Source organism: Ammodytes marinus (genome assembly GCF_949987685.1).
Source record: "Ammodytes marinus genome assembly, chromosome: 18".
NCBI classification, from domain to species: Eukaryota; Metazoa; Chordata; class Actinopteri; order Uranoscopiformes; family Ammodytidae; genus Ammodytes; species Ammodytes marinus.
In genome coordinates this window covers 10,810,566-10,954,744 of record NC_137222.1, presented here as the reverse complement: position 1 = coordinate 10,954,744, position 144,179 = coordinate 10,810,566, and the positions used below count along the sequence as shown (strand labels likewise).

General features: G+C 41.2%; 8 protein-coding genes and 1 pseudogene across 12 annotated transcripts; 3 read left to right on the top strand and 6 right to left on the bottom strand.

Annotated features, from left to right (window-relative positions):
• Nucleotides 1–15,277: 15,277 nt before the first annotated feature.
• pax8 (paired box 8) lies at nt 15,278–23,805 on the top strand (the record flags this gene model as incomplete). Its single annotated transcript, XM_080047286.1, has 11 exons — nt 15,278–15,299; nt 18,282–18,447; nt 18,922–19,119; nt 19,304–19,380; nt 19,603–19,728; nt 20,067–20,233; nt 20,508–20,628; nt 20,803–21,051; nt 21,524–21,625; nt 22,964–23,053; nt 23,735–23,805. 11 exons carry the CDS (start codon nt 15,278–15,280, stop codon nt 23,803–23,805), a joined length of 1,389 nt encoding a protein of 462 aa, XP_079903412.1.
• Nucleotides 23,806–34,312: 10,507 nt separating this feature from the next.
• LOC307265266 (uncharacterized protein) lies at nt 34,313–46,395 on the bottom strand. 3 transcript variants are annotated; one of them, XM_080046922.1, is made up of 17 exons: nt 46,232–46,395; nt 45,992–46,054; nt 43,184–43,852; nt 42,744–42,816; nt 42,224–42,569; nt 40,454–41,437; nt 38,390–38,470; nt 38,168–38,280; nt 37,996–38,054; nt 37,804–37,893; nt 37,668–37,711; nt 37,401–37,573; nt 36,779–36,849; nt 36,483–36,631; nt 36,239–36,383; nt 35,444–35,590; nt 34,313–35,138 (listed from the first exon to the last, which is right to left on the bottom strand). In XM_080046922.1, the coding sequence occupies exons 3-17, from the start codon at nt 43,658–43,660 to the stop codon at nt 34,854–34,856; spliced, it is 3,237 nt and encodes a 1,078-aa protein (XP_079903048.1). In that variant the 5' UTR covers nt 43,661–43,852; nt 45,992–46,054; nt 46,232–46,395; the 3' UTR covers nt 34,313–34,853. The 3 variants fall into 3 exon arrangements, with proteins under 3 accessions (XP_079903048.1, XP_079903047.1, XP_079903049.1); XM_080046921.1 differs by having other exon boundaries at nt 45,992–46,395; XM_080046923.1 differs by lacking the exons at nt 45,992–46,054; nt 46,232–46,395 and adding an exon at nt 44,296–44,417.
• Nucleotides 46,396–47,809: 1,414 nt separating this feature from the next.
• On the top strand, nt 47,810–52,770 carry LOC307264716 (uncharacterized protein). Its single transcript, XM_080046187.1, has 2 exons — nt 47,810–48,117; nt 49,938–52,770. The coding sequence occupies exons 1-2, from the start codon at nt 47,919–47,921 to the stop codon at nt 51,536–51,538; spliced, it is 1,800 nt and encodes a 599-aa protein (XP_079902313.1). The 5' UTR covers nt 47,810–47,918; the 3' UTR covers nt 51,539–52,770.
• A 1,180-nt stretch (nt 52,771–53,950) lies between these two features.
• hcar2 (hydroxycarboxylic acid receptor 2) lies at nt 53,951–54,841 on the bottom strand (the record flags this gene model as incomplete). The annotated part of the gene is made up of 1 exon (XM_080046606.1): nt 53,951–54,841. The coding sequence occupies one exon, from the start codon at nt 54,839–54,841 to the stop codon at nt 53,951–53,953; it is 891 nt and encodes a 296-aa protein (XP_079902732.1).
• Nucleotides 54,842–61,571: 6,730 nt separating this feature from the next.
• On the bottom strand, nt 61,572–72,527 carry sapcd2 (suppressor APC domain containing 2). 2 transcript variants are annotated; one of them, XM_080046914.1, is made up of 6 exons: nt 71,486–72,527; nt 68,440–68,573; nt 64,639–64,785; nt 63,853–63,954; nt 63,276–63,395; nt 61,572–63,183 (listed from the first exon to the last, which is right to left on the bottom strand). In XM_080046914.1, exons 1-6 carry the CDS (start codon nt 72,300–72,302, stop codon nt 63,055–63,057), a joined length of 1,449 nt encoding a protein of 482 aa, XP_079903040.1. In that variant the 5' UTR covers nt 72,303–72,527; the 3' UTR covers nt 61,572–63,054. The 2 variants fall into 2 exon arrangements, with proteins under 2 accessions (XP_079903040.1, XP_079903041.1); XM_080046915.1 differs by having other exon boundaries at nt 63,276–63,392.
• A 4,967-nt stretch (nt 72,528–77,494) lies between these two features.
• Nucleotides 77,495–79,754, bottom strand: tmem141 (transmembrane protein 141). The gene is made up of 5 exons (XM_080046457.1): nt 79,600–79,754; nt 79,341–79,407; nt 78,246–78,329; nt 77,907–78,017; nt 77,495–77,665 (listed from the first exon to the last, which is right to left on the bottom strand). Exons 1-5 carry the CDS (start codon nt 79,651–79,653, stop codon nt 77,604–77,606), a joined length of 378 nt encoding a protein of 125 aa, XP_079902583.1. The 5' UTR covers nt 79,654–79,754; the 3' UTR covers nt 77,495–77,603.
• Nucleotides 79,755–79,821: 67 nt separating this feature from the next.
• LOC307265035 (GTPase IMAP family member 4-like) lies at nt 79,822–91,270 on the bottom strand (the record flags this gene model as incomplete). The annotated part of the gene is made up of 3 exons (XM_080046604.1): nt 91,213–91,270; nt 89,687–90,408; nt 79,822–79,860 (listed from the first exon to the last, which is right to left on the bottom strand). Exons 1-3 carry the CDS (start codon nt 91,235–91,237, stop codon nt 79,822–79,824), a joined length of 786 nt encoding a protein of 261 aa, XP_079902730.1. The 5' UTR covers nt 91,238–91,270.
• A 21,732-nt stretch (nt 91,271–113,002) lies between these two features.
• On the top strand, nt 113,003–114,055 carry LOC307265034 (GTPase IMAP family member 7-like; the record flags this gene model as incomplete). Its single annotated transcript, XM_080046603.1, has 1 exon — nt 113,003–114,055. The coding sequence occupies one exon, from the start codon at nt 113,003–113,005 to the stop codon at nt 114,053–114,055; it is 1,053 nt and encodes a 350-aa protein (XP_079902729.1).
• Nucleotides 114,056–118,751: 4,696 nt separating this feature from the next.
• LOC307265033 (tapasin-like) lies at nt 118,752–127,943 on the bottom strand (annotated as a pseudogene). The gene is made up of 7 exons: nt 127,880–127,943; nt 124,193–124,383; nt 123,765–124,013; nt 122,342–122,701; nt 121,724–122,047; nt 120,771–121,521; nt 118,752–118,947 (listed from the first exon to the last, which is right to left on the bottom strand). The product of its transcript is annotated as a tapasin-like (transcript).
• Between the last annotated feature and the right edge of the window lie 16,236 nt (nt 127,944–144,179).

Sequence of the window (144,179 nt, the reverse complement as noted above, 5' to 3'; positions counted from 1 at the left end):
AAACCTGAGGAGTCATAAAGTGCTTAAAACCTACCATTTTAATCTGCATTCTAATATAAGCTAGGCTATATTTATTAACTTTTTATCGTTCTTGATAGTTAGGCCTATATTTAGTGTTAATTCCCATTCAGACTAATGAGTTTTATATTTTTCTTCTGTCACCTCCTTTATTAGCGTGGTGCCAAATTGTAAATAATAATACAACCAGTAGCAAAACCAACCTCTTAGCTTGTGCGTGGAACTAACTTAATACTTCTATCACCTGAGCCCCCTAGCTTTAAGGTAAGCAAATGAGAAAATGTGAAAGACACAGGTAAAGTCACCTGAATACGACCAACTAGAGAACAATATGCACGCAGTTAGTTCATGGTGAGATTTAACCAACCTTATTTGTTCATTTAGGCTAACATCATGGGGAGTGGTCCTTTGTTCCCAACTTTGTATGAACGTGTTCCCCAGTCTGTAATTTTTTCCAACCCAACCCTAACCGGCAAATAGGCCTATGTGGGCCTACAGGCTTTAACCCTAACCATAACCCTGTAATCTACTGTATCAGCGAAGGCTTATGTCATGCAATTCGGAAATTTGGAAAATATGGTGGAAAAATAAGCCCCTTCTAAATATTATTAGGACCCGTTAATGAATTGGGTGGAAAATAGGACCCTTTTTCAGAAGGAGGGTCCTATGTTCCCCGGTATGTATTGCGACCGGGGAACATAGGACCCTTTTTGGGAAAAACGGGTAACATAGGACCCGGGGAACATAGCACCCGGGGAACATAGGGATGATCCCACGTCATGTAAGCTAATGTTGACATAATATTGTTCTACTTTGAGGTAGTTTTACATTATTATTAAAACAGCATTTTGATGGGTGAGCATAGATATGTTGACAATATGACCCCTTAACTCGTCAGGCTAAAGTGAGTTTTGTCTGTTGGTTGCGTAAGCTAGCTCTCAGTTACACCTGGCAGTGAGTTGCTGTTTCTCTCCATGTGAGAACTAGTTTCCTTTTTTAATTCAGTGATGTGTAAATATCCACTTAACACAACACTAACATTATAACCAGGCTAACTGAACAGCTGGTGCAGCCATCTCCAGGACTATTTGACGTTTAACAGCTCAAGCGTTGCCAAGTACCAAAGGTGCCTTATCTCTGAATAAAATAAAAACTAGGCCTATATTTCCTGCAGCAATAAGAATGAAACACTCATGTTTATGATGCTTTCGTATTATAAATAAATTACAGCATGAATGCAGACCCGTGGTGTCTACTTCCACACAAATCTCTGCACAGTTCTTGCTGACAAACAGCGAGAGTGTGTGCCAGGGAGGCAAAGGGAAATATTGTTTGTATTTTTATTTAGTTTATATCTCCCCCTGCTTTTTATGGCCTTGCGCTCAGGTTCTTGCGAGCGCCAGCGAGAGTAAAAGGGGAGAGGGAGAGAGAAAAAGAGAGTATTCTCAATTTCCTTCTAAAAAGAAAATTCATTTGCAGTTGCTAATGTAATGTCACCGTTGTGTTTACTGAGCGTGGATGATGTATAGGGGATGTTGCATTGAGTGAGACTGCTTAATGATGCATAGAATTAAGTCTGTGGCTTTCAGCTGAGCTCCCCTCACTCTCTCTCCCTCTCTCTCTCTCTCTCTCATGCTCTCCTCTTCCTCCCTCCCCATTCCTTTCCTCCCTCCCTTCCATGCCTTTTACCTCTCTCTTTCGTTTAATCCCCTCCCTCCACCACCACCACACCAACCCCTCTCTTTCCCACTCAGAGGCAGGCTGTCTTGGACTGTTGGCCACACGTTGCTCTGTGCTCTGTTGCCTAACTCCATCAATCACTACGAAGGGAAAGAAGAGAGTGTGGAGGGAGGAGGGGAGAGGAGGGATGGGTGGATGAGGAGGAGGAGGAGAAGGTGGGGAGGGTTGGGGCAATAAAAAGAATAGTAATAAGATATGGTTGGGAAAAAATGAGCAGGATAAAAAAAACACACATTGGGTCGGTTTTAGAAAAACCTGGAGGGGAAGAAACACCGGCTCTTACATTTAATGATCCACCGTGCACTTATGACAGTCCAAATCATTCCCCGATATACTGTGTGAATATATGGCGGGTGCAGTTGGGTTGTGAATTTATTTTTGCAGCAGCTATGATTGCAAATGTGTTGGGTGCAGGGACAATGATGTTAATGATGATGATTATTATGATGATGTGATTTTGGTGCTATTGCTAACGGTTATTACACCTGTGCGAGGAGATGAGAGCTGTGTGGGAGAATTGTACTTGCGGATGAGTTGCAGGAGAGAAAATAAATGATAAAGATTATGTTTGGGTAACTAGGGGAAATATTTTGACGCTACATCAGGCAGTGATGTAACTGGAATACACCTGTTGTTTGGGTCCTTCCGATTACTGATGTGTTTTTTTGTTTACAGAAAAACTGAAAATGTTAATATTTGGTTTCTTGGAAATAGCATTGATTTTTGTTCTTATGCTTCTGTTCAACAAGCATTCAAACCCCACAGCAAGTTATAAGGATAATGCATAGCTGTGCATCGGACACAGTGACAGTAAAAAATAGGGCCGGAGTATTTCTGTTTAGTTTTAATGAATCATATTTTCCTTTTGAATTGATCACACTGTCCACGTCCAATTCACAGAACGCATCTTGGTTGTGTCTTTTTTCCCTTTAACAGCCTATAGTCCAAATATAGATGTTAAATCTCAATCGGTCAGCTCCTTTAGATGCAGAGGTGGACACAGTACCTGATCAAAAGGGTGAGAGAAGTCTCTTCAACCTTTCAATGGACAATTTTGCTCAGGTTTTTTTTAAACAAACTTTTTGTAAACTCAATGTATCAGTGATTCTTGAGAAGTGGGACAAAACAGGGTAGCCTACAATGTTGAAAAAATACAAACCCTATGTTTAGGCAAATTAAATAACATCTATGTATCAAACATATATTAAGATACTGAGCTAAGCTTTGACACAACCTCCCAGCTTTTGTCCTTTTTATCAAAATGGGCTTTTTACTTTGCCATTCCTTATTTTGTGTCAACACCGTCAGACACCAAAAAATACGAATTTTTTCCTCAATTTATGCTTGACCCATGAGATGTATAGTGATCGCAAATATTCACCAAGACTGACAGAGGCCACAAAAAATATTTTCAAAATGTATATGAATATACATTTTTTATATCGATTTTCCTCTATGTTCTTCAGTTGAACTGTGTAATATCATTTTTACTTTCAAATTAACAGCAATCAAGATGTGTTTCAAATTTCAAAACACATTCTCATGTTATGTGACTAGTTAGATTTTCGCATATGACCAACCATTCCTCAACAACTATGAAATATCATTATGCAATATTATCAAAATAATATAAATCTGACGGAGTTGACACATCTGATGGAGTTGACAAGTATATCTGACGGAGTTGACAAGCATATCTTATGGATTTGACCTATCTGACGGTGGTGACAAAAACCCAGATGTAGGGTTCATCAATAATCAATAACAGTGATTTTATAACAGCATATTATTGGTAACTTGAGCGTTAATTCAAGATTCACATTACAGTCTTTCGATCAGACTTGCACCAAATCGCCTCATTTTGTATATCATCCTGTACTTTTTAAAGAATTATCCATGACAAAAGAAGATTGTGAGAGTTTCCATAAATACAGTATTAAAAAAACTAAACCCTATTTCTATATTTAATATAATTATAATAACTCGTCATTGGCCTGTCACCACCGTCAGACAGGAAATCTGACGTAGTTGACATCTGACGGTGTTGACATATTTAACGTTTCTTAAACAAAACAAATGGAGTTTATCTAGTAGCCATTTGGTTTTTCTGTTGATGATAGGTGCTAGTATGAGCTGCTTCAGGAAATGATCGAAACATTTCAAATAACTTCTTCAGAAATTGTAAGTCGGTGTTGACGTATCATGGTTGATGAAGCAGGACTTTCAAGATTTGGAATGTAAAATATTCTAAAACTACAACACTTATCAGAGGCTGTCTGACTCTACTTTACTATGCAGAGGTAGACTGTGACAAGAGGTCCTTCATAGTGACAGCTGCTCCTTATTTTTCCTGATTTTATTACATTTCGATGGATCAAAATCAAATAAAAAATCAGTCAGTTTTATTTGTATAGTCCAATATCACAAATAGACATTTGCCTCAGTGGGCTTTACATTCCATACAGTATGACACCCTCTGCCCTTGGACCCTTAGCTCGGCTGAGAAAAAACTCCCAGTAAAAAACCCTTTACCGGTATTACATTTTTTTTAGAAATCTCAGGGAGAGTCGACAAAGTAAGGGATCCCTCTCCCAGAGGACCTAAGTTAAGCCTGCTACAAAACACAAAACAATTTGGAGCTGTCGGACAGTGTTTTGTTTGCGTGTTGATTTTACAGTTTCTCTCTCGCATCCTACTCCTTCATCTCTCTTTCTCTCTCTCTCTCTCTCTCTCTCTCTCTCTCTCTCTCTCTCTCTCACTCCATTGCTCCGTTGTGATCCAGCTGTCCACCCCATTCATCATCCCGCCACTCTCACCCGCACAGAATTATTATTTCTTTGATGTGTTACTAGTTGAAAACAAATCCATTTTTCTGGCCATCAATTTATCATTTGGAATGGGGAGTCACACTTCAGTTGTAGGGGCAACCACAATTTCCCAATTCTGTTTGTGTGTGTGTGTGTGTGTGTGTGTGTGTGTGTGTGTGTGTGTGTGTGTGTGTGTGTGTGTGTGTGTGTGTGTGTGTGTGTGTGTGTGTGTGTGTGTGTGTGTGTGTGTGTGTGTGTGTGTGTGTGTGTGTGTGTGTGTGTGTGTGTGTGTGTGTGTGTGTGTGTGTACACATAGCGTATGTTTATCCGTGCACGTGAAATGCATGTATGTTGCCTTGATCAGAATTTTCTGTAAACGTGAGAAGTAGAGTGAGGAGTAGTTTGGGAGTGTGTGTGTGTGTGTGTGAGAGAGAGAGAGAGAGAGAAAGAGAGAGTAAGAGAGAGAGTAAGCAAGAGAGAAAGAGAGAGAGGGCTTCCCTCTTCCTTCAGTCACCCTCCTTCACCTAACGTCTGTGATAATTTATCACTCCTCCTAGCTTGGCTGACAAACTATTTGCAGGAAAATGAGTTTTTCCGCCACGGATTTGTCCTCTGGGAATAGAAAGGGGAGCTGCTGTGTTTTTATTCCATCACAGGCCCACACGCACATACACACGTATGGTTCTCCGCGTGCGCACACACACACACACACACACATACACACACACACACTCACACACACACACACACACACACACATGAACGCATAGGCATGGATTGAGGTCTCCAGTATTTATTGGGGGGAGGAGGGGTGGTTAAGATAAATGAGGTAAATTAATAGAGTCACTGAGGGAAAAGATCTGCTTCCGCACCAGCAGATCTGCAACTGACACACAAGAGATGAGCACACACACACACACACACACACACACACACACACACACACACACACACACACACACACACACACACACACACACTGCCCCACCCCACCCCTCATTCACTCCCTCTATTCCTCCCTCCCTTCCTCACCTGCCAGGCCATGGCTCCAGTCCCTCTCTCACTTTGCTCTCCAGTCCTCCTGATCCCTCCTTTGCCCTCCCACGGATGACAAATGTAACACTCAGACAAACAGCGATCAGGGCCATACAGCATAATGTCAGCTTAGATCAACACCGGGACAAAAGCAAATATCACAGCATCAACACTGCATTTCAAGCACTCAGTCTGTGTGTGTGTGTGTGCGTGCGTGCGTGCGTGTGTGCGTGTGTGCGCGTGTGTGCGTGTGTGCGTGTGTGTGTGTGTGTGTGTGTGTGTGTGTGTGTGTGTGTGTGTGTGTGTGTGTGTGTGTGTGTGTGTGTGTGTGTGTGTGTGTGTGTGTGTGTGTGTGTGTGTGTGTGTGTGTGTGTGTGTGTGTGTGTGTGTGTGTGTGTGTGTGTGTGTTTGTGTGTGTACTGTCATTCCAGCGGCTGGCCCGGGTCACTGGATCCCAATCTCACTTTCAACCTCATCAGCCGAGCTATTGACAATGTGCTTGACGGAGAATTACACGACAGTAAAGGCCTAATTACATTGCTATTACCCTGGGCTGTCCATAATCGTCAAACACGACGCATCAGTGGGACACCACAGCAGTAAATCTGCAGGCGCTCCCTTTTTGTCTCTCTTAATGCCTGTTACCATTACAGAGTTAACATTTCTTTGCACTTTATCGTCTGTTGACAGCAGATGCAACACAAATATACACTGAAGTCAGTCACACTAACATTATATCAGTCTAATACATTTTAAATTTAATTTATGAAAATATATGCATAGCAGGGGGAGCTGCATACCATATCTACCTTATTTTATTTGTAGCTTGACCATAAAAAGTGTCCATCAAAACAAGACAGAGAATAAACTCAGTATATTCTGCTCCTATACACTACTAGTAAATATATTATTCAGGCTGGCCACGGTTCTGTAGGATTTAGGTTTAGCTTCTTTCTTTCCATGCTAACATTCGCTAATTAACCCTATAGCACCATTCAGTGCAGCTCAGGCTGGTGGGGATGAGATTACTGATGCAGGTCATTTGGTCATAAGCAAACATTTCTGGGCAAATCAACATTTTGACTGATGAATGCACTAGATGAGAAATCAGGTGATCACCCAAAGTTAATAAGATGTATCATAAAGGGGAGCATGAATGTCTAAAGCTAAATGACATAGCAATCGGTTAAATAGCTTTGAGGACTTTTTGCTTCGAATCCCAGATGTCAACCCAATGGTGGCACTAGAGGTAGAGTCAGGTGGTCTGCCAAGTCACTGGGTTTCATCATCTTGGGAGCATGAATGTTTAAATTACATGCTGTGGCAATTTATTGAATAGATGTCATTTCAGTCTCTACAAAAATGGCGGATCAACCTTCTTCGGCATCACTGGAACTTCTTTCTACTTAAGAAATAGTCCCTCTATATACTTGTGTTTATGTGATTTGATTGGATTGATCCTTTAAGTTCAGTCATTACAAGCCAAGAGTGTTTCTCAAAGGCACTTATGCATTACAAAACTTGCTCTTGTGTAAAGTGGCCCTGACGTTTCTTCTTCTGGGTCTCTTTAGCGAGTTAATTAGAAGCTGAAGGGAACAAGACACTAATCTGAAGAGTGTTTTGGTTTCCTTGCTGACATTCGCTCAGACTGCTAACAGAGTTGTGCTTTGATATTTTTCTGCATTACGGCCCACATTTGCTGCGTTGATAATGAGGCTCTGTTACTATCCGTTTGATTAACTCCGTGGCTGATGGTACCTCCTTGCACAAGGAGCACCTGAGTTCCCATGAGGACACTCCGCTCCACACCCCCTCCAAAAACATCACAGCCAATTGCCAACTTTGTGATGCCCGTCTCCGAGGAGACCGACTCTGACTGACAGGCATGACGACAAGGTCCACTCTGATGGACCTCTCTCTGATCTTCAAAGTCTGCTGCAAATTACTAGTGTGTGTCGACGGGGGTGCATGTCTTCATGTGCGTGTGGGTGGGTGGGTGTGTGTTTGTGGCCTGTATCACCCACATTGAATTCATACCAATCATAAAGGTTACCTGACTGCACAGACTTCTTCAATTTTACATTCGCTGTTTACCAAGAGGGTCAGCGCCATGACCAACGAGAACAGAGACTTGTGTCTGAAGATTTAGACGAGTTCACACCAGACCACCAGTCAAACTTGCATGTGGTAGTAGTGGCTAAACACCACTAAACACTGCACACAGGCCGAGCCCTTGTGTTGCTAATGGCCATTACTGCCTGTATGCCATTGTGTGCCTCACAATAGCAATCACGCTGGGATTTTGTGTGAAGCTTGCTGGCAACAGTTATTAGCCTCCCCCCCACCAAAAAAAACTTTAAGGGGGAGCAGTCAAGAAGAGAACAAGAAGATTTGGGGTCCCGGGTTAAAAGAAGGGGGCATCAGCAGGAGGGAGGTGCAGTGTGTGTGTGTGTGTAGGGTCAGAGGGCAACACCAAAGCGGAAATGGGAGGCACAAGGGGGAACAATGGACGGGGCTGGACTGGGACAGACAAAGCTGGGCTGCAGGGAGGGTGGACAGTGCACAAAACACAGGAAGATGAGGAGAGAAAGATGAGGGGAGCGAATGGAGGGGAGCCAAAACAGATGGTAAAGGCTGGTAGGAGAGAAGGGGGCGGCACTGAAAGGGGTGGGTGGGTAGGGGGGCTGAAAGGCTATTGCAACACATACATCATGACAGTAACAGCGAGGAAGAGAGGCCCGACACCTCAACCTGACTGATTCGCATATGGCGACAAATAGGCAACACTGGAGATCACTATCATATGGAGATGTTTGCAGCCAAACAAAACTCCCCCGATTGACTATGAGGGAGTGTGTGCCTGTTCACTCTAAAGGTTGTGTCCTCCAGTTTTCATGGTGACAAATTGGGACATTTAAGGATCCCCAGAAAGCCCTTGAAGCAATGTACAGAATCTTATTTAACTCACAAATACAGAAAAAAATAAAGACAATTTTGGGTGAATAAACACATATATAATTTTTGACTTCGTACTAATAATAAAATAACTGGTATAGTCTACTTTCCTTATATGTGGGAGGAAATTATAATTATTTTTGCGTGTGTGTGTGTGTGTGTGTGTGTGTGTGTGTGTGTGTGTGTGTGTGTGTGTGTGTGTGTGTGTGTGTGTGTGTGTGTGTGTGTGTGTGTGTGTGTGTGTGTGTGTGTGTGTGTGTGTGGGGGGGGACGCTCTTAACCGAGTGCGTGACAGAAAATACACGTTTCAGCACTTATGGGCTGGGGAAATCATCGCCCTAATGGGATCATCAATATGTGAGGTGTTTCTGCAGCTATTATGACCTAATTATCTGGCTCATCTCGACTCGCTGACCACAAAGAGGCACGCCGCTCGCTCGCTCGCTCGGCTAGATTTATAAAAGTTGTCATTAAGTAGGTGCTGTTCTTTCTCTCTCTCTCTCTCTCTCTCTCTCTCTCTCTCTCTCTCTCTCTCTCTCTCTCTCTCTCTCTTTCTCTCTCCATGCAGGATGCGATGCGTCTCTTTCCGCGGGAGCGCGCGAGTCACACCTGAGGGATGGAGAAGGAGAGAGAGGAACATAATCTGGTTGTTCAAATAATATCCCCCAGGAGTTTATATGAGTGGGCCATTCACTGTGGTGCTTCTTATTCATCTCCAACAGGTCTCACTTTAATATCCATCCCATACAGGCGTAAAGTTGCAATAGGTATCTCTGGCGTAGGCTATACCTATAGTCAACTTTTGTATTATGACTTTATTATTTTTACCATAATATCCCTGATAAAAATAAATTTGTTATAGGGTCGAGTTAAAAAAGAATCCCTATTTCTAACAGCAGTGTTGCAAGTTTATTTGCCTGTGTTTGTTTTCGAAGTGTGCGCTCTGACCCTTTATCTCCTGTTGGCACCTGTCGCCGCAGGTTACTCTTCTTTACTAGCGGACACACAAACTTTGCGTCCGTCAACAAACAATACACATCCGGAGACGAGGAGGAAATTAAATTCACTCAATATATTTCATTCCGAACGTGATCCAAACATCAAGCCTATAAAGTAACCAATTAGGCTACATCTATAACATGTAAGGAGGAAGCGTAAAATGGTCATTTGAATTATAAGGCCCCTTTAATAATGCTGCACCACTTTTTTTTACCCCATGTAAAAACAAAAAGTTTTATATAGGCCTAGTGTAATTTAGATTCATACAAAATCAACAGCAGGATCATCATGAAAAAAATATGGGACTGCAGATTTGAGTCAAGGAGTTTAGGCTCAGTGAAGTGTCTTAATTTATAACTGAGCAATATTGGGATATTATTCATTTTGAGTGACAGGAGGTGCGATGCCGGCAATCTCAGAAAACTGCATCTCAGGCATTTTCGGGATGTGCCTCATTCTGCATGAAAATAAACCTTTTCAATATGCAATGCACCAGCCATGCAAGATTCGGGCATTTTAATACTTTGCACCTTTTTTAAGGAAGTTTCTTGCGAATTGTTAGCATCAGAACAGTTGTTCCATAACCTTATCACTCAACGTTTGTTAAGACAAATATACAGTAAAAGTGCATGTTTGTTGTTTTTTATTCAACTGTCCTTTAGCCTATTTAGTTTTTTTACTCAGGACATTAAGGCCCATAATATTTAGTACACATTTCTTTCGTCTGAGAAGAGAGATTATAATTACTCAAAAGCCAAGAATATGCACATAACTGTAACGAAAGTGTTTTCTTTGTGTAGGCTACTTGTTTCTCTGAGTGTGCATCAGTCCAAACTACAGACAACGTGCATTATATGATCAACTCTTTATTCCTATTGCCTATATTTCATAATTGGGAGAAAATAAAGAATTGTGTATCTCAATTGACTCCAATATAGGCTTAAACAATAGTTTTAAAAAGCGTGATTTATATCTGACAGCTTCAGGTCAGTATTGAACAAATGAAAAGTGATTCACATTAAGTTTGAGGAAAACGCGAATTAGTGTCAGTGAGACATTTCATATCTGACTTCTTGCTTTATGAAGAGTCCGGATTTAGGGCGTACGCGCCTCCTAGCCCCTCGGCAAGTAGACCCTTATAATTACGCACTATTTTAATTCACGGTATCATCGCGGAAAGATACCAATCTGTACGTTTTTAAGCCCTTGTTAAACTCTCGGTAACCTCTCTCCTGCCCTGCCACTTCTCCCCCTCCAGGCACTTGTCATTTTCTCTGCGCTCTGGGTCACTCTGCATGAGGACTGTCTCTGTTTCCAGCTAATGTTGTGATTCCCTTTAGTCTCCTGGCCCTATTTATTTATTTAAAAACAGTCGCCCCATTGTCCCGCAGCCTTTTAAAGGGCGAGGTATGAAGGACTTCAATCGAGAACTGACGAGATAAGGACTGAAGATGCCAATATACGGGCCCTTTGGTAGCCCCCTTTTGTATTCGAAACCTCACGTAAAACTGGATAGGCCTACGTGTAAGACAACTATTCAATCTCCAAGCGGAAGAAAAAAAATCCAAAAATGGTCTCAGTTTCCCCCCTATAAGAAGAAAAAAAGAAGGTCTATATGGCTGAATTAATGCGCTCTTCCATCAGACAGGCGACACGGTACCATGGACGTCTGTCATTAGAGGTGTTGTATTTGTTTTACAGGCGCGTGAGAACAACATTAGCAGCGTTTTAACTCAGGGGGATCCCGACACCCTGGTGTGACATCACGCGTAGCCTATATGGTAGCCCTCATCCATCCACGCAGGGCGCACGGGGAGTCGAGCTTCAGGTCATTTTCCCGCATATAGCGCAGAGGTTTTCTGTGTGACAAACATCTCCAAAGAGATACATTCTGTTTAAGTGTCAAACTCAGCTGGAGGTTATGCACACAATATTTATTTTTATTTTTTATCCTTCTACTGGTCCCAAACGAGTGTTATTTTATTGCTTTTTATCTGGCCCATAAAGAAACGTTAAACTTATTTTGCTACCAGGGTGTATTTTTGGGAAATACAGTAGGCTATCATAGCTATTGATATTATTATATTTCAGGCGAGAGAATAAAGAAAGAGAAAGAAAAAGACGCATCTATGAAGTATTAAGAGGTGCAACTGGGTCATAAAGAAACACCATTTGGTGAGACAGGTGAGAAAATATATTATCCTGCATTTATGTAGCCTAAGAATCATGATGATGTAGAATTATATATGTATTTTTTTTTTATAATTTACCTTTTTATATTTCCTAAAGAGTTTTTACGGAAAGCAGAAGTTTTCATAACTATGGGGTCACAGATTGACCTTTTCGTGCTAAATTTCCGGTCCGTTCATCCTCGGTCAGGTGCGCAGTCTACCTGTCAGCGGGCTGAACTGTAACGGATTGCGGCAAATCTAGCACTAAATTGTATTCGAATCGGGCGTCACGTGCCTGTACACTCACGGTCTAATTAAAGCGCGGCTGTCGCTGGAGGTGTATGGAAACAAGCCGTCTCCCTGACAAGTGTTTCCATATACAGTCGCTCGGTGGGTGTGAAGCCATCAAAACACAGGCTCAGTTATCCTGTCTTTTTTTTTTTTTAGTGTGTGTTTTTGTATGTGTGTGTGTGTGTGGGGGGGGGGGGGGGGGGGGGTGCTCCTCTCTTTTCCATAAAACCACACCTCCTCTTCCTCTCCCCTCCTCCTCCTCCAATGGCTGCAGGGCTTGTCCTCAGCGCGGCCCCGGTTGGATAAAACGTGGCTTGAGTGTAGGCAGCGCACACACACAACACAACACATCGGCAGCAGTAGAAGTGGACCTGTCTCCTCCAACACTGCCCGGACACACACGCACACACACACACACACACACACCGTGTCAAATACTGCCAGTAGAGCCTACCCATCATTTGGATAATATCGCAAGAAAAACCTGCAGAGGATACGTTTTATTCCTTTGAGCTGTGTCGTTGAAAGGTAAGCTTTCCCTATGATGTTCTCATCAAATCTATTGTTGTGTGACGTCTGAGTGGCTGTTGTGGTGGAAAGAAATTATGATCCGCAGTCCCCGGTTGTGATTCAAAACAGAGGAGACATTTAATTATTACTCCAAAAAAAAGTGACTGCAAGACGCACGCGACAGCACTGTAGAGGCAAAAACGTGAGGCAGAAATACGTTAGTTTGTTTTATAGTAGGTCTAATAACGGTGTAAATATGTGACTCCGGTCAAGAGCAGCGTAGGCAACACGTTTTTTTTATATTCATTACACAGGCTTACAAAAGAGCGTTTTTAAGAGTAAATATCGCATTTTTTTTTATTTTTTTTTAGTATTTGTGTTTTTTGTGTGTGTTTTTCCCCCTTTTATGGTCCTTAATTTGTTTTCCTTAGTACTTGGGACCGACTTGGAAGCCATTTGCCTATATTAAAGTGAAAAAAATAAGTAATGTAATGTAGGCCTAATAAGAAGAACATTATGAATCCAGACCATTAGTAGGCTATCTGTGCTTAACTGTCACTGTACGAAGGTCGTAATAGCATAATTAACCAAAACAACATTAAATAGTTTACCTTTTGGGAAAAATAGAAAGTGTCAAGTGGAAAAATACAAAGATCGAGCAAAAGAAAAACAACAATGACAGACGTTGAACATAAAATGTTTGAAAATAAACTAAAATGTTCTGTAAGACACCGAGCCCACTGATGCAAGAAATCCCTCAGGAGGCCGTTTTTCAAAAATAATATGAATTATCATTAATGACAGGAACAATTAATAACTGATTAAGAAACAATTGCAAACGTTTTTGTGAATATAGTATTTACATTATAAAAGTTTCTATGCTCATGGATAGTCACACAGTTAATTAAAAAAAAATCAAGTTAAAAGTTACCTTGCTGCAAATTCTGCCTTATTATTATTTATTTAGCCAACATCTATTAACATATTCCATTGATTAGGGATTTATTTAAAACTGAGATTAATATTGTTTTTTTAAATTATAATAAATAGGTTTTATAATTTGGTTACCTTGGAGGTTTTTTCCGCTAATTAAGAACTTAAAATAATTTATGTCAGGGTTTAAAATGTGTAACCTGAATATAGTATTGTTGTATACTTATTACAGAGATGAAGGTTGAAATTGTAATCTTTTTGCAGACAAATTTCAAACGCTAATGCTAAATAAAAATGTATATTAAAGAAATATATATAATATATATTAAAGAAACTATGCACATACAGTATTTAACCAAAAGATTTCTCTACATTTTAAAATAAACTCACATCAATTCATTAGTGCCAATTAAGATAACAGTTGGCTTTATTTTCTGAAAGCAACAGTGTGAATGTTAAAACCGAACAGCCAATCACTTCACTGTGACTGAAGTTGTCCATCATCATGGAGCACATATCTTTTGACAGTCTGCTAATTCTTTGGGTCATTTTAAAGTGTCCGCAACACCTGACCACATAGCAGTTTACATTTTTTGCCCCACAATTCTACAAAACAAAATTTATAACTTTTGTGCGATTCTTTCCCTGTATTACCTTTTTATAAACCAAACTAACAAACATATTATTGCAGCAATAGTAGTTCAAGTTAAAATGAACCGCTGTCCTATCTCTGAGTCTTATTATAGGTCACATATTACAAAATGTGTTTTGTACATAGTGGAGCTGGACGTTTCTTGCAGCACAGTGGAAAAGGTGTCCATGCAGCATCTGAGCAGATGGAGCCTGTAAACAAGGCTTATACATATGGGCTGTAACCGCTGGCAGCGACCGCGTTCACAACAGATTTCAAATCTCTTAGTTAACAGTTGAGATCCTAATAATTTGCCCCATCTCTGATCTCCATCTGTGTTGGTTTATTTTTGCCTTTTCAATTTCATTTCTGTTCAACAAATAGTGGTATGCGCTTGTGTTCTTTGATTCAGTTTAATTCTGTACATTTTTTAAAAATCTTAGCACATCTTTGTAAAATAATCAGCCATTTTAAACACAGTCCTGAAGAGTGATCCTCACTCCTTAAACTTCTGCCACCTATGGCTACACCAAGTCTGCTTCACACCACATCACATATATCAGTAATCCCTTTCCCTCTTTCAATATCCAAAACAAAATCTGGTTCTAATAATTATAAAATGATTAATGAGAACAGTCAATCCTGATTACCAAGCGGGTAATGAAGGCAAATTTATTTATAACAGGAGCAGCCAATCTGGGGTTGGCCAAAGGGAAAAAGAACATCTCTACTGATGATTAAATTAGAGGGTTTTTGAACAAATGCAGGCACACAGGTTTGTTCAATATAATCTTAAAATACAATTTTGTGTGGCCCACTTTTGTCTCACTGATAGAGCAGAATGGAAGACAGACAGTGTACAGGGGGATTTGAAGACCATGTTCAGTTCTTTGGTTGTAGTAGAGAGAAACACAAGGAGCCGGTGTGAACGCCAGCTTAGTCATTTCTTCGCAGAGCTCAGAGGCCTAAGACTAGACACACACACACACACACACACACACGTCGTATATACAACAAACAGCCAGCTTCATAAACCCCTGTTCTCCTGCAGCGCGTGGTCGACGGTGCGCTCAGGAGCATACTCATGCCAGACGAGGCAGGACGGGGAGTAAAAACACTTTAACTGGGACAGCGTGGAGGAGAGCAGCACGTTGAGCTGGTGGAGCAAGGACCACAACCTCAGGGAAATGTCCAGCCACACTGGGAGAGGTAAATACACAACGCAAGCTGGCCAGCGCTCCCCTCCAAAAAAAAACCCTTTGCTTCTACACTGATGCTGACAGCAGTTGAGCATCCGGCATAAAAGTATTTATATATAGACTGTTTAAAAATCAAAACTCTTAATGTCCACTACCCTCCTCTTTATTACCCCTCATGTAGTAGTACTTTTGTACTTAGTGTAGGAAAAAAATCATCCCCCAATCATTTTGTATCCATAAACAGCACAACAAAATGGTTTACAACACACACACACACACACACACACACACACACACACACACACACAAACACACACACACACACACACACACACACACACACACACACACACAAACACACACACAGACATTTACATGGAATTCTGATCAAAGCAACATACAGTACATGCACAGATTAACATACAATATGTACACACACATGCACAAATGTAGGCATGCACACACACACACACACACACACACATACACATACACAGTGTAGTTGTAAGCAGATGTGCATTTGTTGTTAATGTTATCCACTAGCTCATGGCACCCACAAGCAGAGGCTGTACATTGACTAATATTCCATAACATGTCCTTATATCAGGCTGAAACTGAAATTATAGTGTGTAATAAACCATTGATTGCATGTTTGCACTCTGCTGATACATGGTAGATAGGGGGCCTTTAAGTTAAGTTTTATCCTGTGGTGTACTAGCTTGTTCCCATGACTCCATGTGTGCTGCACCATTCTGCACCATACTTTATTTTAGCCTGGCATATTTGGACACTTTTAGGACCCCCCACCCCCACCCACTAGGATTTCAAAATAAAGTTCAGTGGGGTTTGAGCCACCCTTTGGCAGTGTAGCACTTTTCCAGACATGAAACACACGGCACACGACATCCAGCCAAATATTTAGCCACGACAAACACTGTTGGAGAGTGAAGGCCTGCGGAGAGCTGCCTCATCTGCTCATTGTGATTATTTGAAGGAGCAGGTTAGTTATTGTTATTTCCCAGGATATAGAGGACGTTAATTGGATGGCACTTAAAGCTGTCACATTCAAATTTAGAGCCATCCTCCACTGGTCAGAGCCACTTCAGCTGGGTCAATCATAGAGCAGCAGGAGGCTAATAATGGCTGAGATAGAAACTATCTATCTATCTATCTATCTATCTATCTATCTATCTATCTATCTATCTATCTATCTATCTATCTATCTATCTATCTATCTATCTATCTATCTATCTATCTATCTATCTATCTATCTATCTATCTATCTATCTATCTATCTATCTATCTATCTATCTATCTATCTATCTATCTATCTATCTATCTATCTATCTTCATGAGTTCACTCTTTGTTTTTTATTTGTGTGCGCGCGACGTTTGTGCAACCTGCGCGTGCACGTGCGCGCGCTCGCCGCCCCCCGGGCCTGCTCCGCTTTAATATCCTGCAGGTTGATGAAGCTTGGCGGGGAGATTTTTTTCCACACTCCGCTGGCAGCGTTAATAGCGGCTCCCCTCTCCTCTCCTCCCCTCCCTACCCTCCTCCCCTCCCTCCCTCGGCCTCGTCCGGCTGTTTGATGTGGAAATGAAAGCTGGGAAAAGGCTGAGAAAGAGAAGCAGCGTCTCAATGGGTTAAATTAAAAGCAATGGTGTTCTTGCAGAGTCACCACCGTGCAGTCTACAGATGAGAGAGAGAGAGAGAGAGAGAGAGAGAGAGAGAGAGAGAGAGACATATTTTGTACTAATGAATGAATATAATGACGTTGACAGTTTTTATTATTCACTTTTTTTCAGCATGTCATGACATGCATACATTAATATGAAAACCACATATAGCCGGCAATCAAATCATGTCTAAAATGTATAAGCAGTAAATAGCAGGACCCCAAAGAAACTTTTATCATGCAATTCCTATTTGTCACACTGTATATATAACTAAAGATCAACAATGTGCCAAAATGTTCTTGTTTGTTAATGAAGAAGTTTGATGTAATAATAATAAAATAATAATATAGATCATTATTTATTTAATACAAAAAGAATCAATACAAAAGTGATGCAGCAAGGGGTAATACAATTCACATATAAAGACAGATAATACAAAGTAACATATTTATGGAGTGATTCTATTGGTTTTTTGATAATTAAAATAAACCTTTCTTAGCTTAATGACGTGTTTCCCATAAAGCCCGCCATGACTTGTTCTTAAACCCTCAAAGCAAATTAGTGGCACATAAATGAGAGTTGTGAAAAAAGGCCTGCAGGTATTATTTCTAATAAATGAATAATCCAATCACAATCAATTTAAAAGTATGATAGTTGTATCTGAGTTTAAACCAAAAAAAGTGTATAGAATCAACAGTGAGAGAATAAAACAGACTTGTCAAACCTTCAACCAGATCCAATTTTTTTCTCAAGTCACTTCACTGTTTGTGATCCCTGCGGCTACGACATGTGACACTGAAGCGTTTCCTTTTCCCCCTTTCTTTTACGCTTTTTGCTTTTTTGCGACAGGCAATTTTTCATTTTCGCTTGCAACATTAACTGAGTTGATGACTTAAACGGGCATCTCCTACAGACAGAAACTCATGTGGATGTCCACATGTCGGGGAGTGTGTGTGTGTGTGTGTTTGAGCAGTGCAGGAGAATGTTTAATGTGTATGTGTATAAAAAGTGTATTTGGAGATCATTTTAATGATGGGGAAAGATTGCAGGCCCCAAAATTAGTTAAGTTTTTCTTCTTTATTTAGAAATTTGTCGAAATAAAAAGTCTGAGTGAAATGTGTGTGTGTGTGTGTGTGTGTGTGTGTGTGTGTGTGTGTGTGTGTGTGTGTGTGTGTGTGTGTGTGTGTGTGTGTGTGTGTGTGTGTGTGTGTGTGTGTGTGTATGTGTTCATGACTTTTATAACTGTGCTGCGGTGACGTTGGCAGCTCTCAGGTTCCATGACATTTATGAATGTTCATCCCCACTGCTCCCCCAGGCCATGGGGGTCTTAACCAACTAGGTGGAATGTTTGTTAACGGACGGCCGCTTCCGGAGGTGATCCGGCAACGCATCGTGGACATGGCCCACCAGGGGGTCCGGCCCTGTGACATCTCCCGCCAGCTGAGAGTCAGCCACGGCTGTGTCAGCAAGATACTAGGACGGTGAGCATCAGCATACCCACAAACACCTTACGCTCAACTTCCTGCTAAAGTTAATCAGCCTGTCCTTGTTCTTTGACCTCTGGAGGGAATGTATACTTAAAGGTGCTACAAGGAACTTTTAAATATTTCTGAAACAGTCAAATTTTTCGTCTGATGATCATAAATTACACGTCATAGCAAACAAGACCATTAGTGCAAAGAATGCTATGTTCATATAGTTTTTCTTGATGCCTCTGTCATTGGTTTGCTCAGCCAGGAACAACAGCTAGCGTAGTGAAAACACTACAGCCTTTGTCCAAAGGGGGTGCAAGAAATTAACACAAACTGAAAGTTCCTCGGAGCACCTTTAACCCCATGACACTTTGGCAATATGCCGTGGTGTGTATAATGTCTGAAAAAACATTACTTTCTTTTAACTTCAAAGTATAAGTCATTGGTACACCTTATTAACACTCTCACCTTTTTTCCTTCCAGTTACTACGAGACGGGCAGCATCAAGCCCGGCGTGATCGGTGGCTCCAAGCCCAAGGTGGCCACCCCGAAGGTGGTGGACAAGATCGCGGACTACAAGAGGCAGAATCCCACCATGTTCGCCTGGGAGATCAGGGACAGGCTGCTGGCGGAGGGAGTGTGCGACGGCGACACGGTGCCCAGCGTGAGCTCCATTAACAGGTGACAAAGTGAATTATGGGTGAAATCCAGTTAGTGGGTCTCAGCGGCATGCGCATACATCTGGCATCTCAGGGGTTCAGAGAGAGAGAGGATGCGGAATGGAGAAGTGAACTTTCCCTCATCTGAGTCTTTTTATCAATAGCTGTAAGAAAAATAGTTTTTTGAATATTTTTTTATTTTGCAGAATAATTCGAACAAAAGTGCAGCAGCCTTTCAATCTGCCCCTGGATGGAAAAGGCCTGAGTCCCGGACAAACCTTGAGTAAGTCTCACACTGACACAATGGACAATGGAGGCCGTATATAGGATCACCATCCATGTCATCATCATCATCATCAGGCGTTTTTCATGTGATGGTTGGTGACGGATTAAGGTTAAAGATTTAAGAACGTGCTCTGTCGGATTAAAGCCGTGACCTTGACATTGTATCATTTCCGCTCTGGGTCTCAAATCTGTCTGTCTTTGTTTTGTTTCTCTCTCTCAGTCCCCAGCTCGGCAGTCACACCTCCTGAGTCCCCGCACTCTGACTCTCTGGGCTCCACCTACTCCATCAGCGGCTTGTTGGGAATCCCCCAACCCAGCGTCGAGGGCAAGCGGAGCCACGATGACAGTAAGAATTAGATCACCTTTTTTGTAGTTTAGTTTTCTTAAAAGCATGTTGGCATCCTGCCTGAAATAACAGGCTCTAGAATAAAACAATTCTCAATATCTTAATTGCTATGTTTTTAATTAATTAAGGACCGGTTCTTTTCTGTCACACGGGAGAAGAGGCCAAGAGGCATCAAACAAATAGACGATGAAGTGTTTTAGTGAAATTCGCACACCTTCATTTTATACTACCCCTTTGCATTAAAATGAACCCTGCATTCTCTTTAGATGGAGTATTATTATAGGATTGAGAGCAATTTAACATTTCAGTCATTATAAAAATGGTCATTTGTCTCTCAGGTGACCAGGAGAGCTGTCGGCACAGTGTGGACTCTCAGGGCAGCGCAGGCGTCCCAAGGAAGCAGATGAGGCTGGATCACTTCTCTCAGCATCTGGACTGCGGCTTTGATCGCCACCACTATCCTCCGGACTCATTCGGCCCGGCTTCCAGCAGCAAGACGGAGCAGGTTAGAACCAAGCCTTATGTTCCATACGTACCAATATCTCTACTCATAATGGATAAATAAAGTGTTATATGCAAGTCCTTAGATGCAATTTTTTCTTTGTTGTCTTTTCGTAATTCCTTTTCTACATAATTTAAGGCCATAAATTAAAAAAAAATAATAATTCTGCCTTTTTTTCTTTGACTCATGTGCCACGTGCTCCCTTTATACATACATATAGTGTAGGTACACTACAGTAAGTCCACCAATAGCTAATCCACTTGTTCATCATCTCCAGACTTTGTACCCGCTGTCCCTCATCAACGGCAGCCTGGACGAGGCCAAGACCAGCCTCTCGACATCCAGCTCTGCCATTGGACGGAATCTGACGGCGCACCAGAGCTACGCCATGGTGACCGGTGAGACTCTTAATAATATAACCTGATGCCTGCTGACCTCAACAACAAAAAATACTCCTTCCGTCTTTTTTTCTTTTCTTTTTTACATTTCACTCGTTCACTTGTTTTAAGTTTCCACTCACGCTCACCATTATCATTTTCTCACCTTCACCCTCCTCCTCGCTGCTACCTCAGAGCCCGCGCACCACCTGCCGCTCTGTCTAAAACAGGAAATGTCCCCGGAAGTGACCAGCACAAGCCCCTCCCCAAACATGGCGGCGTCCAACCTGGCGTTCATGGAGCTGCAGGCGCTGCAGAAGCCCCTCGCTGTCAGCAGCAGCTGTGGCAGCAGCAGCAGCTCCAACCATTACCATAACGCCTTCAGCTCATTCTCCCATCATGCACCAGTGTACGGGCAGTTCAGCAGTCAGTCTATCATGGCAGGTAACACAATCATTCCATCTCCATCCATCTTCACACACATCTTCACACATGTTCGGGACGTGCAACTTTTTCGCAAGGGGCAATCAGTGTATGGCTGCGACTAAAGTTTACACTTATTTATAATGAATCTGCTGGGGTTTTTTGTGCATTTTATCGATGAATTGTTTGGTTTATTAACTGCAGAAAGGAGTGGCAATACTTCATTTAACTCTTAATAATTTAATAGCTTAAACATGTAAAAAAAAAATCCTTTTTCTTAGATTTTTTTTTATACGATTAGCCGTTTATCAAATTTGTTGCAATCAAAGTTCTGTTGGTCAACAGATAAATTAATAAATTCATTGTTCGAGTAATTTTCTCAAAAAACAAACCTTAAGCCTAAGCATCTTGTAACCTGTAACAGGTGTAAAATCATCAGTTTAAACTTCAATGCTGATGTTGAAGGTCTGCGTCTTGGTGTGTGTGTTCTTAGGGCGCGACATGGTGAGCTCCACTCTGCCAGGCTACCCACCTCACATCCCCTCTCCGGCCCAGTCCGGTTACTCCTCTTCAGCCATCACGGGCATGGTAGCAGGTAAGGGAGTGTTTTTATGTTTGTTTTATTATGAAATTCAAACAGAGATTTAGGTAGAAATTATAAAAAGCAAAAACCAAATGAGTCAGACAGGTAGAAAGAAAGAGGTGGGATGGGAGGTTGTGAGAGCAGAAGAAAGGGAGTAAAGGGAAAGAGAGGCAGGGGTGTGTGGAGGCTTGTAGATTAACAGGAAGACGGGCTGAGTCAATAAGTAGTCTTGCCAGGATGGTGTGCTGTGCTGTGCTGTGTGTGTGTGTGTGTGTGTGTGTGTGTGTGTGTGTGTGTGTGTGTGTGTGTGTGTGTGTGTGTGTGTGTGTGTGTGTGTGTGTGTGTGTGTGTGTGTGTGTGTGTGTGTGTGACTGCGGGTGCACGTGGGCCCAGGGGGTACAGGGAGCAGGCTGGGGGGTTCCGCCCTGCTGCCCACACCCCCCACCCAGACACCTCTGACCACACATCGCCATGGGAACCAGGGGGCCCAGGAGGGAGATGCAGGGTGGGCGGAGGGGGTGTGAAGTCTGGGGTATGAGCGAAAAGGAGGAGGTTTTTGTGTGTGTGTGTGTGTGTGTGACCGTGCATGCGCGCACGTGAACGTTTGTGTGGGACTACGTAAGGAAGCCTGATACGACTGTGTGTGTGTGTGTGTGTGTGTGTGTGTGTGTGTGTGTGTGTGTGTGTGTGTGTGTGTGTGTGTGTGTGTCATGTGCCTTTTTTTTTATTTGAAGTCTGCGCTCCGAAGCGCGAAATGAGAGGGTCTGATTTATTATTTTTCTGGTGGGCTCGCTGTGAGGAAGCGTTGCTACACAATTACTGAGTGAAAGGGGGGGTTAGGACAGGAGGAGGAGGTGGGGAGCTCAGGGATTCATTCCAGCCAACATAATTACCAATTAGATATTGGAATGTTAAAAAAAAGAGAGAGGGAGAGAAGAGAAGAGAAGAGAAGAGAATAGAAAGAAAGAGGAGTGCCAGAGAGGCTAAAGCAGGAAGTGGAGGACAGAGAGAAGGAGGAGGGCATTTGGGAGAGGGCAGAGGCCTGCACAACGCGATGGGGGCCGAGGGCGGAGAGAGGCTGGCTGGGTGCACGCACCACTAGGCCGGATTTCACCCTCAGCCCGTCCACCTGCAACACAGATTAATGGTTTACAGGCTGCACTAACTGTTGGTGAATTATGAGCTAAGGCTGAGCAGACGCTGGCACACACTCACACAAACACACCAACTCCATAGAGCTCTTGGTTGACCTCTTAGCTTTGCCTCGTAAGGAGGAATGTTTTCTTTGTTGTGTTGACGTGAGCGCGTGATGTTGACCTCTTTCTCTTTCTCTCTCTCTCTTCCTCACAGCAGGTGCAGACTACTCGGGACAGACCTACAGCCATTCGCCCTACACCTCCTACAGTGAAGCCTGGAGGTTCACCAACTCCAGCCTATTAGGTGAGTAAGGCACACGCTGACAGCACTGCACTTCTATGGTTTATTTACTGCACTCAGCACATCACCTGCTCCAAGTATATTTAGTTAAGACTATATGTCTACAATTATTAGTATCATGTGGAATAAAATAAACAAATTTGACTTTCGATTGCCTACATTTATATTCCCTTTACAGACTTTTCTAGATAATGTTCATGTACGTGATCTAATTTACAATTTTGTCTAAAGAAACAAACTAATCAGGCAAAATACAAACCCTGATAGATCAAATAGGAGCCTTCAGAAATAAAGTGTCATGTTCCTGCAGACAGACAGCAGACATATGTCTCGTAAGGCTGTGGTGATGAGTGCAAGACCACGGTATGTCTTTAGCAGAGAGTGAGGGTTAAAATGAAAAAATTGAAGTTTGTGAATTAGAAAAACAAAACGTTTTTTAAGTTTTTTTGTAGAGATGCTGTATTGCCCTGTCTCTGCCCTGGTATCGTAGACTATGAGTCATAAGACCGGGGTTAAGACTCAATCCACTCTCAGGACAAACAGTCTCGGAGAAGCTCGGAGAGTTTCAGCTCAACCATCTGCTGTAAAACCTGGGATAAGATGGATAAAGAAAAGTCTGATCCACCATGAACAACACCTTCCACTTCTAAAGTCCCCCCCTTACATCTGTGTCTCCCCCCGCAGGTACACCTTATTATTACAGCTCGGCCTCCCGCACCGCTCCCCCCTCTGCGGCTCCCTACGACCACCTCTAGTCCCTGTTGTGTGAGAAAAAGCCAGTGACGATGGACCTGACTAAACCCTGGGAAGGACTTTGCAATCAGCTGACATAACTGATAGTGGACCAAGGCATGAAAAGTCAAAACAACAGGATGTGAACTTGAGACTCTGCTGCTGATGAAACCAGCAACACATCTTTTTATTTTTTCTCTTTGGTCTACCCCTCCCCCCGCCTATTCTTATGTTATTTATTTGTCACTCCTGTTACCATTGCCCAGGGTAACTCAGACTCATGCACGTTTACAACATGGCAAACACCAAACATCTTCCCGGGGCCCTGTCTCCTCACTTCCATGGTGCATATTTTCAGTATTCAGAGCTCTTTAACGCAGTTTTGGCCAAAGACTTTGTTTCTCGCACATCAGCAACTTGACATCCCGGATCCAGTGAAAATGGATATGCAACAACTTTATACCGAACTATGCCTGCTTTTTTGTTTACATTGTCCAACAACACAAATTAATTCCTATTTTCTTCATGTGTGTTCCCTGCAAGTTCATTTTGTGGCTTGCGTTTCACTGTAAATTCAGATTTGTCAGAGCTTTCCTGTAAAGAGAGACACATCAAACCACAATTACAGCAAAATGACCACACATGCCCCTTAAAAACAAATGACTGTATTTGTCTAGCAATATGTACATATTGTAAATGATGAATTACTTATCGGGGAAGTGATGCCATTTTTTCGCAGAGAATGACTGATGACCGTGATCCGGCTATACTAAAAACCAACAAGGCTTGAAATCCGTTTTGTTTTGCGTTAATTAAAAAAAAGAAATGGTTTGTTGTCATGCCGATTGTTCTTATGTTTGGTAAGAACTGTGACTTTTTCTTATACTGTTATTAATATTATTGCAGATGTAAATAATGAATTTCTAAAGAATTATTTTAATTAAAGCATGACAAATTCACTGTTGTCTTTTTATTTATTGTGTTGTTTATAAAGGGTGATTCTGCTTTGATAAAGAATGAGCAGATAATAAACCAATGTTGTATTCTGTAAATAATGACTTGTATAGGCTGTAGAGCTCACAGTGATAATATATTACGTTTTAAAGGCAGCTGAAGTGGTTTAGTGAGCTGAAATTAGATTTAAAAAATTATATTTTATTATCATAAAGATTATCATTATTATTAGTATGCGGATGATGATAATCAGTATTATTTGCAGTGGGCTAATTGCCCAATAGTGCAACGCTTAATGTCAGCAGCATATCCTGAAATGTTGTATATTCTTTCGCAACTCTCAGCATTTCAAAAAGGACGAAAGCAGCGATCCTGAAAACACGCGCATCTGTTTAATTTCTTTTTTTATTTTCTGCATCATGTAGTTTTATTTCCAATTATTTCCTGCCTCTTTGCGGCCTCGTAATTGCGGCACGTTAACGACGCCACGGTTCGGCGGTGCTGCGGCCCACCTGGTGCCGCCTCCGCGTGGGACGATGAAGGAGGACAAGAGGGGAGGCCGCGCGCGCTCCACGGCAGAGACATGCTCACAATAGGTCCATGGCTCACACAGTCATCAGATACGAGTTTACACTTTAAATTAGTTTATAGTTTTATTATTTTATAGTCAGATAAATGACATGAAAACAACTATGAGAAATAACCTGCAGGGAGAAAAAAATAAACCCTAGACGTTAATTTTTCCACTGCCTAAACAACATTTTAAATACAAAATGCACCATGCTAAAGATAAAGGCTGTATACATTTTTGTATAGAAGTAGTGTACGCCTATAAGTACATTTATGGTTTCATTAGACTTTACTATGAATAGGCTATAGACGAATAATCTCATCAGAGTCCATTGTGGAGCTTGGACACAGTCTTCCTCATTTTATGTGATGTAGCCTATCAATTAATTAAAGTTATTTAAACATTTATTTGATGTAGCCTATGTGATAATGCATTTAGATTAAGTGTAGGTGATTGAAATTAATTTTTTGGGTTATTTTTTTACTTTTTTTAATCTATTCCCAAACAGGCTTAATGGGTGTTGGTGAATCTGTTTTTATTAACGTATTTACTTATTCGATGTCCATATTGAACCTGCAAAAAACACAAATGTTTTGCCTTTTGTTTTGTAGGCCTATGTTTTTAATATGAGGCAAGGCTACAGTAGAAAACAAAGGATTTCCATCAGTTGGGGAAACAAAGATGCACTTGAACTTTCATCCTCTTTAAGTGGAGGCTACTGTTTATTCTCATTAGACCACTTCAACCTGGGGGTCATTTTCTGTTCACAGACTTCTGCGTGGTTCGTGGCCTAATTCGCCAATAAAGAAAACCCCTTGAACCTAATTATGTAACTCCTCAATTGGACTGTATGGAGGCTTTTGTCTGACTTCTGAGACAATCGCTTAAAGGCCTCAATATCAGTTCATTCGCATCGCTCTGATGACGATCATCCCTGACGTCTTTCTGTTTACAGTATGCACTTCTCTTTTCTCTCGGCCTCTCCGAGCCTTCCCCTCTCCTCACATTTCGCCATTTTCCTGACTCACCTCTTTACACCCCATGTCTTTGTATCCGTCTCCTGCATCCACACTGCTGAACACACCGCGTACCGCCCTGTAAACTTTAAACAATGGCTGCACTTCATCCCATTGTTGTCCAAGTGGCCCTGGCCCACTCCAGAAAACCCCATCAACTACACTGGACACTCATTCTTTATTTCCAGTGCCCCCTGCTCAGGCATGCAGAAACTTTCGCATCCATGTATACTCTCATACATATAGGCGACAGGGGGAGCTTTCAAGTCCATGCATGCTTCACGCGGACCAGGCAGACCTTTTTTCACTGAACCTGAATTCAAATTTCCTCGAGCCAGCTGACAACCCAACCCACAACCAGCCAGAGAAACAACTGCTGCAAACGTTAAACATTAACAGGCTTGCATGCCAAAAGAGTAAAAAAAGAAAAACCGTAACTAAACATTATACTGCTACACACAAGCCACAGCGGAAATAACTCCTCTCTGTCTCTGTCTCTCTCTCTGGGCCTATTAGCGAAGAGGTTTCGGGCCACAGTGCTTCTGGTAATGAGCCCGGCAGCACAATACAGGCACCGGGCCGGAACAGCTGAGGGCAGACAAAGCTGGCAGGACGGGGCGACAGGGACTTACTACATTTAACACACAGCCATCCTAACGCTGTGTGTGTGTGTGTGTGTGTGTGTGTGTGTGTGTGTGTGTGTGTGTGTGTGTGTGTGTGTGTGTGTGTGTGTGTGTGTGTGTGTGTGTGTGTGTGTGTGTGTGTGTGTGTGTGTGTGTGTGTGTGTGTGTGTGTGTGTGTGTGTGTGTGTGTGTGATGGAGACACAGAGCAAGAATGTGTCTGTCTGATGTGTGTGTGGAGGAGAAGGCATGTGTCCCATTACCATTATGGGGACAAACTCAAAGACAGAACCGGGGGGCCCCTGGAGAAACTGCTGCCAAAAAGGCAGCGCAGGAGTGTGTGGCAATCAGTGGGATGACGGGTCGGGGTTGTCCTGCGCCAGTCATCTGGAAAGTTCTCCACTTATCTCTGGGCCGGAGACACCGGACCACCAATTCAGCCCGGCAAATAAGTGTTATGTAGGCAGACAGAGTGTTGTCCCGTCCTCGGATGAGCTGCAGAACACACTGTTGTTTTAAACTGTGAATGGCAGCACTGATGTGCGGGCCCCGCCCCAGATCTGGGCTTTTGTGGCCCTCCAGAAAAAGCCAGATTGTGAGTGAACCCTATTACCTTGTTTATTAATTGTTTTGGATGAAGCTGGGTTGATTATTCTGCACCTTCTCCTCACGGCCCTTTCAAAGTGTGAGATTCTTATTCTCCTGTGCCGACTTTACCGTTGATGTTTACACAAGTTTCTCATTCTACTTTGGCGCCATTTGTACCAAGACTACAAGGGTCACTACGCTTCAAACCCTGAAAAAACTAACCACCACAAACTAACCACCACAAACTAAATAACGCAGAGATTGGTAAGAAGGATTCCTCTCAAACGCAAAGTACAGTTGGAGCAGAAGGGAATGCCATTAGTTTGGTCATAAAACACGCAACAAAAACAACAAAATATTGGGCCCCATTTTGACTCTATGGCACCAAGCACCAGATGAAAGGTTAAAGAGATCAACAAAAGTTGTTACAATCCATCCTCAGGGGAACATGAATATACCACGTGTCATGGCAAAACAAAATAGTTAAACCAAAAAAACAATTGTCAACACAAGGACAAACTTTCCAGCTTTCAAACCACATCACATAACATATCTCTACAAAACCATATCTTGGGAAGCCTCCATATGCTGCCGACAGCGTTGGTAACAACCTGTTTCTATGGTAAAAGAAAATCCACAAAAAAAACACTGTAGGATTCACAGATAGTATGCCAAACCATATAGGGAATGTTGAAATACTAAACTGGGTAACTTACTGCAACATTCAACCTGTTAGTGGCACTAGATGAAAGGACTGGATCAAGAAACTCATTTGGAGTCATCCTCTGGGAAACATGAATGTTTTTACAAAAAATTCAACCAATCGTTGTTGAGATATTAAAGTCTGGGCCAAAAGTAGTGGACCAAGGGACCACCAACGATACCACAATTGGCATAAGAGACATTTTGGCCAGAAAAAAATAGGGCCCCTGAACACCTGAGCGGACTTCAAATGACAACGCCTTCCTCAGATTTCAACAAGCTATCTCATCTCCTCCACCTTTAACCATAAGGCACCTGGAACAAATGTGCCAGTCAAATGGAGCAAAGTGGTCAAACAGAGGGTGTTTCTGTGTGGGAACAGGCGGAGGGAGGAGAAGAAAAACACAGGTGCCCTGTGTCCAACCAGCCTATTAAACAACACACAGGCCCTGAAGGCAGGAAGCTACTATTGACTGGAAGACATCAAGAAAAACGCACCTTTTCAAAGCACACACACACACACACACACACACACACACACACACACACACACACACACACACACACACACACACACTGAGGTGGATAAAATCTGCCAGGTATCAGGTACTGCCCTGAGGGAGAAGGCTGACCTGTGGAGGCCAGAGGGGGGGAAGTCAAATACACTGCTGACAAATAGCTCATTCAACATCACGTATGCCTCTCGACAAGGCACCGTAGATTAAAGATTATTCATCACAGAAGGAATAAATGCAAATATTACATTTGGTTTGATTGTTATGGTTCAAACTGGCTCCTGTGTGAATTGCGAGAGTGAACGAGATCAGGTGAACGAGATAAGTTCAGAAAACATTCTTGCCGCGCTCTATATGTTGCATTGACCTATGGCGCGCCGACTCTAAGATCCCATCCGGTATGTTTGTCCTGCGTCTTGAAAGCCACATAGTCTGTGCCTGAGGAGTGTTGTCAGAGGCAGGAAAGTGTGTGTGTGTGTGTGTGTGTGTGTGTGTGTGTGTGTGTGTGTGTGTGTGTGTGTGTGTGTGTGTGTGAGAGGAGAGAGGGCAGAGAGGGGTCATGCGTTGAAATGCCCTTAAGCAAGGCACTTGCATGGACTCTTTCAATGAGAGGCTCCTTCGCCCGCTACAAAAAGCCACCGCTTGTGAAAGGGTTAGGAAGGGTTGGCTCTGATGAAATCTAAAGAGGGATTCATGTTTGGGTCTGGTTGGCAAATAAAATGAAAATGTCTGGCCGTGAGAGAAGCAACACTAATGAGTGTAGTCTGAAGGGCGAGGGGAGGGGGTTGGGGGGGGGGGGGTAAAGACAGGGAGGATGTTTTTCTTCAGTGCATCCCATTACTTTCAAATCAAGTCATAATAAAAGAATATCACTTCCCCGCTGAAAAAAATGACACACTCGACTGTTTGGCCCCTTTGCAGGAGACCAGACGACCAGGTTTGGCTTGCAAGTATAAGTGGACGTTGGATAAGAGCAGGGCAGAATAACAACAGAGTTATTAGTTAATGTCTCGGTGAAAGAGGGCGAGTGGAGTCTGTCTGAGTGGGTAAAGTGAAACCCCTGAGAGGAGCGCAGAGAGTCTTGGAGGGCCATGGACTGGAGAGACAGGAATCACAACAGCACCACTCAAGAGGGAAGGATGGAGAAGGACACACAGAGGAGGAGGGGGAGACAGAGGGAGACAAAAAAACAAAAGACAAACTGTTGTTTTTTTCAGTTTTTTTAATAGGCGGAGCGGGAGAAATCAAGTGTTAGTGCGGATAAGAGATTAAAAAAGTAACAAGTAGAGCGTGCAAAGCGTCTGCAGCAGATGGAGAATGTGCGTCAGGAGAAGCATGAAGAGGGGCAGGGGGGGAGAAAAAAAATCTCAGGGTTGAATGCAAGTGTTTACAGTAAAGTGTATGTGTTGCTGGCAGTGTTTGCAGTTGTTTGTGGCTTCAATTTACTGAGCATTTCAAAGCCACTGTGGACATTGAACAATGTTTCAAACCAACCTTGTGTGTGAAGGGGAGGAGAAAGACAGAAAAAAAAGGGGCGTCGGGGTGAGAAGTGACCTTACGTGTCGGGGTCTCGCTTTTTTTGGAGCCCGTGCTGGACAAGCCCCTAATGATCACAACTTGAGCTCTTGCCTTTTTGAATTACCCACCCAGGCCTGACTGAGTGGCACAAAGCTTGAGAATGGAGTGGCGCAGATGGAACAAAACAAAAAAAAAACAGGACCACCTCCTTGGGAAGGATGCCCTCTGAACCCAGCAGCTAAACGCAGCCCCTGCTGCTGCTGCTCAGGCCGGTCATTATTATTGCTGTTGTTGGAGAAGAGGAGAGAGATGGCACTCCAAAAACAAGGCCACCATCACCGAGGTCATGGTCCACAGGCCATGTGAGAAGGGCTGTTTTTCCCCCGGTGGGCGAGCTCCTCTGCCACGCCGGCGCCAAACGAGCAACTTTAGCACAGATTAAACATTTCAATCTTGATCTGGAAAAACATGCCGCACTAATGGCTGCCAATGGCTGTAGCATTTGGTCACAGGCCCGAGAGCATATAGGTTAGCCGAGATGGCGTCGCCTTTCAGCGTGCTGGGCCCCCTCCCTCAAGGTGCTATGATGGCCCCGGGCCCCTGTCAATCATGTGGCCCATCAGTCACCCTCATCTCCAGAATCTGACTTTATCTTAATGAGCAGTTGTTATTCCTGCCAATGAATGGAGACTGCTTCCATTCAAAGGACAAGAAGTCGAGCATTATCACGTTAACCGAGCACAGCACAGATGATCGGTCAGAGGCTCCTGAGATTCACCTGCCGTCGGGCCACAAGAAAAAGAGTCTGAATTAAATTCACAAGACGAACTAGAATGTCCATTCGTCCAGCGCCTCGATCAGTGCAATACGGACACCCAGACGGGATGGTGTGTGTCTGTATTGTCTGTGCTCTTCATTGCGTTTCCTATTGTCACACAACATTCCAGTGTGTGTGTGTGTGTGTGCGTGTGTGTGTGTGTGTGTGTGTGTGTGTGTGTGTGTGTGTGTGTGTGTGTGTGTGTGTGTGTGTGTGTGTGTGTGTGTGTGTGTGTGTGTGTGTGTGTGTGTGTGTGTGGAGGTTGGGATGGGGTGGGGTGGGATGTAGTGGGGGGTTTGATTCCAGACATCCTGCTCTCATTGTTGATGGCCCCAGGTCGACATGTCAGCCTGAAAGAAGACAAAATGGGGCCCGTGCCACTGAGAGTGATCACACACAAACAAACCAAGAACAGACACACACACACACACACACACACACACACACACACACACACACACACACACACAGGAACACACCTCGAGATCTGTTTCATCTGTTTTTTGGAGTTGAGGTGAAACAAGGAGTATCATTCAAATTTAAATATGCCACATTAAAAAAAAATGTACTGTAATTGAAGCCCATTATTTGATTAAAAAATCAGGTTCAATCAGTCTGATCAGTCGGCAAGACTCACTGTGACCTAGGTGATTTATACATATAAGGATCATTCGCATCTTTCCATCAGCTACAACCATTTTTTCCAAGTCAGAAATGATGTAAGAGCACTCAGTCTGAGAAAGCAGGGTCAGACAGGTTGGATGACTGCCGAAGGAGGTCAGATCACATGATATCCCTTTTATATGATACGTCCCGCCCAACTACAGACAATGTTAAAGCGGATTGGGAAAAGAATTAGATACTCATACAAAATGACATAGGCCTATAGGACAAGAGTTTAGCGTACATGCACACGTGCTCCATGAATGCACGCCACTGCCCATTACAGTTTAAAATCAAACATGGGTTACATTATTCCAAAGCAAAATGACATAAAATATCTCTCCTCTGTGTGAAAAATGTGACTCATGATGGTAATTTACCTCACATGTATGTTGTTTGTTGCAAGATACAAGGTAACTGGAGAGATGTCTTATTTTTGTGTGTCCAAGATATTAATTAAAGGTTCGAATAGTTATTTTTTATTTTTTTTAAATCTATTTTCCCTGTCCCTTTGGATAATATGTAGTTTAAAAGAATTAGTATGGGAGATTGGGGGGGATGCTGTGCAACTTTTTTTTTTTTAAAGGTATTTTTTTGGCATTTTTATGCTTTATTGATAGTGTAGAGACAGAGTTGAAATGGGGCAGAGAGCGGAGTGACATGCAGAGAGCGACCGCGGGCTGGAATCGAACCCGGGTCCGCTGCTGGCCGAGGCCCATGGGGGGGACGCCCTACCAACTGAGCTAAGGGCGCTCCCAGCTGTGCCACTTTTTACTCAAAGTGACTTTAAACTGAGGCCTTGACAGTAATGTCTCTAACTAAAATATGTATGTATATTCCAGGATGTGGTGCATCTCTGGCAACAATAAATTTGGATCTGAAATAAACTGTTTCAGAAATATAGCTTTCGGAAAAAAAGTTGTCTTGTGGCACAACTTGCCCCCGGTGTGGTGTCTATACCATGGGGTAAATTGTGCCATTGATATATATCTCATAAACTGTAATGCAAGACAAATCCATTAGACAATTACTTATTTAAGATTTAAAGTAAATAAAGTAAATATTTTACAAAGATTTAAGGTCAATTTTCATAAACAAGGCCTAGCAGATCTAATGGTTTTACCTGCAAAGCTCACAATGACAAAGTCACCATCATCATCGTATGGCCATCTGAACTCTCATCAGTGGTGTCGTTAAGTGGAATGGAGATGTCAGTCTCTTCTGAGCTACTGTAGACCATCACTTTCTTTTGGTGACCAGCGTATATAGCCATGCCAATGGCACAACTCTCAGAAATTTACTTTGCACTAGCTGCTCCGCGCTTGTAGAACCAACTGCCACCTGGCATATGTGATTCCCCCTCCATTTCTGCCTTTAAATCAAGGCTCAAAACCCATCTGTACACCATGGTTTTTCCTCCCCATTAACTATCTTACCTATGCACTACTATCTTTGTTTGTATGTGGATGTCTGGGCTTTATGTCTTTTTTTTTGTAATTGTTATTTTACCTTCATTGTTTACCTATGTACAGTGCAAACTGTTATAAATGTGCTTTTATGAATAAATTTTACTTACTTACTTACTTATAACTCACCCCCAGGCCCTTTGGCACAAATCACCCCAACCCCAGAATTGTGGATGATTAGCATGATGCAGCAGTTTAGGGCTGACATCGTGCTAACTATATACACAAAGTTTAGCATACTAAAGCACTAAAACATGTGTCAAATGTTTTCTAACGTGTCTATAATTGTTCAGACACAATAATAAAAAAACCTTGATCATGTGAATGTTACTTTGAAAGGCAAAAAAACAGTTTTTTGAGCTTAAATGTGCTTATATCTTATTCAAAGTGTCTCCCTTATTTACAGGATGAGTCAAATGGATGGCTCTTCTTAAATATGTGGTCACATTTCCAATTTCTTCTATCGTTTTCTAGAAACAAGGGGTGGAACTTCTTCCCCACTGGCACTACTCAATCCACTCTCCCCTACTGTAAAAACAATTTAGTGGCTTGGTATTTTGAAATGACGCTTCACAGCACAATTGTGAAGGTCAGTAGCATTCACACATACACTACCCTTTTCTACTGTGTTAGAATGTTTATAATAAAGCAGATTTAGAGATCTCTTAAAGAAAAAAGAAAAAAAAATATTGTGTCTTTTGCTTTCTTGAAACAAAGAAGAAGACAGCCTTCATGACTTTGCATACCCATGTAAGCTTTTCTTCTGCATGTATTCTTATGCCTGCATTTTGTAGGGCTACATCTCACCGTCTACTAGCATTTTTTGAGTGTGACATTTCAGCTTACAAACAAATAACTGTTTAGCAAATGTTTGAATATCTACTACTGGTTGTATCTAGATTCTAAAGTCAAACTGAATTACAGGCCCCCTCAAACCAACATGTTTTACATCCAGTAAAAGCCTCACCCATTACAAAAATAAGTAATGTTTTATTTTTACCCCAATAGAGAAAAATACATAAAATACATAACATTTTAAAAATGTACTCTCAATTTGGAGAAAAATAAACATATGTTACAGTTACACAAAATTCCTCAATACTGATAGAAAACAAATCAACATTTTACACACAATAAAAGTGCAATTAGGATTTTTTCAAAACTAGTTTGAAACCAACAGACCGCACATCCAGTGGCTCCCCCCAGTCAGAGATGAGCTGTACTACAGCACACTCTAGTGGTTTACACTTTCAAAGGCACATTTTTTGCCAGAATGAAAAATAAAACATTAAAAGCAGACTTGTACTATTTTAAGTACCACTACAGACCAAACTTATCACGACAAATCTAAATAAATTAGGTCCAGACATTTTGAGTCACTCGTCAAATGAATCAGGCCCCCGCCCACCTCTCAGAGAGATTAAGGGTTGGGGATTCCCTGAGAGTTTATTTTTGTAAAAGTGCACAAGATTTAAAAAAAAAAAAAAATGCTTAAAAACTCTAAAACAATAACTTGAGGAGGCAGATTTTCAGATACGACTTTGGGTGTTGCTCTTCTCTCTGCTCATAGCTTCTTCAACCTACAACACTGAAGTCCCGTCAGCTCACAGACACATTCATACATCTGGATAAAACCTCTTTCAGGCCTCTTTATTCCATCGAGGTATGATGGTCCTGCGGTAAGTCCTTCGTTCTGAGATGTTGCGTCTGACCTTGATGACGGATGGAGGAGGCGTCTCCAGCTCCAGAGAGGGGCTGGAGTAAGCCTTTTTCAGCCCGTCTCCCTCGTCCTCTTCCTGGGAGCACGTGGCTTTATCCAACAGCGTCAGCTCCGCCATGCTCAATGCGCTACTGCTGCCACTGCTGCTCTTCTTTATGCTAATACAGGCCTCCAGCACCATGATGTAGATCTCATAGCGACACATCTGCACAGTTTAAACAAGAGACAAGGGGAGGGGGGTCACCTATGGGTCTTTTTTAACTTGTATTACACACACATGACACACACACACACACACACACGCCAAAACGTCCTAACTCTCCAAAAATGACCTCACTCATAAGGTTTAAAACTCTATTTGGACCTCACAAGAAAAGTTGTACAAGCACATGAACACCCACGCACACACAAACCCACGCGCTCACACACACACACAAGCACAAACACACACAAACGCGCACGCACGCACACACACACACACACACTTTGGCTCAGAACACTGTCATTAACCTCGCGCTGCAGGTACTCGGCTCTGACTCGATGCTCCTCCAGCTCCTTGGTTTTGGCTTTCTTGCCCTCTGGTTGGTTTTGCTGCAGGTACAACAGGTCTGCCTTGAAGGACTCCAGCATTCCTGCATGAGACTGCAGCTGACGTTCCTGCATGGGAGAGTAGAACAGAGGAACTGATTTCATGCAAACGGGCGGAAAGTATTAACCCCAGTCTGACTCCAACTGTGCAGGTGAAGCATGAGAAATGTGCTTCATGTGATTCATTCCTGTGCTGTGTTCAAAGTTAGAAGAGTATGTAGGAAGGAATCCTACAAACGAAAAGACAAACTGTTTAAAGTGAAACAATGCAATTAATTACCTTTGCACATTTCTGTACACTCGGGGGGTTTTAATGCTACAGCCTTATTTGGTCTTGGCTGATGGAGCCTAATGTTAGCATAAGTTGGCAAACTTTTTTCAGTTTTTCTTCTTTGTGAAAATAGACATGACAAGTGAGTCAAGACAAGAATCAACACAATATATTTGGTGAGATGAAAGGAAACTGTAGCAGAAGAAGAAAAAAATCAAGGGGTCTACGTGAAAGACTTTAAGCCATTATCAATTTCCCGGTATTGTCACATTTGGCTATAGTTACGCAACCTTGAAAAAACGGGAGAAAATTAAATTCTAATGAAAACAAATGGGATTCATAAGAAACGTAAACAAACAGCTGTTTGAATATTTTGGTTATCATATAAAATACTGAAAAACACATGAACACATTCAAGTGACTTGTAGTGATTATGTCACAAATACCCGAGTGTGAGCGGACTGCGAGGCGGGGAGGATGGGCCTGCAGAACCTCCTCTGGGAGCCCACGGCGGCGGGGAACGGTGGCGAGGAGTGAAGAGCCGATATCAGGTTGATGCGGCTGATCCAGGAATTCATCTCTGCTCTGGATCTGAGAGGGAAAAACAAAACCCGTGTTGTTGTTAATAACGTCCGTGTCACACACTTTAAAACACAGTCAGACTTCGACCCTGTGTGCTGTGTGACTTACGAGGCCTGGAAGAGGAAAACCCTCCAGTCAGCTGTCTGCAGACGGAAGACGTGCGGCTTCTTGGTGTAGTCGGCCGCCTGCTCGGCCAGAGAGTGATGCACGCTCACCACCTCTCCTTGGCTAGGCTGATCCCTCCTGAAATAATCATCCTGACACACACACACACACACAGGGGAAATTACTGAAAAGTAGTGAGAATTTGGAAAGACCCTAAATTCTATTTAAATATACAATACATGTTATTTACAACATTGGGTACTGTTAAGAATCCTGTTGGATAGTTCTGAGTAACTGACCTTCTGTAAGTATAGGACCATTCCCCTCAGCACTCCGTAGAAAGTCTTCCAGCTTCTTTTCCCCCAGGGAGCTGCAACACAGAAACACCAAGATTAGACAGCCCATATCAAAGCTCTCCACGTTATTAGGAAATAAGAAGTTAACAGGCAAGAAATGATCAGAACGCAGGCTTCATCCTTTGTTATATTAAGGAAGAGCTGATGCTGAACAACATTATCAACATGTTCAACATAGGCCTACTGTATACAGTATACATCAACAGATGAATTTACATACAACAAAGTTTTTCTTACAAGAGTAGGTGCTATTAATTATTGAATGCATTTTTCAAAATCGTGCAGTAGCTCAAACAGGGGGTGCAGTTACTCTTTAACTTTGTTAGCAAAAGAAAAAGGATAATATGGAGTTCTCAGACGTGTATTCATGAATTAAGAATAAAATATAAAATTATTAAAATTAAGTTCAACCGTTATATAATCTAAAATATAAATTCAAAATAGTCATTATTAAACAACATAAAAAAGAAATGCAAAAATTATGTTGTTCCTGCTTTTATATGTATTGTTGTTTAAAAGTCAAATCAGCTAAACCACAGACTTTCAAGTTGTATGCATCACTCACTGCGTTTGCCGTCAATGTCGGCGTGGATCTTTCTCTGGAGGAACCCCTCTTTGACCACAGAGGCCGTTTTATCATGGGGAACATCCTGGAAGGGGTTGGCTTTAGAACGCAGCGACGCACAGTCTGACGCATCTTCCTCTGATAACACAGAGCTCTTCAACTCGTCCTCGTCACTTTAACGGGCAAAGAAAGACTGTGATGAGTGAACGATATGATAGAGGCAGAATAGATGATTTTTTTTAAGACAATTTGTATCGGTCCACTTACACGGCCCACTCCAGGGGCTCATTCTTTATGGAATTGTAAAGACTCTGCAATGAAAATGAAAAGGGGAGAGAGAGGTTAGGGTAGTTAGGAAATTTGACGTTGATTTTCTGGAATAACGGATCAAAGACAGCCTTACTTTTAAGAGGTCTTTGCTGAAGTTTTCCCCCTCATTCATCGTGTCCAGGTTGGACACAAACTTAGAGGAGGACATGCATTTTCCAACATTCTGTTAACATACACACAAAACACACAGAGATCATCGTATTTAGTAACACAGCGCCACGTCAGAACCAATTGTAAGATGTTATTCGTCATAAATTCTTCTCACCTGTCCATGCAAGTCAGTGTTCAGAAGCATCAAAGCACATGTAAGGGCCAACGCAGACCCTGAGGATATACAAGAGAGAAGGGAAATGACACATGTATCCATCACATGCAAATGCTGGCTGCTGTATCTTCAAGAATAAGAAAACATTAATAAAACCACGGCCGCCACTCACCAGAGGAGGAGTAGGACTCAGGGTTGCACTGGTGGAAACGGCAGGTGAAATGCTGCAGCACACGCTCCCTCTCCTGGGTCTCTCCTATCAGCACCACCACCTTCAGGAAAGATCTGGAAGAGAAAGAATACAATTAAATAAAAAGATTACAATGCATCTTTCTTTTGTGAGAAATGCAGCACACACAAGAAAGCAAACAATCTCCAACTCCATAATTCTCACCTCAGGGCATGATCAAGAGTGTGTCCGGTGAAGTCAAAGAATTTGAGGTACTCCTCCCCGACAGCCCGACTGAAGTCATTACTAAACAGAGGAGACATTCTGTGTCAGAGTCGTCAATTATAACTAAATATCTTGACATGAATAATGGGACTGTTATTGTGGGAGTGATTGTTGGTGCTTCAGTCAGAATTGGATGCAGAGGAAGATGATGTGGTCTGGTTAAACAAAATAAATATTTAAATCATGTGACTTCCTGAATATGATGGCCAAATATCAAGCATAGCCATAACCAAAATAGGTTGAGAGATACCCTGTTTTTTTTTGTTTCTGGTATGGGTCAGACTTCAAAAAGACTGGCTCCTACACTTCCCATAATGCAACTCATTAGCATCTTTGGTTAGACTCTCTCATGTCTGGTAAGTGCCAAACTATTTTAACCTCTACGCCCCCAGTTCCTAAAACAGACTTCCTGTTACTGATCGGTAGCCAACATGCTCCTGAAGACATCACAGGGGATATTTTCCTCAGACTTTGACAAGACACAGAGGACATTATCAAAATCTGTCAAATCTTGCAGAGTGCCCCTTTAAAGCAGCTCCGAGTAACATTTAAATGTCTTTTAAACAGTTTTTAAACATGTTTCCTCTCATAATCATAAATTACATTTAACAGCAAACGAGACCATCAGTGCAAAGAAAGACGTTTTTATAGAGTTTTTATTACTGCGTTTGGTCTGGTCGTACACCCAGTCCGATTTTCGGTTCACGCGTGCATGCTCTATGGTCACATATCCGTATTGGTCGCAGATTACAGTGTGGCGCAGCAACGTGATTTGAGAAGCCTATCCCTCCAGGTGAGGGAAGGGGAGCGGGAGCCTTGTTTGAGACAGTTATTTGTCGTCATAATGACTTATAACGGGGCTGAACCATCAAAGAAAAAAAAGAAAATGCAATGAAGAAAAGCTAAAAGGGAGAGTGATAGGCGGGCGGGAGGGCGTTGCCAAGCAACGTATACACAATTTCACGGGAGCAAACTGGACTGCAGTGTTTACTCCTAAATGAATGAGCGGTAGCCTACTAAAACAAAGTTTACTTTGCCTCACCAGCATCATCATCTGAAATAGTAATTATTTACAACAACATAAACACATTACCTCATCGTGATCCATACTAACTGCCGTCTCTCGTTCATTCGCTTTGTGTGAGGACACGGAATCTTTCAGCTCCATGAGAGGTGACACTGCATCAACTCATTGCAATCAGGTGTGTGTAGCACTGACTGGCATTAGTTGATGCTGTGTCACTAACCACTCTCACGGAGCCGAAAAGAGTCCGGTGCCCTCACACTTTCAACACACGGACATGCACTATGTTGCTTCCTGATCATTTGAATCTCGCATGCCCGGCACGAGCTAGAAAACAGCTTCACGACAGCTGGCATCATAAAAATACTACCGCTTTTGTCCAAAGGGGCCGCCAACGTGCAATGTTACTCGTAGTGGCTTTAATGTTACATGGCAGAGGATGGAATAAATAAGATCTCCGTCGGGCTTCACTCTATCTTTGAGGAGGTGGATATACTGTTAGTATGTCTTTTGAAAGCGAATCTAATAATATGTGTATATGTGTTCATCTCTTTTGGCTCTTTAGTTGCGCAGTTGACCAATGGTTCTTCCTCTGGTTATTGAGGTTGTTCACGAGCTGTGTGATTGGGGTTAAGTGGAGTCCCAAGGTTGTTTGATCTTGATGCATTTCAATTTCTGCTTGAATTACCATAGCAAAGGTTTTTGTCAGCGGATCGGAGTGTGAAAGTTGGTTCCTTTGTTATTCTTTGAAATTGTATGCGCAGCACTCTGGTAACGATTTATTTCATTGCATGGTGTCTTGTATGGTGTATGCATAACATAATTTTTTTTTAAATCATTCATTCATTATTTTACATCAATGCACCGTCTCCATAGCCTCCTGTATGGCTGCACATGTTTTCAGTGATGCCACACATCACTTTTAATGCTGCACATGTTGAAGAAAGCAAGACAACAACATATAAACAATATGTACTTACTCTTTGTCTAAGTGCTTCACCACATCCACGCGTTGGATCCCATCCAACTGAAACAGCCGTTGGGCGAGGCGGCAAGCCTTCTCTCTGTCCGGCTCACCTCCGTTCATGTGAGGCAGTGTCGCCTTCTCAGAGGGTTCTGGCTGCAGCTCTCCATTGGCTACAACTGTTTGCACGGCTGCGCCCTCGCCACCTCCATTTTCTTCTTCTTCTTCTTCTTCTTCTTCTTCTTCTTCTTCTGCCTGATGTGACGCCTCCGCCTGTGTGTCCACCTGATTGAACTGGGCCTCCGCTGTCTTCATGGCCATCTCAGTCTCAGGCAACAGCTGTTCCGTCGTTTCGGTCTCATCAGTCTCATCAGTCTTTTCTGGCTGCTGGAGCTCAGACGGGACGGCCATACTTTGCTGCTCTGTGTCTTCCCGGGCTTCTGCTTCAACGCAAACTGTCGGCTCTGATTGAATGGACTCTTCTGGCAGTGGCAGGTCGTCTGCCTTCTCAGACAGGGTTGACTCCTCCATCAGTTCCACCTGTTGTCCTAACTGCTCATCAGAGTGTGCCTCCTCTGCTTGGTTCTGCTCCGGCTCTTGGGCCATTTCGGGTAGCTGGGACTCAGGTGACACCTCAATGTCCCCTAGAGCGGTTTGATCTAGTGCGTCCTCAAAGATCTCAGTTGGCTCTTCTATCTCCGGTGAGCTTTCTATCCTCTCTGTGTTTTCTAACGGCGGTGGTATCGACGGCTCTTGGATGTGTTCGTCCGCGGCCTCCGGCTGTTCAGGCTCCACGTTCTGATCTAGGTCTCGGCACATGTCTGGCTCTTCAGTCTGTCCAGTGGGATCTTCATGTAACGGTTCTAGTACCTCTGTGTCCTCTACGGTACAAAAGTTCTGCCTTTCCTCCAATAGCTCTGACTGCTGTGGATCAATTAGCTTATCTGTGTTTATGGTCGCTCCAGTGTCGCCAGTTTGTAGTGGCTCTGCAGGAGTCTCCCTACAAAGAGTGGATGAAATATGCAATGTCGTCAACGTTATTAAAGTACTTAATACTGTGACATGGTTAAACCTGCAGTGTGTAGAATTTTGGGTTTTATTTCCTAGCAGATTTTGTAGAAAGTAATTATAATATCTATAAGTACATTTAATTTAGTGCATAATAGCTGAAAAAAAAATTTAATTATTATTTTTTCCCTTAGAAAGGGTCTCATATATGTCCATATTTCTGCATATTTTGGACCAAGGCCTAGTGCCGCCATCTTGAAAGTGTCATAGTTGGAATGTCATCAGGTGCATTGTTCAAAATTTAGAATTGTTCTTGTCCTTGAAGGCCACTGTAGCTTCTGTTATTATTCAAAAGGGGTGGGGTTACCCAGGGAGTGTTGCATTCTAGAACTTTGTAGAACTTTCTTGATGATGTCATATTACACACTGCACCTTTAACATATTGGAAGCCTTTGCTGTTAAAGCACACTTCCTGTTCCCCTTTCGTAAGGCGATACACTGCAGGCAAAAACAGGCTTTATATATTTAAATTTGTAAAATTTAAATAGAGATTTTCACTCTGGCTTTATCCAACATCTAGATGTTTGGTTTTCAAAGCGATGCAAATGTATGCATTTAGCTACATATTGCCAAATTTACAAATGTATTTAAAGGAACATTGCTGAAAAAATAACTGTAATACAAAATATGAATGTGTAATTTAAGTAATCAACTGGCAAAGTTTTATGAAACTATTCACTAGCAGTGTCTGGCCTGAAGTTAAGCCCACAATACTCACACATCACTCAGACAACTGAAAGCCTCTGTCTCTCCACTTCCCTCAGTAGAGGACACGTTTGTCACACTGGGCTCCTCTTCTACCTCTCCTTCTTCCTCCTTCTCTTCTTCAGTCTCAACAGCATTGGCTGCAGTTTTCTCTTCCTCTGTGTGTCCCTGTCCTGTCAGCAGAACGCTGGCCTCCTCCTGTTCCTTTTCTAGCTTTAAATATACAAAATTATCCGTCTCGTCTCCTGAGCCTTCAGTGGCCTCAGGAGTATCGATTGAGTCTGCAGTTTCAACAGGATCTGCGGATGCTTGGTGTCCCTCCTCTGCTTCTGCTTCTGAGTCTGTCCTCACTGGGATTTCTGAAAGATGGATATGAATACCACGCTTCAGCGATTAAACAAGAACTCATTTCTAATAAATAAAAACTTCAGTAAAACAAGAATCACAAATGTGTTGTGCTCAAACTCAGCAACAAATGAAGAAACATTTGCTGTTTGACACCTAAATAAGATGTCTCTCTGAGGTACACATACCGTCTAACAGCTCCTGGGTTGATCCTTCCTTTTCCTGTGTCGTCGGCTCTTGCACATCTGCAGCATCACATGGCTGGAAATTGCAACACAGGCCCATCAATCATGAACGCAAGTTGTGCGAGAAAATCTTGTGATTGCCAGCAGGTTCATCATGCCTGGGCACCCCGAGCCTCATCTGACCAGCATTATGTTGCCTCTTTCCCTTCCCCCTCATCTCTGCTCAACCCACTATACTGTAGTTACTCAAACACGTGTTTCTAAGGAGATAAAGACTGAGCTGGTGACGGATGTCGAGGTCTACGCTCGGCTACGGAAGGGGTTATTGACACAGGAAACTGTCTCAGAAAACGCACAGAAATAAATAGGCCAAACTCTAAATAACGGCAGTGTGACAACATCGCACCTGGCTTTGCCTCACCTCCCATACAGTTAGTACGTACCTCAAAACCATTTCCCGTCCACTCCAGATCTGAGGTCAGACGAGGTGAATAAAACCTGTCTTCTTCCTCTGCGTCCGCCTGCTGCGTGCAAAGTTCAGGGTAAGCGGCTTGAGGTGGGCGAAGTGACGAGGAGGAGGCGGGGACTAGATATGTCACGTCGCCAGAGGCCAGCTCATTGGCCAAGCTACTGTCATTCATCATCATGATTGGATCAGGCATGTCCCACTGCACCGTGGCAAAGGAGAGCGGAGGGCTGGTGCAGGTCATGGGCTGCACGGGCCATATTAACTGCTCCCACTGCTCAGCATCCTCGGGGAGTTGATCCATCCCGTGTGTCTGGTCTACCTGTTCCTCTGTCTCTTCCCACACATTGGCCAGTTGTTCTCCATTGATGTAGGTCCAGGAGCCTTGTTGGGGCAGACGAGGGACTGGCTCCTTGACATCTGGCCGAGAGGAGCGCACGCTTTCCTCCTCCATTGGCACGTATCTCAGTCAATACAGTTGTTGGGGTTGTTTAGAGGGGGGGTTTGGTGAAAGCTGTTGGATATGTAGATGTTGTCTTGCTATACGATGTTCTCCTCTGCTGTTTGAAGGATGATCATTTTGTAAGATCCAATACAAGTAAAATCCTGAGGTAGGTTACGACCTCCAAACATGCCATTTACAGATCTGTGACAAGAGAAGAAAAGAAAAAAAACGGTTAGAGACCACAAATCCGCCCCACCCCCTGTGAGGCAACATGAATAACTCGAGTTGTGGGAGCCTGATATCGTGTAACAACAAAAGCAAAATTGTTCTGTTGAACAGATTCCTCAAGAAACAGCACAGTATACAACAAATAATAAAAAAAAAAAAACATTTCTGGGGAAGCCCCAGGAGGGATATCTGGTATGCTGATAGACAAAAAGCCATTCATAACACTGCTCTATGTATATTTGCTAATAGTAATGTCATAACAGGCATGTCTTTCCAGTGGCTATAAGAAAAGAAAAAAAATGTATGCATATGTGTGAAACTACTGCGAAGAGCATTTTAAAAATACACCCAACACTCCAAGGAGTACAAATAAACTGACACCCGTGATATCACAAAAGTACCACTAACACACTCACCGTACGTTCAAATAATCCAATTCGGAGAAGGTGTTTGTCTTTTTTTATCCCATTCTGCTCATTTGTCATTTTCTTAAATGTGTACTTCCTGAGCACGGACACATTAAAATCAGTCAAGCAAGTGAGCGAGAGAGAAAGCGAGACGGAGGTGTTGTGCGGATTAGGAGAGAGGCGGAGGGGTGGGGTTTGAGAGAGGGGGGTTTGTTTCTGGTGAGCAGTTTAACAGTCTGTCACCTCCTGTGTGTTTATCGTTTTATCACCACGCAGCACTGAGACTGTGCAAAGGATCAAACCGTTAGGAGAGATGTGCATGATGTCAAAACAAACCAGGGGCATCTCTTCAAATAACACCCAGGCTACATCAACAACATTAATGAACAATAAAACACCTTAAATCTTTTTTCTCTCTCTCTCTCTGTCTCTCTCTCTCTACACTTTTCTGTCTATCTTCATTATTCTTGACACGTCATGCAACCCACATCCGGGACAGACCTTGACCACATTTCCTGTGAGGGTGCTCACTTCTCAGTTCCTGTCAGGGTGCAACAAGTGCTACAGTAACGCAGATTAACAAAGAGGATCTGTAAAAGAATCACACTGTTTTTTTTATCTAAAATTGTGGAGATGCTGAAACCTTTATTAAAGATTTTGTAAGCAGTATTGTCTTCCTTGAGGTTTGCTTGTTGGAAATGGGCAGTATAATAAACTGAATTTAAAAATAATTTTACACCAGACAGATTACAATCTCTGGCTGCTTTTTCAAAATATTTTGTGTTGCACATAATAATGCAGTTAATCCTCTGTGTGCTGTGTTATCTTTGGCAGCACTGTTTATGATAATATCAGTAAGAAAAAAAAATATATATATACATATAAATATATATACAGCTCTGGAAAAAATTAAGAGACCACTCCAAATGTTCAGTGTCTCTCGTTTTACTATTTAAAAGGCATATGTTTGAGTAGAATGAACATTTTGGTTTTATAATATAAACTACTGACAACATTTCTACCAAATTCCAATACATTTTTAGTCATTAAGAGCATTTTCAATAAGTTATGTAGAGATGAAGATTTAAGAAAACTCCAGACTGGTCTCTTAATTTTTTCCAGAGCTGTATATATAAAAGCTCAGATGATGAGAAAGAATCAGGTTTTTACTCTCATCAAAGAGAAAACAATAAAATAAAATCAGGAGACTTTTAGCCAAACGTGATATTACTCAGACAAACTGCAGTCCGCCCTGCAGCGGAAAATAGCACAAGAAGTTGATCACAATGCATGGGAAGTTTATACAGCACATCACAGGCTTGACAGGATGGTTCACACAATATTAAAGGAGAAATACAAATATGTATAAAAAAAAACACACACACACATACCAGAGAGGATTAAAAAAAGGAACACCAAACTGGGTTAAGTGAAAGCTGTGATAAGACTAAAAAATGTGTGTGTGTGTGTGTGTGTGTGTGTGTGTGTGTGTGTGTGTGTGTGTGTGTGTGTGTGTGTGTGTGTGTGTGTGTGTGCACATGTGTGTGCGTGCGTGCGTGTGTGTGTAATAATAGAATTTGTCAAAGGAAGATAAAGACCGCCTAGTATGTCATTCGCTAATTTCTTCATGTTCAAACATTTAAAAGAGCAAAACCAAAACACTGAAAAATCTCATTAAAGAGGAGTCTTTGGAAGCGTGACTTACCCCCTCCGGGCTCCTTAAAGCAACATCATATGATCAGCCGGCTTGTGAGGTTTTAAGTCAGGTCTGATGAGAGGGAAAAACACACCACTGCATTATACTGGGCTTATACCGCTGTCAAAGAGCCGTGCCTTCACAGACATATTCACTCGCACACAGACACACACAGACACACACACAGGCACACAAATAACCCTCAGTTGACTACGTCTGAACCTGCTGCGCACAACAAACAAGCCTCACATCCGCTCCCTTCGAGCCGAGCAGGGTTTAGGTCTGTGGTGTCGCATAAAGATGCATGCAAGTCACAAGTCCAAGTCTGGACAGGGTACTCCTCCTCAACCCTCATGCTTCCTTTCCATTTTTGAATATTTAAAAACTAGACTTATGTGTCCCTCTGTCCTGTTTGTCTCCCAGCAGATATGGGTGGATAGGGGGTTAGGTTTAGAGGACGAATAGAAGGGGAAAGCTGCTGAGTGGCTACAAAGAGGAAGAAAAGGACACATTGTGATTGGCAGATAACTAGCGCTCAGAGATACCTGAGAGGCCCCGAACCACGCCCACTGACCCTGAAGGCATTCAAGCACACACACACACACACACACACAGGTCGGGTGAAAGGAGTGGCTCGGTTTCATTCCTGCAAATGACACCTGGAATGATGTGGTTAAACCAGAAGGCATCCAGATACAATATGCACAAGTCACTGGCTGCACTGGAATCAACCCATGCCTGTCTGTCTATTTGTTAAATGGCTTGGTTTCTGGCAGAAAAGCCTGTTTAACAAAGATAAGATTGGGATTTTTAAACGCTTACTTAACAAAGATAAGATTGGGATTTTTAAACGCTTACTTACCTGTAAGAGCAAGACTAAATAGACTGCAAACATTAAACTTTTTTTCTAATGTCTTTTTTTGTCTGCTCATTCCCCTTAATTTAATTGATTTGCCCAAATAAGAAATATAACAGTTAAATAATAGTTTTAGCATTTCTGACAGTGTTTGCAATGCATTAGTAATCATTATTAACATGATTTGAATATTTTATTCTACTATGTTCTTTATTTTTTTGGCTTCATCTAATTATTGTAACCAGTTTAGAAATAGCAGCTAAATGATGGTTTTAGCTTTACTGAGAATTTTTGGATAATAAGCTTTCATTATTCACACAGATTAGCATCAGATTCAAAACATGGTTAGCTTATTCGCAGTAGCATTTATTATGCGCGTCAACAATTAGCATTTGCACTCTGGTTCAAGCATAGTAGCTAACCCCTTTGGGTAGTAGTCTAACTAGTTAACCAATTGGTCAGTAATAATATGTAGCATTGTAATTCGTTATTAACAACTGGTTTACACATTCATAGCATGTATACACATTACCGTTTTTAGCTTCACTCTGGATATTGTTAGCAATGTCACTAGCATGATTACCGTTGGTATTAAAATATTAGCATTACCTAGCCTTTTTGTGAGCATCCTTTCAGTTGTAGTCAGTGAGTAAGTATGATGCTAGTTAGTGGCTCATTTAGTAGTAGTAGTACTGGTGCTGGTAGTGCTAGTAGTATTAGTAGTGTTGCTGCTATAGTTTTGCATTTCTTCTTGATATTATTTAAACGGCATTTATCATTGTGGTTTATGTGTAAACAATGTCACAGTAACCATTGCTATGGCCCCGGCGGACCCAGCTGTTCCACCCCGCACCGGCAGGGAGCGCTGCAGCCCAGTGAGCTAAAGCAAAACCAGCTTCTCCACATCCGTCACTTTCAAGCGACTGTCTCCGGCTTTGTTTGTTCCGCACACGGCAGCAGGCAGCAGCTGAGGAGCCGCACACACCCACTTTTTTCTCCTCACACACAAACACACATAGACACACAAACTTTGAACTGCGTGAGTTGTTTACACATGCTTACCTGCCGCTCGGTCTAAACATGGCCAAGTCTACTGATCTGAAAATCTTCCTAGAGTCCTCTCTCAATGAGATATTTAAAGCGACAGTGAGCGACATCCTGGACTCGGTGGACCGGACCCTGCGCGAGTACCAGGGCACGATACAGAGGGTCGAGATCGAAAACGAAGGCCTGAAGCGGCTGCTGCACGCGCAAAGGAGCACGGAGTCTGCAGCCAGAGGTACGGATGTCTGCAGACTCTGCACGCGCTAAATAACGCAGTGTGTCGGTGTTGCTCCATGCAGCCACTGACCTTCCTTTAGCTCTGTGCTGTATTGTCCTTTACAGTGTTTCCCCCAGGAAATGTCTTAGTCAAGGTGGTCACTGTCAAGCCGCACAGGAGGCGCGGCGAAAATTTTGGGGGTATTTTGCTCAAAGATGCCAATGCGCCCTAAAGAAATGGTTCTGTTTATTTGAATGACACTGACCTTACAGTTGTGCAATTTTGTTTGCTATGTGCACATTTTGTGCAAACATGCAGACGGTACAAAATACAATTAAAGAAAAGTTCTACTGTTTTGGTGCAATACCATGCAGACACACTAAATACAAATAATGGACCATACACTTAACATGTGTATCAAAGTGCTTTTTAAAGTTCCTTTTTGGATGGGGGGCTGTTGTGAGATTATTGTGGACAATAGGCATACTGTGATGCGATTAATTCATATATGGTTATTATTAGCCTACTTGCTTGATTTCTTTTTAAATACAGAGGTTATTGGTTGTTTTGGAACATGTATTTCCAAATTTAAAACATAAAAATAAAGCAGCATTTAAAATTCAGAAAAATAAATCTTGTATGGCTACACAAGCATGCTGTTTGAAAAATAATTCAATTATTGAAATAATACAAAGTGTTTTCCCCTTAAAATGACTAAAGGCATTTCAAAGACAGTTACAGTGTGCACTTCTGTAAACTTACTGAAAGGTGCCTGGGCCATCACTCTCATGCATGTATCAGACTTTTCTCTGCGCTGTATGAGCCGATAAGTTGTGTTGCCACGGTGATGTGGAGTTTTAAACTAGTCTAGCTTTGCAGAGCACTTCTTTCTGTTCAGCTAAATATCCCCATAGAACCGCACTGCGTTTATTATCGCCACAGGTTAAATGTCGGTTTGCTGCTGCTCGTTTCCCGCGTACATGCCGTAGTCGCGCGCAGCGCGGGACGGTCGCGCGCGCAGAGCCCCCGACACAGAGCAGCTGATAGTCTGAGCAGAGAGAAACGCTTGGAGACATATGTGCACATTTATTTACCGCAAATCACGGCCTTTCGCGCATTTCTGACCATGAAAAATCACACATCGCGCTTGCTAGTACATTAATTGTGCAGCACTAAAAATAAAAAAATAAAGATTTAATTTTTTTTTTTTTTTTGGTCGGTCAGTAGTCAAGGCGGGGGGCCGGTTTTGCTAAGGCGGCCGCCTTAACTATAAAGCGCTGGGGGAAACACTGCTTTAGTTAGTGTGTGGGTGTGTGGTAGGGGTGAGTATGTTTACTTAGACAATAGTCAAAGGATTCACTATGTAAACAATGCCGGTTTCAGCTCATTCAAAACAGGGCTGTGCAAAGGTTTACGATGTAGGAAATAAGCTCACAGTTTAATCAAGATGTGCAGTAACGTTATCATAATATACTGTGTCTACCACTGTTCAACACACGCAAATATGCAATAAACAGTAAATCTGTGCAGGCCAGTGTGTAAATACACCACTGCCTTAGTATCACCACAGACATTTTGAAAATTATCCAGGCAGTTTTTTGACATTTTTGCTATATGATCTGCCATATCAAATATACATTAAATTCCGTTCAACATCATTAGTTCAGCCTAAAGAGCACACAAACTGCATTGTGTTTGTTTACTAAGAAAAGCTCAACAGGGTGTCTTTAAGTATCCTTTCGTCAAAGCTGCAGAATATAATTTCTTAAAATTAAAGCTGCATGGAATGACTTTGCTGGGGTGTTTTGTTTTTAAGCTCATCCTTTTTGTTTTTAAAGGTATTTGTGAACAAGATGCTGCTGAGAAGATTTGGAATTCAGAATGGGACAGCCCATCCATCAACTCCAGCCAGGGCATGTTCAAGATGTCCATATGCAGCAGTGACAAGAAGAGCTGCAGGAGGAAGCACAAAGACAAGACCAGGGAGAGTGTATCCTCTGCCTCCTTTTTACTGCAGACCGATCACATGGCAGAAAGACCCTGTGCAAAAACACTAGAGACAGATATCTCCAACCAAACCATGATAACTGTAAAACCAGAACCGGACCTGGATGAAAGCTTGGCCATTGACCTCTCCCAGCCACCATCTCTTCTCAATCTGACAATGAGGCCTGTGAAAAACGAGAGCAGTGAGGTCAGCTTTGACAGTGGTGATGCGTACACTCCTCTGCCGCCATCTGCAGGCCAAGAGCTAGACTCCACAGGCATTGACGGTGAGGTTAAAGTCACCATTGTTTCGGACACTTTCTTGCAGGAAGGACAGTTCATTAAGACGGAGGAAGAGGAGCACAATAGGGTGTTGCAGTTTGGTGACGATGAGAGTATCTCTGAGCAGGAGTTGAAGCATGTTTCGAGACATTACCCCGAATCAGAAATGGATGCAGAGGGAGCGAGCAGGCCGGTTGAAGTAGTAACGAATGAGGAAAGGGATTTAACTCCTGCTGTTCCTGTGGAAGAGTTTCTGGAGGTGCGTGACAACTTTTTGCGCTGTCCAATTTGCCCTAAAACATTCAGCCGTGCAACCTCGCTCAATGTCCACATCAAGACTCATGGGGAGAAGGCCCATGGCTGCGGCTACTGCGGGAAGCGTTTTGGCCGCGCCGATCTCCTCAAATCGCACAAGCGAACGCACACCGGAGAGAGACCCTACTGCTGCCTCATCTGCAGCAAAACGTACGCCCATCCCAGCCAGCTCCGGATACACAAGCGCGTGCACACGGGAGAGAAGCCGTACTCCTGCACGCACTGCGGCAAGCGCTTCAACGAGCACAACCAGCTCAAGGTGCACCTGCGGACTCACACCGGGGAGAGGCCGTACAGCTGCCAGGAGTGTGGCAAAACCTTCGGCAACGCGGGCAACCTGCGCATACACGAGAGGATCCACACCGGGGAGAAGCCGTACTGCTGCGCACAGTGCGGGAAGAGGTTCAACGGCCTGGGCGACCTCAAGACACACTACAGGATCCACACAGGGGAAAGGCCCTACACCTGCGAGCTGTGCAAGAAGACCTTCAGCCAGGCGGGACACCTCACCATACACATGAGGATGCACACGGGCGAGAGGCCGTACAGCTGCAACGAGTGCGGCAAGAAGTTCTCGGTGGCCAGCAGCCTCAAACTGCACCAGCGCACTCACACGGGGGAGAAGGAGTACAGCTGCACATACTGCAGCAAGAGCTTCAGCCGGTCGGGCCACCTGAAGAGACACGAGCTGGTCCACACCAAAGAGAAGGTCTTCCTCTGCAGCCAGTGTGGAAAGACCTACACCGACCAGTCCTCGCTCAAGAAGCACCTGAAGGTGCACGTGGCCAAGGAGCAGAAGGCCCACAGCGAGGGTAGCACCAGCGAGGCCCAACCCGACCCGACCGCCGCCCTCTGAGACACTTTCAGACACTTGCAGAATTTGGAACCAGATTTAAGGGACAACTTGAACGAGTGCCGTTACACAGTCTTAAATCAAGGTGCACTCACTAGCTTTTTCTGAGAGCTTTAAAATACATCTCACTGTCAGTGTCAACTCCAGCAGAGTGTTATAAGCTGGTGTGCAGTGTTCTGGCATCTGAAAGCTTCAGTAAAAGCCGGTAAATTTGTACCGTGAGTTCTGATAATTTTGTCTAACCAACTGCTGTTTCCTGAGGTGAAGAGTGAGCTTTCATGCTCAAAAAATTTTGTGACATTTGTGGGACAGTGCAATACACTGTTGTCTAATGTCTGCTGTGATCGTAGGTCCAAATATTTAGCAATACCGTATAAATAATCAAATAGATTTTATTTTGATTGATAATTTCGTAATATTCCTCTCAAATTCCGAGTTAGACCAAAAACGGGATTCTGAAAGAACAGCTGTTCTTTTAAACTTGCCGTACGTTACCACAATGTCAGTGGTATGCTTTTGAAAATGCTTTACAGCGGAAAGAGTTGAAAAATGATTGTATGTCCTTCAGATTGACAGGGTATGCTCACTAAGCCTGTCTTAAACCACACTGCCCAATGGAGACACTGATTCCATTGTCCAGGTTTCTGCTATGTAGCTGATCCTGACCTCTGACCTAATAACAATATAATTGTTGTAGAATTTAAAATGCTTCTACATGTATGTATACACTTTCTAGTAGCCAGAGGGTTAGATCATGTGTGCCGTGTCAGTGATTTAAGGAGATCATTAATATATTGTTGTATATAGCTTTAACTATACAGTCAGCAGTCTGATATTATGAACTGACAGGAATGTATCTGTAAAATAATAATAATAAAAACTGAAAAACAAATGTTACTGTAGATATTCAGTATCAATGGACTTGCTTTCAGTAGTAAATTATTAATCGTTTAGTAAGCCAATGCTGATCAAAGAATGTGGAGCTTTTATAAGATATGTTTTAGGTTCCTCAGTCTTGTTCCAGAAAAAAATTGCCATAATGTATGTACAACTGACCCACACACACACAAAAACAAACAAACACACTCACACACACACACACAAACAAATAAAAAACAAATAATTTTAATTAAATGTTATGTATGAAGATGGGGTTACTGTTGTTGTTGTTGTGGCAACTGGTTGATATACCTGCACAGCAATGTATAATGTCATGTGTTTGCTCTAAGAATTTATTTTTACTTTCTTTTGTGGGATTTGTATCTAAATTAAATAAAATGTTAATCAAAAGAGTGTGTACGTCTTATTTACACTTTTTTTAAATATTTTATTTGAAATGAAAGACAGCAAGAAATCATTACGGGTACAAATACATTCAAATACATCCTGGTTGTGAGTTTTTTTTTATTTATTTTTTTATACATTTGTACAACCAAATTGTAGCTTGTTGCTTGAAAATTAGTATATTTTTTACGAACATTAAGTCTGAAATGTTAAAACCTGTTCAAACCAATTCCATTCACCTCCATTGTATTTATGTGGGACAGATTTGTTATGGCTGCAACATTTATTTTCATTTTCAATTGGTCCGTTTAATAATTATTTTTATGAAACAGAGAAAAACAAGTTGAAAAATGCCCCCATCATTTTCAAGAGCCTGCAACTTTTACTCATGTTTGTAAAATGTAAAACAATTAATCACTCATCTAAGTTGTTGATTATTTTCTAACTGTCAACGAATGATTAATTGACCGCTTATTAGCAGACCGCTGAGCGTTAATACGTTTTTGTTTGATTTTTTTTCAAATATTAGTAATGCGACACCTGAAAGGATGAGAGTGACATTTTTCTTATTTATTTTCTGTTGTTCAATGAGAAAATAAATACAACTCTAGTGAGCCTTGGAAAGAGTCAGGCTACCACTTTTCCCCAGTTTCGAATATTTGTAGTGCCTGCTGGTTGTACTTGCGGGACAGACAAATGCGGGAGCGCATTGCATTAAAAGTGCTATCAATATTCTCTCGTAACTTACTACCAAAAGATTAAAAAAAGTATATCTAAACAGGTCATAATGACTGCATTAAGCCTTTGAGAAATCTGTCCGTCTGTCTGTCTATCTATCCATCTATCCATCTATCTATCTATCTATCTATCTATCTATCTATCTATCTATCTATCTATCTATCTAAACAATATCCTATTGATTAATTTTGTGCATATTTTATATGCCTCAGAACATTGAAGAACTTTCATTTTCTGGGGACCCAGACCCCGGGTTGGGATCCACTGCACAATACATCTCTTTAATAATCAGCTAATTTTAACTCTAGATCAAGCAAGAACATATTTTTTTCTCTGAAATTTCACAACAGTACATTTGTATGAGAACGTTTGCGCAGGATCATGCATTCATCCCTATTGGATTTGGGTGGCACCGCTCTGGCAGCAGTTGAGGCAGCACATCGGCTTCTCCCTGGACAGGTAGAGCAAAGGCTGGATGCTGCTGCTGAAGTCCATCAGGCCGAATGACAGATAGTGAATGTAGCAGCGGAACACGTCTGGAGAGAAGTAGACCTGGAAGGGGAACAGGGCCACGGGCGGGAAGTAGTTGAAAACTATGATGGCCAGGATGATGAGGACCATCTTGAAGGCTCTCTTCTTCACGGGATGCATCTCGTCCCTGCCGGGCCCAGACTGACGCAGCGCCCACAGGATGACGATGTTGCAGAAGATCATGAAGGCGAAGGCGGCCAGGATCATGCCCGTGAACACCTTCTCGAAGTTGACGATGTTGCCCACGCACTTGGCGGAGGCGTAGGCCAGGGTGATGAGCCAGACCGCCAGGGCCAGCACGGCTCGGTGCTGACGGTCCTTGAGCTCGGTGAAGGTGATGGGGTGAACCACGGCCATGTAGCGGTCCAGGCAGATGCAGGAGAGGAAGAGGGGAGAGGAGTCCTTCATGCCGTAGAAGAAGCGCAGGACGTACCAGGTGCTGCTGGTGGTGAGGAAGACTATGTTGGCCAGCTCCAGAGGAGGGATGAGGCAGAAGAGCACGTCCAACACAGCCAAATGAAGGATGTAGATATCCGAGGTGGAGGAGTCCCCTTTCCTCTTGTGGATGAGCCACAGCACCATGAGGTTGGCGGGGATGCCCAGGAACATGTTGATGAACTGCAGCACCAGGTAGCAGATGATAATAGCCGGCATGTCTTTGCAGCTCTCGTACACCGTCTGCTCGTCCCCCGTGGAGTTGAGGGGTCTGTGGGAGATGTAGAGCAGGGACGAGTTGATGTATAACACCTCCATGACGGGCAGAATCAAGGAGCAAAGTCGTCAGAAGACACCACCAGCCAGAGGGACAAAGATCTGTTAGATAGACAGAGCAGAATGTTTAAACTGAGGCACTTGTGAGGACAAGATTTCAGCACAATGCAATTGATTTGAAAGCCTTTCATGTATACTTAAAACCCAAAAACATGACCGATAAACAATTGACTTGGTGTAAAAAATAAACACTACACATATAAAAATGTTATCCAACAGAATGCCATGAAAGAATACAACTTTTAGGCACCACTCTTAAAATTTGAAACTTTCCTTTAATTTTTCATGTTTGACCTTTGTTTATATTCCAGGGCAGGCGAGGGGTTGATATTGTGGTTTTAAACCACATAACACAACAATATCAGGAAACATACATAGCCTGTTATCGAGAGCGAAGGAAATAAGATCAAACGACACAGAAAAATTAACCAAACAATGACTTAAATGAGTTTCAACATACAAATCATAAATTTAAGTAATTTAACTACAGTAATAAGAGATTACAAATAAATATATCATCTGGATAGCATAAATCCAAGGGGCTCACAAGATAAGAAAGATTCAACAATGATATTTAATTTCACCCAGCCCTGAGTTCAGCTGACATACTGCATAAAACAGCAGCAGTTATTGAATATTGTCACATACTCTGTTAATAAGGAGTTAGTGCGTCACAAATATTAACTCTCTGGACCTTTTACAAGATCGCTGCTGTTGAAGTTTGAGCGTTGAACTGGAGGTAAACTATGTAAATTTCAGTCTTATCACATCTCTTTTTCTTTTCTTTTTTACAAAACATTTGCCATTCAAAAACAAGTATTTACATATTTACACAAAGGCATAACAGATTAGAATGAAGTCTGCAGTACAACTATGAATTAATGAAAAACAATAATAAAGAAACAATATAACACCCAATGCAAACCATGGTGCATCTTGCTTTTCAGATCAAAAATAGATAAGGCACACATAAAATACTGTGGTATTAAATAATATTTCATCCTCCAGCTTCAGCTTTATTTTCTGTTTGAACAATGTTCTAACATGAAGTAGAAAATGTGTTTTCTAATTACTTGAACTTGAGAAGTACTACCACTCGCCACATATTACAGTATAATGTGTCCTCTTGCAACACACAATGCACACTTAACTGACAAAATAAAGTGGACTAATATGTTTGTAAAAAAATAATAATAATAATGAAAAAAATAAATTCTATGAAGTTTTGTATGGCAAATAAAGCCCCTCACCGTTCAATGAGGAGCCACCCCTCTGCCCTCAGCTGTCTCTGTGTCTCTGTCACACTGATTCTGATCCTACACCCATGTCCCTTTTCACTCTCTCATGTGAAGCAGTGTACCACACAATGCCATGCTCCTGTGTTTTAGTGTAGGTTAATGACAGGGCAAAATTGTTTGTGTTCCTATATGGTTCCACCATGTCAACAAGCGGCTCGTTCCACTATCTCTGTAACTAAGGGTGATATGTAAATGTGCAACCCGAATGCAAAGAGAGCAACGTCTCCAGCAGAACATATAATTTAATAAAGCCATCACTGGCGATCAATATTAATACCGGAAATGACAAGTCTACACAGCTGCTGCCCCCTGAATACATTTATGTAACATTGAATTTGAATAAAGAGCTCAGGGGTTATTATATTATGCAAAATGGCACCCACCTGTTCAATGAGATGCTGCACCACCTTCTTAAAGTGACTGGTGTCCCCACTGTCCACCTTATCCTTGTGACTCCTGTGCACTGTCTGTCCCGTTGTGAGTGAATGCTGAGCCCTTACCTTAAAATGAATGGAACAAATCTTTTGGAAGATGACCCAACACTTCAGGGATCCTGCACCAGTCTGATCATCCAATCACAGCGTTGTGACGACGGTGTGGAAGCTGAGGATCTCCCACTGGGGGCCTCAGCCGTCTTGTTTGGCCCCTGTACATCCATCAAACCTTTGTTTTTAAAATTAACAAATTCAATTATCATAAACAAAAAATAATTTTGACATGAAAAAAAGGAGTGTGGAAGTGAGTTGAGGGGTATAGGAAGAAAACTGGGAAAATGTGAAACAGGTTTGTGTGGAGGACGTGTTGTGGCAAGCCATGATCCATTCACACCGATTGGCAGTGATGCAACAAACCAAATGATGCCAGACGGAAAAATCAGCAGTAAACAACTGATGCAACAGTCCAGAAAATCACTTCTGATTTAATTCAGTGTAACAATGTGTAAGATGTTACGTGAGGCAGGTTTGATGTCAGTCGGTGGGTTTGTGCTTCACCCAAACTACCAGATCATCTCACGCCTAATCTCGCTCTTACAGTATGTGTTTTATTGTGTCAACTCATTTGTGGGTCATTGAAAGACCTCCAAGGTGACCTTTGACCCTTAACTCCTATTTGATTGGGCAATACAAAGACTGTGCTGTGTGTCTTTCTATTGAGTGAAGTCACTAAAACATCAGATGCCAACACAGTCAATATTCAGTATCTCATGATCACATTACCATATAGGCCTGTTGATGATTTTCTCATGAGTTTTCCACGTTATGTTGCAAGTGTTGGGGTAAGTATGTGTGTGTTTTTTTTAGGGTGATTCAGGCTGTTTGAACAGCTTGACTGATGAAACTCGACCCTGGTTCGTTTTCCTTTGCGTGTCTGTCTCTTGAACTTGTTTGTATCGGTGTCGGGTTACCAGGAGATGTGTGTCTCCCCCCTTGAAGATTCTCACGGCTTTGCTAGATTCTGCAACCTGAGCAGAAACACACGCAGCGGCACACAGCTGCTTTTGTCCACATGGGCCCCATGTTAAGGGATTAGAGGGTCTTCTTGAAGTGTGGATTTCACATCAATTGTGAATTGTGCAACTATTTTCTCATCACACACAATGATCAAATTGTCTCTGTTAATATTAGGGAATCTTTATAGGTTATATTTCCGTATAAAGCACCTATCTGCTATGCACAGAAGTGCACAAAGTCAGCCATTTTTTAGCATTTAAACTTTTTTGGAAAATATCGATAGAGGTATGATTAAGTGATTGGGAGGCCTTTTTGATATTGTCGATAATGACAATGATATTGATAATATCGATTTTATATTGACATATGAACATGTTGTGTATATACAGTATCAGGGCTGTACAGTGCGACAGTTTTGATCGCATTTGCTACTGAAATTGATCACGTGCGATGATGAATACAACTCCAATCGCACTCGTGCTAGTGTTGCCACCCGTCCCGTTTTTCCCAGAATTGTTCTCTTTTTTTCACCAGCTGTGACCCGTTTTTTGGGGAAAATGCCAAAACCTCATTTGATTTCCTTCCTTCGTTCAGTAGTTAAGGCCGTCTCACACGGGCCGAGGAGTTTGTTGCGCCCGCTATTGCATCGGAGAGGCGGGCGGGCAGGGGCGGTCTTAACGATCTCGGGGCCCGTTTCAAGACCCTGTGTGGGGCCCCACACTTTTTTTTTTTTTTTTTTTTTTTTTTTTTTAATAAATAATGCTTGTGCATGCTGCCCGCGAAAATAAAAAAGATTGTGGAAACCAGTTGGTTCATAGACGGATTATGAGATAATGGGCCCAGACTCTTTGTACCGTTTTAAAGTTAAATGCATCAGAGCAGAGGAACATTTTAATCAAATCTTGAGCTGCAGAAGGAACATTATTTTTCTTAAACAGGCACTCTTTACTCTGCAACTGTGAAAACAGTACAGTAGATTGGTCTGCAGACTCATGTTATATGATGGAGGGGCCCATTGCAACATATACAGGGTGGAAAGCTACTTTTCATGAACAGTATAGAATTTACACATAGCAAGCTTATTCCTGTTTGTGTGTGGGGGGCTTAGCTGTCCCTCATGAAGCCCCTTAGACAGAGCTAATAATGCTTTTGTTTTGCACTTGCTTTTCTATTTGTCACCTAGTTGGGGCCATGATGATTTATTTCCTTATATTTAGGCTATTCCTTGTTGGACCCTGTTATTGACATGAGTGACTGAGCTCTTTGACAATGCAACATTTAAAGTTACTATCAGTATTTCTGGCTTAGCCCCCCCCCCCCCCCCGAGCCCTTGGGCCCCTGGGCATGGTTGCATGCAATATTATTCTCAAAGTGCACCAGATTGATGAATTTTACTTTAAAAGGTTGCATTTTTTTCTTCCGGGGCCCCCCTACAAGGTCCAGGGTCCCCACCCACCTCAGTCTCCCTATTTAGCCTATACTGTAAAAAGCACTGTAGGTGTGTATGGTTATTATAGGTCATTACACTGGTCAGTCTGAACTGGTAGCCTAATAATGGCCGAGCCCTCCGCCCCAAACATTCAAGTGTCCCTTTTTTTCCTAAATCCAAGGTGGCAACCCTAACTAGTGCGACAGCCTGCCAAATTGCAATTGGCAGGTTAGATTATTTTGTCTAAATTGCAATCAGTGCACCCCTATTAATTTTTCTACAATTATTACTGCACACACTAGGAAATAATATTAATTGAGAATCTCAAATGAGACCAAGATGACATGCTCAAAGGTAATTAGAGCGAAATGCAAGGGTTAAGGTTATGCAAGTTTTCGATCATACTTTGTGTGCTACCAAATTTATTTTTGTGCTACTGATTTTTTTTGCTTGCTAGCACCAGTGCTACCACTTTAAAAAATAAGCGTACAGCCCTGAGTATATATATTATATATGTGTGTGTGTGTGTGTGTGTGTGTGTGTGTGTGTGTGTGTGTGTGTGTGTGTGTGTGTGTGTGTATTTTTTTACAGACCCTGAAGTCATCATTCCTAATGAAACACTAGTCTTATACAAACATTTGTTTAAAGCACAAACCAACACAAGGCGTCTTGATAAGGTAATGTGTCAATGTGCTCGGCCAAAACAAATGAAACGTTTTGGCATTCCTCTCTGGAGCTCTACTGGATGTATAAATACCATTCTTTCAAAAGAAATGACCTCATTTGATATTTTAATGATGGTGGTGGAGAGCGCTGTTTAACACACAAGGTTGTTGTTTTTTTAAATGAAAAAATCAGTCAGGTGTAGGATAGGGAGTATATATTCGTGACTGAGCTGCTCATGATTCATTGCACTAACTGTCCAGTTTCCTAGTTAAACTCCTCATTAAAAACAAAGCAGAGCTAATCACATCTGAGGGTGAAGTGCAAATGTGCTGCATGAATTACATCAGATCATCCTCATTATCCAGGGACATTGTCTTATTGTATGACAGGGAATCAGAACAGAACTGAGCAGGAGAGACCGTCCGGAAAATCGACTGATTCCTTCTCTATAATATATATATTTTTTAAATATTTTAAAGGGACACTGTGTAACATTTTAAGTAATTCATTAGCTAAAATCAATATCCTCATTCATAAATATGTCCTCATTGGTGTAAAATCACCTCTGCCAATAATATGAATTATCCTCCTGATCGGAGAATTACAAATATTAATATTACATTTCGTACATTGAGAGGGTAAGTCTTATGCTGCGTCCACACCAAACGCTGAATAAGATGAATATTTTCAACTCACGCAAATGAGAGGCGCGAGTGTCGCGGCACGAATTTCACGTGTTCGCGCCACGCCAAACGCATCGTTCGCGCCGCGCGAGAAGCAGAAGGAATCCATGTTTTGGAATGTCATCAGGTGCATTGTTTAGAATTTAGAATTGTTCTTGTCCTTGAAGGCCACTGTAGCTTCTGTTATTATTCAAAAGGGGAGGGGTTACCCAGGGAGCGTTGCATTCTAGAACTTTCTTGATGATGTCATATTACATGGTTCCCCTTTAAAGGGACACTGTGTAACATTTGAAGTAATTTATTAGCTAAAATCAATATCCTCATTCATAAATATGTCCTCATTGGTGTAAAATCATCTCTGCCAATAATCTGAATTATCCCCCTGAGCGGAGAATTACAAATATTAATATTACATTTTGTACATTGAGCAGGCAAGTCTTCTGGAGGAATCCATGTTTTTGGAATGTCATCAGGTGACACGTTGCATTCTAGAACTTTCTTGATGATGTCATATTACACACTGCACCTTTAAAGGTGCAGTGTGTAATATGACATCATCAAGAAAGTTCTACAAAGTTCTAGAATGCAACACTCCCTGGGTAACCCCACCCCTTTCGAATAATAACAGAAGCTACAGTGGCCTTCAAGGACAAGAACAATTCTAAATTTTAAACAATGCACCTGATGACATTCCAACTATGACACTTTCAAGATGGCGGCACTAGGCCTTGGTCCAAAATATGCAGAAATATGGACATATATGAGACCCTTTCTAAGGGAGAAATAAACAATTCAAAAAAAATGTTTTAGCTATTATGCACTAAATTAAATGTACTTATGGATATTATAATTACTTTCTACAAAATCTGCTAGGAAATAAAACCCAAAATTCTACACACTGCAGGTTTAATGTTAAGAACGGAAAGAGCTTTTGATCCAAACTGGTATATCACATAACACAACATCTGTTCGAAAACCTTATATTTTGTATTTTAAACTAAATTAAGTCTAATGGGTTGCTTTAAAAATAAATAAATACATCCTAAAATGTACACATTTAAAATATATATGAAATCATTTCTGAAATGTCCGTGTAAGAGTTTTTTTCTGTCCTTAAATACATGTGTATAGAGATAGATCAGGAGAAAAACACATTGCAGAGACACCGAAGAACCGCAGTCAGCATCGTTTGGTCGTATTTATTATTTTACATTTCATTTGAAGTTGGAGTATACTCTCCATAGAAAGCAGAAGGAAAAGAGTTTCACTCACACATAATGTAGTTTGAGCAGCAAGAGACATACAATCAAACACGTAGGAAACAGACATTAACAAAACTATAATGCTTTTTTTTCTCCTACTACCACCACCACCCACTAACTAAATGCTTTGACAGTTTTAGTCTAAAGCCAACCCTGTTAAAAAACGATTTACGATGACAAGACAAGGCAAATACATCCCGGCTTACGTTTTCTCTTCCAGGTGTCAAACAGAAATCTCTTCAGAAGATAAATATGTTTGAGCTGAAAAATCTGACCCATGCAAAAGATAGATAGCCAAAGTGATTATTTAACTTTTTCTTTTTTCTCTCTCTCTCTTTCTGACGTGTCATCAAGAAGATCTCCCAACGAATGGGGTTGGGGCTCCGACACATTCACCGTCTACCGTGTTTATCCTCCTCTACTCCTCCTCTACGTGCAAACTTTCCAAACTTCTCTCATCTGTCTCAGCCTCTACAGCTCGGTGGCCTGTAGAGCGCCCACCTATCTCTTTTCTCATGCTCTTAAAATAAAACAAAAACAAATATCTCAAAAATTGATGAAAGTTCTTAACATTAAAACATGCTTCTCTAAAATAAAGACTGCTCTTCTCGAGATTCCTGTCTCTCTCCGTGTTTCAAATTAAACACTCTAAAAAACCCAGAAAGCCAATGTCAGGTAAACATATTATTATGAGTTTACATTAAAAGGAAGCAAATACTGAACAACATCATAGGCAAAAAGGGGCATCTTATTATTATCATTTTGATCAAAGTACCAAAGTGTTTAAACAAAAAATGTAATTGATAGGTCACAGCAAGCAGATGTTTTTTTTCTCGTAGTAAACTGTAAGAATATGGCATTTTATTCCAACAGAAACCAGCCCCCCACCTCCCCTATTGTCCAATAATTTCTTGGAACACTAAGTTCATGTTCATGTTTTCCGCTGCCTGAGCAGTCGAGCAGCAGGAGTAAAAAAATAAAAAGTATTTCGGGAGCAGGAGTGGAGATCTTGCAGATGCTGTAATCCGGCTAGCAATGGAGTGATGGGATCTCATGAGACCCAACTAGATTCTTATCAACGTGTTCCAGTCTTTTGCAGCTGGAGTGTTTTATTTCCGGTAAACATGAATGCGGCAAGTAAAAGAGTCTCCGGACTCTGGGGTCAAGTGTTCCTCGGAGTGTTTTTTTTTTACAGTGCATATAGTGCATGAATTGGTTTGGTGACGTGCTGCTGCAGTCGAGGGGGGCGTAGGAGTGTCGTGGCTAAAGGTGCATCACCGCTACAGGTGAGGGTAAACAACAGACAGCTTCAGTCTTATAAAAAAAGAAGCTTTTTCTCATGCTGAGGAGGATTTCCAGGCTGAAACACACTGATGGTGTGTTGGGGGCGTGGAGTGTAACTGTTTTCAGATAAAGGTAGAGTCCATGGTGCTGGTGTCTTGCGCGTTGCGGGCCCGAGCCTCAAACAGCTGTTTTATCAAGGCCGACTTCTCCTGCTCCAGCTGGGCTATCCGCTCGCTCCTCTCTGTCACCTCCTGAAGGAAAGGGAGATAAAACACAGTTAAAACGGACGGCACTGACTGGGGGTATGACTGTTAGTGACTTGGTTTACAGAATTGTCTTGAACCTGCGTGAGAAGTCGGTTCTGGTCCTTGAGTCTCTGGATGGCTTGTGGAGGAGCTGCGCCCGGAGGCTGGGAGTTAGCTGAGAGCGCTGCTGTCTGCGCAGCGCTGGAGGGAAACGGCTGCTGGAAAAAAACCAAGAGGAACCAGTCACAAAGAAAGAAAATCCACCACAGTATAATATAGGTGTAGGAGTTTCTCAGATGTTGTTATTTTATTATTTGCACGTCATAACTGTTAACCCGATGATGTCTATTTCAGGTTCAGATAAGGGTTTCACTGAAAAATATTGCGAGAAACATTTAAGACGTTCAAGCTCTGGGTCAAACAAATTTCCTAATAACTTTTTTGACATTGTGATTTTCCCATAAATAAAAAGTCTGCAGCCAAGTTAGGGGCTCGGAGGATGCACTTTGCCAAAACAGTGCCTCAAGCTTAATTCAGCATATCTGAGCATACTAACTCAGAGTGAATTAAATTGCCTTTACAGAGAGAGAGAAACACTCGACTACTTAACATTTTTAGGTCTTACTAGAATCAAATAGAAATACAATACAAGTCAGCTGCGTGGGCGAAACTCACCATCCCAGTGCAGGAAATAAGGTCATTAAGACAGCGGTTGACTTCTTGCAGTTTGGGTATTAGAACATTCATGCGACTCTGATTGGCTTCTGTGAAGAAATCCTGCGAGCAGATAATATAAAAAAAAAAAAAACAGTTAGTATGAAATTCAAGAAAGTGGTGAACAAGGACAGACACTAAAGACAAGCTGTGGTAAAAGGACGTCAACATAAAATAGTGAGAAAAAGTCACATGAGTCACACGACACAAACAAAAACAGAGCAAGACATAAATGGCTTTACTTCATCTGGGTTTACCCAAGTTCCCTTAACCTGTCTCATACAGTTCCTACAGTTCCCAGAATGCCCTTCTCAGAATGACACGCAGCAATGAAGGCGTTTTGAAATGCGCATACGGTAATATTGCCATGAAAAGACATGAACATCTCTCCTTACTTTTTTTTTTATCAAACAAGTAAACTTAAATATTTTCAGTGTTTTGCTTAATTTGAAACATAACCTAAGAAGGGATTTTACCCTGTTTGAATGTTGCACATAATAAAAACAATTCTATAAATACTGATGGATTTACACTTGACCACTACTTGTTTATGATTAGATCTTACCATAAATCTCTCCGAACAGATGTATAGTTCATATTTGGGGTTTATGTGTTGTGGTTTGTCCATATCAATTTTGTTGTTTTACAGCAATACATCTCTATCATATGTCTGAAATATTCTCTCAAGATGAAATATAATCAAACACAACACATAGATGTCATCTCCATCTCAGTGTCTGGACTGACCGTGCACTGGGAGCTCTGGCCGACCTGCCTCTGTCTCTCGGTCACATTGTGGATTTGGCCCTGGTACCAGTCTCGGGCCCGCTCCACCACTTCCAGGCCCGCCAGCAGAGAGTCCTTCTCCTGCTCCAGCTCTTTCATTTGCTTCAACTGTGTTTGTGGAAAGTTATAAAAGAAAATAGTTGTATTTAAATGTTGTTGAGAGTGAAAAGGTCGGGGGAGTTTTTTGTTAAGAACAGACAAAAACAAAACCCGCCTGGAGTGACAGATTTCACAGAGAGACCCTGTGGAGGGAAAATATTTCATTTTCATATTCATCATGCCGTCACTGAGAGAGCTTTTCGGATCGCTGCCAAGATTAAATCTAATGATTGATTTAGGCCTGTGCGTGGTAGATAAACTCCCATCTCTTTACGGGGGCATCTGCAGCACAGCCTTTTGTGCAGGCGGAGACAATGGCGCCAATGCCAATTGTGCCGGACTCGCTCCCTAACTCGAACAATGTTTAGAGGAGTAATCAGTCCAGCGCCATGGCAACTGTGCAGCAACCTAAGAATGGGGGTAAACAGCACTTCAACTATGGCCGCCCCAGTGTGTCTGTGTGTGTGAAAGAGAAAGAGGGAGAGACGTGTGTGTGTGTGTGTGTGTGTGTGTGTGTGTGTGTGTGTGTGTGTGTGTGTGTGTGTGTGTGTGTGTGTGTGTGTGTGTGTGTGTGTGTGCACCCCAGCAAGGCTTCATTGAGTTGTGCTGACCAGGCTGTCCATGCCGCACACAGCCACAGTGCAGGCCTCACTGCTGGCATTCAGCCACCTGGTGTGTCATCTTTCTATTCTCACACTGCTCCATCCCTCCGTCCCCTTGTGTAGTTCAGTACATTCCACCAAACAACTCTCATCGGTGCTGTTTAGAAACACAGTAACACTCAATAAACACAGGGCAAATGTAAACTAAGGAGAGGACAACTTATATATGAGTCTGGAATCAAACCCTGTTCGGCATGTTTTTGCCAAACAGCCTGCAGCATGAGAAAACAGAGGAAGAAGGGAAGGGAGGGTGTTTTTCTTTTAGGGGGTCGGAGGAGAAGGGTCCATGTCTACAATGAAGCATGACCCAGAACCCACCATTATATATAGAGAGAGAAAAGGAGTCAAAGAAGAGGAAACACATGCAGAGAGAGAAAGAGAGAGAGAGAGAGGGAGAGAGGGGGAACAGAGCAGCAAATGGCTGAAAGGTTGTGGAGAAGTCTATGCTTGTATGTTTGTGTGCAGGCTGAAAGAGCAGGCATGAATACACACAATAACATGACAACCGTTGCACAAGCTGCTTCCCTGAAAAAAAAAATACAAAGAACAACATAACGGCCTTTTGAAAACTGTATCTACAAAGCACAGTGACACTGACTGTCTAAACCTTGAAGCCCTACAATGCAACAGCAGCTGAGAGGCAACATAAACGTCCAAAAAGGCCCCGAAAAAGGGACTAACAAACAACTATTTACAAATATCTATCAGACAACAGTAAGAAATGCCTAAGGGACCAATTTTATGTTTTTGCCTGTTTTGTTCAACCAACAGTAAACAAGCCACATATATTCAAATTAGCTTAGAACTATTGTTTTACATTTGCGCTTGATCAGTGACTTGAGCTGTTGTCGATTCAATTCTGTAAGTGAACTAATACACTCCTTTCGGCACTGTCAAAAACCTCATCAAGACTCTTTAATACCACAGCAAGTAACAGCTAACAAAATCCCCAAACGTTCTTCAAATAACAAAGTAGCGATTAGATTAAACGGGTGGAAAAAAGTACAAAAGTGTAACCAGCAAATAATTGCAATTTTTTCTACTTGATAAACAACTTGAAAAAAATTGTTAAAGTAAGTTCCTTTACAAGATTACATATCAACCAATAACAAACAGCCTGGTGGACATCTTCAAATTCTGAAAGATCTCCTCTACGACCACCACCTCTCTCTCTTTCCTGCTCTCTTCCTTTCTCTCTCCCTCCCTCTCTCTCGTCCTACTCACCCAGAGGAAAAAGTGCAGGGCCTTGCTGCTGTAAAGGCTGCTGCTGAGGGGGATGAAGACGGTAGTGTAGGCAGCCCAGACGGCCGTCCAGGCTGGGCCGGGCCGCCCCACCGAGTCCTCTGCTTCCACCAGCAGGCCCCTGGGCCCGACCCGCCTCACTACCATCTGGGCAGCGGCCGGCCCAGTCGGCCTGGGTGGGAGGGCCGCACAGGGGGAAGGGAGGGGGGGGTCAGTCAGTCAGCCTCTCTCCAAGGGGGGAAAAGAGAGACGGAGACGGCCACACAGACGGGGAGAGAGAGAGGGAGAGAGAGAGGCTAGCGAGCTGGAGAGAGTGGGGATATGGTGAGGCAGGGGGAGAGAGACAGACGGAGAGTGAAGGGAGGCACTGGAGGGTGGGAGGGGCAGAGTGAGGGAAAGCAGATGGGTGGGAGGGGGAATGTGGGGGCCAATAGAAAGTGAAACGGAGAAGAGTCCGTCCTGCCCTGTACTACTGACTCTCTGCAACTGTTTACTTTTCCACGTTAAGTAATAGTGTTTTTCTGACAAACATCTTCAACCCTTGTGATATCCAATCACACTTCAAATCCTTAAAGTTGATCTCAATGCAGACCAGGCATGGGCCTCTAGTAGGAAAAGAGGTTATGATGCAGAAATATTCTGAACATTAAGAAACTTGTATGTTAACATCCTGTGTGTTCTAGTATCTTAGAACGGGCGACAGATTGAAATTGTGTGTTTTGTCCGACCAACAAAAGTTGATGTCTAAGGATATTAAATTTACGGTCAGATTGGACAAAGAAAGGCAGCAAATGTTCAAGATGTGAGAACCTGGAACCAGACATTTCTTTCGGCGTCATTGCTGGAAAGATTATTATTAATTGATTATGAAAACTGAAATGTATGTCCGTCAACTGATGGAAGGAACAATTTTGTGAATAGTTTATGTACACCAAAAAATAAATGAAAATAAAATATTCTGTCAACGTTCACTGTTTGGAAACAACATCACAGCAACCACAACCTTATTTGGCTGGAGAATAAGTTCATTCGAATACAGTGGAAAGAAATCATGATTCAATTAGCATAGTAATAAAGGCCACTGATTGCTTCCATACTCTGTTTAAATCTGTCTGCGCTGTAAAATTAACTTAAAAAAGGTGAAAAAAAAGACATGTTTCCGAGCTGCAATGACGTGTTTAACATTCAAATCAGCCACACTTCTCTGTGGGTTTGGTTATTTATAATCAAAGCACGAGCATCACTGTGTAATTCCAACAGACATAGAATGTTTGCATAATGTCAAATAGTACCGAGCCCATTAAGTGACATGGGCATGTGATGTCACTTTAGGGGCTCCTTCAAATAGTGATTTGCAGCTTTATTATTATGTTTTTTTTTGTTAGCTATTTTTTTACCTGTGATGGCCAGATGTTTTTTTTAATAAATTTATATTTTAAGAGGTATTGTAAAATGAAATGGTGACTGTGGTGACAGACAGCACGGTGAAGGTACATTTAAAGAACCTGAAGCGATTCACAGCAAACAAATGCATATCACTAATGAGTTTATCGATGTAAAACTGAATGTACAGTAGCCTATACAAATACCACTACACTGATCCCCAGAAATGTCTCTCACTGAAACATGAGTAGGACTATGGCTCAGGGGTGGCACCTTTAGGAAACTTGGTAGAGACGGTTTACATGTGTGTGTGTGTGTGTGTGTGTGTGTGTGTGTGTGTGTGTGTGTGTGTGTGTGTGTGTGTGTGTGTACCCACCATTCCGTAATCCACTCCGTTGGATATGGTATGCCGCCTCTGTTCATCCCGACTCCGCCCATGTCGCCTGGAGCCGCCGGTAAATCCTGTTGCTGATTCGCTCTGAGATCTCGGTAAACCGGATTTCACAACATCTAGACAAATGTGAAACAGACAGGTCGAATCAAGGTCAACACATCACTGTACTCAGGAATGCTCTTTTACTTTTACTGCTGCAGTTTTACTAGTTGAAATATACAGGGAGGTAAAAACACTTCACAATCCTTTTGGGAAAATATGAATTACTGTAGTGGCAATTGAAAAATACTCAAATATTTGTTGAGCACTTCTGGCCACTAACTAAGAAACAGTAGTGGTTATTTATTTTTTATTATTCAGGTATGGGGGTGTGTTCCAAATTGTTCATTCAAAGAATGTAATCCAGAGTGAACATCAACGCACAACAAAAACTTTTTTAGTTTCAAATGTAATATGACTGTGTTATTATGTTGGATTATTGCACATTTTCAGTCATGCATGTTCTTTATGTAAGAAATGTGAGAGATAACACAAGACATTAATTGTGCACCACAGGAGGGAGCTGTACTCTGCAAATCTGGTATCAACAAGGCAGGAGGACTTTAATTACACAACAGAGTAATGGTAAAAGTAAATGTTATATTAAATTAATTGGGAATCAAATAAATACAAATTGTGTATTGTGCAACTACTCATGAATCAAAAATTATCCCTTGTTTGATTATTCGACTGAGTTCAGTGGAGGAAGTAAATATTAACCTCCACTATTTCATGATAACTAATCTCAAGAAATGAACTTTGAAACTCATACGGTAACCCAGTTAGACAACACATACAAATGATATTCATTCAGTCTCTGCTCTGCTCCTTTGTACCTTTGTATGTCATTTGTTCTGTGTGTTGAGGGTTTCCTCTCAGTTGAAAGACACTGTAGATCTGTTGAAGTGGATAAGTGCCTCTAGGCTCTTCCAATTGCGTGTATAAACTTGGCAAAGTATCTCAGTGGTCATATGTATGCAGGGATTTCCCTCACGGTAACGGAGGTATTATAGCGGTTAGATTTTTAGACTCATGTGTACACTACTACTGCTTTCCCAAAACCAGGAGAAAGTCAAAGAGAGAGAGAGAGAGAGAGAGAGAGAGAGAGAGAGAGAGAGAGAGAGAGAGAGAGAGAGAGAGAGAGAGATTGGCAGGATTTTGGGTGAGTGTTGGGTAGGATTTAACCACTGCCGTGATTCAGTGAACCCCGGGACCGTCCGCTGTAATCTGGCCTAATCCAACAGGGTTCGGCTGCATGAGAGAGATTACAGCATGAACACCGGTGGTCTGTCTGTCTACATAATATTACACACGTATGATTTTACGTAAATCCCAATCCAACACTGTGGGCATTGATATGGTGTGGCCTCCACTGTCAAAACTGCAGGGACTTGTTCCCATTCAGCCACAAGAACAACTGATGCTGGACGAATCATCCCACAGGTGTTGGGATTATGGGATTTTTTGCACAAACGCGTCATCATCATGTCATTATAGAGTATATAGCACAAATGATTTCCCTTCATTTGTACTAACACATACGGACCAAAAGTACACAAAACAAGTATGCATGCTTTTGGCCACACAGTGTATCTCTGTCTATCTGAATTAAAACACTGTACTGCAAATGCTGTAACTAAACAGTGAATGCCCCGAGGGCTACAGTGTCACTTTTATAGCTCCAGACAGGCCTGGCTGTACAGAGATCAGGCAAACACGGACAGACTCTCGCTGAATGTGTGTGTGTGTGTGTGTGTGTGTGTGTGTGTGTGTGTGTGTGTGTCACCGAGTGTGTGAATGAGTGTGAGAGAAAGCGAGAGAGCATGTAAAAGAGCCCTCGTACGAGTGAGTCTGTATGAAGACTGAGAGCCTGCAGCCTGTATGAACCTGATTATGAGCAGGCAATGTGAGGATTTCTCAGCAGCAGCTACTCCAACATTCGGCTAACGGGGGAAAAAACTAACAAATGGAATCACATGCAACTGACAAGGGGCCAATACCGAGGAACGACTGTGTTCCCTCCACGAGGCAAACCCTCAAGATAAAGATACATTTCTGCAGGACCTCCTGACACGACCCCTGACCTGACCCGGGGTTAACAACAGCAATTATTCAACTAGTCAAAGCAAACGGCCATTAAACAGGGGCCTGTTTAAGAAGTGACATAATACTGATACCTGAGGAGGAGTGTGTTGCCAAAACCCAACAATAATTGTTGTTGACCTTCCACATTGAGATTCAGTCAAAGAAGGCCTTTTACCGTTTACCAAGTTTAGCGCTGTCAGGCTCCCCGTGGATGTCAAACACTGAAAGCACTCTGCTGCAGACATTGCACACTTGTACCTCATGGATCACTGCATCCTATTAATTCAGACTATGAGATTAAAGCTGGCAAGACTGCGGTGTACATATTAACTCAGCTATGCACGCAATGAAATGGCTTGTTCATGGGAATTCTGTCTCAAGTGTTCTAGTGGATAAGTAGGGAACTCATGCGCATTATTTTGGTTCCCAAGATTTTGCCTTTAATCAGCTGCAAATTGAAACTATGGCACTAACAAAGATAAATGTTGAGTTATAAATACATGGGAGTAAGCTACTGAAACGCAGATGCAGGAGCATTTTGCATGAATCTATTTGATTCACAGCAGTGCTGTAATAATACAAAGAGTTAGCTAGTTGATTCATCATTTAAGTCTTCGAAAGACTGTTGTTCAGGCAATACAAGCTATTTAAAGAGATCATGTTTGGCGTTGGGGGAGCATGATGGATAATTTTCACTCTATATTGGCGTTTTATTAAAGGCTGAACATTAGCCTAATAGAGAAAAATCAACAGATATAAAAAAAAAACTGTTGATGGGCAGAATAGAAGAGCGATATGTTTTGTGTTTCTGTGTGTTGTGTTGTTTTGGGATTTTTACAAAGAGAAGTTTTCATATGTTATTAATTGACACGAACTGACATGTGGCTTTTATGGAACCACTTACTTGGCCTTTGGAGCTGCGGTGACTCCAGAGCGAGCGACTCAATGCACCTGACCCGGCTCTGCTGGAGCTGTGCTGGTTTGGTGGTAGCTTGGTTCGGCTCGGTCCGGTAACACCCAACCCCCGGGGGAGCGATGGAGTTCCGCTCCGTACTGCGCCCGGACCTGTCGAAGCAGCCCGCGCTGTACGGAGCTGGACCACACAGGGCGGCGTACCCGGCCCCCTCCTCCACCGGCCTGGCCCGGCTCTGCAGGGAGGACGCCCGGTGCTGCTGCTGGATGTTGGTCACGTTGCTCGGCCCCAGCGGACGGACCTTGTTCTCAACCCGAACCCCGACACTGCACGTGGACAGCGGGGCGGGTTTCTGGGGATGCGCCGGTGCCTGCTGCTGCGGGTGCACGGCGGCCTGGGCCTTGGTGAAGTGGGCGCTGTTCTCCGGGTTGAGCATGGAGTAGCGCAGCCCAGCGACGAACCGCTCAAAGGTTAGGCAGCCATGCGGCGGGGTGACCCTCCTCAGACAGCCCAGCACCCCGCCGGGCAGTCCCCGGGTGTCCGCGCCCTGCCAGCGGCTCTCGATCTCCGAGATGTGCACATATCCCCGTCCAGCGTCATCCAAAATATCAAAAAGGGTCCTCAGGCTTTGCAGGAAGGCTTTGGGCAGGCCATCTGTTGAATACTCTGTGTCTTTCTTTGGCTGCATTTTGACAGGTTTAAAGCCCTCCGCTTTGCCTTGATACACTTCTTTTCTCGGTCCAACTCTGCCGTAAATCGCCGACGTTCCGTTGAGTTTGCAGGCCTGCTCTGTCGCTAGCAAAGCCATGAATGTGTCGATAATCTCCGCTGACTAATCAATCAAAAACACGCCGAGCGAAGTTGGCTAACTTTACATAAACACACACCAGAACAAACAGAATTAAAAAAAACAAGCAGTACACGCTCACTGAACAGCCAAATACATATCTTTACAAAGTGTTTAAGATGAAATATTCCCTATATTTGACTGTTTTGAGATTCTACCTTAACACCGAAGCGCAGCAGCTCTGTGATCCATACTTTCCTTTTTCTGGCGAGGACCGCCCTTCAAACGGCTGTTTGCAAGCGTCCCGGGACCAGCCATTGGCCGCGGTGTGCGCGAGCTCAGCGCTCATTGGTGCAGGCGTGAGGTAGGCTCCAGTTTGAGTTGTGCTTTTGTTATTACTAATGCTGAGACGTTATTCATAAGCCCTGGATATTATCCCCCCCAACTCCCTCCACATAACGAGAAAGAGCTGGGTAAACTATCACCTTACAGCCCCAACCCCCCCCCCCCCCCCCCACACACACACACACACACCTCCTTTTGTTCCACATCTTGAAATGACCTTACACTTTCTATCTCCATGATTAAACAACAATGTCAATCAAAGGCTATGTGATTCTAATGAATATCCTGGACCAAAAGGTTCACCCAGTTATGTTGTTTATGTCTCAGATGACAGGCAATGTTAACACATTCTAGTAGGTAATGTTATATTTTTATTAAAAACCCTGTTTATTACAACATTATTCAATGGGGGGAGTGGGGGAGTTCCATAAATGTAGAAGAGTAACTGACTGTGGTATGTTGCGTTACATTCAAATAATAAGACAGACTGCTATGACACGGCACATTTCTCTCAATGGAGGACCTAACGTTACTCTCTCTACATTAAATTTATTTCTATCTTGCCTAATCCATTCGCTTACAGACCTTGCAAAAGATTGTGAAGATGTGTCTCTTTTTCTCGGTCTGAGTCTCAGACTGGCATGGAGCTTTCCTCATCTGCTCATCTGAAACCAGCTGGACTTTGGGTTTCAGACATCCTTGAAAGCAGCTCCACCAGTGTTACTTCTTTTGGTCAACTTGGATGGTTTGTTGACTGGTCCATTCGTTAACTTTTACTGAAGTTTTGTTGTCCTCATTGGAGTTAACTGAAGCGCAAGGAGATGTCTCTTTTCGACTAGTTGTTTGTGTCTGTGTGTGTGTGTGTGTGTGTGTCTTTGTGTGTGTGTGTGTGTGTGTGTGTGTGTGTGTGTGTGTGTGTGTGTGTGTGTGTGTGTGTGTGGCTAATCCCCTTATTAGGCTACGATCTTGTGACAACAATAGCAACAAATAATCCTGTCTAAATTAAGGGTTAACTGTGTGTTCTATCTCTCTCAAAGGAATCTTCATCATGCATCAGCAGCTTGCATGCACACAACCTGAATTTCTCAGAGCAGATAGTCACGCATAAAGTTTTTTCCTCTTGTGTATTCATCAAATTCACTCTGCTTCTATTGCTTTGTGAAAAAATGAGGCCGACAGCGAGGACACACAATCAATGAATCCCCCCACTCCCTCTTGACAGTCAGTCAATCACTCATCACCAGTTGTTGTTGTTAACCCATTCAGTTGTGGGAATTGATTTTGACTGTGGGCTAGAGATATAAATCAGATGTTCAAATACCTAATAATAGTGTTTAGATTTAGATCAGGAGCGGTTTGCTTTTTCCTTTCTGGGCTACTTTATTGTCTTGCACTTGCATTTCAGGCTGGATGGTTATATAACCAAAGAAGAGGCAGATAGAGAAAGAAAGAGGAGAAGGAGACACACTGTCCAGTTGCAGCTCGGCTCAGTGGGATCACTCCACTCGTACAGGGTCGAACGCTTGCTCATGCTCTGCTCATCTTCTCTTTTCTCATGTAGTCACGCACATGCACACATACTCTCTCTCACACAGACACACACACACACACACACACACACACACTGTAGGCTTTATAAACCTCGCCAGTGGTTGCCAAGCGTGCCAAAAGGTCAGTCCATCGCTTTTTGTCTTAGTTATTGGACATGTACTGATCTTCAGCTCATATTGGGCATTCAGTCGTCTCATGTAACACACTTACTCACACTAACACTCTCCTGATTACATCCAGAGTGCTCTCTGTTTCTCTAAGTCTTTCCTTTCCACAGCATCAATGTGAATCTGACAAAAGCATTCAAACGCTTATGAGAGCAGTTTTGTTTACATTGATTTTTTTTTCTTTAGGGGATGAGATAGAGGGAGACAGAACGGGAATGCAACCTTCCAATCTTGGAGGTGTTAAATCAGATTTGAATTGCAGTGGGAGGAAGAGAGCAAGAGGAAGCCAGAGTGTGGGCGGATAGGGGCTGCACAAATATGGAAAATATCAAAATCAAAGCCAAATTCTTCCCTTTATACTGATTGCCTTTACTATGAAGTGCACCAATCCAAATGTTGCCGGTGTGGGTTTGTGTTTTGCAGCTCTGGGAATAAGTGGGCTTTCTTTGGGTTGCTCTCAGTGAATCAAAGCCCTGGACTTTGGTCGCTTCATTCACTCGAGGTGCTAAAGCGTGCTTGAAAGACTCTATTGTTTCACTGGCCCGCGCTGCATGGTGCAGAATTTATGTTACTGACCCTGTATTGTACAAACTAGTTCAGGCATGCAAATACACTGACTGGAGTCACAGCGTGCTTTACAAAAGGCAGAGTGCAATCACAATCACATTTTTCTTTTGTCTTTGTGGACATGTTTACCAACACAAAAATATTCTGCATTGACAGATACATTTATTCAAAGTGTCGGGTGTCCAGTTCATTGATGCCAGGCATTAAGGGTGTATTCACACATGCTGTGTTTAGTTCGGTTGAAACGAACTCAGGTGCACTTCCACCTTTGGTGCGCATCTTTCAGACAGGTGTGAATACAGCAATCGCACTCGGGGGCGGACCAAACAAACGCTCCGAGACCCAGCTGAAGAGGTAGTCTCGATGCGCTTCAAAACGCACTCTGCTGCAGTTCGTTTGTGGTGTGAATTTGGCCGGACTCGATCCGACCCAATTGCAGGAAGCACTGTGCCTTTTCTTTCTTTTCTTTTTTAATAAATCGCCATCAGCTTCACATTATGGGAAAGTGTTGTTGTCGCCATTGTTAGGAAGATTAGTTGTGGTTTGACCGGGAGCCCCGAGCGAAAATATTACATTTGATAATGATGCGTGCGGATCAGCGATCAGATGGAGAGGAGCGTCTCCCGTAGCCTACAGTGCCAACAGGTTCACGCTGCGCTTTGCATGAAGTGTGTGTTTTTATTGTTCTTCCCAACGGGACCGTCAATACTGTCCCCGTGTCAGTTTGGTGCTGAACTGCGCCGAACTGACACCCAGCTGATACACAGCTTAATCAGCTGTGTTTCAGTTTGAGCCTATTCTTCACGCGAGTCGCGCGTCCAGCAGCAAAAATACAGTAAAAATGATGTTTCACATCGTAGGCTAGAAGCCACATAACGTGGCATTGTCATAGGGCTACATATTATAAACATATGAAACAACAATAATTAGATTTTTTTCTTCTTTATTTATAGGCTAGATGTAGGCATTTTTATTATTTTTAACTCCATATTATATCAATGATAAATTCGCAGTTTTTACTTCGTTCTTCCTGCTTCTCTCCACCCCAGAATGTCTGTCCAATGAATGAATGACCTTAGATCACGTGTGGTTTTGCTTCGTAATGCTGGTTCACTTGCAAAAGGGGCAATATGAAAGTGGACCACACCAAACAAAAAAATCCAAATTCTATTTGGTCTGGACCAAAGCAAGTGAACTAACTGACTTTCCATGTGTGAATACACCCTAAGTCTCTTAATCAATAGGGATAAAGTCAAGATAGGAACCGGATATGTGAGAAATATTAATAGTATAATTTATTCTACCCCATGAAGTGTGTCATAGCCTGTGTTCCAGAATAAATTAAAGTGACATGTTTTTTTTTTGTCATTTTCAATGCTTTATTTATGGGGCAGAGAACAGATTCAAACCGGGTCTGTTGTGAGGACTGACCCTCATGGGGGATGGACGCTATAACCACTACACCACAAGCGCCCTCATATTAGTGATTTTGAGATGTTTAGGCATCTTTAACATATTTATTGACATGTAAACCAGATTTCTGGGGTTTATAGTTATGGGGGACCTGATCCACTCAGACAGCTGCATATTACCACTTCTTAACACAGGATGGATCAGTTTCCAACATATCAGCATTTTTGACTAATTATACCACACAAATATGTCCAAAGCAACTTATACCAAGGGCAATGAAAACCAATAAGTACACAGCTATGATATCTCAATATATAGTACAGTAACAGTAAATCAAGCATTTAGTTAACAAAAAAAAATCAAATTCAAATTCATAACAGTTTCACATTTGCAGGCTGGAGGTAGATCTCAAGTTCCCCACTGGAGAATAGCTCACATTATAGAAACAATCCACTTTTTACCTCTCAAAACTTCTTTACTCCCTTTTTCCTTCTACATTTCCCCTCAAATCTTTTCATCTTATTAACCTACTTAATGCTTTCATGCTGACGTTCTAAATTAGCAGCTTGCCTCATGGAATCTATGTTTCGACACAGATGCCAAATTGATATAAATCCAAAGAGGATTTAACATTTCGTCATCCTGAGATATCGCAGGGTTTATTACAGCATCGCTGAGCTGAACACAGATGAATGAACATGCACTGGCTGAAAGCAACATCAGTAAATGATTTCGCAAGGATTAACACGCTGCTGCACTGTGCATTGTAATGTATAGGCAGGAATATCTATTCATTCACAAGGACAAATCATTCTACGATGATCTCTGTAGTCCAACAGCACACACAATTAAAATGATGGATTGTACGCTTGAAAACAGAAAGTGGTCATTTACTTTTCACCAGTGGCTACAACGTGCAGCGGCGGCACTGCAAATCCCACAAACTACCCAGTGACCTCTAGTGGCTGGTTCTGGCAGTATGGTGTTAATCCTGTTGCATGTCAAACAAACACATCCAAATAATAATAATAATACTGGATCACAAGCTTAACATGGGATTCCTCCTAAAAAAAAAACCCCACCAAACTAATTCCTGACCTCTGGTTGAGGATCTGCATCTGTTTATCCAGACAGTAAGGCTGTTATGAAATTCAAACGCTCCACAAACACTGAATCTGAAAATGTCACTTTATTCATGTGGTGTTTTTGAAGAAGAAGAAGAAGAAGAAAAAGGTGTAGCTATTTACAGTACATACTCAAGTTTGTTTTAATATGATGTTTAGTCCATCACGTCGCCATACTGTGTCTTTTCGGGTCCTTTGGATTCCTCTGGTTTAGGCACTGAAAGGCAAACGCAGACTCGGGTAAGCATGCAGCATGAAACCAATTTATCTTGTTTCATCATGATAATCTGAACAAAAAAAAAGCATTTTCCTCAATAAGAAGACTGTGTATTCTCTTACTCAAAGATGATTCTTACAGGGACAGTTACTACCACAAACATTTCACACAACCACATTGCAACATTTTCCAGCCATGATGACGGGTGATGGCGGAATTTCTGCGTTTTTCTGCAGCTCACCCTGTGGTGGTGATCTGTCCGGGACTTTTCCTGTTTCTATCAGAATCCAGAGGTCTGTGCATTTCTGCGTCTCCCAGCGAGTCACTGCATAACTTCCCACCGAAGACGCCACTTCGAGGGGAGGAGACAGAAGTTACGATAGAGATAGAGATAGAGAGAGAGAGAGAGAGAGAGAGAGAGAGAGAGAGAGAGAGAGAGAGAGAGAGAGAGAGAGAGAGAGGAGAGAGAGTTAAATAAAGGTTAAATAAATAAAACAGAGAGTGAGTATGGTTGGCTGGCCAGAGAGAAAATCACTGCGGATAGCTTGTACCATTTTAAAGCCTGTGTTTCAATTCTCACCTATTGAAATGAGTAGGTTCCACTGAAGAGGATAAGGAAGCTTCCTCTGGAGAGCCTTCTGAACAACAAATAAACCAGCAGTACCTGTAAAAAGCAACACAGGACACATCTCAAGTGGCAAATCTAGCAGAAGCAACAAACTTAAACTCCCCCTGGCTCATTCAATATTCATAACATACTATAGGTATGGAAGGCAGGAAAGTATTTACATTGTGAATTTTTCAATCCCAATTAGATATTTATATTTTTTTAAATTTCACCTGACAAGGAATCAATTATAGGAACCATTATGGTTTGGAGGGTTTACATCTATCGTGATTTTCAATAACCTATAGAACTTGGATGTGATGTGTATATGCTCAGTCCATGGCCAAGACACCAAATTGGGTGATTTCTGAGGTTATTTTGAAAGTAATTGGTGTAAATTTCTATAGATCTTTCTTCATTTGTGGAAAATAGTATCATGACAACATGTCAGTGACCAACAATAACAACTGTGGGGATGTGAAACGGCTACATGGACATAGAAAAAATAAATCAAACATTTGTATTTGTTAAAGTCTTTCTTCTAATGTCACTATACTTCATATACATTTGTGTGAAATCCACGATTGTGTAGTTCATCATGTCACTTCATTGGATAAAATCATACCAAAGAATATATTAATAAAAAAACATTATCATTACACAGCACATCCTCAGTCTGTGATGAGTTCGGACTGATTGAACAGATATTCTTGCATAGTGTGTATGCACCATGTAATGAAAAACATGCCACTTTAATGACAGAAACATTTGCAGGATGTAGCTCCCTCATGTGGCATACATTGGTGAATATAATTTTGTGACCGTATTTTCATTGGTTCATTGACTTCTGAGTCTGACTTAGTATAATTTTAATTTAACCATAGATAGCCTAGTATATAAATAATTTAATCATTAAATCATAGATTAATCAGTTCAGAAACAGAAACAAATAATGAAGTAAATTGTTTGAAAAGGGAAAATAATCCATTATATTATTTTTAAATGCCATACAAAATACATAAACAATTACATTGTATTTCCTCATGTGGGAAAAGTAACATCACTTACCGAGTATAAAGGTCCCCGTCCCCTTCATGAAGGCACGAGACTGACAGGCAGCATACTGCCCTAAACCCTAAAAACAAATAAACAGGGCTAGATGCAAACAAAAAACAACAGCTGTCCCTGCCAGTTTGATTGTGTTAAAACATAGGCATTTCATTGCAGGACATTTGCAAAGTAGCCTACAGTGTGTTCAGAATTTGGTTCATTTGACAGTCAGTGTCCTCCAGAGTTCAACGGACTGCATAAAAGAATACAAACTCACAGGGTGTTTTGCCGCGAGCGTATCGTCCACTCTTCTGATACCGAGGTTGACCATGTTTTAAGCTTTTGTGTTGTGAGGCTGGAACTGAACGTTTTAGATGAAATGTAACACTATTTCCATTCTGGGAGTGTATACATAACACTGCTGTTATAAAACTTCCGTGCCGCACACCAAGAAGATACAGAAAGAGAGGGGAACAGGCTTCTGTCAGTTAAAAAAACACTAGCGACACCCGATGCAGAGGAGGTGGTACTGCAGCTTCTTTGCACAAAAACATTTGCATTTTAACAATCGTCCACACCTTAATTATGAAATAAAGTATGTAGAACAATAAGAAGTTACACTTTACTCATATATTATTATGAATCCAATTGTTTCTAGATTGTAAAATTATGTAATAAATGTGTGTTGAGATTATGGAGATGAACCATGAGATTAAAGGAGTAGAGTCTAGCTGCAGCCCCGGAGAACAATACTGAGTCGGGGCGGGAGTACTGAGTCGGAGCGGGAGTACTGTGTCGGGCCTAGTAGCCTATCGGTCTGCAGTCTTTTTTATTGTTTGACGTGACCTTCTCAAGATGGCCGCCGCGGTGTTTCGTTAGCCGAGTGGAGCTAGCGCCGTGGCTAATCTAATGTTCTATATTCTAACCTCTCCCTGTCCCCTTGCCCTAACCCTAACCACCCAGCTGTGATGCCTGAACATAATCTAATGTTCTATATATTATAACCTCTCCCTATCCGCTTGCCCTAACCCTAACCACCCAGCTGTGATGCCTGAATTTAATCGCCAAAACAATATAATTTGTCTCAATAACGTTCGAAATTTATTTGTATTTTCTTCCGCCCGACTCAGTACTCCCGCCCCGACTCAGTAGCCTATTGTTCTCCGGGGCTGCAGCTGGATACTATTGGATTAAAGCCCTAAAAAAGGATTACAAAATTGCCTCCAAATTGTCATGTGACAAATTAAAACACTGCAATTGGTTTAATTAGGGCCTTGCCTCTTTTTTAATAGCCTATTACATTATGATTGAGGATGGATTGGCATAAAAGGCCAAAATGGGTATGTTACCTAGAGGCAACGTACCGTAGAGGTTTTTTAAAGGTTATTTATTGTCATCCATCACATCATAGTGCAAAACAGACTATAGCCTACATGAGTTAAGATGTAGAGCAGCAAATACATGTTAAAGTTAAAGTTCACATTTTGGCATCAGAATAAAAATGGGTTTAAAGGTGCTGTAATGGTTCTTTTAGCAAACTTCCTGTCAGTTACTGCAGTTAGCAGTCCCCTCGCTCGTCCCTACATCACCACATTAATGCACTGCGGTCTTCAAGCAGCGAGTTATCTATAGCATCATCTCAGATCCATAAGTGTGATAAAACATGATAAAAACCATCAAAACAGACATTGGGAAGGATTTTTACCTGCTCCGCCATTGTAGGCGCATAAACATTCAGCCATCTGTTGCTCTGGCGTGCACCGGCAGTGAGACCATGAGTGAGACGGGTGACGGTTTGTAGCGTTCTCTCTTGTGATTGGATATAGCCTACATTTCGGGATCCTCCAATAAGTTTATTTGCCGATTACATGTAGAGCAGCTGACTGAGAGATCGGCTTTATGAAACACGCACATTATTATGTAAGTGATCACTGTATGAATAAAGAGCGATTTAACACTTATATTAACATAAACAAACCGCTTACTTCACCTTTAATTATCTAGGAATTAAGAGCACAACCCAACTTTATGAGAAAAATATTAATCCTTTGGTTAAAAGTCACTAATAAATGTTAATAAAATGGAAGAGTCTCCCTGTCTCATTTCTAGGCAGAATCAACCTCATCAAGATGACCTTCCAAAAATACTTTATCTCATGTCCATGCTGTTTGTGAATCTAAATACAAATTACATTAAACCTATCAATAAAGCAATATAGGACTTTATTTGGAAGGCAGGAAACCTAAGATCAAATTGGTAACATTACAGCTCCCAACGGAGCAGGGTGGATGGGGTTTACAAAATATAGAATACTATACTCACCGGCCACTTTATTAGGTACAGCGGTTCATTTTCTTGTTAACATATAACTTATTAGCCAATCACATGTCAGCAACTCGATGCATTTAGGCATGTAGACCTGGACGGGACAACTTATTGAGGTTGAAACCGAGCAACAGAATGGGAAGAAAGGGTTTTTTAATTGACTTTGAACATGGCAATGTTGAGGGTGCCAGGAGGGCTGGTATGAGTATTTCAGAAACTGCTGATCTACTGGGATTTTCACTCCAAACCATCTCTAGGGTTTACAGAGAATGGTCCGAAAAAGAAAAAATATCCAGTGAGCGGCATTTGTGTGGACGTAAAATGCCTTGTTGAAGTCAGAGGTCAGTGGAGGATGGGCAGACTGGTTCGAGATGAAAGAAAGGCAACAGTAACTCAAATAACCACTCGTTACAACCAGGGTATGCAGAATACCATGTCTGAACGCAAAACACGACCAACCTTGAAGCAGATGGGCTACAGCAACAGAAGACCCCACCGGGTGCCACTCCTGTCAGCTAAAAACAGGAAAATGAGGCTACAATTCTCACAGGATTTTTTTTATTTTTATTTAACCTTTATTTAACCAGGAAAAAACCTATTGAGATTAAAAATCTCTTTTTCAAAGGTGACCTGGCCAAGACAGGCAGCAGCACAATGCTCACCAATATTGGATAATAGAAGATTGAAAAATCATGCCTGGTCTGATGAGTCTCTATTTCAGTTGCGACATTCAGATGGTAGGTTCAGAATTTAGCGTAAGCAACATGAAAGTATGGATTCATCCTGCCGTGCACCATCAACCATGCCATGTTCAAAGTCACCTAAACCCCCTTTCCCATTCTGATGCTCGATTTCACTTCAGTACATTGTCTTGACCACATCTAAATGCCTAAATGCATTAAATTGCTGCCAAAATCAGGTGTACCTAATAAAGTGGCCGGTGAGTGTATACCAGTGCTTCTCAAATGGTGGGGCGCGCCCCCCTGGGGGGGCGCCGTGAGTTGTCAGGGGGGGCGCGGGCTGCCTTGATTTCCAACTGACCAAAAAAAAGTAGACTAATAATAACATTAATTAATAGGGTTGTCAAATTAACGCGTTAATTTCGATTAATTAATCACAGAAAAATTAACGCGATTAAAAAAATTAACGCAGATTAATCGCACTTCTATAATGCCTTTTGACCCGGTGCAAAAGTGGTGCGGAGCTGCACCTGTAGCTCGCCGGGCCGGGCGCGTGGGTTAAAGGGAGAAAGGTAAAGAGAGAAGCAAGGGAAAGGGGCCGACTCGAGGGCTCTATGGACGGTTTATGGGATGCATGAAGGTAGGAAGACATCTTACTTAATTCTCCGCAGTGTCCGTGCATTATTTATTTAGTGGGTGCAACAATGTAGGCTAGGTTCAAAACAGTGAGTAGGCCATATCTCTCAATCTTCCTCCAATTTTGTTTGCTAGCTGTCTAGCACCCGCCCCGTGTGTGTGTGTGTGTGTGTGTGTGTGTGTGTGTGTGTGTGTGTGTGTGTGTGTGTGTGTGTGTGTGTGTGTGTGTCTGTGTCTCAACATTTTTGCCTATGAGTAGGCTACGAAATGGTGGCAGTGCAGCGCTGTCTGTTGTGGGAGTTGGAAAGTCGTAATTTTGTCTGCTTGTTTTTTTGAGAAAATTCGGCGCTAGTTCATGTATAAAGCTGGCTGAGGGGAGGAGACAGAAGTTACGAGAGACGGAGAGCGAGCGAGCGCGAGAGAGAGAGAGACAGAGAGAGAGAGACAGAGAAACAAACTGTAGTAAGCTATACAGCTGTTTACAAACAGGTATAAAAGTGTCATTTAAGTATGCGATTAATTTAGATTAATTAATCACAGAGCCTGTAATTAATTAGATTATTTTTTTTAATCGCTTGACAGCCCTATTAATTAATTATTGGTTATCGCATCACAGAAGGCCTATTGGCCTATAATAATAAAAAACACCACCCTAACTATGTTTACAGTTTAAAAATGTTTCGAATGAAATGCAAACCTCAGTGAATCTTTTGCTCTTGTTTCTCTGTCCTGAGATTCACACAGACTGAGCAGTCTTGTTTAAATGTTACAAATTGAGCTAATAAACTGAACTTAGAATTTTTTTGCTGCAGAAGTTATCTCAGCTAATTTTTGTTATCTAATTTGATAATAAGGTGATTGTATGCAGAATCCTCGTGCCAGAAACTCATACAGTGGTTTTGTACAGATAAATAAATAAATATTAGCAGGTTCTCAATAGTATTTCAATTTAGGGGGGGCGCGAAAAAAATTCTGTCCCCTAGAGGGCCATGACAGAAAATAATTGAGAACCACTGGTGTATACTATCCTTACAAGCCAGGAGTAATTTCTTCTTGGGTGAATGAATGTGCCGACTCCCCTTGGCTTAATATAGAATTAGTTGTTTGTGAACCCTTCTCTCCTGTGAACCCGCTGGGTAAAAGTTCTAAAGATATCTAATGTATTGCTGGCTTGGAGAAAACGTACTAAAATATTCCATAATACTCATCCTCTTCGTTTTATAGCAACATTGAGAGATATCCCTAAGCTTTCTCCAGTTGGAATGGGATCAAATCAACCTTTGGCAAAAAGCGGGTGTTGTCAGGGTCTTTGACCTCTTTGAGAATAGGAGATTAAAAACATTTGAATAACTGAAATCTCAATAACATATTCCAAATAAAGACTTCTATAAATATCTACAGGTCAGACACTTTGTGTATAAGATGAACAATTTGCTGGAAACCCCACATGATTCACATCCGTTAGAATGATTTTTTCTGAACTATACTGTATGAGCAGCAAAAATATTTTATATATCCAAGATCTATACTGTGATGTTAAAGGCCTACTTCACCGGTTTGAATATGAAGGTGTATTGAATTCTGAGATCGTATGTAGTATAAATGTGCGAAAAAAATTGAAATCGGTTCATCCTAGCCTGAGAAAAGGCAGAAAGAGTGTTTTTTTTAACCCTATATTTCTCTTTCTCGTGACATCACAGAAAGAGAAATATAGGGTTAAAAAAAAACTTACTTTGTAAATATTACTGTGAAGTCTTTTACTGTGACATCACAGTAATATTTACAAAGTAAGTTTTTGTTAACCCTATATTTCTCTTTCTGTGATGTCACGAGAAAGAGAAAAACTTGCATGCTTAAGAACATCATGGTATAATTTGCTGAACTGTGTAATAGAAGGTGATGTGTGGGATGAGATCTTGCGATTGCTTTCCAAAATTTCAATTTGCAACACAAATGAGTCACAATATATTCTACATCAGGTCTACATATCGCCGTATACCTAGCAAGTTTACAAATTCCAAATTGTCCCAAATGTAAATCTCATAGGTACCAGGCTGCATTGTTTGTGGGAATGCAAAACTATTTAAATGTTTTGGAAGGCAGTATGTACAAGTACAGCAATAGGTCAGCAGGTGTCATTAGACCCACTTCTCTGTCTGCTTGGAAAGATTCCTGTTTCTCTTAAAAATAATGAAGATGTGATTCAGTCACTTTTAATCATAGATAGTATATAAAAGCTTTTAATGCTAGCAAGGAAAGCCATAATGGTGAAGTGGGTCGGTGAGGACCCTCCTTCTGTTTCCACATGGAAATCTCTCATCTCGGAGGTTGGTCCCTATCTCACTGAAGGATTAATGTTACCTTTTCTCCTTTACTATATGGACCGTTCTTGTAGCACTGTTATCTGTTTATTGTTCTTTATTATGTTGTGTTTGCACATTTGTCTTTAAAAAGAATAAATGTAATACACAGAGCTTTTTAAAAAAACTGATAGCATTTCCTTACATTGACATCATAACATCTTAATGGTTCAGTTCTTGTCTCGATCACGTTGATATATTTAGTTGATATCTTCAGTTGATATCTTTTCTTAACCTTCAGTGCATCTTAGGCCTTTTTTGGTACATTTTGGTTTTTCATTTCACAACTGCTGAGGCTGTGTTCATGCAAATGGCTTCATATTTGGTCAAGGCTAATGTTTTCTGACCAATTTATGAATTTGAACCTCAATTCATTGATTTACACTATAATGCACTGTATATTAATTTTCCTCACACTCAGCCTCCTTGGCCAAAAAAGCCCCTCATTGACTCCCATTCAAACGACATTTTTTGACCCTGCTGCCAATAGCTGATAGAAACCAGATTTTTTTTGTTTTGTTTTATTTCCTTGCACTAATGTCTTGAAAATTTACATTTTTTGTGTTTTTTTTTTAAATTGCATCGGTTTTCTCTCATATACCATTGGTTTTAATTACAGGCTGAGATTTAATATTGCTCTCCTCTGCTACTAGCCACTGCAGGCCACATGAATAAATTGTTTCAGCTAAAATGCTCTCTCTGTATTCTTAGTGATGGCATAGTATAGTATAGATGTGTTTTTCGACAAATAAGTGTGTGTGCGTGTCTGTGTGTGTATCCCAACACGGACACTCAAATTCACATAGAGAAAAACAGTTCAGTGTAAATCCATAAAAACTGCATGTTTTGATCCCATGGTCAATTGAGGTTAAATACATGAATTTGGTAATATTAGACATTCATCCTGTTCTTATACCTTGAAATTTTACATTTTTACTATTTTACAGCTGATGCGTGAATTTCATCCTTAACCTTCAGTGCATCCTTAAAAAGACTCACACTCTGCCTCCTTCGGCGCTTAAGGTGTCACTTTGAATTGATATGTAGATAAAAATAACATGAATGTATTTTTCCACCAATTTTTTTTTATAACTTTCTTTTTCAACTCGAGTCCTCACCATACAAACCATATTCATCTTGATTTTAAGGATTTTAACCCTTTAAATTCCAGTTGTTTTAGAAAAAGTCACTCGTTTTTTTTAATGAAAAAACACCAGAAAATCAATTAAAAGCTAAATAATTAGTCTAAATTAGTTTTTTTTGAGGGGGATTATAAGAGTGTGATAGATGTCAAGAATTAACAATAATATTGAATTGAATGCATTTCTATTCTTTTTGCTATTTAAGATTTAAAATGTGCCCTCCATTAAGGGCCATTGTACGGCACACAGAATTCTATTAAAACCACACTTTTTGACCCTGCTGCCAAAAGATGAGAGAAACTGATTTTTTTTATTATTCTTTTGGTTCCTTGTACTAATGTCTTGACATTTTCCATTTTTTGTGTTTTTTACTAGTTGTTGTTAATTTCACACATATGCCAGTGTTTCAACTACAGGCTAAAATGTAAATGTGCACTCCCTTGCTACTTAGGCCACTGCAGGCCACATGAATAAAATATTTGAGATAACATGCTCTGTCTGGGTTCTTCATAATGGCATAGAGTAGTGTATATGTGTATTTCAACAAATATGTATTTGTGAATATGTGTGCCTGTGTTTGTATCCAATAACAGATAGTGAAATTCACATAGAAATACAGCTCAATGTAAATCCATGAAAACAGCATGTTTTGATCCCATGGTTAATTGAGGATATATTTGTGAATATGGTAATATTACACATTCATCCTGCTCTTATAACTTGAAATGTAATATTTTTATGATTTTTTCAGATGTTTTATGAATTAAGTCCTGCATATAGCCTTTACAACTAATAACAATACAAAATCAATCACAGTTCCCTCGTTTCCACTAGGGGTATCTTTGCTCTTCAGGCCTATTAATAACTGCATTCTTCAATGGTCAAAGACCCTGAGGCATTGTTTCACAAGAATCCTTGCATCTTTCTTTACCATATCTTGTGTTCATACTGTACTTTAACAGGACACTATTCTTCTTGTAGTTCATGAAAAGTACATCATATCAGTACCCAGCCCTAATAGTCATACATATACATAACCTTTCACTTTCATTATGATATCCATTGTATAACTTATATATAGGTTCAAGGTTCAAAGTTCTTCATTATAATGTTTTCTTTACTTGAATATTAAAATGGAAATAGTGCAAAATAGACAAAAAATTAGTACACATACAGTATATAACAGCATATACTCATAGTTTAATTGTGAGTATATGCTGTCAGAAAATATGCAATGCAGAATCATTTCTTGTCGTTAAAGCAGCATGTTTTCCATTACATGAACTCAACACAGACTGATGATGACAGGGTTACAATAATGGTTTCGTAATAATGTAATCTTTGGTATACATTTCTGTCAGCCATTTATGAAAATAATAATAATATAATATAATAATTAGACTGAATATGACCTCTATCATAATGCATTTTAACAAATTGAATATCATGATCTATGTTATCACATAAACAGGTGGTAATGTATAAAGTTTATTGACAGTAAAGAAGGACTTCAAGAAATAGAAATATTTTATGTTTTCTTTCTTTGTCCATGTTGCTGTTTCATTGTTGGCGTTTTTAATGATCCTCTTTTTCACTGGAGGACGATCTCTTGCAAGATCTGAAAAATATCTACACCCAATTCTCCAAGAAAAACTGAAAATTCTCCCAATCTGTTGTCTTGGCAAAAGAAGGAGGGTATACACCCATCACATCAAGGTAAAAGATACTTAAAAATCAAGGACTTCCTGTTTGTTTTGAGGTGTGGCTTGGGGAGGTTTTTTTGTGAATCCTGGAATGATACATTTGAATACCAAAGTTTGCGCACCTAAGTGTAAAAGAGCCTGAGTTATAATTAATTAAAGGCTTATGTATGTATATATATATATACTGAATATGTATTTACAGTTATTGTCCTGCTGTATCATTTAGGGATCTGGGACCATTTGAAATAAATTGGACTGTTTCACGCAATCAACAGCTAGTTCAATGCAAGACTTCAACTGCCTGAAAAAGCACTGACCTGCAACCTTGGAACTCTTAATTGGACAGTCAATAAGTAATTGTGGGACCAAACCTTTGTCAAAGTAACAATCTTTATTTCCAGTTCCAGGTAATCACAAGAATATTTATTTGTTCCTAACAGTCATACACCAACAACATGAGAAATGAATGATTTCTTTCATCACAAACTTTGATCAACAATAAATCAAATTCAAATGTAAGGATGCACAAATAGTCTCAATCACTACCAAAACCAGAGACATATACTGTAGGTGGCCCCACCACTTAACAAAAGGCATCAACAATCAGAGGAATATTGATCTCTTAATCTTAACTATACATCTGAAGAAAATATAGAGCAGTTATTGTAAAACCAATCTTGAGTTATGATTTGCAAAAAGTGTAAACTGTCAAATGTTTACTTACACACTATATTTCTCCTTAGGCAATATTAAAGAAAATAAAGTAAAAAGAGCACAAGATTGCAATAATGACTGATTTAGACTTACTAAACAACAGTATTCTCCACAGAAACACATTTTTAAAAGCATTGGGCTTATAGCTATGTAGATTAAAATACATTTTAATATTTTCTATGTTCAGCATGTGAATACGTGTGAAGGGTTCCCTCTGTGGGTAAACCGCCTGGATATGGGACCACTCAAGAGAACCAGCTGCAAATCATCCGCCCCATCTTTGAAACTACACCAGTTAACGTTTTTGCAGGACCACCTACTGCATGAACTACTGTGTTAGCATGCAAACAGTGTACTGTCAAATGTTAACTTACGTACTAAATCCCTCATCAGACAGGCAATATTTAAAAATAGAATGTATGTAAAGCGAACAATAGATTACAATGATGACTAAAATGAATATATGCCTTGCTAACCAACCGTATATATCTTATTTCATTGTCAGCGTGTAAGAACATTTTACCACTATCAGAGGATTGAACATTTCGATGCCTTTTTCTCAGCTTTCTTTCTGGCCTCTTTTTCATGTTTGGCCTGTATGTTCGCCTTTGCCTCACTCAGTTCTCTCTGAAGCTTTGCCTCCATTTCTTCCTTTGTCTTTCTTTCTTGATCCATTCTCTCTCTTAGCGCAGCTTCTCTCTTTATGCCCTCCCTCTTTATGACCTCATCTAATTTCAGCTTCGACTTCTTCCTCTCCTCCTCTCTCTCTTTCCTTTCCTTCTCGATTTCTTTCTCTCTCTCAGCCTGTTTCTTCAACATCTTCTCTTCGTATTTCGCCCGTAGTATCTTCTCCATTTCCTCTTTTTCTTTCTGTATTTGCTCTTCTTTCTCTTTCAGGATGCGTTGTGCCTCCTCTTGGAGCTGCCTCTCTGCCTCTTGAAACATGTCGTTGGTGTAGTGGCTTCCTCCGTTCTTCTGAACTATATCTCTGATCTTCTTGAGCAGCTCGGTGACTTGAGAAGGATCCTTTACCTTATTATTAAAGACATGGTACTGGCCGTTACATCTGGCCACGAGTTCCTGCAGTTCTGGGCTCTCAGCCAAGAACTCATCGCTAGTGGTTTCAAGTTCATCACCACCAGTAAAGAGAACCATGCTGTATTGGTTTGCTGCCTGACCAAAGATTTCTTGGATATTTTGCACTGTGTTCATTTCCTCTTCAGTGAATCTACCCAGTCTGATGAGTACCAGGAACACATGGGGTCCAGGAGAAGAGTAAGCGATGCAAGTTGCTATATCTTTATTTGTTATATCCTTGCCAAACCGGGTGTCAAACAGACCTGGGGTGTCAATGACAGCAACCTTCTGGCCGTCCACCAAACCTTCAGCCTTAGTACTGTCGATAGTTACAGACTTTGCACCAAACCTTGATATAAAGGTCTTTGGTCCCAGAATGGTGTTCCCAGTGGCACTCTTGCCAGCCCCAGTCTTCCCCACCATCACTATCCTCAGCTGATGATTTTGCTCTGTATGGAAGAAAAAATAAAACTGTAAAAGTGTGATGGCAGGGAAAATGTATTATTCTGTGACTGAACTCTTTGTAATAGTCTGCTAGAACAAAGAGTGATCCATGAATGGAACTTCTCCAATAGATTAATGTTTTGTCTTGAGGTTTTCAATGAGCAGAAGGGGGTTACCGTATGCCTGATGAGGTTGTTTCCCTCATCAGAAAGGGGAAGAGTTATGATTCTGACTGCAGCCTGTTCATGGCACTGTCAATTATTATGCTTAATTGCCACTTCAATAGGAACACTCCACTCAACACCTTGGGCACCTTTTTTGAAATATTTGATTTAAAAGTTAGAGGTATTAGAGATGCTCTAATATTATTTGTTTTATAATGCTGATAGCTGATACCTTGGTATCCTTAAAGCCTGATTTAATTCTAGAAGCATTGAAAAACATTTTTTTTTTTACATAAAACGTAAATCATAAAGTGTATGACTCACGAACTGTTTGCCAGGATTACGCTCTGCTTTATTTCAGGAAACAACTGTGATTAATAGTAATATATAAGGAAGCGTTATTAGTTATTGATAAGGTGCTAGTCATTTTTTAACAGGAACAATTATTTAAGAATTTAAAGACACTTATAGGACCTAATCTGTACAGCATAGAATAAAGATTATAATCTGTTGTCAGCAAATAAAGTAATATTTTTTCTATTATTAGCGTTACTGATGAGATTTCGTGTTGCTGTTGGATTTTATAATAAAATCTTGAAGAGTCTCTTTGAAAATATAAGCACAGTAGTAGCTATCATGACTTACCGTAGTGTTGGTGTTTGCTGGCCATGGTCGGGTTAGAGGTTAAAATGCAGAGTGAAGACTTTTAACGCTGCTTCTCCTCTTTGTCAGATGCACAATGCATCAAACCACTACTATATATAGGGATACAAAGGACATCATAATGAAAGTGAAACTGGTAACTCCACCCTACAACTGCTGCTCCCCCCCTCCAATCACCATTTACAAGAAATGGCAGGAGTTATTTCAAAGTGCAGGGGATCCATTACACAAATGCTCTATGGCATGAAAATTAAACTACATTTGTTTGAAATATTCTGTGGTATTTGTAAACAGAACCTACTGTTCAGTTACAGAGCGTTGGGATGAACACATTTTGTTTTTGCTATTCATTCAAGAGAATATTACGGTGGCGCTGAGCATTCACCAAATAAAAAAAAGTTTCACAGCTAATGTACACTCAGGATCTCGTAATTACAAGAAAATATCTCGTAACACTGCCCTCACACATTCAACACATGGACATGCACTATATTGCTTCCTAATCATTTGACACTCGCACGCCCGGCACGCGCTAGAAAGCAAGTGAACTTGCAGACTTTCCCAGTGTGAATACACCCAGTGGCTGTGTCTTGATTCAGGGGTTGCGGTCTTGGAACCGGCCTCGTAGGCTGCATTTGAAGACCGATTGCGTCATAGCGGCGCGCAAAGGCTGTCCCATTTGCAAGGCTCCTTGCAAGGCTCCTCATATGCGGTCGTGAAATGCAGCCTTCATTTCACGGTTTTGAAGCAGTCTTGAAGGCTGCATCAGATGTATCCTTCGTGGCCCAACATATCCCATGATTCATTGCGTTTTTTTCAGAGATTGCATAAAATAAAATAAAAAATAACAAAACAGCAACGTGTTGCTCCATCTTCTTAACTTTTATCTTCCTTTCTTTTTTTCTTGTACTTTTTTTTCTTTTCGTCTGGTAGACAACTTATTTTTCTTTTTTCCTCCGCTGACAGGGCTGTCTCCGTTGGCAGCAATCAGGGTTGCTAGGCAGCACAGGAGCGGCGAGTCGTCACGCAAGGTAACGGCTTGTTACGTAAACCGGAAATGCTCGTAAACGGAGACCTGCGGAGACCGTCTCGTTTAACAAGGCTCGTTGGCCTTAAAACCGGCCTTAAAATCGGCCTTCATAGACCGCGAGACTGCGTCCTACCAAGTGTGTGGTCTCTGAATCAAGACACAGCCTTTATCTTGCCTTATATATATTTTTTTTTTAAACTCTTTATTTATAGCATTTTTAAATGTTTACACAAAGTACAAACAACACACAGAACATAGCGTGGGGCACTACAGTTGAGCATAGATAATTCCACATGTCCACGTCAAATGACCTTTAAATGTCCACAGACTCTCACAGTGAAAAAGCGTCCAATTCTTCTGATATAAAGACAGTCCATTTCTCCCATTTTCTGAGGAAAATTTCTCCTTTAGATCTTAGAGAAAAAGTCATCCTTTCCATCGTAAAGATCTCCTTGATTATATCCCTCCATTGTTGAAGGCTTGGAGGCTCAGGTTTGTACCAATTCCTTGTAATCGCTTTTTTGCAAGCAATAAACATTATTTTACACAAATACCAGTCCTTTTTATCAATAACATCATCTCTTATTATACCTAAATACAGGACCTTAACATCAATAGGTAGATCGTATCCCAGAACCTTTTTCAAAATTAAACATATATTACTCCAAAATATTTTAATTTTGGGACATGTCCAGAAAATGTGCGAGTGATTGGCATCTATTTGTCCACACTGTCTCCAACACTGTTGTTGTGACTTTGATGATTTACTTTTAATTTGGGGAGTGATGAAGAAGCGGATCAGGTTTTTCCAGCCAAATTCTCTCCACCTCTTGGAGCATGTTGTTGAATGTTGCGTTTCCCAAATTAAATGCCAATCCTCCTGGGATATTTCGATTTCTAATTCCTTTTCCCATTTTAGCTTAATATATTCGGTATTGTTTCCTTTCTGTTTTTGAAGACCCTGATATAGTTTGGAAATTACTTTTTTACTGCCCTCTTTATAGGCTTTAATGAAAACATTAATAACTTCATTGCCTTCCTCAGATAATTCAGGTTTGATCTCTTTATCATAATAATCTCTCATTTGTAAATATTTGTAAAAATCTCTATTTCCTAATTCAAATTCCTTCTGTAGTTCTCCAAAATTCTTAAATATATTTCCTTTGGTCAAAGTGCATAACGCTGTTATGCCCCTATCCCACCATTGTCTGAATCCGACATCTATGGTTCCTGGTTTGAATTTAGGGTCTAGTGCCGGCCAAATTAATATTTTGGCATCTCCCTCCATGTTGTACTTCTTAACAACTTTACACCAAATATTCAATGTTTGTTTAATAATTTCATTTTGGCTGTTTTGATGTAAGTTATTCCCTTTATCTCCTAATGTAGCATGAACTGGAAATGTTTCTATGATATTTTCTATATCTTTCCATTTCGCATTGTAGGCTATAAAGGGCAGGATGCACATACTAAAAACCTCAATTGCGCTGCAAAAAAGTATTCCCTTAAATTAGGCACAGATAATCCTCCCTCATCCTTACTTAACTGCAGTGTTTTATATTTTAATCTTGGCCTCTTACCAGCCCATATAAATCTGGATATCCATTTGTCCCAGGTTTTAAACTGGGTTTCTAAAATTATATGTGGAATAGATTGAAATAAATATAACAATCTTGGCAATATATTCATTTTAATAACCTCAATTCGTGAGCCAAAGTCCAATGGGAAGGCCGACCATCTTCTAAAATCCTCTTGAATACTGGCGTTAATTTGGCTATAATTAATCTCAAATACTTTATCAAGTTTCTTTGCAATTACCACACCTAAATATTTAATTGTTTTTGCTTTCCAATTAATCTTGTATTTTTCTCTTATTTTCGGGGCAGGGAAGTAGTGTGACGAGAGAATTTGAGTCTTTGCTACGTTCAATTTATATCCTGAGTACCGGCCAAATTCCTCTAAAATCGACATTAAGTTGGGAAATGATCTATCTGGGTCTTGAAGGAACACAATGACATCATCAGCAAATAATCCAATAATATGGTCCCGCCCTCCTATTTGAATACCTTTCAAACCTTTGCTCTGTCTGATTAATTGTGCCAGGGGCTCAACATAAAACGCGAAAAGAGTGGGGCTAAGACAGCAACCTTGGCGAGTCCCTCGTTGTAGAGTAAATCTATCAGTTAAATTACCATTAAAGGGTAACTGCACCCCCTGTTTGAGCTACTGCACGATTTTGAAAAATGCTTTCAGACCATGGATTCTGAATTCCGTTTGAGAACCATTGTTTTTAAACATTCCGACATCAGCCGGCCGACTTTCGGGAGGGAGGGGGCGCGCGGTGTCAGTGAAGGAGGGGGCTAGCTGCTAGTAGCTGTCACTCAGGAAGATCTGAATGACATGACTTCATTGAAATATCGAGTGACACAAAGTCTAACGGCACTATCGCTACACAGTGAGCTCATATGCCACAGATGGGTCGTCTGAGGTGGAGGACGTTCTTATTCTAAATTGTTGGCGGGTGTTTCTATCGTAGTGAGACCGAGTAGCGCAAGTGAGCTAGCGGCAGTCTGTGTGTGTCTGTGTGTGAGCGAGGAGAGCGAGCGAGCGGTAGCGTGTGTCAATCAAGTGAAGTAATGAACAAGTCCGGGTCCGTGTGTGTGTGTGTGTGTGTGTGTGTGTTATACAGTGTGAGATAATGCAGACACTGCCGATAGAAGTGAAGTGTGTTAACCCCCGAAATAACATCCTTGGAGGGACAGTATAACAGTAGTAGCTCATGGATCAGCCATGGACCTGTGAAGAGCGTGACCGGCTTTGCGGCGACGTGATGACGTACATTAAGTCAACATGTACGTCATTTTTCGAACCCAAAGGAAATAGTTTTTTTCAAATCTTAGTAAAGTTCTAAAATGATTTACAATACAAAACATTTCTTAAATTGCCGATATTTAACATATTGCAATTTTTTTCAATATCAACACCAGCATATAAGTGTTCCTTAACAACATAGTGATTTAATTCAGCTTCTATCTCAAAAAACAAGTAAAAGGGTGCAGTTACACTTTAATTTTAATCCTTGCTGTTGGCTCTTGGTAAAGAGTTTTAATGCACTGTATTGCTTGTGTATTAAATCCAAATTTCTCTAATACCTGGTACAAAAAAATCCAATTAACACGGTCAAAAGCCTTTTCTGCGTCAAGGCTGACTAATAACGCATTAACTTCCTGTTTTTGAGTGTGGTCTATAATATGTAATGTGCGCCTAATGTTATCTTGAGTCTGCCGACCCTTGATAAACCCTGTCTGATCTTCATCAATAAGGTCTGGCAGGAAGTGTTCTATCCTTTTAGAAATAATAGAAGTATATAATTTGTAGTCTACATTAAGAATGGAAATAGGTCTGTAGGACTCACAATATTCTTTATTTTTGCCCTCTTTCGGGATAACTGATATTACAGCCTCCTTCCAGGAAGGTGGAAGCTTTCCCTGATTAAGTGTCAAATTAAAAGAGTTGAGGAGAAGGGGAGACAATTCCTCTCTGAAAGTCTTATACCATTCATTCGGGAATCCATCGCTACCAGGCGATTTGTTTGTTTTTAATCTACTAATCGCGTCATCTAATTCCTTCTTGGTGATGCTAGAAGTTAATTTTTCATTTTGTGCTTCCCCTATACACGGTAAATCCAGTGAATTAAGAAATTCCTTTATTTTATGTTCCTCTTCTGCTGGAGGTTGTGAATATAATTCTTTGTAGTAGTTTTTGAACACATTATCTATTTCTTCATGTTTATATAATATTTGTTTTGTCTGGGGGTCCCAAATCTTATGGATTGTTGAGGATTGTTGTTGTACTTTAAGACGCCGTGCTAGATATTTAGCCGCTTTAGGGCCAGATTCGTAATAAGTTTGTTTAGTGAACCGCAGTTTTTTCTCTATCTCGTCACTAAGAATATCATCTATGTGTTGCCTGGTTAATGATATCTGCTGTAATATTGACCCATCTTTATTGTTTTTGTGTTGGTGTTCTAAATTTCTCAATTTGGTAATCAATTTCTCATAGTTTCCCAGTCTAACCTTTTTTTGGTATGCTGCCCTTGCAATTAGCCTCCCCCTCATAACTGCTTTTAATGTATCCCAGAGTATGGTTGAATCAACTAGACCATCATTGTTCTCTTCTATGCAATTTTTAATTTCTTTTTTAATTTCCTCTTTTGCTTCCCTATTATTTATCATGCCCACATTTAACTTCCATAACGTATTTCTACGCCTTCTAGGGTTGCCGCGGTGTGGACATTTTCATACCGAGTAATACACGTGCGTCAACACCGGTGTTACCGGTGTTGCCAGACAGGCGCTTATTAGAAAAAAAAAAAAAAAAAAAAAGCCTATTATTAGGCTTCACCGCAGATTTCAAGAGAAGACGGTCAGTCGGCTCTGTAGGCCCTTATTTTGATCTTAAACATTAGATTGCGCAATTTATTCTTGAACAAAACAAATGCTTTGTGTTTGTAGATCATTTGGTTAAATTATTGTGCAGTTTGTTCAATATGAGCCACCGGAGCCACCGTACTGTGTTGCCTCATCGAATCAGAATGCCCGGTGGGCTACTTCACTTTTACCTGTCTGTATCGGAGCGCAGCTTATTGAATGCTTGGATTAAATGCAGTCGTTTAAACTCGGTGTGATCCTTGACTCATACCAACCCATATGAACTTTCTACAGTGTTGTCAATAACTGTTGTCGTGCACTTTGAGGTGTGTCGGTGTCGCGCGACGTCATTTTACCGGGGCTTCAGCTCCGAATGTTTCGAGTGAAGCTACCACGGATAGGCTATATTTGCGGCGTAATTTCCACTGGGGACGTAACATGTCCCTCCCCACTTAACAATGTGTTTATTATTTTTTCACCGCAAGCTGTCATCGGCACGGAGCAGCAGCACCTGCCTCTGTGTAGGCGCGGGTGTGTGTGTGTGTGTGTGTTACCTCCCGTTGCTGAATCTTCAACAGTTTGCAGACTACCTAGTTTAGCCTACGTTTTCAGGTTCCCTAGTATTGGGGTTTCATCAAAAATATTGCCAAATAGGCGCGTTTGCTTTGGGCTTTGAAGCCAACTCCTCCGCCATCGTCTTATAAACTCTCTCTACGGGAGTCTCCGCTGCTGTGACGCGGCTCTGTGCTGCACGGAGCGGAGCAGACACTTTCAGTTTCATTGTTTTCTAAATAGCCTTATTATAACTTAGATTATAAATTTGAATTTAGAGTAGCCTCTGTAGTTTTTTATTTAGCCGAATGAACTGCTGCCGTCACGCAAAATTGGACCAATTGGCTTTTATGTCTATTTTTTTTTTAGACTATCGGTGTTGCTCGGTGTTGAGGCTCACACCGGTGGTGAGCCTCAACACCGAGTAACACCGGTAACACCTACTACTGCGGCAACCCTAACGCCTTCCATTCAAATGTATGCTAAGATAAATTATACTATGATCTGACAAGTCCGTTACCCCAATGCTGCAATTCTCAATCTTGTGTCTATCAATTTTGTTCATAAAGAAGTAGTCTATTCTAGAATATTCAGAGTGACGTGCTGAAAGATGAGTGTAATCCCTTTCCAGGGGGTGAAGTTCCCTCCATACGTCTAACATCCCAAGCTCTGTTAGGCAGGTACTGACCAGTCTGGATAGCGGGGTCCTGATTCTCTTATTGTTAGTTGAATCAAGTTTAGCATTTAAAATCAAATTAAAGTCCCCAGCACAAACTAGTGTTCCCTCACTCTCCAGAGCTATTGTTTCAAACAGTTGTTGTACAAAGGATTTATCAGTACCGGGTGGTACATAAACATTGATTAAGGTAACCACATTATTCTCTATTTTCCCCTTTACTATAACGTATCTACCCTCTTTATCTTTTAATACTTTTGTGACTTCGAAATTGAGGGAATTAGATATCAATATGGCCACCCCTCTTTTGGGCCCCTTTTCAAAAGCACTGAAAAAAGCAATAGTATCCAGCTGCAGCCCCGGAGACAAGCACCCTGGCGTGACAACGACACCCAGGCGTGACGGAAGTAACTGTGGTGTGACGGACGTTACCTGCTTCTAAGTTGTAAACAACGTCAAACAATAACAAGACAGCAGACCGATACTAAGTTTGTGTTATTTATATTGTTTTGGCGATTAGGTTCAGGCATCACAGTTGGGTGGTTAGGGTTAGGGCAAGGGGACAGGGAGAGGTTAGAATATAGATAGAACATTGACGGAATACGGCGACGGCCATCTTGAGTACGTCACGTCAAACAATAAAAAAGACCGCAGACCGATAGGCTACAAAATTTCGGTTATTTAGGCCTATATTGTTTTGAGGATTAGGTTCAGGCATCATAGCTGGGTGGTTAGGCTTAGGGCAAATGAGTGACATGTCATGGAAGCTAAATAGTCAAATATCACGTCCGTCACACCACAGTTACTTCCGTCACGCCTGGGTGTTGTTGTCACGCCAGGGTAATTGTCTCCGGGGCTGCAGCTGGACCCTACTCGAAAAAAGTGTTTTTATATCCAAACTTCTTTAATTTGTCATGCTCTTGCTTGGACAAATGCGTTTCTTGTAAATAAATCACTTGGTTCTTTTCCTTTTTCATTTTGGCTAGTACTTTTGCTCTTTTGACCGGATTGTTGAGCCCGTTAACATTTAAGGATGCTATCTTCACAATATTACACTGTGTCATTTATGTGGACAAAGAAGAGAAGGGAGAAAAAATAAAACAGCAGTGGCCCCACCTGAACATGAACATGAAACAACAGAAAAAAACAAAAAAACAGCTAAGCTCCAAAAGGAGGGAATCTTCAGTCCCTCCAGAGTGACGATCCCGCTGGTAGATCGAGGGGAAATCCTCTTATAAGAAGAGGGCCCTAATTTAGAAATGACGTCTGCGCCTACGGTGTGGGTTACAGTCATACTAAATGAGTCCAACGTTCATGTACGCCATGTACATCTTATGGTTACATGCCGCCATTCCGACATGCCGCCATTCCGACATACCGCCATTCCGACAACCCCCAATTCCGACATACCGCCATTCCGACAACCCCCCATTCCGACACTTTATAGCCTATACCGCCATCCCGACTTTTTGTGTGTGTGTGTGTGTGTGTGTGTGTGTGTGCGTGTGTGTGTGTGTGGGGGGGGGGGGTTATGTCTATTGTTTTAACCTTAGCCTAGGCCTACATGAATAGGCTATTGCATATAAAAGAGAGACAAATAAAAGGTTAGCCTATAGCCTACATCCATTCCGACACACTTGTTTCGTGTTCTCCCGCATATTTATGCCTGCATGCGAATCACTGATAGATTATAATTCCAAAGTGTTGGATTTTTATACAAATTTTCCATTTGAATAAACGTTAGGCCTACACATAATGTAGGCTACACAAGTAGCTCTCTCCCTCATTTGTATTCTTTAAAGTAGCCTATAGCTCTCAGAGGGGGAAAGGACACACGTAGCCTAATGTGCAGTCAAATAAAATAATCTGCGACATTACGGCAAACCTTTATTTGAAACAATTAAGAAGCACTGAAATATCGCTCTAGGAGCCCCAATGTTTGACTTTTTCGTTAGAAAACAATTTTATTTGAATTATGGACTACATTTGAATAAAGTTTGATCGGACTACAAGTTGATAGACTTCGAAGAGACGGATGATGCCATGCCGAAAAGGAGGGAGAGAGCGAGCGAGAGAGACTGTTATCAGTGCATTAGGGCCTGCTTTTTTCTTTTTTCTATGAGTTTTTATTTGATATGAGAAAAGACCTAAACTTTAGGCTATTAAGTCGCGGCAGGCAGCAGGCTGTTTAGCTTACTGTCGTTTTAATTTTTGTATTAGGCTATGGCTTTCTGACTTTCAAACGTAGCCTAAATAATTAGGCTATGTCGGCATAATATGAGCCCGTTTGTTTTATGCACGGCTCATTGTTTTGCGTGTAGCCTATAGGCCTACGTGTCAGAGGCATACATCGACAAATCGGTCTATTCACTGTGACTATTTGTCTGTGAATGTTATAACTTCTAAATGTTATGCTATGTGCTTTGATTGAATTGTGTTGTCGTCACTGCCTGTTGCAAGTAGCCCACATTACAATCTAAATAGTAGGCTAAAAAAAGGGTCCTGTGTTTCTCGTTTTTCCCAAAAATGGTCCTATGTTCCCCGGTCGCAATAGCCAAAAATAGTTTCATGCGCCTTTGCTGGGGGCAGAGCCGCTCCAGCCCTGCCCGACTCGCTGGCTCTCCCCGCGGGGAAAAGCTCCAGTGATGCCCGGCTCAGTCGCCCTCCCGACCGAGCGAGTCTACGAGCGGCCGCCCCCCGCCAGATCTGCCTTTTCAGTCCAGAGATTCGACTATTCGGCGGCCGTGCAGGGGCAGGTCTTTTGGAGGTTTAAATGTCTTTTCTTTAACTCTTTTGGTAGGCTAAATAATAGCCTGCTTGCACGTTGCGCTCATTACGTTCTCACCTGAACAGTTTTCTGTCAATCAAACTCGGAATTGTAGCCAATTTATTCCTGCCCATAATGTGGTTCGGTCAGATAGGCTAATGAACACGGGGCTCATGTAGGCATATAGTGGATAAGCCACTAGGCCTACATGAGCCCCTTGTTCACGATCTGATTGCATTTATTGTGCCCGAACTGCAGCGCTGTGTCGCCAGACTGACCTGCCTATGCAAATGTAGCCATAATGTGAGGGGAGACAGCCGCTTCCCTCTGTGAGATTCTGGCAAACAAAGTTACAATGAATCAATCACCACCATCACATGGACAGTATTTGAATAAAGCTTATCTTTATTATTATCATTAGAGCTATGAAGCGAATGGTGAATATTAAGCCTGCGGTGGCATCTGTAGCATTTTTTGTCACCGCTTACAGTTTGTAAAAACATATTTTAAATCAATTAAACCTGATTGATCATGGTTTCAGTAGAATGAAATGAAAATAACTGCAACATAGCCTATACACAATTAAAAGTGTGCAGAGGGAATTATTGCAACCATTCTGACCGGAGACAATTAAAAATGTCCCCATCTTTTTTTTTCGGTCAATGAGGCTACTAGGCTACAGGACAACGGAAACTAATTGTGATTGTAATAGGCTACATTGTTTAAAATCAATAAAAACCTGCTGAAACTGCTGTGATATCTATAGGCCCATAGGCTGCAGACTATTTGATTTGCGAGATCTGGTGTAGGCTATGGCCTGGATTAAAATAAAAAAAAATGTTGATTTAATTCAACAATTAAAACAAACAAGGCCAGGACCAAAACTCCGATGCAGCGTCTCTTTAATGATCATCGATGTTATCAGTGTTGTGATCTAGCCTGCGTCTTGGTGGCGGTGAAAATAGCCGACACACTTGGTTGCTGCGGGTCTGCTTTCCCGAATTCACCGTTGTGTTTCAGGAGCATATAGGCCTAGGCTATGTTGTCGCATTGTAGGCTAGGCCTACTTGAAGTAGGCTACTCTGGTATCTCAAAATCGCTTGGCATATTTTTCATTCCACCTTATCATCTCCTATTTCTGTAAAATATTTCAGCCATCTCTAAACTTTTTGAATTGAGGCGACGTGCACACGGCGTAGGCTACATTTGCTTTGTCCACAGTGGCACACGGGCACGCGCCAAACAGAAAATTGATACATTTGCTGTTTGGCGCGTGCCATCTATAACACTATATATACAAAGTCAGTGGCGGGAAAACGACTGAGGAGTTATTGTTGGAGAAATAGCATATTTACGAGCGAGAAAACACATCCATATATCTGTAGCCTATTAATTTGTTGTCCGTTGTTTGTTTGTCATTTATTTACAATCGATGGCATACATTCAGGTAGCAAACAGCCGCGGGGGGAAATGCCTCATTCTGGACAATTTCCGCTACCTCCGGAACAAAACAAGGGTGGATGTAATGTACTGGCGTTGCGCCCGAAAAGCGTGTAATGTTTATTTGAAGACCGGTGTTTTTGATGTCAACGGTGAAAATCAGGACATCGATGTGATAACTCAACCTGGCCAACATGGCCATGAGACGGAGGAGGATTTGGTGGCAACCACTGCCCTGGTAGAAGAGATGCTTTCGCAGGTGGCCGCCGATCCGTCCCGCCCATCAAAGAGGGTTTACGACCAGGTAGGCTAATGACTGGCAAAACATCCAATTTACTTTTCATACTGCTCCAAGTCGCTTTATATGAACAATACATATGCCTAAACCACAACCTTATTCAACCAGACCCTGGCCCAGGCCGCGGATGTGGCAGCTATGCCCCCATTTGAGGCGGCAAGAACAAGGCTGGAGAGGAGGAGGGCCAGGCTCATGCCCCCCATCCCCAACAACCTGCTGGAGGTGGCCGTGGAGGGAGAATGGGCCGAGACTTGGGATGGCGAGGACTTCCTGTCAAAGCACCATGAAATCCATGGATTTCTGGTCTTTACGACAGAGGAAAACCTCACCCGACTTGCCCGGTGTCGCCAGGTTAGAAACCATCCCTGACAATTTTTGTCAATGAAATAGCCTGATGATTTATCGAAATATATTAATTTGTATTATGTTTTAGATCTACATGGACGGAACGTTTAAATCATGCCCTCGGCCATTCTATCAGTTCCTCTCTATCCACGGCCTTTACATGGGGAGGACCATCCCCTTGGTCATGGTCCTTATGTCCGGTAAAACGGAGGCCATGTATAAGGCTGTGCTGAGGCATGTGAGGAGAAGAGTCCTGCGTCTCACGGGAGAACGGTGTGTATGCTTGTGTGTGTGTATGTGTCTGTCTTTCAGTGTTTGCAGGATCACTGTATCCTGGCTTCTTAATATTTCTTTGGAAACTAACAGTATAGGCTAACCTTCTTTATTTTCTGTCTGTCTAGATGGATGCCAGAGCGAGCAGTGACGGACTTCGAAATGGCACTAATGGAGGCATTGCGGGCAGAGGTGCCAACAGTCCGCACTGCGGGCTGTTACTTCCACTTCTGCCAGAGTCTGTGGCGCAAAGTGCAGGAGCTTGGCCTGTCAGGTAGGCTAAGTGGTCATTTATTAACAGGGCAAAGGATCATTTGGTGTGATTAATAGATAGGCCTGTTATAATTAGTGCTATAATAATCATCATTATTATTATTAATAATAAAAATAATGTGTTATAAAACAATAACAATATTTTATGCGGCACTCAAGCTGTCCCTTATCTTTCCATATAAACATTTTGCAGGTCCCTACCGGAATGACAGGCATCTTAAGAGATGGGTCCGGAAGGCCATGGCGGTGGGCTACCTGCCACTTGCCGTGGTCCGGCAAAATTTTAATTTGATGGCCACCTCCAGGCAGACCACACGCCTGATAGGTGTGCACCCAGGACTGGCCGACTTCATTGGTTACATGCGCCACACATATGTGGGGGACAACGCCCTCTTCCCCCCAGCTGTGTGGAACGTCTTTGGCCGTGGGTCTGACAACCGGACAAACAACCGCGTTGAAGGTAGGCCTATAGGCTACATCCGAGCCCATGCAAGCCCGACATTCTTAATTAACCTCAGACATTTTTCTCTTCCTCATTCAATATTATGGTGTAGGCTACACATATTGTCAAGAATGCGTCATATGCATGCTCATTCACATTCATTCACCTATTGATTAGGAGGCCTGAGCCCGTCGAAAACCTTAGAAATTAAGCCCAACCCAACCATGCCATGTGTGCTGCATGTAGTTTTTACACATCTGTTATTATTTCAGCATTCCATCACAGATGGAACGCTGGGATGGAGCGGCGCCACCCGTCACTGTGGTTTTTCATCCGTCGCCTGAAGGATGAGCAGCGGACGGTGGAGGCCCAGTGCGGAAGAGCCGAGCGTGGGGATCCTGCCTCACCACAGAGGAGGAAATGGAGGAGGCTGGAGGAGAGGCTTCAGCGGCTGCGGCAGCAGTACCACATGGGAGGGAGGACACTGGAGGAGTATTGGGAGGCAGTCCAGTGCTGCATTGTTAATTTTGAATAAATAATATTTCTGATAATAGGTGTTTTGGTTTATGTTTGTTTCATGTTAATACACCTGTACAGTTTAAAGCAAAATCACTCCATAGAAATCTCCATCGGGATGTTTTTATCATTTCCTGATGATTTTACGTTTGATCGATCATTTATCTGATCAGTAGGCTAGTTCTCAGCCCTCTTGTCGCATAGGCGGCCACCTTACACATCGTGAACATGCTCTACATTCAGATTAATAAACCTAGTTGTATAGGCATATATCATTCTTTTTTTTTTACTAACAGGAGTGTTTTAGGATCAAGCATGCGAGGCCCTGCTCATTGACGTGCACGCGCATTAATCTGGGTGCAATAGCCTTCATGTTTAACAAGTAGAATAATAGGCTACAGCATCATCATTCACAACTGTAAAAATATTGACCTTAAGGCTACTTGATCAAGTTAGCGCAGCTGTCACCTTATTTTAACATGTTGAAACCTGTTATAGCCTACATTATGAATTATGACAGTATCATCGTCTAGGCTGTACAGAAGGCGAGGTCAGCTCGACTCGCTTCCAATAATCTCCAAGCTCTCGCGACTTCAAAAAATGATTGCCTTTATTTTACAACTCAAAAAAGAACAAAACTGTCTTGTAAATAAAGTAAAATATACTGGGAAACGAATAAGCCATTGTAAGCAACGAGTGAACTTAATAAGCGGTCGAAATACTTTTTTTTTTAAACCACCGCCCGGCGGAGCTGCTTGACTCTCGGCTGGGTGCGAGGCAAAAATAAATAAATAAAAGGACTCGGCACATCACTAGGCTACATAATAGGCTGGCCTGATGTGAAACTTCTCTAACATATAGGCTATACTTGGCTCGCCAACATAAAACAGACGCACATAGCAGCGTGAACATATTCTCACCATGGGGTGCTGAAAAAAAAGCTCAGCCTGCACTTGTCTCGCAACTTGCTACATTGATAAATAGGCTACAAACTGCACCAATGTAATATTGTTACATGCAGCGGTGATGGTTTTAATATAGGCTAAGACTGGGGGTTTCCCCTACAAGTAGCCTAGGTCGTAAAAAGTCACCAGAGAGATGAGCTTTATTTTCACGTTTTCTTTTTTGGTGCTTGTGTGAGAGAGAAGACAAAGTTGCATAGGCTATAGCCTACAGAGTTGAGAGAGTAGAGAGAGTAGATAGGCAGATATAGGCCTATAGGCTATGTCGGAATTTATATGTCGGAATGGCGGTACGTACACAGTAAAAAGTGCTGGGTTAAAAAACAACCCAACCATAACCCAGCTCCTGGGTCAATATTGGACAGAACACGTGCTGGGTTGAATTAACCCAAGTGCTGGGTTACAGTTTTTAACCCAAAAACTGGGTTATTCATTTGACCCAACCTATTGGGTTAAATTAACCCTATGCTAGGCTATAACTACCCATACACTGGGTTATTCATTTGATCCAACCTATTGGGTTAAATTAAACCTATGCTGGGTTAAATACTACCCATAAACTGGGTTATTTCTTATGTCAATCAATATATTATAAATATAAATTATACACTTAATGTTTACAATAAAAACAGTACATTTCATAAAAACACAAAATAGGCGTTATATTAATGTGAATTTATTGATATTAAACACACTTTGTAATACATTTTACACTCCCCCAACAGAAACACTAAAGTATCCTCAACAGTAAGGTGAAAACATTTCATTGTTTGAAAACTCATCAATGATAAACATTCCTGCTGGATCTGCATATAAAGAAACTAGGTAAAACTAGTTAATAACAGCACATCATAAGATAAACTGTAATATACTCAAACTATTAAAAAAACATATGTAAATATCCTTAAACACATGTCTAAATAAACAAAAAACCCAGGCTTCATTTTTACGGGATAAAAAGCTGCTGTTGTCCTCAAAATGTTCACAAGTCAGGCCTCATGTCCATCAGTATGTTATACTGCAGAAACCTCAAGACAGGGCAGGAGGGGGGGGGGGGGCACACCTCTTTGTGTAATCAATGTCAAATACCATTCAAATCCTTGAAGTCAAGATGTACTCTCCAGCAAACAGTCTGTTTCAGTGGTGAGGCCTGAAACGATCGCATTGGCCTGGCACGTCTTCACGTCATCTCCGAGGCACAGAATGATGGGTCATTTGGTCTCTGCAGTTTGCAAATACTCCGCCACGATTGTCCCCACCTGTTGACCACACATCAGTGAATTAGTGTTGTGTTATAATCATAGACTGTTGAGTCTTATGGAGCTTAATTTGTGGAATAACCAAAATGCAAAAAAATAAAAAGTAGGATAACGAGAAATTTTTTTATATTAAAAACATTGCAAAATATGACCAAATGCAAATATGCTTAAAAATTGTATTTACCAATATGAAATAGTGTTGGAACTCAAAAGGCGCTCTCATCCTAGTCATTTGTACCGTGCCCAAGCTAAAGTTTATTGTGTTCTCCCAGTGCTCCCTACACATCCTTGGCCCTGGCCCAGTTGGAAGAGGTGAGCTTCAGCACAGTACGGAGCATTAACATAGACAGAGTCCTGACCTCACTTTATATCAGACTGCTCCCCTCCACCCGATATGTCCATGTGCTCAACGGAACCTAGGTTTGATTTGGAAATGGTATGTTTGCTGCAAAGTTGGCCGGATTAATATTTTCTAAATACGCTCCAAGACCCAAACCTGTGTGTTAAGACGTGGTGACGTATTGACAAGAAGCAATGGAGACTAGGCCGGATCTTTAGGAGCAGAGTGAGTGGGCCAGAGGAGGGGAGGAGGAGGGAGGAGGACAGTCACACTTAAGCACGGTACAGGGCAACTGGGACAAGTGGGAATACGCCCTAAATGACATTCTTATTACAGAAAAAACTATACTAAAACAAAACTGTCCTTTAATAACATTTGTTAATGGATTGTGACATATTACTATAAGAAATATCTTACCTTGTATTTTGTCATCCAGCCGTAGTTTTCTCTCTCGCTGGTCATTACCGAGAGCAGCCTGGTTTACAAGGGTCGCCTCAGGAAGTCTTGTGATATCTAATAAAATGTGAAAAAAACAGAAAACAAATGTAACTAAAACAACACTGTTTGAAGATATTATAATCAGAAGGCAGACAGTACATGAAGATATGTCCATTTGAAAGATCACTCAGACAAAAATCTAATAGTATAGAATGTGATGCAGATCGAAATACAGTAACAAACCCAACATGTACTTCAAACCTAGTTTATACTGAATAATATATGATATTAATAATAATAGTGATTTAGCAAGATAGTACATTTTGCTTTCTGTCCCTTCATAATAACATCTCAACGGTATATCTAGGCCTAAATGAAAATAAACATACCTTTTTAAGCTGCCATTCTGGTAACTCTGGTATCTCTGTCACAGAACTGTCCATCCGTATCAGTCCCAAACTCAGTCAAAAACCTAGAATGAAATTTCCCATTAAGTAAATTGGAAATTCACAAAAATGTGCATTCATCTTAATTCAGCAACATTGATGTTTTCCACTATTCACAGTTCACATTCACATGATATTTACTTGTTTTAACCTAGGTTTACCTGCTGCTGTTTTTAGCTCCACTGATTTATCATATTTAGATAGAAAATTAGTCTTACATGAACAATGCCTGATTCAGTTCATTAAATCACTTTAGTTTGTTTTTTTAGTAGCTCTCCGTTTAGCAGTCAGGATCAATTGTCACACTCGCTCTGTAAGACAGCATCATCTTCCTGAGTCAAAGGTTAACCCCCGCGCTGCTTTCAAAATAAACCGGCGATGCTCAGGGCAGCTCATGAACCTATTACAGCACCGCTATTGTTCAAACCACACTGTACTGTACTGCCCGGTACTGCCCCCTTTATAATAGGTCCATGGTTTACTGAAGCTAATGGTTAGCTAGTGTGCTGAACGTCAGAGTAAAGTAAAGACGTTAGTGCTACCAACGGCTAGTAGAGGTTAGCCGTTAGCTAGCGGATAGCTCGCGAGCTAACGGTTAATGTTAGGTTATCTAGCCAATACACTATTTGTGCAGAAGGACAAGAGGCCGCCACACATTAAATTGTCAAATTAAAAATAGCTTGTGATGTATTCGGCAGAGCCCTGAAAGTAGCTCTGGTAGTAGCTAATGAGCTAAAGTTAAATGTGTAGTTAGCCTACATTCTCACAGACTAAACCACTGATTTCAGTTTCTATCTTTGCTTGTTTTTATTACTTACAATAAACTGGTCTCAAGAGCATGCTGTTAACACAACGTTACAAATATATATATGAAGGTAATTAACACAAATATAGGTATTTATATTCACAGTAACCTACCATAAAATCCTGTCGTGTCGTGTCCGACCAAAAGATCCAGAGAGTTTGACGATGAGATGGAGGAGCGGGAAAATTAATTAACCAACAGCTGGGTCAAAATAACCCAAACAGATGTTCAACTGCGATTTAACCCCTCACTGCCCCATTTACCCAGCAGAATAACCCAGCAGTGTGTTTAAAATGCCCCAAACAACCCAGCATTTTGACCCAACATAAATAACCCAGCAATGTGTTTACAAAAACAACCCAACCCAAGACAGCACTTTTTAGTGTGTAAAAAAAAAAAAAAAAGTACCGCCACTCCGACAATTAGACGTCAATGTCGGAGTGGCGGTATGTCGGAATGGAAGGCGGTCACCACATCTTATAACACCCAGCTCCCGACAGTTACGATAAATAAACATGGAGTCGATATGTTGCGCATCCCTCGGGTTCCAAAACTATCCTATACAACAATTATAAAAGAACATTCTTACCGAACTGTTTTTCCCATTTCACGGCTTAATATATTTAAATTATCGGATCTCTGAAACTCTTGCAGCCTCTCCTTCGCCCGCAGTGCTGTAGTCGCGTTGCTCCTCCGTGTCCCCTCCTTGCGCTGCCAATCCATCGCCATGCTGAGCCTCGCCTCCCGTGATGTATCATCCGCCGCCGCCGGTGCAGGAGGCATCCCCTCCGCGAATCCGCGCCTCTCCAGCTCGTCCCTCACCTCCTTCGGGTTGTCATACGTCCGTGTGCCCGTGTCCCAATGGATCCGCATCCTGGTAAAGGGCGTCTGGAATCTGATTCCTCTCTCCTGTAGGGCTCGTTTGGCGGGGTTGTATTGTTTCCTTTTCAGCACAATCTCTGAAGCGTAGTCATGGTCAAATGACAAGGCTTTATTTCCCAGGTGAATTTTCTTCCTCCACACTTCTCTCAGGATTCTCTCTTTTGTAGAAAACTCCAGAAAGTTCACAATAATAGGCCTGGGAAAGGCACCCTCTGCAGGTTTCTGTGCGAGTGATCGGTGAGCTCTCTGTATGCGTAGATTACAGTACCCCGGTAGAGAAAGCTCACGCTTGAGCAGAGTTTCCACAAACTTGATGACCGACTCACCCTCCGCCCCCTCTGCAGCTCCGTAAATGCGAATGTTATTTCGCCTCGATCTTGATTCTTGATCGGTGAGCTTTTCTTGTAGGACTTTTTGTTGTTTGAGTGAGAGCAAGAGGGCTTCATTTGCTTCCTGCGCCCAGTGCTCAAGTTTTTCCAACCGCGACTCCGCCTCGGTCACTCTTCCGTGTTGTAGTTGTTGTTCGGTGGCTAATGAAGTGAATCTTTGGTCTATTCCTTGCTTGAAGTTTTCAAAGTCCGCTTTCATGTCACGTCGCAACGTTTCCCCAAACGAGTTAAAGTGCTCTTTCATCTCAGTTTTCATCCCTCTTATCTCCTTGCTTATATTTTGTAAGCCCGAGAGGGTCTCGGCCTCGTTGCCTGACTCGCCTGAATTTTCATGGCGGCCGTCTTCATCAGTTTCGCATGCAGCAAGCGTGTCTTCCATTTCACTGTTCTCCGCGATTTTCGGCGTGTTGATTCGGTTTTTCCGACTCCTTGACTCCTTCTTCCCACTCATGTCAGCAATTCTGTATTTATAAGGTTTAAGTTTCGAGTTTTTAGGGGAATTTTCAAACTTGACTGTCGGGAGCTGAGGTGCCGCGCTGCCTACTCCAACATGGCGTAACCGGAACTCCCTTGCCTTATATTAAAGGAAACATACCTACCCAGCCCTAGAAGTCATGAACTTCAGTTGAAACACAAGACAACAGAAAGATAGCAAACTTTCACTCAGTGATTATAATCACTTCAGACAACAAAGTTAAATATGTTAGCATGAAAACATCCATGTGTCTGTGTGATGATGAAAAATGTGTAGCCTACTTCTGGTCAATCTTCTCTTGAATGATTAGCAAAAACAAAATGTGTTCATCCCAAGTTGTCCTGAAACCGCTCTCAGTCCAAACAGACTCTGTAACTGAACAGTGGGTTCTGTTTACAAATACCACAGAATATTTCAAACAAATGTAGTTTCATTTTCATGCCATAGATGGAGCATATGTGTTAAGGATCCCCTGCACTTTGAAATAACTCCTGCCATTTCTTGTAAATGGTGATGGGAGGGGGAGCAGCAGTTGTAGGGTGGAGTTACCAGTTTCACTTTCATTATGATGTCCTTTGTATCCCTATATATAGTAGTGGTTTGATGCATTGTGCATCTGACAAAGAGGAGAAGCGGCAGGAAAAGTCTTCACTCTGCATTATAACCTGTAACCCGACCATGGCCAGCAAACCCCAAAACTACGGTAAGTCACAATACTACTGTACTTATATTTTGAAGAGACTCTTCAAGATTTTGTATATTTTGAACAGCAACCTGAAATCTCAGCTCTTTTAATATTATGAAAACTGATTATCAAAACATTACAGTTCATGAATTGTAACAATGTGGACATAGTATTACATTAATTAAAAATTTATTTATGTATTTAATATTTATTTGGACCATTTTATGACTTGCAGTACAAACATGTGGCTCACCAGACAGTAAAACATTACAATAATCAAGCCTGGATGAAACAAAGGTCTGATATAGGAGCATCATCCAGACAGAGAAGACACAATTATAGCTTTGTTGAGTGTAAAAAAAAAGGTAATCTAGGTGCATTCTTTATTAAGCTGATCAAAACAGAGGGTAGGATCAAACGTTACACTTAGGCAATCATCTCAGGTTCAATAGAATCTAGGAGCAAAAAATTACATGATATTGTACGCCAAATTTGCTATCAAATCAAGGGGAGAAAAGTATTTTGCCTGCTACATAACGTAATAACTGACCCAAATGGGCAAAAAGTTATTACGTTTTGTACTCAGCATCTTGTTACATTATTGACCAGTTATTAAACCTGCAGTGTGTAGAATTTTGGGTTTTATTTCCTAGTAGATTTTGTAGAAAGTAATTATAATATCCATAAATTCATTTAATTTAGTGCATAATAGCTGAAAAAAATGTTTTGAATAATTTTTTTTCCCTTAGAAAGGGTCTCATATATGTCCATATTTCTGCATATTTTGGACCAAGGCCTAGTGCCGCCATCTTGAAAGTGTCATAGTTGGAATGTCATCAGGTGCATTGTTTAAAATGTAGAATTGTTCTTGTCCTTGAAGGCCACTGTAGCTTCTGTTATTATTCGAAAGGAGTGGGGTTACCCAGGGAGTATTGCATTCTATAACTTTGTAGAACTTTCTTGATGATGTCATATTACACACTGCACCTTTAAATGTTGAGTTATATTAGAAAAATGTAATGACATTTCGGGTCTTTGTTACATTTCGGGCTCTTCAAAGCCCCTGTAAACCCAAATCCACAAAATCCTTTTTACTATGTAATTTAGGGAGTTAGTTGCATTATAGTAAGCATCTGAAAAGAGTTAGGCATATTAATAAATTCAAATTCAAAATAGTTTTTTTTAAGTTTGATAAACTTTACAGAAATTCTATTATGAAGATGCGGGCTATGCTCTGGTTTTTGTGACACAATAAGTATTTTGAACCAATCACGGCAGTTCTCTGCCCAAACTTTCTATATTTGAAGTAATCTGAAGAATTGTGTGTGAAAAAATTATTTGGAGACACTGTGTCGGATGAATTAGAAGCTATTGAAGAAGGACACATGGATTTTCCATAATAATATTAATTTATAATAAAATATTATATGCAGGGTCCTCTGGGATGGGCTTGGTGCTCTTTTTCTTTTATGGGACATATTTCTTTGTAATATAATGAATGCATTTAAATGATTAAAAAAAATAAAAGGGCCATATTACATTATATTTTTTAAATGTGCCGCGGGCCAATCAATCAGTTTTGACACCCCTGCACTAGTGGGTTAACAAAAAAAAATTAAAAATTAAAAAAAAAATTAAAAGGGCCATATTACATTATATCTTTATTGGCCTGCGAGCCGTAGTTTGGACACCCCTGTATTAGAGCATCCCTAATATCTCTGAGTTTTAAATAAAATATTTCAAAAATGGTCCATAGTGCCCAAGGTGTTGAGTGGAGTGTTCCATGAACAGGCTGCAGTCAGAATCATAACTCTTGGGAGAATCCCCTTTCTGATGAGGGAAATAATCTCATCAGGCATGCGGTAACCCCCTTCTGCTCATTAAAAACCTCCAGACATAACATTAATCTATTGGAGAAGTTCCATTCATGGATCACTCTTTGTTCAAGGTCTGACTATTACAAAGAGTTCAGTCACAGAATAATAAATGTTCCCTGCAATCACACTTATTCAGTTTTATTTTTACTTCCATACAGAGCAAAATCATGAGATGAGGATAGTGATGGTGGGGAAGACTGGGGCTGGCAAGAGCGCCACTGGGAACACCATTCTGGGACGACAGTGCTTTGAATCAAAGTTCAGTTCAAAGTCTATGACTATAGACAGTACTAAAGGTAAAGCTACGGTGGACGGGCAGCAGGTTGCTGTCATTGACACCCCAGGTCTGTTTGACACCCGGTTTGGCAAGGATAAAACAGCTAAAGATATATCCCAGTGCATCTCTTACTGTTCTCCTGGACCCCATGTGTTCCTGGTGGTCATCGGACTGGGCAGATACACTGAAGAGGAAATGAAGACAGTGCAAAGGATCCAAGATATCTTTGGTGAAGCAGCAGACCAATACAGCATGGTTCTCTTTACTGGTGGTGATAAGCTCCGTGATCAGTCTATCGAGGAGTTCTTGGCTGAGAGCTCAGAGCTGCAGGAACTTGTGGCCAGATGTAACGGCCAGTACCATGTCTTTAATAATGAGCTGAAGGATCGTTCTCAAGTCACCGAGCTGCTCCAGAAGATCAGAGATATAGTTCAGAAGAACGGAGGAAGCCACTACACCAACGACATGTTCCAAGAGGCTGAGAAGATCCTCAAAGAGAAGACACAACAAATCCTGAAAGAGAAAGAAGAGCAAATACGGAAAGAAAAAGAGGAACTGGAGAAGAAACTACTGGAACAACACGAAAAGCAGATGTTGAAGTTTAAGGAACAATTCCAGGCTGAGAGAGAGAAGGAGAGGAAAGACAGAGAGGAGGAGAGGAAGAAGGCGACGCAGGAGATAGATGAGGTCATGAAGAGGGAGAGAATACAGAGAGAAGCTGAGCTAAGAGAGAGAAGGGATCAAGAAAGAGAGACGATGAAAAACATGGAGGAAAAGTTTCAGAGAGAACTGAGTGAGGCAAAGGAGAAGGTGCAGAACAGACATGAAAATATGTCCAGGCAGGAAGCTGAGGTTTTCAATCCATTATATCCTCTTATAGTAGCTGCTAACGCAGTAGCTGATGCGTTTTCAAAGATAGGACGGGTGATGGGCGGGTGGTTCCGTTGATTGGTCCAACATCCAGGCAGTGTACCCACAGAGGGAACGCTCCAGAAGTATCCATATGCTGAACATAAATATTCAATTGTATTTCATCTTTTTTGAATGTGTTTCTGTTGATAATGCTGAAGGATATTAAGTGTAAAGCAGTCATTATTGCAATCTCTTGCTTTTTTTACTTTATTTTCTTTAATATTGCCTAAGGAGAAGTTTTGTGTTTAAGTAAGCATTTGACAGTATACACTTTTTGCAAATCATATCTCAAGATTGGTTTTATATTAACTGGTCTATGTTTTCTTCAGATTAATAGTTTAGATTAAGAGATCAATAGTCCTCTGATTGTTGGTGTCTTTTGTTAAGTGGTGGTGCCACCTTTACTATATATCTCTGGTTTTGGTAGTGATTAAGACTTTTTGTACATCCTTACATTTGATTTAGTTTTTATTGTTGATCAAAGTGTGTGATCAAAAATAATATTAATTTCTCATGTTGTTGGTGTATGACTCTTAGGAACAAATGAATATGCATGTGATTACCTGGAACTGGAAATAAAGATTGTTACTTTGACAAAGGTTTGGTCTCACAATTCCAGGGTTGCAGGTCAGTGCTTTTTCTTTTCTTTTTTTCATTTATTTATTGTGTTTTTTTTATTTTTAAGGAAGAACAACAACAAGAACATAAACAAAGAACAGCTGCCTTCGAGCTCAAACAAAATCAAAATACATCACACAAAAAACAGCAAGCTTTCACACAAAAATGCGTACAAATAGACATGAAACATAAAAAAGGGGGGGTGGGGGGGGGGGGGGTTCAGTGTTGGGCCAGGGTTGGTAAAGAATTGAAATAAGTTATAAAAGAATTCAATTTTTTTATGAATTTGTTAGCACAGCCTTTCACTGTTAATTTTATTTTTTCAAATTTGAAAAAGAACATAACGTCTTTTAGCCAGATTTGAATTGATGGGGGATTAGGGGATTTCCACATAAGTAAAATGGCGTCTTGCCAGAAGGGAAGTGAAGGCTAATGTTTCTGATTGTAAGGCTGTGATATGGGGTTGTTGAGATGGGTTTCCAAATATTGCAATGAAGGGGTCTGTTTTAATTTGGGCTCCTAGAACCTTTGTCATGATCATAAAAAAGTCATTCCAGAATCTGTATAGTCTGGGACAATAAAAAAAACATATGACTCAAGTTACAAGAGGAGGCGTGGCATGTGCCACATTGGTCCACAACATTTGGATACATTTCAGATAGTCTGGATTTGCTAAAATGGACTCTATGTAACACTTTAAACTGTATAAGCTGCAGCCTGGCACAAGGAGAAGATGAGCGTATACACAGCCTTATCCCACCATTGATCTGTCAAATCTATACCCCAAGCTCACGCTCCCAAGCATTTTTGCTTTTGACAGCGGAATTGTTTTCCAATGCCATGAGTTTGTCATAAATCTTAGATATTAGTGATTTCTGTTGGGGTTTTAAGGTCAGGTCAGTGCTTTTTCAAACAGATGAAGTCTTGCAATTAACTAGTTTGGGATCCCGTGAAACAGTCCAATTAATTTCAAATGGTCCCAGATCCCGAAATGATAACACAGGACAATTACTGTAAATACGTATATATATATACACTATTATGATATAATGTTTTTTAACAATGTATTGCTCATTCCTGATTCCTTTGTCTGGTCCTGGTTTCAAGTGGAAGTCCGTCTATATTCACAATAGGTTCAGGACTGCTCCGTAACCTTTTACCTCGATGTGATGTGTTTTTACAATCATTCTATTGCCAAGACACCAGATTGGGAGAATTTTATGTTTTTCTGGGAGAATTGGTTGTAGATATTTTTAAGAACTTGCAAGAGATCGTCCTCCAGTGAAAAAGAGGATCATGACAAACACCAACAATAATCACTAAAGGGATGTGAAACAGCAACATGGACAAAATAAGAAAAAATCTAGTATTTCTATTTCTTGGAGTCCTTCTTTACTGTCAATACACTTTATACACTACAACCTGTTTATGTGATGTCATGTCACAGATCATGATATTCATTATGTTAAACTTCATTAAGATAGAGGTAATATTCAGTCTAATTTATTTTCATGAATGGAATTACCAAAAATGCATACCAAAGATTACATTATTACGAAACCATCAGTCTGTGTTGAGTTTATGTAATGGAATACATGCTCCAGAATATAGCTCCCTTAGCTCCCTCATGTGGCCTAGATCGGTGAAAATATTGTCTTGACTGTAGTTTCATTGGTCTTCTTATTTCTGACTTAGTGGCAATTGGCATTTAGTCAAATTTAATCCCGAAAGTAATGCTTTAAAATGTATCATTTTAAAATATTCGACAATTCAGTGATGATAAAACTATTTAATAAAATGTTTAATAATCAATGACAACTAAAGTTAAATTTGACCAATGAGGAAACAAAAAAGATCAAATCAATATGGACCACAATAGCATTGGAGTAAAAATGTAACAGAATGTATTAACAATAATATTGTTAATAATCTGATGTGAGGTAAGGGTTGCTATAGCTGTAAGTGTTGTATTGAGTCCCTTTAATTCAGTAAGTTTGCAGCTGAATAAATGCAATGTAAGTAAAAGTAGCAATACCACAGTCTAAAAACACTCAGTTGCATATAAAAGTACAGCATTAAAAGTTTTACTTTGGTAAGAGTACAAAAGTATTAGCATCAAAATGAACCTAAAGTACCAAAAGTAAAAGTACTCATTATGCAGAATGATGCAGGGGATAAGTCCCCCTCATTATTTTGACGAGAAAAATGTGTCGCCCTCAAAAAAATATGAAAGACTAGACAACCCCCCTTCTCTCCAAATGAGGTATAAAATAGAAGTAAGGGCTGTCGAAACATTTATATGTTCATCATTCTTACCTGTAACTATATAGTGTATACCAAATATTTCAGACACCCCTCAAGTGGATCATACCATCTTAACCTTAAAAAGGTTAAAAGTGGAGCATATTCACCAGAATGCCGGAAATTGAGTGTTTGCTGCTCAAAATTTTCTGGGGGAGATAAAATATCAAGGCTCCCACAGCAGAGGTCATAGAGATGACCTTTTTGATTGCATCTTTCATTCCAAACCTCACCGGTCACTGACCAGGGCTACAATTAATGAGTATTACATTTTCTATTATCTTTTACTTATTTCTCTCAAATCATTTGAGAAGCATGAACCAGAAAATGTTTACTCGATAAATGATTAATCTGTAATAAGAATTGTTGCTGATTGATTCTCTATTGATCGACATAATGATTTACTTTTAATCTCAACAAATGTAACATTTATGGGCCTTTTTCTTTTACTTTGGGTGAAATCTTCAAAATACTTGCAACATACTGTATGGGTCCCCTATTTTGTATTTATAGGGGGTACAGAAACATTTAATAAATGTTTTATAACACACCATTAATGGTCACAAAATGTATTTAACTATAACTAAACCTGTGGGCTTGAATTAAACCATTTATTAATAGTTTATATAGTCCTTCTAAATACTACTCAAGTGGACTGATATAAGAATGGTCTTAGGGTATTTCAGACCTAAATTGATTTTCTTAAAACTGATTTCTATTGCTAAGAAGCAGCTTCTTCTATCTTTGACCAAATTGTTCCTACAAGCCATGAATGTACATGAAGTATTAACCCATGCTTAACTTCAACTGCTTCCAACCACATTTGTCACACATAAAAGCATTTTTTAAGTGAATCCAACATGGTTTCAGATTTGATAACACTCGTATCCCACATTCTTCTTTTTGAATTCACAAGTCAAACAAATTAGGTTCATTTTAATTTATTATCATTTTACATTGGAAAAGCAACCGTCAGTTATCCCACTGTTCTTCCATTCACATATTGTAGCTCTTTATTTCTAGGTGATTAATGTTTATATTCTTACAAAACAAAAAAAAGATTTCAGAGACAATACTGTATGTACACTCCAAATCGAAATCACACACCCCTCCCTTCGAGCCGTCGACGACAAATACGCTAACATGGGAGCCACATTTTAGTGCAGTGTTGAAGAAAAAAAAACTGTTCGCTCACACATACAAAATAAACAATCAACAGGTCGCACGTATGCCTGTGAATAACATGCTTCCTAAGTGTCTGGACCCCCTCACCCTAAGACACAAGAGGACACATTAAGCAGGTGTGTGTGCATTGTAGGTAATACAAGGAAGGCAGGTGATTGAGGAGAAACTTTGACACAGAACGATTTCACTTGGACTGCTGTGTCAAAGGAAAAACAGAAGCAGGAAAAGGTTCAGTTCTTTTCAAAATATAATTTACCAATAAAAAAAAGGGTTGTGTAAATGGGTTGGGGTGGTAGTTCAAGTTTTACACTCCCTGACCTCTCTCACATGGAAGATTTTTTTTTGTGACAATGGTGGTGTGCATTGTTTTCATGGAATATCTGGAAGGGGTAACACCGAGGAGGAAAAATTAAGGAAAAACAAAAACAAATAATACCTTTCATCATCATCCACATGAGAAGCAAGCTATGGAGAATTACCAGTTCTGAGGAAGTGGCAGATGTCTTTTTGCTCAATTCTTCTTCCCCTCCTATACATACCCCCCCCCCTGAATCCATCAAACAATCAAGGTACCAACATTGTCCTCCGTCGTTAGTCTCTTGTCAGCAAATTTCCAAATTTTTGCACTTCATCCCCCACTCCCTTCCCACAAGTCCAACAGTGCCCTCCCTCCCGTTCTCCCTCCTCCACTGCAGGGCGAGGACGAGGGCAGATCATCGCTCTGGCTCCGACTCGAGGGCCAGCACCCGCTTGCGCTCGCGACACTGCTTCTTGTGGGCGGGTCAGTCCCTCTGCTGACACTGGGAGCCACAGTAGCGCGCCACCTGGCAGCGACCGCAGATGTTGAATTCACGGGGCAAATTGATTCAGGTAGAAAAACTTCTATCATACATGTTGATGAACTACCAACATATGAAACCATGTGATGATGAAACTGAAGATTAGCCTGAATTGCTAGGAGAGGTAGTTTTTTTCTCAAATTGTGGCAGTGGGGTAAAGTGAGACAAATGCTGTGGGGTAAAGTGAGACAGTGTCTGTGCCCCCTTTTAATGAATCCATTATATTTGAGGTAGCAAGGAGACTAGTTTGAAAAGACAAAAGACAATGTGGGCTGGAGGTGGGGGTTGATCGTTGAAGGGGTGTCAGCAAGGGCATGGTTTGGCACGTATGTATGTGGGGGACAGGAGAGTGACCTTTAACATCAATAGACTCTAAGAAATATGTCTTTATTCAATGAATGATCCCAATCAAACAAATGCAGAAAAAAATACTCAAAAGATGGAAAATGACAGCTCGGTCTAGTCCTGTTCTGAGTCCCAGACGGTTCTGGTTCTGATTGTCCTTTTCTCTGACCCCCAGACACTAGTTGGCTCTAAGGGACCTGTGTTCTGACCCCCAGACTGTGTTTTAATCTAACTGGTTCTATCTGTCATTTGAATGTTAATTATTGAATATGACTTATATGTTGTATTTGATCAGAGTTACTTTCAAGTGTTTAGAAACATGTTTTGCTTAATTGACCAAACCCCATGATTCTGTTACTAGTCTGACATTAGTTTTGTAATATTTGGTTTTCAAGCTAGCGGTCATGATTCTAACTGTTACAATTTGTGTTGTTATGGTAGTTTCAGAGTGTAAAAAGTAAGTGGTTCAGTTTACCCCCTTGATTTTTCTGGTCTGTCTCACTTTACCCCACAGCTGGGGTAAAGTGAGACACATGACAACTTTTTTTAAAACAATCATATTTTCACTGCCCTTTGTCTTGCAGTCCGAGGCTTGTAATGTAATCGGTCACTATCATTTCTGTCCCAGCTGGCTACTATAGGCTAGCTGCTAGCTGCCCTACATGTCTCCTCTCCTGTCGTGTAGGCCTACAGTATGTTTAAAGTAACATCTCCAACAACCAACACAACTGGGTGAGCTTAGCGAATATATGGACATTTCATAAAGTTTTTTCGGATCTGTGATGCAAATCAAATGAAAGAGAGACAGAGAAGGCAGCACGCGGCGAGACAAAATACACTTCAAAAGTCTCTGAGAGTTCGGGAGTAAATACAACAGAATGAAGCCGGCAGTCTCTGGCCAATCAGTGGCCGGCAGTCCGCCGACGTCACATTTTAGCATCGGCTCAGCTCGCTTGGAACCTAGAGCGAGGCGATACCAAAAAAACAGCCGCGAGCAGGGACCACGTACCATGAAATTGCGGTGGAAACGCCAAAAATGCGAGTTGAGTCGAGTCAAGTTGAGCTGATACCATGCAGTGGAAAAGTGCCATTACACACTAATTCCCTTATCAAGCAATAAAGAACTCTAGATTGCAATGATGCTTAAAATTATTAAATGCCATACTAACCATGGATCGGATCTCTCAGCTTCCTGTCTTGCCGCATTTCTACCAAATGAAGTGATCCGTTTTCTCTGAAACTCTGCCTCCATTGCCTTCCTGTGTTGTTCGTTTCTCTCTCTTAGCTCAGCTTCTCTCTGTATGTAGGTCTTTATGAACTCATCTATTTCCAGCTCTGCATTCCTTTTCTCCTTCTCTCTCTCTTTATTGTCCTTCTTCCTCTCCTCCTCTCTATCGTTCCTATCCTCCTCTCTCTCTTCTCTCTTCTTCTTCCTCTCCTCCTCTCTATCTTTCTTCTCCTGCTCTCTCTCTTTCTCTCTCTCAGCCTGTAATTGTTCCTTAACTTTCAACATCTGCTTTTCGTGTTGTTCCATTAGTTTCTTCTCCAGTTCCTCTTTTTCTTTCTGTATTTGCTCTTCTTTCTCTTTCAAGATGCTTTGTGCCTCCTCTTGGAGCAGCCTCTCTGCCTCTTGGAACATGTCGTTGGTGTAGTGGCTTCCTCCGTTCTTCTGAACTATATTTCTGATCTTCTGGAGCAGCTCGGGGACTTGAGAATGATCCTTATTATAAAAGACATGGTACTGGCCGTTACATCTGGCCACAAGTTCCTGCAGGTCTGAGCTCCCAGCCAAGAACTCCTCAATAGTGGATTCAAGAAGGTAACCATGAGTAAAGAGAACCATGCTGTATTTGTCTGCTGCATCACCAAAGATTTCTTGGATCCTTTGCACTGTGTTCTTTTCCTCTTCAGTGAATCTATCCAGTTTGATGATCACTAGGAACACATGGGGTCCAGGAGCAGAGTAAGAGATGCACTGGGATATATCTTTAGCTGTTTTGTTCTTGCCAAACCTGGTGTCAAACATACCTGGGGTGTCAATGACCGCCACCTGCTGCCCGTACACCGTAGCTTTACCCTTAGCACTGTCTGTAGTAATAGACTCTGCACTGAACTTTGTTTCAAAGCACTGTCGTCCCAGAATGGTGTTCCCAGTGGTGCTCTTGCCAGCCCCAGTCTTACCCAACAACACTATCCTCAGCTCCTGATTTTGCTCTGTATGGAAGAAAAATATAACAATGGATCATCAGAATGATTGCTCTAGATATTCATAAGCTTTTGAAGTCTTGTTCAACATCATGCAGGCTTCTATAGTCTGTGAATTAATGTCCTCCGCTCAACACAGAATCATCATGGACCTTAATTTGTGTGTGGGTATCTTAATAAGCTTTTTACAATAAATAGCATACCGCATTACCAATGACATTAAGGTTCATGCTGGCCCGTCGTGTGCCTCCAAGATGGACAGCCACACAGGTGACTTCCCCTCCTCTGCCCAGGTCCATGGTAGATGTGTCTAGCTCCAGCCGGGTGCTCTGACTATAGGTTCCATCCCACGCCTGTCTGTGGCCCGATGCGCTGCCCGACCCCAGAGGTCTGGTCTGCCTATCTGCACCTATAAACTCCCAGCTCAGCTCCAGGGACAGGGGGGCAAAGCCAGACGCCTCACACTGGACGGTCAAAGTCTGCCCAGGAACAACGAAGTACAGAGGGGAGGGGTGGATGGAGAGGGATGGAGGCTCTGTGTGGAAGTAGCAAAGAAAAGACAATAGGATTTAATTATAATCTATCCTGAAGCTCACTATGTGCTCTTAATTTTTTAACAAAATAGTTTTATTTTTTGAGCTTGTATGGCAGCAGATACTAAACAATAACAGGCTGTATGTGACAGTTCATGAATGCCAACATGGACGGAGTGATTATTGGTGCACATTTCCTCTACAAAGCTTCATCCCAAGACTTAAGGCTAGAGAGATCTTAAAGCATCAAGGTGTGACTTTAAAATCACAACAAAAAGTACAATATATTCCCTCACCTACAATCTCAAGCTCCATTGCCACTTGAGCCACAAAGTACGGCAGGTACACCATGCAAATATACATCCCGGAGTGACGCACTTTAGCTTCCTGCAGGATCAGGGAGGCATTTCCTTTCTGGTGCAAACCCTCAAAGTCCAGTGTGACCCCTTCCTCCTGTGTATCAGACAAGCGGTCCATCTTGCCGTCGTAACCCAGAACCAATCGCCCGCCGCCTCTGAACTGGTAGTGCCACTCCACAGCAAAACCCAAGTCGGATAGAGGCGTGGACGGGTCTGCCAAGAAGCCGCAATCCAGCAGCACTGGTTCCCCCAGCCTCGCCTGCACCCGTACGGTTTTACTAGTCACACTCAGGCTCACTGAGGAAACACACAGTGATTGAGAAATAGTCAAACTACACTGAATCACTTTTTTACTACACTTAATTATAGTAGTGATTCTAGAGTAGTGAAAACAGGGTGCAATGTTGAAAAAATACAAACCCTATGTTTCGGCAAATTAAATTACATGTAGCTATGTATCCAACATATACTAAGCTACTGAGCTAAGCTTTGACACAACCTCCCAGCTTTCCTGTCTGACGGTGTTGACATATTTAACGTTTCTTAAACATAACAAATGGAATTTATCTAGTAGCCATCTGGTTTTTCTGTTGATGTTAGGTGCTAGTATGAACTACTTCAGGAAAATAAAATTATCAAAACATTTCAAATAACTTCTTCAGAAATTGTAAGTCGGTGTTGACATATCATGGTTGTGACACAGGACTTTCAAGATACGGAATGTAAAATATTCTAAAACTACAACACTTATCAGAGCCTGTCTGACTCTAATGTACTCTGCCGAGGCAGAATTTGACAAGAGGTCATTCAAAGTGACAGCTGCCCCTTATTTCGCCTGATTTTATTGAATTTTAATTAAATGTCTGACGGTGGTGACAAAAAGTGTCCCACCACTTAGAAACCTTATAAAACATGAATGTGTTGTAGAAAAACAGTTTTTATTGATATGAGAGATTATTTAGTGTTGCTCTTGCTGAAACAAACTCTTTTTAATCATTAAAATACATTTTTAATAGGTTTTATTGCATATGAAAGATTGAAACCCTCTCTGAGGACACACTGTTTTGGACGTCGTGAGAAGATAACGAGTGTCATATATTTGACATAATAAATGATACAATTAAATTTAAGGGGATAATTGCGCTCCAGACATTCTATTCTTGTTCCCTAATAACATCTACAATTTTAAATATTTTTAGTTTTTAATATAACAGCAGTTACATATGGAAGACGGCCTTTTGTCCTGGTTCTCAAGAATCACTGATAGATGAGAAAAAAAAGAAAAAACTCTAAATGGAGTTGGGTGACCCTGGCTGACAAATTATCATTTCAAATGGTCTACGTTGACATAAATCATTACCGTTGTGCTCTTTGGTTACTGTGGGAGCACATGTGATAGTGGAAATGGCCAGATGTTTGTTGAAGCCCTGAATGGAAGTTGAAAACCAATCAGCTTGCAGGTATTTGGGGCTATTGGAGGAGTCTGGGAGAGGTGCGACCCATTTGAGTGTGGAGGGGTGAGGCAGGAAAGGGTTGATCTCACAATGGGGCTTCTGCACAGAGCCTCTGGGGGGATTCAGGGAGCTGTGGCAGAGAGTGGCAGCTGGGTCTGAGGAAAGAGGAGTCAGAAGGGTAACGTGTATACATTTAAAAAGTAAATCACTGGTGCTTGCAATTTAAATAAAAGTAATATTATGTGAGCAAATTAGCTTGACCTGAAGAAGGAGATGATGGATCTGGATAAATGTGCAGCTACATATCTGATTGAGTATGTCATTTTGAACTAACCCGTAATAAAATAGAATAAAATAGGTTGATGTCGGAGGGAGCCTGTTGGGACCCTGCACTGTGACTGTGTGCATCTGTTTTGATGTGAAGCAGGGATTTTTCCTGACTCGTAGCTGCAGTTAAACCTCCTCCTCAACCCACTTTCTCCTGCACAAACCAGCACTCCATCACTGGACTGCTGCTGCTGCAGGCTTTGGACAATAGACATAACTATGAATTAAACAAATAAAAAAGTACGTGGAATAGGAGCATTATAGTCATAATAGTGCAGGATAATGGAAATTTCTGTTCTTCAGTGGCAACCCTGAATCCTCCAATATAATCTTTCTACAAAACTATTAGAATTTCTTCAGAACCAAATATAGTATTGATCTAATGGACTGCTTTTTAAGGTCAACGTTACGTTTGGACCTTGAACATAATTCAGACAAAATGAGTGGTAGTCCTATCTGTTTTTCTGGTTTAGCTAATATATTTTATATATTTATTTTTTATTTTTTTCCCCCAACTGTGTTTACATGTCTGTATGCATTTCTGCCTCAATATGCAATGAAATGAGGAAGACGTTATAAGCCTATTTTAACTGAGGTGAAGGCACTTGACTTTGAAAACACAAATTTTATGTTTTTGAAACTGTATTTTGAAGTGAAATGCATGAATTTGGTAGCCTGGAAATCCAGACCCTTATATCTTGAACGATAGAGGGTCTGGCGACGATCAATAGTAATTTCCAACTCAAGGGGCGGCTCCTACTCGTGCATTTCAAATGCCACTGCACGCAGTTGGATAGCACTACAACCAATCAGAGCGATGCACAAGGCGACGTAAGCCCCTTTCGTTTAGCGAACAGCTGTTAAACTGTTAAATTAAACGTTTGCCGTTGTCGGTCGGCAAAATAGAACATTCCACTTACTTGCTAATGAAAGATTTGAGTGCCGTCTTCCAACTCGTTAAGGGTCGAGGCCAAAGCAGTCTCAAACTCACACAACATATCCGCAGCCATCTCTGATGTTTACTATCACGGCTTCGACGTCGCATGCACGTCACTGTCGTCATCCGGTTACGTCCTCCCCAGAGTACCATATAAGGGGCTCTGGCTCGCCCGCCAGATTTCTGGCTTTCTTGATAAGCTTCAACGGAGCGTGTCCAGACCAACACGCGCAGCAAATTTTATTTGCCAGCGCCTAGTGGCAGGTCTGGGAATGCCAGGCTATGAATTTGGTGAATTTTGAGAGGAAAATTAAGAGGCTAATTCTGAGGAATGTTGTGTGAACAAATAATGTGGAGACACTGTGTTGGATGAATTAGAAGCTATTGAAGAAAGACACATGGATTTTCCATAAAAATATGAATTAAAAATTAAATATTATGGAGGGTCCTCTGGGTTGGGCTTGATGCTCTTTTTCTTTTACGGGACATATTTCTCTGTAATATAATGAATGCATTTAAATGCAGTGAGAGGAACAAAGCAGAAGAACTCTGTTGTCCAGCTATATGTTTTTTCACAGACGAGGCTGAAATAGGCTATATACTATACACAGTGCATGGGCAACTGAGGGCAGCCCCATTTCCAAAAGTTTTTAAATAAACTCAATACACACTGTGCATGTCAATTATTAGGCTATCAATTATCTAGACCAAAACATTGTATTCCTTTTTGTGTATGATAACTTACATTATAATATGATGTTAAGGCGAGAGAAGGCAGGCAAAAACATTGTTTTTTAAGCACTGGTCAATTTTGAGATTTGTGTCTATTTAGCTTCCATAACATGTCTTCTTTCATACTTGTATGAATAAAAGGTCCAAAATATTCGTTTTAGGTGTTTATTTTACTAAACCTTGTCTGATTGCATCTGTATTTTGCTCCTAAATTCGCCAAAAGTGAGCATGTTAACGCAACATACAGCACCGCGGCCGCTGTCTGAACCATAATAACCACAAAAAAAAAATAGATAAATAAAAACACACACACACAAAAACACCCCTGTTGATGCTAGCTTGTCGTGGTGGGGAGGTGTGTGCCTCCGTGACCCTGAAGACCAAGGTTATACCCCTTGCAGGTACTACCAAGCCAGGCAGTTTTCAAGTTAGAGGCCAGTCTAAAAGCAGTATTGCCATCACCCATTGATAGTACGATGATTGGATATTCAGTAAGTGTGGAGCTCATGTGCATATTCAAATTCATTTAAAAAGAAACTTGTAATGCAAAAAAGTTACTGTTCATGTATACTTTTACTATGTAAAGTTTTGTTGTGGTAAGAGTAAAGGAAAAAATTTGGGTATATGTTGGGCATGTTCGATTAGGTTATAGCTCATTCTTATATTAATATATATTATATATATATTTATATATTAATATTTGAATCATTTAAAAAAAAAAATACTTTTCATTGGTACTTTTATTGTGTAAACTTTCATTTTGATAGGGGTAAAAAAATAGCCCATTGGGGTGTATTGTTGTCTCGCCTTATTGGCAAACATCTTGGATTGATGAGAATAAAGTATATTTCCTCAACTAGGATTTCTTAGGACTTTTAGTATGTTGTTCTGGACACCTCATAGAAATGATCTGAGCTGAAAAACAATTACAATTAGTCTGTAGTAAAACGTTATTAGGCCTACTTAACACTTTTCTTGGAATTTTTTTTTTTTTCCAGTTTTCTTTTTTTATGAGTTATATTTGGCGCTGCATAGTTATGCTGCCATTTGGATCGATCAGACCGTATTGATTTCAATGGTCTTCCTGATCGAATACACTCCAATAAAGGGCCAAAAATATATAATTTGGGGAGAAAGATGTTGTGTTGTTATTCAATGAGTTGCACAGACAGGATTTAGGCTACCTACTCAAGCAAACTTTAAGTTCTGAATAGAATTTATTTTGTAAGCGTTTTAAAAATCTGCAATAGAGGCCTTGAACTAAACAAATTAAGACTATAAAGCGAACTGAATTATCTGGGCTGGTTTCAATTAAAAAAAGGTGCAGTTTGAAAGATTAAAGAATCTTCTGAGACAGGTTGAATTGAGGTGGATAAAACAGACTTTATTTAAAACAAAGAACTCAAGCCTGCATCAGACCAGCTCGGCCAACCTAGTTTTCCCAATTCCATATCACACCTAACCTCTCTGCATGTGGGTGTCCTTTTTTAAATGCCAAAATGGGACAAGCTGATTGGTCAAACATTCTTCCTGACACCGGCCCTTACCCATTTTAATTGGTAAGTCTTGATAGGCTCCTTCCGAGTATCCTGTCTTGACTATTACCTAGGGCTTTACCTCCCAACGGATGGGGTATTAGACTACGGTCCTTGTGGTTTCTCATGATTTTGTGTGTACTCAGATAGATACCTGTATCCTTTTCTGCATCCGATAGATAAGAGAGCAATGTGCAGAAGGACGTACATTTCCTGGATTCTGAAAGCTCAGGCCATCAAGGGCCTTGGTGTAAAACAATTCACATTTCCTGTAACTCTGCATGTGAGAGAGAGAAACTATGGGATTTCACAGTAAATTCAACAGTTAATTAAACATAATTTCTTAGTTAAACAATTACCTTTACAATGTCTCATAACGAAATACACTACAGAACAAACAAAAAAACACATACATTGTAGGCTACAGTCTAAAAAGAGGTGATGAACTTTTTCTTTTACAATAAAACAAGTTAAAATATTATTGACTCACCTGCCGCTGCGCCATGTAGACACAGAACAACCACAAATATCAAATCCTTCATGGTGATCTTCATGTTTCTTTATCCAAAGAGAAACACTGACACCAACTCGAGCTCCAGAGTTAAATTAAGGGGTGTACCAAGGAGAGGCGTTTATATCAAACTCCCTTTGAGCCAATGGGAATTTAGCTCGAGCACCATCACATATCTGGGTAAAACTGACCCAGCTTTGAATGAAAGTGAAACGTATGTGATCTTACCCCATATTACTTGAATTGTGCTGTTTCTGAGAAATCACCTGATGAGGTTGTTAGGTTTCGTTTTGGTTTTTGTGCATGACACAGAGAACTAGTATGGCTGGCACATTTTGACACACACTGCATTAACAAAGAGCAGGGGCACGGTATCTCATCTGTAGAACCATCCTGCCAGGGTATCTAAGCTACTTTTCCACCTTGTTTTGCCACATTCCTCCAGTGTCATATAAAAATGATCTAATTCTTATAATCAAAGACAAACATCAGTTAAACTTCAATGATGTTAGGCTGTAAAGTCATAAAAAAGTGTATTTTATTTAGCTTTAAACATGTCCTTATAAAGGGAAATAACCTATTTGGTGAATATGTTGAATGTAAACGGATTGTTTTTCAGTCATTAGAATACTGGAACTTCTCATTGCGTGAATGTGAAAGCAGGGGCGTATCACCAAATTCTGACATGGCTCTCTGAGCCAGACAACTCCACAATATTTCATTTGATGAATGACCAAATCATTACTTTTACCAGTGTTTCCCCAGAAAATGTCTTAGTCAAGGTGGTCACTGGCCAGGCTCACAGATTTTGGGGGTATTTTGCTCAAAGATGCCAATGCGCACTATAGAAATAAACAACTGTTTATTTGAATACAAAAATACAACAGACACTGACCTTACAGTTGTGCAATTTTGTTTGCTATGTGCAGGTAAAAAAAAAAGACAGTACAAAACACAATTAAAGAAAACTTCTACTGTTTTGGTGCAATACTATGCAGACACACTAAATACAAATAATAGACCATACACAAATACAAGTTTTTAAAGTTCCTTTATGGATGGGGGGCTGTAATTATTGTGGACAATAGGCAGAGCCGGCCCGAGGCATAAGCGAACTAAGCGGGTGCTTAGGGCCCCCGACCGAGGGGGGGCCCCCCCAAAAAAATAAATAAAAAATGTTTTTTCTTTTTTTTTTTTTTTTCTAGTTTGTGTGTTTGATATTAACATCATAGTATGCAAATGTGAGTTATCATACAAGAAAAGGAATAAAATGTTTTGGTCTAGATAATTAATAGCCTAAAATTTTAATCAGTTCATCTGGGAGGTAATCCGAAATTATCTGATCATGTCACGTTCACATCCATGCACAGTGTGTATTGAGTTTATTTAAAAACAATTGGAAATGGAGCTGCCCTCAGTTGCCCATGTACTGTGTATAGTATAGGGGAAGGTGGGGTGATTTGTGCAACTTTTTACTCAAAGTGATTTTAAAGTGAGGCCTTGACAGTTATGTCTCCAACTCAAATATGTACATATATTTCAGGATGTTGTGCATCCCTGGCAATAAAAACTTTGGATCTGGAATAAACTGTTTAAGAAATATAGCTTTCGGAAAAAAAGTTGTCTTGTAAATCTTGTTGGCCTACACTAGCATGCTGTTCTACAAATAACTCAATAGTTGAAATAATAAATACAATGCCCTCATTTATCAACCGTGCGTAGACCAGAAAAATGGGTGGACGTACATTTCCACGCAAATTTCGGCATTTATCAATATGGACGTGAGCGTAGGGTACGCTCAAATCCCACGCCAGCTCTCAGCTCGTGTACGCAAATTTGAAAACAGCATGGACTCGCAGTGCAGGCTGTGCCGGGTAGCCGATGACTTTGTTGGACAATTATTAGAAGATAATACAAATGCAGTGTTTTCTCAGACCGAAATAAAGATATTAATCACTTAAAAATGTGCAGCTTATGGTGTGCAACTGAGTAGGAGAGCTGATTCAATAGTGCGCACACCGGCCACTTAGGAGCACTGCATGGGACTGCGTAAGGGCAGTTGTCCCCGTCTTGGAGCAGCTGGGGGGACACTGAGGCACGGGGGCTGAATTCGCAGTCATGCGCAGGCCCCTGATCTCCTTGCAAGGGTCAGGGGCCTATCATGAGCCAGTCAATTATTTCTTTTTTTGGAATGGCATTGTTCAGGGCCTTCGAAGATCAGGGCCCCACATTTAGCTTGTTAAATTATTTTTTTTTAAATAAAAAATTTGATGGGCCCCCCTCTGTCTTGGGCCCCCCCAAGACTGTCGCACTTGCCCCCGCAGTCCGCTGGCCCTGTGTGAAAGTGAAACCAGAATGAACCTGGAGTTGAAGGGGAAAACCAACGATCTACATTCATTTTGTTCATTGGTTTTCCCCTTCAACTCCAGGTTAATTTTGGTTTCACTTTCACATACACGCAATGAGAGGTTTTCACATTCTACCGGTAGATAACGGCCTCGGCCAAGCAATAATCCACCAGGACTTGGTCGGTTAGTATAAGGAGGAGAATCCAGTCTTTGTTGACATGAGGTCAGATGAGGTAAAGAGAAACGAGGAAACTCAGTCACACATATAAACTTCATTTATATCCGTTTCTAATCACTCCATCCAGGAAATGGTTGATTTTATTTTATCTTTGTTATAAATTAAATTTAAAAGTGCACTATGTAACTTTGGGTGTGAAAGAGAAGTGAACATTTTCTAAGGTATATTCTTATGACTGAAAAACAATCCGTTTACATTCAACATATTTACCAAATAGGTTATTTCCCTTTATAAGGACATGTTTAAAGCTAAATAAAATACACTTTTTTATGACTTTACAGCCTAACATCATTGAAGTTTAACTGATGTTCGTCTTTGATTATAAGAATTAGATCATTTTTATATGACACTGGAGGAATGTGGCAAAACAAGGTGGAAAAGTAGCTTAGATACCCTGGCAGGATGGTTCTACAGATGAGATACCGTGCCCCTGCTCTTTGTTAATGCAGTGTGTGTCAAAATGTGCCAGCCATACTAGTTCTCTGTGTCATGCACAAAAACCAAAACGAAACCTAACAGACTTATCAGGTGATTTCTAAGAAACAGCACAATTCAAGTAATATGGGCTGAGATCACATACGTTTCACTTTCATTCAAAGCTGGGTCAGTTTTACCCAGATATGTGATGTTGGTGCTTGAGCTAAATTCCCATTGGCTCAAAGGGAGTTTGATATAAACGCCTCTCCTTGGTACACCCCTTAATTTAACTCTGGAGCTCGAGTTGGTGTCAGTGTTTCTCTTTGGATAAAGAAACATGAAGATCACCATGAAGGATTTGATATTTGTGGTTGTTCTGTGTCTACATGGCGCAGCGGCAGGTGAGTCAATAATATTTTAACTTGTTTTATTGTAAAAGAAAAAGTCATCACCTTTTTAGACTGTAGCCTACAATGTATGTGTTTTTTTGTTTGTTCTGTAGTGTATTTCGTTATGAGACATTGTAAAGGTAATTGTTTAACTAAGAAATTATGTTTAATTAACTGTTGAATTTACTGTGAAATAGCCATAGTTTCTCTCTCTCTCTCACATGCAGAGTTACAGGAAATGTGAATTGTTTTACACCAAGGCCCTTGATGGCCTGAGCTTTCAGAATCCAGGAAATGTACGTCCTTCTGCACATTGCTCTCTTATCTATCGGATGCAGAAAAGGATACAGGTATCTATCTGAGTACACACAAAATCATGAGAAACCACAAGGACCGTAGTCTAATACCCCATCCGTTGGGAGGTAAAGCCCCAGACAATGGCGAGCCTGGCCCATAAGATTAATGTAGGTAGCTTTTGGCAGATCATTTAGGTAATAGTCAAGACAGGATACTCGGAAGGAGCCTATCAAGACTCACCAATTAGAATGGGTAAGGGCCGGTGTCAGGAAGAATGTTTGACTAATCAGCTTGTCCCATTTTGGCGTTTAAAAAAAGACACCCACATGCAGAGAGGTTAGGTGTGATATGAAATTGGGAAAACTAGGTTGGCCGAGCTGGTCTGATGCAGGCATGAGTTCTTTGTCTTAAATAAAGTCCGTTTTATCCACCTCAATTCAACCTGTCTCAGAAGATTCTTTAATCTTTCAAACTGCACCTTTTTTGAATGGAAACCAGCCCAGATAATTCAGTTCGCTTTATAGTCTTAATTTGTTTAGTTCAAGGCCTCTATTGCAGATTTTTTAAACGCTTAAAAAATACATTTTATTTCTTTCTACCCAAATGATATATTTTGGGGCAACCCTGTCTCATCAAAATTACGTTCCCAGAGGACTATTCGGCATTCTCAATTACGTTTGACTGACAAACGCATTTTGTCCGTGATTACGTTTTAATGAACATATCGCAAACAAGCTCGTTCTCAGCCTAGAACTGTTCGGGATTCTCAATTACGTTTGGCTACAAAACGTATTGATTACGTTTTAATAAACATATCGCATACGTTCGTTCTCAGCCTATTTTTTTGCCATTTATTTACCTCTAGGATTATGTTTGGTTGAAGTGTGCGTTGTCTGGGCGGTTGCCTGAACTACAGCGCAGCAGGGAATTAATATGTTCCATAGATATGTTCACATGTTTCTTCATTCATTCATTCAAACAAACCAACAAACTGGTGAAGGCAATAGATGTTCCGGCATGGCCACGCCCCCTTTGGGTGGAAAACAAAGCGATTTTGACTATAATGCAAAATTGCGGTCCAAAACAGCACAAAAAGAAAACGATCAGAGGTAAATAAGTTACAATTTGACCGACAGACACAATGTTAAGATCCTTTACAACAACTCTGCCAGCTAGATAACGTTAAACTAGACTACGGAACTACACAGGGCTGCAGGGGAAATATTCTCGTTTATTCAATACAGGTGACGTCAGATGCACGCCCCTCTACAAACCAATCAATATCGAGGAATGCGAAACGAGCCTATCGGCAGCCCTGAAAGATTATAAGATTTCTAGCGAGACCTATGTACTTTATTTTCATAATATTGATATTGTGAATTCATATGATCTGTCTGAAGTCTGATAGGCTAATTCTCAAGAAATGTTCGGTACACAAATAGGCTACGTGCCAAGCTGTTGATCAACTAGACAAAATCAAAGATAGCACACACACACACACAGCTGACAAGAGCGCTCCCTCCCTCCGCCGAGTTTTTTTCCCAGAGCAAATTTTTGTTGTCAAGGGTTATCATGGTGACACAAATACGTCACACTTCAGCTAGTAAGTGCATAAACATATGTTTTGAAAACATATCTAGCGAGAAATACATCAGAATATCCTTAGGCTATATTCGGTCATTGGAAGTATCTGATCGCTATTTGGTTAGTTTGCTGACGTATTTACCACCGTTGCTATGCAATCCTACATTTCCCATCATCCTTGGCTGGGTGGACCCGTTCGACTCCTATCAGAGTGTCTGCCAATTCAGGGCGCATTCCATTTACAATTCAGGGCCTCCGCCGTAAAACCAGGGGCCTATCCGAAAACTTTTTTTTGCATAGGAAATTTCCTTTCCTATCGAGATGACCCGGAAGTGCTCGGCAGATAGGTGATCCGAATAACCAAAATGCTTAGGAAAGGCATAGGAAAGGAGCCTCGATTCATCCTTTAACCCTCCTTTAGCATAGGTTACTCCTGGCTAACCTATGCTAAAGGAAAGGAGATAGTGGTATCCCATAATCCTTTACGGCGGCAAGATTTAAAGCAACAGGCCACCGCCGGAGTTTACCGACTCTACACGAATACGAACGAGAGGTAAAACAGAAGAGAGGAGAGGAGAAGAGAGGAAGATTTAACTCGGCTAAAACAAAATACTCCCCCCCCCCCACACACACACACACAGGCTAAAGATAATAAAGAACTCATAAAAGACCAACATCATAATAGTTATTTTCGTAGCACATAATTTACACCATAAGAAAATAAAATACCAACTTCACATTTAATGAAGTTACTGGGGGCAGTTCATTTCAACATCAACACAAGTGTAGCCTCTTTTTATTCCACATGTGAATTGGGATATATGGGAGTGATTCTCACTCTGTTGGCGACAACCTGATTAAAATCAATATGAAAAGAACGCATGGATCAAACGAGCGCTTGTTGTAGTCCATTTTCGGAGAAGGAAGTTTCACGCTAGTGACTCACGTCAGCAATACTCGCCGTCGCGCAATGACGTCGGTTAGGAAAGGTGGAGTCGAATTCATTTGAAACAACGCTGTCCTTTCCTATGTTCGATAGGAAGCACCTTTCATCTCTCCTTAACCCCGATGACGTTTAGGGGTTAAGGCATAGGAAAGGAGGCTTATAGGTAAGGAGATTGGACTTTTCGGATAGGCCCCACAAGTCAGACACATTCACACTGCTGACACTTCCGTTCTGCCCTTTCATAATAAAATCACTTTACAGGAAGTAGGTTACATTATTCCCCTCCTCCGAAATGTCCCCGTTTCCACACAGAAACATCATAAGGGCCCTTAGGAATAATGGAACCACTTACAGAAACATGCTGCACTACCAAAAAATTTATAAAATAACTTAAATTGAACACATTCTGTATAGGCCTACCCTAAACCTTAAAGCATGTATCATTGTTGCCTACCCACTATTCTAGGGACACTATTTCTGTAAGAAAAATGTGTTTTATAGCCTTTGTGGTTGTATAATTTAAAGCTCCTGATCAAATATGTGGCGGATTATACATGAAATTATAAAACAATTAAATATACAGTTTAAAATGTCACTGAATAGGCTTCTTGAACTTACTAAAGCAGTACTCTACAATGCGTGTGTGTGCGCGTGTGTGCGTGTGCGTGTGTGTGTGTGTGTGTGTGTGTGTGTGTGTGTGTGTGTGTGTGTGTGTCACATCTTGTAGCCTATCCTGACAGGGATTTGGTTGTTTTCTTTTAGTTAATGATATCAAATGTTGCTATAAATTGTGCATAGCCTACACATAATATAAAACTAGGTGCATATTGATTGTGAATCCTGCAACTGAAAGTATTTGGAAGGAGTAGGCCAGTTACTCAAATGGGAGTAGTTAAAGATTGCTTTTTTCATGATTTTGACCTTAAAAGGTAGAATTTTAGGCAGTCTTATGAACAGTGCTTAATCAGTGTTTGCGGTGTGGTGTGGCAGTGTTTATTATTTTCTGCATATGCAGTTGACTCAGTATATTGTCCCCTGTCTTAATGGTAAGTGGTCTTGACGGCGGTTTGTCCACCACACACTTGGCATGATATACAGGTGAAACTCGAAAAATTAGAATATCGTGCAAAAGTTCATTCATTTCAGTAATTCAACTTTATAGGTGAAAATAATATCTTATACAGACTCATTACATACAAAGTGAGATATGTGAAGCCTTTGTTTTTTATAATTGTGATTATTATGGCTTACAGTTTATAAAAACCCCAAATTCAAAATCTCAGAAAATTAGAATATTACATAAAATCAATAAAAAAAGGATTTTAAATACAGAAATGTCGGCCCTCTAGAAAGTACAATCATGCATATGTACTAAGTACTTGGTTTAGGCCCCTTTTGCATGAATTATTGCCTAAATGCGGCGTGGCATGGATGCTATCAGCCTGTGGCACTGCTGAGGTGTTATGGAAGCCCAGGTTGCTTTGATGTGGCCTTCAGCTCGTCTGTATTGTTGGGTCTGGTGTGTATCATCTTCCTCTTGACAATAGTCCATAGTTTCTCTATGGAGTTCAGGTCAGGAGAGTTGTCTGGCCATTCATGCAGAGTAATACCATGGTCAGTCAACCAGTTACCAGTGGTTTATGGTGGCAGGTGCCAAGTCTAGCTGGAAATGGAAATTGTCATCTCCATAAAGCTTGTCAACAGACAGAAGCATGAAGTGCTCTAAAATCTTCTGGTAGATGGCTGTGTTGACTCTGGACTTGATAACACAGTGGACCAACAGCAGCAGATGACATGATACCTCAAATCATCACTGATCCAAATTAAATGTTGCGTTTCATTTGGAAATCAAGGTTCCACAGTCTAGAGGAAGAGTGGAGGGGCACAAAATCCAAGGGGCTTGAAGATCACTGTCAGGTTTCAACAGTCAGTGATGATTTGAGGCACCATGTCATCTGATGGTGTTGGTCCACTGTGTTATCAAGTCCAAAGACACCACAGCTGTCTACCAGGAGATTTTAGAGCACTTCATGCTTCGGTCTGTTGACAAGCTTTATGGAGATGCTGAATTACTTTTTCCAGCAAGACTTGACACCTGTCCACAGTGCCAAAACCACAAGTAACTGGTTGACTGACCATGGTATTACTGTGTTGATTGGCCAGACAACTCTCCTGACCTGAACCCAATAGAGAAATGATGGACTATTGTCAAGAGGAAGATGATACACACCAGACCCAACAATACAGACAAGCTGAAGGCCACTATCAAAGCAACCTGGGCTTCCATAACACCTCAGCAGTGCCACAGACTGATAGCATCCATGCCACACCGCATTTAGGCAATAATTTGTGCAAAAGGGGCCCAAACCAAGTACTTAGTACATATGCATGATTATGCTTTATAGAGGGCCGACATTTCTGTATTTAAAATCCTTTTTTTATTGATTTTATGTAATATTCTAGTTTTCTGAGATTTTGAATTTGGGGTTTTCATAAGCTGTAAGCCATAATAATCACAATTATAACAAATAAAGGCTTGAAATATCTCACTTTGAATGTAAAGCCCCTATCTCACTGGGCTGCGACAGTGTGCGACAAGTTGGAGACACAAAATTGCGACCAAACATGCAAATTAGCGACAAATTTCACATGCAGTCTCACTGAGTTGGTTCCTCACGACACGTTTGCGAATGTCCTGCCCAACACTTGCCAGGAGGTCGCATTAATGTCTCGCGAGCGTCGCACGACCGTCTAATTTTTGTCTCAAATCAGTCGCAATTTAGTTTCATAAGTCGCCAACCCCTCGCAAAGTTATCTCACATTGCTCGCACTTTCTGACTCGCGGAAACTAAATTGAGAAGGGTTTGCGACGCGTTGGAGACACCTGCGACCACTCTGAGACTGTTTTGAGACAGATTTGTCGCACACTTTTTTTTGAACATGTTCAAAATTCATGCGACAGGACTGCGCGGCTCTGCGACTCATGCGAGGAAATTGAGACCTCCGCGAACGTTTGGAGACAGTTTAGAGACTCGTTTGCGAATGAAGTCTCCAACTTGTCGCAAACAGTCGCAGCCCAGTGAGATACAGGCTTAATGAGTCTATATAATATATTAGTTTCACCATTTAGGTTGAATTACTGAAATAAATGAACTTTTGCACGATAATGAAAAAAATTCGAATTTCACCTGTATTGATAAGAGATTTATTCTTGTTCTTTTCATACGGGCAGCGACATTCCACCTGTGTATCGAGCTGGACCTGTGGTGTAGCATTGGGCGAGGAAGCCTTGACAGCGCCCTGATTTAATCTGCAAGGTTAAGATCTCTCTATAACAGTTTTTCCAATGACTCTAGCCTATTTTGTTCAAACTGCCTTTGTATTTCACATCCCTCAATTAGCACCTGTCACTTTCACATGGGCCTATTTTAATTAAATATTCAGATGATTCAGCAGATGCAAGGTGTGTCAGTTCTGTGTGCAGTTCACGGGACAGTTTACAGGGACAGGGAACAGGTGGACAGTAGTGTTATGGCATGGTAGGAGCTACACACCTCTTAAATGTAACCAAGGTTGGGAGATGGATATGGATTTTGGGAGGACCAGGAGGACTAGGCTGAATCTCCATTCTGGGAGAAGAGGTTGAGTTGATGGAGGGCTACAGAAACCTGGGCATTTAATTAAACAACAGACTGCAAATGTAACATGGAGGTTGTGCGTGGAGGGACAGAGCAGACTCTACTTCATGAGCAAATCCTTGTTAACCTGTTTAAGCCCAGTTGGTTGTGGAGATAATGATAATGCACAAGCTGCTGAAGATGATGGACAGCATCACCTTCAGCTATTTGACCACTACAGAAAGTCATTCCTGATACAATCCACAATAACTGCTGCTACAATGCCACAATTTCCCTATGGCAATAAATAAAGTACATTATCCATCTATAAGTCCATCCATCCATGCAGGTATATTTAAACAACGCCTATGCATATGGGTTCTGTATTATAATCTCTGAAGGACACACCTTTTGGTTTACTATTTCCACAAGAAAACTAATGAGCAAACAAAAAGCTTAATTTTCCATATTGGGCCTTCAAATTTATCAGAAAATCAACCTTGCGGTAAAGAACACCAACTGAATACATTGCTGGAAAGGTGCTAATGTTGAGAGTGTGAAGATTGTACAATTTTACATTTAAACACACCTACAATTCACCACCATGCTTTTGATTAGATTTAATTTATTTGCACAATAAAAACAACAAAGAACATTGGCCACAGAAATATAAAATATAAAAACATTTTTAAAAGAACATATTGTGCAGGTGAGATATATATATAAAAAAAGTTGTGAATGATATCTTACTTCAAAGATCATTTAATGTAAAATACTGAAGAAAATAAAAGTAATTTAATCCACAAGGTTATACAGAGGTAAAAAGACAAGCAAAGTGGGTATATGGTTGTAGTTTTCCTGCTTATTTAACTGTAAAGGCCACCTACAACACCTTATTCGTGATAACCATCAAACTACATCGTGCACATTTACTGAGTGACGATTGTGTTTCATTTCTCACAAACAACAATGATCATCTCACAACGATATATGCTCTTCGTAGCTCAGGGCTGCCGCTATAGGCTCGTTTCGCGTCACGTGACATTCCTCGACATTGATTGGTTTGTAGAGGGGCGTGCGTATGACGTCACCCTTCATCAGGTCGGCAATAGAGCTGTTAAGCGGAAGTCCCTTACATGGAAAGAAATGTATTATTTTCTGGTCCCAGTCATGAAATGCCTTCGATTACACATATGTTTTGTATGGATTTAGATGGTATTTTTTCGTGCAAAGAATGGAACAATTTAGCGAGTAGAAGCTGGATACGGTCAGGTTTTGTGCAGAGCGCTTTTGTGGACTACAGCTCTTCGCTGCTCTTGACGCTTATGATATACGTCACCACCACTAGCACCCGTTTAGCTCCGAAACATGGCTGTGTCAATAATGCACTTTACTGCCTTCTTTCAAGGACAAGACAAAAGTCTTCAGCGTGGCGAAAACCACTACAAAAGTGGACATGTGGAGAGTTTCACTTTCTCGAGTGGGGAGATTGTCGGCGTCACAGAGGCGACAAGACGTGTAGTTTTTTCTCGTTACATTTTTTCAAAAGCCGTCAGACGAATAATCATACAACATACCGTCAAACTCTTCACATGAAAAATTATCATTTAGACCCATACAAAACATATATGTAATCCAGGGCATTTAATGACTGGGACCAGAAAATAGTAGATTACTTTCCATAGACTCCCATTAATTTTTTTTCAGCCGATAGGTCCCATGCCCCGTAATTCCGCCACTTCCGCTTAACAGCTCTATACGTCATCTAGACGGAACTCTCGTGGCAATACTCAAAGACAGCGCGATCATTCAAAATAAGCGTTATAGCTCAAATCTGCAATGTCCTGAGCTGTTGTGTGGTTTACAAAGTAAAAAACAAACATCATGGTTTTATTCCTTTGCCAAGCCCCCAAAAATTCCCCTAAAGAAGGGCTGTGTATGACAGCAGGAAGCTCCCGGCTGCGCTCTGCATTCAGTGGGAGTTTGCTATCGTAAAGAACAATTAGTTCACGTGTAATCAGCTTACATTAGCCCCTTTTACACAGCCAGTGAAAGCCGGGAATATGCCGGCCTTTCGGCCCTCCGCCCTGCTGTGTAAATGCGACAGTTGCGGAACGAGGGAAGAAAGGTGCGAGTGATCGTTCCGGGAATTTTACTACCTCGGGGGGTAGTAAGATTCCCGACACGATCAGTTCCGCCTCTCTGTTTAAATGCTCCAGCTTGTTGTTGCGGAACAGGGGGGCGTTTGACGTTCCATAGTCTACGTTCTAAACATGCGACCATGTTAGCAGTTGAAGGACGTGTGTTTAACATTAACCACGGCGGCCTGATGTCCCGTAAAAATCACCAAATAAAAGGAACGGTGTATAATCTAGCTGATCATAAGGTCCGTTGCTCAATCCAAACCCCCGCGCTTCATTTTGCAGAGTGTATGAGTCTATTTCTGCCCAGGAGAAGTTGTACAATGGAAAGCTAGGCTAGGCTAAGTAAGGGATAAAGTATAGCGAACGGGTCACTTGCTAGAAATAAAGACCGACAAGCTGAAGCAGGAGCCCGACGCGCAGCGGAGGGCTCTTGTTCAGCTTGAAGGTCGACCTAGTAACGGGGGAATAGTCTGCTCGCCCCGCTAGACTGTCTGCTTCAGCTGACTGAAGGCTCCGGCTCAGCTGTTAGCCACAGAGCTACTGTTTTGCTAACACATTCCGCCGCCGCTATTATTATCCTAAGTCTGAGCGTATATCCACACTTTATTTCTGTCTACAGTAACGTGACTTCACACACTGTGTGTATGTGTATGTCTGATTGGCAGATCGCTGGCCTCACAAAGAGACTCGCTCACAACCAACCTGTCACACACACACACACACACACACAGAGGTGAAGCGGTCGGATTGATTTAGTCAGTTTGGTTAACTGTCCCAGTGCTGTTGGACTCAGCGCGTAGCGAGATCAACTGGCACATCGTGGGGACAGTAAAATACGGCCCTCTTACTGCAAGCTCCAGCACTTCTGCTCTCAATTCACCGGCCATTGTTGTTGTTGTAAAGCAGCTGACCGGCGCGGCGCTAAATGTTTACGTCACACCTGACGCTGTTTACAAGCACCTCTTTCATTCCGGAGCGCTGTGTAAAAGGGACTACTGATGCGCCAGCAGGCCGGCGTTGCTTGGTTCTGTGTAAATAACACAGAAGCAAGCAAAGCCGGCATATTGGAGTGATGTTGTTCCGTCAATATGCCGCAATCTCTGTGTAAAAGAGGCTATAGAGACTCAATGAGGTGAATATATACATCACGGCATGATATCTCTGGCCAATGGGTCGGATCATTGCGCCAGATTGATGCTGAGAGACTAGACACACATATGGTTTTAGATTGATCAAATTAATCATTTATAAGTGTCTTTAACGTTATCCAGCTGGCTGAGTTGTTGTAAAGGATCTTAACATTGTGTCTGTCGGTCAAATTGTAACTTATTTACCTTTGATCGTTTTCTTGCTGTTTTGGACCGCAATGTTGCATTATAGTCAAAATCGCTTTGTTTTCCACCCAAAGGGGACGTGGCCATGTCGGAACGTCTATTGCCTTCACCAGTTTGTTGGTTTGTTTGAATGAATGAATGAAGAAACATGTGAACATATCTATGGAACATAGGCTATTAATTTCCTGCAGCGCTGTAGTTCAGGCAGCCGCCCAGACAACGCACACTTCAACCAAACACAATCCTAGAGGTAAATAAATGGCAAAAAATAGGCTGATAACGAACGTATGCGATATGTTTTTGTATTGATTACGTTTTGTAGCCAAACGTAATTGAGAATCCCGAACAGTTCTAGGCTGAGAACGAGCTTGTTTGCGATATGTTCATTAAAACGTAATCACGGACAAAATACGTTTGTCAGTCAAACGTAATTGAGAATGCCGAATAGTCCTCTGGGAACATAATTTTGATGAGACAGGGTTGTTTGGGGCCTTTATTGGAGTGTATTCGATCAGGAAGACCATTGACTACGCAGGGCCAAATATAACTCATAAAAAAAGAAAACAAAAAAAAACTGTTTCTAAGAAAAAGTGTTTTGTTGTTAAGTAGGCCTAATAGTCCAGGCAAAATAACGTTTTAGGATAGACTAATTGTAAAATAACTTTTTTCAGCTCAGATCATTTCTATGAGGTGTCCAGAACAACATACTAAAAGTCCTAAGAAATCCTAGTTGAGGAAATATGTTTAATTCTCATCAATCCAAGATGTTTGCCAATAAGGCGAGACAACAATACACCCCAATGCATTGGGCTATTTTTTCCTTTACTCCTATCAAAACGTTTACACAATAAAAGTACCAATGAAAAGTAAAATTTTTTGAAAATGAATATTAATTAATATAAAAATTAGCTATAACCTAATCGAACATGCCAAACATGCACCCAAATAGGCTTAATTTTTTCCTTTACTCTTACCACAACAAAACTTTACATAGTAAAAGTATACATGAACAGTAACTTTTTTGCATTACAAGTTTCTTTTGAAATGAATTTGAATATGCACATGAGCTCCACACTTACTGAATATCCAATCATCCTACTATCAATGGGTGATGGCAATACTGCTTTTAGACTGGCCTCTAACTTGAAAACTGCCTGGCTTGGTAGTACCTGCAAGGGGTATAACCTTGGTCTTCAGGGTCACGGAGGCACACACCTCCCCACCACGACAAGCTAGCATCAACAGGGGTGTTTTTGTGTGTGTGTTTTTATTTATCTATTTTTTTTTGTGGTTATTATGGTTCAGACAGCGGCCGCGGTGCTGTATGTTACGTTAACATGCTCACTTTTGGTGAATTTAGGAGCAAAATACAGATGCAATCAGACAAGGTTTAGTAAAATAAACACCTACAACGAATATGTTGGACCTTTTATTCATACTTGGTCTTCATGGAAGCACACAAGCCTCCCCACCACGACAAGCTAGCATCAACGGGTGTTTTTTTGTGTGTGTGTTTTTATTTTTATTTTATTTTTTAATCTAGCCTGGATCCTCGACCCCTTGAGGAATCACATTGTCAGAAATGTGCATTGGCCAATGCTGTATGTTACATTAGAATGCTCACTTTTGGCGAACTTAGGAGCAAAATACAGATGCAATCAGACAAGGTTTAGTAAAATAAACACCTAAAACGTATATTTTGGACCTTTTATTCATACTAGTATGAAAGAAGACATGTTATGGAAGCTAAATAGACACAAATCTCAAAATTGACCAGTGCTTAAATAACAATGTTTTTGCCTGCCGTGTCTCGCCTTAAAGCAGCTCCGAGTAACATTTAAATATCTTTTAAACAGCCTCATGTTTCCTCTCATAATCATAAATTATTATAATTTAACAGCAAACGAGACCATCAGTGCAAAGAAAGACGTTTTTATATAGTTTTTATTACTGCATTTGATCTGGTCGTACACCCAGTCCGATTTTCGGTTCACGCGTGCATGCTCTATGGTCACATTTCCGTATTGGTCGCAGATTTCAGTGTGGCGCAGGAACGCGATTTGAGAAGCCTATCACTCCAGGTGAGGGAAGGGGAGCGGGAGCCTTGTTTGAGACAGTTGTTTGTCGTCATAATGACTGATAACGGGGCTGAACCATCAAAGAAAAAAAAGAGAATGCAATGAAGAAAAGCTAAAAGGGAGAGTGATATAGGCTTCGGGCGGGACGAGGGCATTGCCAAGCAACGTGTATACAATTTCACGAGAGCAAACTAGACTGCAGTGTTTACTCCTAAATGAATGAGCAGTTGGTACTAACACAAAGTTTGCTTTGCTTCACCATCATCAGATAACCATTATCTGAAATAGTCATTATTTACATCAACAACACAAACACATTACCTCATCGTGATCCATACTAACTGCCGTCTCTCGTTAATTCGCTTTCTGTGAGGACACGTAATCTTTCAGCTCCGTGAGAGAGAGTAGTTAGGTGACACTCCTGCATCAACTCATTGCAATCAGGTGTGTGTAGCACTGACTGGCATTAGTTTATGCAGTGTCACTAACCACTCTCACAGAGCCGAAAAGAGTCCTCACACTTTCAACACACGGACATGCACTATATTGCGCCCTTCTCAGTTCACACTGGCACGCCTGGCACGCGCTAGAAAACAGCTTTGCGACAGCGGGCGTCGTAAAAATACTACCGCTTTTGTTCAAAGGGGTCGCCAACGTGCCATGTTACTCGTAGTGGCTTTAACATCATATTATGCAAATGTAAGTTATCATACACAAAAAGGAATACAATGTTTTGGTCTAGATAATTGATAGCTAATAATTGAATCAGTTTATCTGGGAGGTAATCCGAGGTGATCATGTCATGTTCACATCCATGCACAGTGTGTTTTGAGTTTATTTAAAAACATTTGGAAATGGGGCTGCCCTCAGTTGCCCATGCACTGTGT

Excerpts from the sequence above, each read along its gene's own strand:
- LOC307265266 (XM_080046921.1), bottom strand. The coding sequence starts at position 43,660 with ATGGAGGAGGAAAGCGTGCGCTCCTCTCGGCCAGATGTCAAGGAGCCA. Across the intron at positions 42,570-42,743 it reads AACCCAGGAGCTGTTAGACG|AAATCCCAGTGAGGACAGAC; the intron begins GTATGTGTACCT and ends TCCATCTTTCAG. Across the intron at positions 36,384-36,482 it reads GTTTTCCTCTTCCAGGCCTC|ATCCAGAGCAGAGATGAATT; the intron begins GTAAGTCACACA and ends TTTCCCTCTCAG.
- LOC307264716 (XM_080046187.1), top strand. The coding sequence starts at position 47,919 with ATGGCCAAGTCTACTGATCTGAAAATCTTCCTAGAGTCCTCTCTCAAT. Across the intron at positions 48,118-49,937 it reads CACGGAGTCTGCAGCCAGAG|GTATTTGTGAACAAGATGCT; the intron begins GTACGGATGTCT and ends TTGTTTTTAAAG.
- sapcd2 (XM_080046914.1), bottom strand. The coding sequence starts at position 72,302 with ATGGCTTTGCTAGCGACAGAGCAGGCCTGCAAACTCAACGGAACGTCG. Across the intron at positions 64,786-68,439 it reads ACGGAGTGGATTACGGAATG|TTGAAGCAAATGAAAGAGCT; the intron begins GTGGGTACACAC and ends CCACAAACACAG. Across the intron at positions 63,955-64,638 it reads GCCAGAGCTCCCAGTGCACG|GATTTCTTCACAGAAGCCAA; the intron begins GTCAGTCCAGAC and ends ATCTGCTCGCAG.
- tmem141 (XM_080046457.1), bottom strand. The coding sequence starts at position 79,653 with ATGGTCAACCTCGGTATCAGAAGAGTGGACGATACGCTCGCGGCAAAA. Across the intron at positions 79,408-79,599 it reads CGCTCGCGGCAAAACACCCT|GGTTTAGGGCAGTATGCTGC; the intron begins GTGAGTTTGTAT and ends ATTTGTTTTTAG. Across the intron at positions 78,330-79,340 it reads GACGGGGACCTTTATACTCG|GTACTGCTGGTTTATTTGTT; the intron begins GTAAGTGATGTT and ends TGCTTTTTACAG.